The sequence below is a fragment of the Macaca mulatta genome, chromosome 4 (genome assembly GCF_049350105.2).
Source record: "Macaca mulatta isolate MMU2019108-1 chromosome 4, T2T-MMU8v2.0, whole genome shotgun sequence".
Lineage (NCBI taxonomy): Eukaryota > Metazoa > Chordata > Mammalia > Primates > Cercopithecidae > Macaca > Macaca mulatta.
Genome location: NC_133409.1, coordinates 37,314,503 through 37,458,681, shown reverse-complemented (window position 1 = coordinate 37,458,681; position 144,179 = coordinate 37,314,503). Strand labels below are relative to the sequence as shown.

Sequence of the window (144,179 nt, the reverse complement as noted above, 5' to 3'; positions counted from 1 at the left end):
TCGAAATAACCTCTTGTGCTTGTTAAAATGCAGGTTTCTGGCCAGGCGTGGTGGCTCAGGCCTGTAGTCCCAGCACTTTGGGAGGCCGAGGGGGGTGGATCATCTGAGGTCGGGAATTTAAGATCAGCCTGGGCTACATGGTGAAACCCTGTCTCTACTAAAAATACAAAAATTAGCTGGGCATGGTGATACACACCTGTAGTCCCAGCTACTACTCAGGAGACTGAGGTAGCAGAATCCTTTGAACCCGGGAGGTGGAGTTGCAGGGAGGCGGGGAGGGGGGGGAAAGCATGTTCCTGAGATTGTAGGAAACCCACAGCATCAGAAATCCCTGTTTTTATGGTCCAGGAATCTTATTTTGCTAACCTTCCCAGAAAATTTCACAGAACTATGATACCCTATCACACTGTCTCCTTGCCAGGCTTCACCCCCTCCCTTCCTCCTGCATTACTAGTGCTTCGGCTGGCTCTTGCCTCCCTGGCTCTGCATCCCTCCCTGGTTTTGCACCTCAGGTTTGTCATCTAAGGCCCATTATCATTAGGAACCTAGGATTTCTGAATTTTATACTTCTGCTTTTCCATGTGCTTTACAGCACTGCTTGACTTAAAAAAATACTATGAAGAAGCAGCTGTAGCTCTGCAGCTCCGCAGTTCAGCAACTAGACCCCATACCATATGTCTCTCAAGCATTCCCCACATTTGTCCTCTGCTCACTTACCTTTGGAAGAGGCATGAGAAATTGGGGAGGATCAATAATATTCACTAATGACTTCCCTGCCAAAATATCACCATTCTCTATGTCACAATCCTCTCATGACATATGGTTATAGTCTCTTCCTCTTGACCTGTATTTGTGGCACCCTGCCCCAATTCAATATAGAAAAACAAAAACAAGCAAATAAATTATATGTTAAAGTTCCTTTTTAATTTACCAAAATACTAAAAAGATTTGCATAACCTCCAGAAAACAGCATGTTTCCCATTTCTTGATTGAATCATTCATCCAACAATAGTATTTATTTGAAAGAGACTGTCAGTTATGTTTTACAAATTCCAAATTGGCCTGCTTCTTGAAGTCTCCCTATGAAAAATCATCATCAGTTAACTTTTTTATTAAAACAAACAAAAAATCAGAATAAAATTGGCACTGATTTTCTGCATGTATCTACCATGTTCTGGGAAGATAAAAATCAGCGTGAAGAATCAAGATCAACACCATATATCTGGGCATGGAAGTACATATTTATATAGTGGGGATGCTCTAATATACATCACTTTCAAATTCAAATGCAGACTGGTGCACAATATAGGCACAATTTGTTTGCACTTTTGCCAAAAGTTGGCCGAGAACTCCAGAAATTAAATGATTAGAGATTTGATTTTCTCATCTCCATGTATTAATACATTTAGAAAAGCACTTTACTTGACAACAGAAGATTAGATGAATTGTGATTTTTCCCCTCCTCCCAAAATATTTGTGGGCATACTAGTCTCTGTGACTGAGGTAAGCAGCTCCAATACTCCCCTGCCCCAGGGACGAAGGGGACTCACCTGGGTTCCATGACTTGTGCTCTCCCGTCTACACATCTTGTGAACATTCCAGGGTGAACATGTGCTCTCTTATGACATCCTCCTTATGTATTAGTGCTTGGTTGGTGTGTTGGTCTGTTCTCACACTGCTAATAAAGACATACCCGAGACTGGGTAATTTATAAAGAAAAAGAAGTTTAATGGACTCACAGTTCCACATGGCTGGGGAGGCCTCACAATTATGGTGGAAGGCAAAGGAGGAGCAAAGTCATGTCTTACATGGCGGCCGGCAAGAGAGAATGAGCCAAGTGAAAGGGGAAACCCCTTGTAAAACCATCAGATCTCATGAGACTCATTCACTACCATGAGAATAGTATGGGGGAAACTGCCACCATGATTCAATTACATCCCTTGGGTCCCTCCCACACACGTGGCAATTATGGGAGCTACAATTCAAGATGAGATTTGGGTGGGGACACAGCCAAACCATATCAATTGGCATTATGGGTTAAATGAGTTTATCATCTCTCAAATAATAATGGTAATAATAAGACAACAGCTTTAAAAAGTGAATCAAACACATTGACCTGAAAGTAGCCTTTGGCTCCCTTTACTTCAAAATGGAAATTTCTTCTGTGGTATATGCTATCCCACTTGAGAGAAGATTGCAGTGTGTTTAGCAGAGATAAAGATGCTTTCTCTTCTCAGCTTCAATAGGGAGTCTCCCAGGAATTTAACAGGTTATTGGTTCAATAGAAAGCTTCAATGAGTAAATTGATTCTTCAATCCAGACACCTGACTGGTGATGCAGTTCACCAGCCTTGTGTGTCAGGCAGGCCCACCTTTATATTAACCCCTTTGAGGAATGCTTTCTGGCTCCTGTGGAGGTACCTGACTGTGGGTATGTCTAGCCATGCTTATAGAAATTCATTTATAATCTTAGCATTGGTGTATCAGAAAACTTGTTTTAACTGGTTTATAATTTTGAGGGTATTTGTGGTATTATTTTTAAACATACTTATGTTCATATTTATGTTCAAAGAATCAGCCTCATGCAGGATGAATGGAGTAAACCAAACACACAATTAACACACATTTTAGTTTCAACTATAATGCCATGATTTTTCTCTAAAGCAGAACTTGAAACGTTGAATGGCATGCTTATTTGTTTATTCCTAAGCAAAATACTTAAATTAAATGTCTTAAAATTTTTTCTATCTCACTCACATTACTTGATATCTAATTTGATTCAATTGAATACAGGAAAAAAATGGATATATGTATTATATATATAATATATATATATAAATGATTTCACAGAAAAAACAATACAATCAACTAGTCCAGCAAATAACATATCTAAATATTGAAAAGCATATTTTAAACCAGTAAATGACAGAACTAAGAGACATTGAATATTTAGAATAAGGATCACAAAAAAGAAAATACTAGGAAACACCAAATTCGCTTTCTAAACCTCTTAACACTTAACTTTTAAAGAATAGAAATAAAGAGACATTTTCTGTTTGCAGCCTCAGATTTTGTTTAAAATTATATTGTACAATGGTGATGACTACACCATTTGGCTGCATTTGAAGAAAGAATATAAGCGAAAAGAGTGAGCGACTTTTGACATTTGAAAATCAACATTGTTTACAATTAAGAAAGTTCACTCTAGATTGTTTTTAATGAGTTTAAAGGGGTCTATAAAGACTTAAGTAAACTGTATTCTATGTTCATATTACTTCTCTTCAATTATATTTTTCCAAAAGTTCAATAACTATAAACATGCTAAATGAAGCCATATGTCCAAAGCAGACAACAGTCTTAACTCTCATTTGCATTACACTTAAGTTCAAAACATTTCCCCACTTAAAAATGATTTTAAAACAAAAAGATGAACACTTGATAGGTTCTTAATTGGGAAATAAGTTATGAATAGAGTAACAAATCATGAATTTATAACCAGAATACACAAAGAAAGGAAAAACATAAAAATATTTTACCCAGTTAATCTATTGAATTTCTTATGTAAAATAGGGTATTAAATCTTGTGTACAACAAGATACATTATGGATATAGATGTGTGACTTCAGAATTTTAAAAAATTCAAAACAAGCAAAGATATGGAATCAACCTAAATGCCCATCACCAAATGAATGGATAAAGAAAATGTGGTATATATACACAATGGAATATTATTCAGCCATAAAACAATGGAATCCTGTCATTTGTGACAACATGGATGAGCCTGGAGGAATTGTTAAGTGAAATAAGCCAGGCACAGATAGACAAATATTGTATGATCTCACTTGTATGTAGAACCTAAAAAAAACTTGATCTTGTAGAAGTTGAGTAGAATAGTGGTAAGCAGAGACTGGGAGGAGGGGGAGAGGGAAGATGAGGAGAGGTTGGTCAATGAGTGCAATGTTACAGTTAGATAGGAGGAATAAGTTCTGATACCCTATTGCACAGTAGGGGTACCATGGCTAACAGTAAAGTATTGTATATCTCAAATAGCTAGAAGAGAGGATTTTTTTAATGTTCTTGCAACAAAGAAGCAATAAATTGGTGATGGATATGCTAATTACCATGATCATTATACAATGCATGCATATATTGAAACTCATATTGTACCCCATAAATATGTGCAATTACTATATGTCAATAAAAATAAATTAAAAAAATTCATAGCAGAATGAGGTTGTTCAGTTAGGGACTGAGTTCCATGTTTATATTTTTACCCTTCACTCTTTACATTCAAAACATATTTATTGAGTGAGTAATATGTAGGCAGGCGATATGTGTTTATTTTTTCCATTTGAAGATGGCAGCAGAGTGTGTATGATGGATAAAGTGTCTCAGACACTCATATTCCAGAACCCACAGTTTAGGAAATACAGCTAGGAGTGAAAATATGTTGGATGCAATATGAGTAGGTATATGGAGTTACTATCCCTTGGAGTAGGAAATTAACTCTTTTATCCTACATTTAGAAAGATATCCTAAGAAATTAACATAATGAGCTTCTCTCAGGCTTAAGTGTGGAGGAAGTAGGGGCCCAGAGAGCTAAATAATCAGTTATTTGCATGTAAGGGCATGGGGTCTTGCTTGTCTCTGGTCTTGTCTTGTAGACTTTCCCTTTTCACTTGCAATACTCTATCCCTTCCACAATTTTGCTATCTCCAATGGTATATAAATAAAGAGAATCAGTCCAAATTCATGTTCCTCACTCAAGTTTAGGGATTCTCTAAAGGTTAGCATAGTCTTTTCCTCCTCATATTCCACTGAGACCTGAGTCTCTTTGTCTTCCCAGTGGCTGTTGTCCCTGTGACCTCAAAACAACCGCTTATTACTCTATTATCTGTATATACATTCTTGCATTAATTACTATTAAATTAATGTAGTTCAGATTTCCCAGAAGAAAATAGTCTGGAATTGAATACCTACTGGAATAGCATATGCAGGCACAGGTGTCCTGGGAAACATTTCTCCAGGAAAATTACATGTACTTAGGTTTTTACAAACTCAACAAAATGGGTTCCATGTGCTGAGAAGATACAAGCTTGCCAGCTCCACCTGAGGGCTGCAGGTTAGACGGATGGATGAAAGGCAGGCTCATCTGCGCTCCTTCCCTACCTCCAAGCAGGTTCACATACACGTTGCTCTTTGCCCCCGTACACACCCTGAAAAACGTTCTCCCTAGTGAATTGCAGACTCTAAACTCATTTCAGAGTTGGTCTCAATAAAACAAGATACGTCTATCTCAAAGAAAGGAGAATTTAGGATTTTCATATGTAATTGTGAATTGTAAAAACTATTAACTGTTCTATTTAACTTGAAAATAACAATAGTGGCCGCATCCTTAGAATACACTATAAAAATTGGTATGTGTTTTCTTCTTAAATTTTCTATATTATGAAAAACATCCTGGAAAACTACAAATGTATTCAATTTTGGTAGGTAGACCATGGATTTCAAGTGATTTTTGAATGTTTCATTGCTCTGCCACCCTGACAGCTGAATTCATTTCAAAGCACCAAGTATTCTCTGTGCAACTGGCAGAGTTCAGTTGCCGTGTGGAGATCTGACTTTAGTCAGCCAAATGATAGTCTCATGGCATATTTAAAACATCCATATGTTCTAGGAACCAGAAATAATTCCCCCCTCCATGCTCTGTCCAAGTAAACTTTCCTTACAGTATTTCTAAGGGCAATATTGTTTAAATTAACTATTCCTTTGTATTCCTTTAATACAATAAATGGCCATGCTTTGGTTGGTATTGTGTTGGCACAACAAAAATCTGTAAGAGAAGAGGAAGGAATAGTTCTAATAAGATCACATTATTGTTCTTTGGAAACTAGCATTCTTCTCCACTTTAATATTTATAATAACAAACACACCTTTCATTCTAGTGAAGAATAACCAATGAACATGAAAGCTTTGGGGGCATAGCAGAGTATAATAGGGGAAGGTTTTATCAGGATAATCTCACTGAAGCTCAGGCTAAAATTTCATCTACTCCTTTGCTAATTCCACAAATATTTATTGGACACTTAACTATTTGCCAGGTATTGTTCTTGTATCATGGGATGAGGCAATGAAGTAGTCAGACCAAAATCCTTGCCCTTATAGAGTATATGTTGCAGTTGGAATATAGACAATTAACATAAATGAAGTGATTATTATGTTCAAATAGTGATAAGTAGTAAAGCAGATAAAAAACAGAAGGGAAAGAGAATAGAAAGTATGAAAAAAAAAAAACTTGAAATTTTAGATAGGGTGGCCAAAGAATGTACTAACTAGTGAAAAAGAGAAGATACTAGCTAGTGAAAAAGCACATCAGGAGAATACCTGATGTGCTTATTTCTCCCTGCAGAAATTTCAGTAACTCTAACCAGGGGTTTACAGACAGAACTCTGATTTCCTCGGGAAAAAGCCCCTGGCAGGAGGAGAGGCTGTAGTCTCCACAGTTCAGGGGACATAGTCTTTTCTGCTTAGTGGCAGTACAGATGAGGGGCATTCTCCCTAGTACAGTGAACCTGCTCCACCAAGGGGCAGCCAGACTGCTTCATTAAGCAGGCCCCTGATCCCGTACTTCCCGACTGGATGACATCTCCCAACAGGGATCATCAGACACCTCATACAAGAGTGTTCCTGCCAGAATCGGCCAGGTGCCCCTCAAGGACAGAACACCCAGAGGAAGGAGCAGGCAGCCATCTTTGTTGTTCTGCAGCCTCCACTGGTGACACTTCCAAGTTCAGGAGCCACCCAGGCAAATAGGCTCTGGAGTGGACTCCCTGCAAACCACAGCAGCCCATCGGAAGAGGGCCCTGACTGTCAAAAGAAAAACAAACAAACAGAATGCAAAAACAACAACAAAAATACCCCATAAAAACGCTGTCCAAAGGTCAGCAGACTCAGAGAACCCACGATGATAAGAAAGAATCAATGCAAAAATGCTGGAAATTCAAAAAGTAGGAGTGCCTCCTCCAAATGATTGCAACACGTCCCCAGCAAGGGCACAGAATTGGGCTGAGGCTGAGATGGATGAACTGACTCAAGTAGGCTTTAGAAGGTGGGTAATAGTAATAACCAACTTTGCTGACTAAAGGAGTATGTTCTAACCCAAAGCAAAGAAGTTAAGAACCATGATAAAACATTACAGGAGTTGTTACCCAGAATAACAAGTTTAGAGAGGAACATAAATGACCTGATGGAGCTGAAAACACAACGCAAGAACTTCACAATGCAACCACAAGCATCAATAGCCAAGTAGACCAAGTGAAGGAGAGAATCTCAGAGCTTGAAGACTGTCTTGCTGAAATAAGACAAGCAGACAAGGTTAGAGAAAAAAGAATAAAAAGGAACAAACAAAACCTCCAAGAACTATGGGATTATGTAAAAAGACTGAACCTATGACTAACTGGGGTACCTGAAAGAGACAGGGAGAATAGAACCAAACTGGAAAATACACTTCAGGATACCATACAGCAGAACTTCCCCAACCTAGCAAGGCAGGCCAACATTCAAATTCAGGAAATCCAGAGAACCCCAATAAGATGCTCCACAAGAAGATCAACCACAAGATACATAATCATCACATTCTCCAATGTCAAAATAAAGAAAAAAAATATTAAAAGCAGCCAGAAAGAAAGGCCAGGTCACCTACAAAGAGAGGCCCATCAGACTAACAGCAGACCTTTCAGTAGAAACCCTACAAGCCAGAAGAGATTGGGGGCCAATATTCAACATTCTTAAAGAAAATAATTTCCTACCCAGAATTTCATATCCAGCCAAACTAAGCTTCATAAGCAAAGCAAAAATAGCATCCTATTCAGACAAGCCAATGCTGAAGGAATTTGTCACCACCAGGCCTGCCTTGCAAGTACTCCTGAAGGAAAAGCCATTACCAGCCACTACAAAAACACACTGAAGTACACAGACCAGTTGCTATAAAGCAATTACATTAAAACGTCTGCAAAATAACCAGCCAGCATCATGATGATGGGATCAAATTCACACATAACAATATTAACCTTAAATGTAAATGGGCTAAATGCCCCAATTAAAAGACACAAAATGGAAAGCCAGATCAAAAGTTAAGACTTATTGGTGTGCTGTAGTCCAAGAGACCCATCTCATCTGCAAAGACACACATAGGCTCAAAATAAAGGGATGAAGGAAAATTTACCAAGCAAATGGAAAGCAGAAAAACAGCAGAGATTGCAATCCTAGTTTCTGACAAAAATACTTTAAACCAACAAAGATCAAAAAAAGACAAAGTAGGGCATTACATAATGGTAAAGGTTTCCATTCAACAAGAAGAGCTAACTGTCTTAAATATACACACGCCCAATACAGGAGCACTCAGATTCATAAAACAAGTTCTTAGAGATCTACAAAGAAGTCTCGTAGATTCCCAAGGAAAAATAGTGGGAAATTTTAATACTCCACTGCCAATATTAGACAGACAATTGAGACAAAAAATTAACAAAGATATTCAGGACTTGAATTCAGCTCTGGATCAAGTGGACCTGATACACATCTATAGAACTTTCCACCCCAAAACAATAGAATATACAATCATCTCAGTGCCACATAGCCCTTACTCCAAAATTGATTACATAATTGGAAGTAAAACACTCCTTGGCAAACACAAAAGAAATGTAATCGTAACAGTCTCTCACATCACAGCTCAATCAAATTAGAACTCAAGATTAAGAAACTCACTCAAAACCACACAACTACATGAGCTGAAAAACAATGAAAATTGAACAACCTGATCCTGGGTAAATAATGAAATTAAGGCAGAAATTAGGACATTCTTTGAAATCAATGAGAACTAAGAGACAACATACCAGAATCTCAGGGATGCAGCTAAAACAGTGTTAAGAGGGAAATTTATAGCACTAAGTGCCCATATCAAAAAGCTTAAAAGATCTCAAGTCAACATCCTAACATCACAACTAAAAGAACTAGAAAACCAAGAGCAAACATATCCCAAAGGTAGCAGAAGACAAGAAATAAAACCAAAATCAGACTGGAACTGAAGGAGATAGAGACATGAAAAATCCTTCGAAAAATAAATGAATTCAGGAGCTGGTTTTTTGAAAAAAAATTAATAAAATAGATAGACTGCTAGATAGACTAATAAAGAAAAAAAGAGAGAAGAATGAAATAAACACAATAAAAAATGATAAAGGGGGTATCACCACTGATCCCACAGAAATACAAACAACCATCAGAGAATACTATAAAGACCTCTATGCAAATAAACTAGAAAACCTGGAAGAAACTGATAAATTCCTGGACACATACACCCTCCAAAGACTGAACCAGGAAGAAGTCAAATCCCTGAATAAACCAATATTGAGGCAGTAACAAATAGCCTACCAACCAAAAAAAAAAAAAAAAAGAGCCCAGGACCAGACAGATTTATACCTGAATTCTATCAGAGGCACAAAGAGGAGCTGATACTATTTCTTCCAAAACTATTCCAAACAATTGAAAAGAAAGTATTCCCGCCAACCCATTTTGTGATTCCAGCATTATCCTGATACCAAAACCTGGAGGAGGTATAACAAAAAAAGAAAACTTCAGGCCAACAGGCCCGACGAACATTGATGCAAAAATCCTCAATAAAATACTGGCAAACCGAATCCAGCAGCACATCAAAAAGCTTATCCACCACCATCAAGTTGGCTTCATCCCTGGGATGCAATGATGGTTCAACATATGCAAATCAATAAAAGTAATTCATCACATAAACAGAACTAAAGACAAAAACCACATGATTATCTCAATAGATGCAGAAAAGGCCTGTGATAAAATTTAATATTCCTTCATGTTAAAAACTCTCAATAAACTAGGTATTGAATGAACATACCTCAAAATAATAAGAGCATTATATGACAAACCCATAGCCAGTATCATACTGAATATTGAATGGGCAAAAGCTGGACGCATTTTTTTTTTTTTGAAAACCAGCACAAGACAAGGATGGTCTCATTTACCATTCCTATTTAACATAGTATCGGAAAGCCTGGCCAGGGCAATCAGGCAAGAGAAATAAATAAAGTGTATTCAAATAGGAAGAGAGGAAGTCAAATAGTCTTTGTTTGCGATGACATGATCCTATATCTAGAAAACTGCATCACCTAAGCCCAAAAGCCTCTTAAGCTGATAAGCAATTTCAGTAAAGTCTCAGGATACAAAATCAATGTGCAAAAATCACAAACATTCCTATACACCAATAACAGACAAGCAGAGAGCCAAATCATGAATGAACTCCCATTCACAATTGCTACAAAGAGAATAAAATACCTAAAAATACAGCTAACAAGGGAAGTGAAGGACCTCTTCAAGAAGAGCTACTGCTCAGGACATAAGAGAGGACACAAACAAATGTGAAAACATTCCATGCCCATGGATAGGAAGAATCAATATCATGAAAATGGCCGTACTGCCCAAAGCAATTTATATATTCAATGCTATCCCATGAAACTACCACTCACATTCTTCACAGAATTAGAAAAAACTATTTTAAAATTCATATGGAACCAAAAAAGAGCCCATATAGGCAAGACAATCCTTAAGCCCATATAGCTAAGACAGTTCTAAGCAAAAAGAACAAAGCTGGAGGAATCATGCTACCTGACTTCAAACTATACTATAGGGCTACAGTAACCAAAACAGCATGGTACTCGTACCAAAACAGATACATAGACCAACAGAAGAGAATAGATATCTCAGACATAAGACTGTGCATCTACAACCATTTGATTTTTGACAAACCTGACAAAAATAAGCAATGGGTAAATGATTCCCTATATAATAAATGGTGCCAGGAGAACTGGCTAGCCACATGCAGAAAACTGAAAATGGACCCCTTCCTTATACCTTCTACAAAAACTAATTCAAGATAGATAAAAGACTTAAATGCAAACTCCAAAACTATAAAAATGATGGAAGAATATCTAGGCAATACCATCCAGGACATAGACATGGGCAAAGATTTCATTGTGAAATCTCCAAAAGCAAATGCAACAAAAGCCAAAATTGACAAATGGGATCTAATTAAACTAAAGAGCTTCTGCACAGCAAAAGAAACTATCATCACAGCAAACAGACAACCTACAGAATGGGAGAAAATTTTTGCAATCTATCCATCTGACAAAGGTCTAATATCCAGAGTCTACAAGGAACTTAAACAAATTTACAAGAAAACAAAAACAAAAACCACCCAACCCCATTATAAAGTGGGTAAAGGACATGAATGGACACTTCTCAAAAGAAGACATTTATGCAGTCAACAAGCATATGAAAAAAAGCCCAACATCACAGATCATCAGAGAAATACAAAACAAAGCCACAATAAGATAGCATCCCATGTCAGTCAGAATGGTGATTATTAAAAACTCAAGAAATAAAAGATGCTGGTGAGGATGTGAAGCGATAGGAATGCTTTCATACAATGAGAATGTAAATTAGTTAAGCCATTGTGGAAGACAGTGTGGTGATTCCTCAAAGACCTAGAGTTAGAAATACCATTTGACTCAGCAATCTCATTGTTGGGTATATACCCAAAGGAATATAAATCATTCTATTATAAAGATACATTCACATATATGTTGATTGCAGCACTATTCACAATAGCAAAGACATGGAATCAACCCAAATGCCCATCAAAGATAGACTTGATAAAGAAAATGTAGTAGATATACACCATGGAATACTATGCACCTGTAGAAAGGAATTAGATCATGCCCTTTGCAGGGACGTGGATGGAGCTGGAAGCCATTATCCTCAAAAACGAATGCAGGAACAGAAAACAAAACACTGCATGTTCTCACTTGTAAGTGGGAGCTGAAAAATGAGAACACATGGACACCGGGAGGGGAAAAACACACACTGGGACTTATCAGAAGTGGGGCAGCGGGAGGGAAAGCATCAGGAAAACTAGCTAATGCATGATGGGCTTAATACTTAGGTGATGGGTTGATAGGTGCAGCAAACCACCATGGCACACGTTTACCTATGTAACAAACCTGCACATCCTGCACATGTAACCCAGAACTTAAAATAAAATAAAATAAAAAGGGAAAGAAGAGAAAACAATTCACAATAGCATTGAAACAATTAAATGCCTAGGAGCAAATTTAACAAAAAAAGTGAAAGACAGATACACTGAAAACTATAATATATAAACATTGCTGAGAGAATATATAGAAGATCTAAATATATGGAGGAATAATTCATGTTCATGGATTGGAAGACTCAATATCAAGATGACATATTCTCTTCAAATTCTCCCTAGCAGAAGAACTGCAATAATTACCAAACTCGTCTTAAAAAATATATATGGAAATGCAAAAAACCCAGAATATTAAAACAGTTTCAGAAAAAAAAAAAGAAAAACTTGCAGAACTTACAATTCCTGATTTCAAAAGATAGTACAAAACTACAATAAGCAAGATGATGTTGTATTGGCATAAGAATAGGCCTGTAGATCACTGAAATAGAATTTAAGTTCTAAAACAAACTCTTAAGTTTATGGTCAATTTATTTTCAACAAAGATGCCAAGGCAATTCCTTGGGAGAAAAGATAGTCCTTTCAAAAAATAATCTGGTACGAATGAATATTTACTTGCAAAAAGAGGAATTTAGACCCTTACCTCATACCATACACAAAAAACAATTAAAATAGATGATAGAGCTAAATGTAAGAGCTAAATGACTTATTTTTTGCCCTGTGTGTGTGTTGTTTGCTTAGTTTTCTTTGTATTTGCATTTATCTATCCTTAAATTCTCCCAGATGTATGAAATATCTCAAACACACTCTGTATTCCGTTAATTTCAGTGTTCTGAAAGTTCTCCTGGAGTTTTCGTGCTGTGCAAATGTGTATCAGTTTATTTCTACGACTAAGTCAACATATTTGAATCTCTCTTCATCAAACTTTTGGGAAGTTCTCTGTTTCTTTTGTGTCTGGGACTCTGATTCATGGCTCCATAATAATCCTCTTTCTTGCTCTGGCATACCAGAGAATGGATGCTTGGGGATAAGTTTTAAGATTTTGCAAATTCAAAAATTCTTTATTTTACTCTCATGCACAATAGGTAACTGATATGGTTTGGATGTGTTCTCACCCAAATCTCGTCTTGAACTGTAGCTCCCACAATTCCCATGTATTGTGGGTTGGACCCTGTGGGAGGTAATTGAATCATGTGGGCAAGTCTTTCCTGAGCGGTTCTCGTGATAGCAGATCAGTCTCACGAGAACTGATGGTTTTATAAGGGGGGGTTTCCCTGCACAAACTCTCTCTTTGCCTGCTGCCATTCATGTAAGATGTGACTTGCTCCTCTTTGCCTTCCACCATGATTGTGAGGCTTCCCCAGCCACGTGGAACTGAGTCCATTAAACCTTTTTCCTGTATAAATTACCCAGCCTTGGGTATGTTTTTATTAGTAGCGTGAAAATGGACTGATACAGTAACTGAGCTGGATGTTTATTTTTTGGTTGGAAATCACTTTCCTTAAGAATTGTGATGGCTTTATTCTAATGAATGCGGGCTTCCAATTAGCTTTTGAGAGGTTCCAGTCAATCTGATTCTTTGTTAATGAATTTTTCCTTCTCTGGAAATCATCCACGTGCAGTGATTTCATGATGATCTTCTATAATTTCATTTTCATTTTTGGCCCAGTGGACTCATTTCTTCACTTCCATGAGATTTTTGTAAATTATTTGATCTCTCTCTCCCTCTTCCCAAATCTTTTTGCTTTGTCTTCTGGAACTTCTGTTATTTGGATAGGAATTACTTGACTAATTTGATCAAGTAGTTAAAATCCTATTTTCTTATTTTTCCTTTACTTTCTTGAGCATTTCTTTTTTCAACATTATGTTCCTAATCTTCTTTTGAGTTTTTCATTGCTGATATTTTATTGTTAATTTCTCAGACTCCTTTTATTATAAAATTGTTCTTTCTTCTAGTATCCTGCTATTATTTAATTGATGCTATATTATTTCTTAGCTCTCTGAGTATATCAATGAACGGGTTTTGTTATGTTTTGTTTTCTCAGGATAGTATCTACTTTTTCAAGTTGAAATTTTTGTTTTTATTAAATTGATATATCATAGTTGTACATTTTTTGGGGCACATGTGATATTTTGATACATGTATATAGCATGTAACGATCAAGTCAGGATAACTGGGATATCCATCACCTCAAACATTTATCTTTTCTTAGTGTTGGGAACATTACAATTCTTCTCTTCTAGATATTTTGAAATATACAATAAATTGTTAATTATAATTTTCCTACTGCACTCCCAAATACCAGAATTTATTCCTTTCATCTAAATGTATATTTGTACCTATTAACAAACTTCTCTTCATTCCTCCCTCATACTTTCCTTCTCAGCTGGCTTTTTTTTTTTTTTTTTTTTTGGATGATCTACTTTCCTTTGTTAGTTTTTCATTGCTGTTTTGGTCTCTGACTTTCATTTTAAAACAGTAGAAGATTTCCTCAAATACCTAAAGATTCTTTGAAGTTCACTCGTACTGAAAGCTGTACAGCAAAATAGGAAATTCTAGGGCCTAGTGGGACTTGTACACTGTGGGCTTCATCCTGGGATCGGACTTGGCACTTTTATTGAGGAGTCTCCAACATTAATATCTTTAGGCTGAGTAGATCCTCCAGTGAGTAATCTATCTCCTGTCTGGAGGGTTTGAGTCAGCTCTTAGGGTTCTAGGAGCTAGTGGAGAAGAAGGGGCAGTCATTTGACATTCAGCACTTCATTTCTTCTCCCTCTTTCCTTTAAAGGACTTTGGTCTTCAGTGTTGCATGGTCCCTGTCTCTCCCAATTAAAATTTCTCTGTTATCTTTTCTGCAGAATAAACCTTCATTTTGGCCTGGAATAGAAGAGAATCATTAGAGCAGCTGAGTGGAATAGAGGTGTAACCACCCAGTGGTTCTTCTAGGCCACTGCCCAGATAGAGCCAGTTAATTAAGACAGGGGAATTGCAGTGGAGAAAGAATGGGAGACCAGAGTTTTATTATTACCTAAATCAGTCTCCGTGAAATTATTTTATTTTATTTTATTTTTTTAGATAGTTTGGTGGGGAAGGGGCTAAGGAATGGTGAATGCTGATTGGTTGGGTCGGGGAGGGAATCACAGGAAGTTGAAACCATCCTCATCCTCTTACGCTGAATCAGTTCCTGAGTGGGGACCGTAAGACTAGATGAGCCAGTTTACCTGTCTGGGTGGCACCAGCTGATCCATCAGAATGCAGGGTCTGAAAAATAACTCAAACACCCATCTTAGATTTTCCAATAGTAATATTATGTTTTGGAGCAGCTGGGGAAGTTAGGAATCCTGTGATCTCTGGCTGCATGACTCCTAAGCCATAAGTTCTAATCTTATGGCTAATTTGTTGGTTTTACAAAGGCGGTCTGGTCGCTAAGCAAGAAGGGGGTTTGTTTTGGAGAAGGCCTATTATCTTTGTTTCAAAGTTAAATTATAAACTAAATTCTTCCCAAAGGTAGCCTTGTCTATGCCCAGGAATAAACGAGGGCAGTTTGGAGGGTAAAGACAAGATGGAGTTGGTTAGGTCAGATTCCTTTTACTGTTATAATTTTCTCACTGTTATAATGTTTGAAAAGGCCATTTCAGAGGGGGGAGTTTGATTCCCTGACTTCTTCTAAAGTTTTCAGACACTCCCCCACTCCCTCACCTTCACTTGCAGGGCCCTCTTGAGTCCCCAGTGTTTCATCATCTGAAGATCTTATGACTTAAATCACCTTTCTCCTGAAACATTTCTACTACCAAGTTAATATTTAGTTTTCTCAACTTGCCAGGTAGGTTGCCATCGATCCATAGGCTTTATAGTTCCCCAAAAGTTTGCTGCTCTTTTCCTCCTTGTATTCTCTTTTTCTTTGTGGGTTTAGAGCCCCAAAAACTTATGTTGGTGGGTTTCAGGAAGGAGTCCATGCAAATCAGGTGTTCAGCTGAACACCTTTATTCAGAAGTAGGTTATAGTATTCCTTATATGTTTTTATGTGGCAGAAAGTTTTCATAATTTAAATTAATTACTTAGAAAATTTTATGCTAAATAATAGGGACAACCAGGGCAAGGCCAGTGGTTGGCTGTTGGTAAAGAGAATAACAACACTGCGTAGTTAGCATAGCCATATGGAACCACCTGTCTCCATCACACAGAGAAATCACGTTTGTCCTGAGCTCAAGCAAAATTACTATCCTTTCAAAATACAAATAGAAATAAAAATACTTCTTGGCCTTTTGCTACACATTTTTACATTTTACCACTCCTTTAATTTTATTCATTTGTTTGTTTTTTAAGGAGAGTAGATATTGAAAAGCAATTTAGTAAATGTAATTATAGAGCAATACAAAATAACAAGATGTATTCACATTTTAAATTCTCAGAATTAATAAGTAGTTCGAAACGATTTCCTAAGCCCACAGACTTGTGTTTGAACTTTCTTACAAATGAATAGCCATCTCAGAATTCTCTCAGGAACTAGGTCTTTCCATTTGGTCAGAGGTCAGCATGATGCAGCTGATAGGGGCGAGTGCTTTGGAAGTGATGTCAAAACCCTTAGGGGGAATCTGCAAGTCTGAGAGGGCCTTTATTCATCCAAGTCAAATTCAAGGATCCCAAGCAGTCAACACTCAAGAGACAGGGGAATAAAAAGTCTGTCTCTAATTTCAGTGGGCCCCTTGGTCCCGGGAGTAACCGCCTCTGACGCCACTTACAGACTCATCTGCCAGCGATGGTGAAAAATTCATATTTAAGGTCAACGCTGCTGGTTTGGTTAGTCTGCTGGAAAACTATGTTAAGCTAAGCTCATCCAGGGAGGTTGGGTGGGTCTCCTTCGCCCATCCCACTTTCCCGTTGCCTTTGATGTTATTTGCCCTGGACCACTTTACCTCTGTATTTATGGCTAACGACATGCTGGAGTAGACCATTTCTCTTGTAACCATGTTATTGGAGTCAGCCGAGGTTAACAGGACTCTGTGCATGCTTTTAATTACGGGGTTTTTAAATGTTTTCTTCTGCTTCTTGTATTTCACTTTTAGTCACTTCTGCTGCACTTTTCTCTCTTTCCAGTTGACTTCCCCACTGTGTAATTTCAGAGGGAATCCTGCCTTTCATTAATGACCCATGGCATAGAAATAATAGAAAACTTAGATGGACAAAAAGCAAGGCATTTCAACTTCTTGAAATAGAATGTGTTTGTTACACAACAACAGATGCAATGTGGGAGGTAAACAAAAATTAGGTGCTTAACTCACTTTCTATTGCTTGGTTCTGGAGAAATTATTTCTTGAAATGAAGAAGAGCTTTGTCTTTAGGCTGATTGATTTATTTTATTACTGCACACTCATACAGCACTTCTTTGTTCCAGGCTCTAAGGACTTTACCAATACGAGCTCCTTTAAGTCTGACAATCCTATGAGATAGTTACTAATTTATCCACATTTAATAAATGATGAAAATGAGGCACAGAAAAGTTAACTAACTTTCCTAAGATGGCATAGCTGGTAAGTGGCAGGGCCAAGATTCAATTGCAGGCAATCCCCTTTGCCAAAGTCCATGTTCTTTCTTTTCCCCCAAAATGACATGTTATTTATAGGTATGCTCTGCCTATAGAAATTACAAAGGGAAGAAAGAAAAGAAGGGAGAGGGAGATGGGGAAGGAGAAAAAGAAGGAAGGACACAGGGAGAGCAAGGGATGGAGGACGAGAAGGAGAGAGGAAAGAGAGAGAGAGGGAGGAGAAAAGAGATTCATAAATTTCAATGATCAGTCACTTTCACCACTATCATCACAAGCTGGGTTTATTTAATTCAAAATAAAGTATGTGCCAGTTGAAAAAAAATGCTTCCAATGTAATCTTATATATGCTGCAAAATAAAGTGTGCCTGCACTTGAAAACAGAGAAATGATTGATTAAAATCTGCATCTGCTTTAAATCAGACATTTTAATTTGCTTGGTGGACTAGGAGTGTGGGGGAATAAAGAAGTTGTTTCATCATATTTTTCAGGATATTCAAAAGCTTCTCAATATCTAAGGAAAAAATCTATATAGTAGAAGAAAGTTTCTACTATGTTCCTAAAAATTATATTCTGTTTCAATATGCTGACTCAGTAACTGAGTCTTAACTTTTGCAAAAAATGGGTTAAATAGATATTAGAGAGATGCTCTGTGAGAATGTATGTTTTCTAAGCAAATACAGCTTTTCCATAACATGTGATTATGAAATATACTACACAATTGGAGATGTATTTTAATTCTGTGCTTGTGTGTGTTGTGGAGCCTGGGTCCTGGACAGTGATGTCACGCTACAGAGGAAATAAAGCTGGGAAATGAAGCTGAAATAGTGAGACTCAAAGAATGATTGTGAATGTGTAGATTCCATTGAGTGAATGCAAGAAAGGAGGAGGCTGAGAATATTTATGCAAGAAAGCCAAAGATTCAAAATGTTCCATACTTGGATCCCACAGGGGAGCAAAAAACAAACAAACAAACAAAAACCAAAAAAAAAAAAAACCAAAAAAAACTTCCATACATACCCAAACATTGATTTTGTTGACTGAATTTTTTCCCAATAAATTAAGTTGATAGGTTTAAACATCTATGCTTTAGGTATTTGGGATATCACATAATGGAATGCACTGGCATTTCAGACCTTGGTGAACACCGTACTCAAGCTTTGCTCAGAATGACACATCTCTCTTCATTTCTTTAGTGTGTGGATGCATTATTTCTTTATGGTGGTTTAAATTTTGTGTCTTGGCTCCATAAGAGTATCTTGATACTGTTCTCTTTTATATAAATACTCTCCCCCCAAATTTTTGCTTTGTTTTAGTTACTTTGTTCCAATAATTCTTGCCACATGGAGAAAACACACCATACTTTATTTATTTAGGGGAATGGAGGCCCTTATTTTGTTCTTTCTTTTGAAGGGGCTCAAAATAACAAAGTGATAATATTTCAAAAATGGTTTTATATTAAAGAAAAATGTTTCATGTCCAATTCAAAAGGGGAAAAAATTTGTCAGGTTTGTGACTACCTCTATATTGATTCTACCTCTAATATTTCCTGAGTTACTTAAATTACTAGAATGCAAGCTCCACGAGGGGAACAAATGAGTATTGTTAGCACATCTCCAGTCCCTACAACCTATAGGTACACAACAGATTCTCAAATGCATTTGCAAATAAATGAATAAAGTAAAATCCTGCATTGCAATCACTAAGTGAACGTTTCACAAATTTCAAGCAAACAAAATACACAAACGGATGAATCCCAATGAATTAAGGAAGTGGATGGTTTCTTAGAAAGGTTTTGCTTCACAACACACTTGAAATTTTTAAATGTTTTCTTGCTTAGACATTCTCTAGTTACATGAAAATCAACTACTTTAATAATTTTAATCATTTATAAAAGTAGAGAGATTTGTAACTCATGGTAACTACGAAAGGCAGATTTTTTAGAAAACAACATTTTTCCATTATAGAATGAATCCTGTGAACATTTCCTTCTATTAAATATTTGAGTACTATTTCTTAAAGTGTTCTTTCCATAAAATCACAATATTCTTAGACTTTCTGGTTTTAAAGCTGTGGTGCTCCCTCAACTAAAATTTGTTCTATAGATGAATATTATTCTTCTAATCACAACCACATAGAAAACTGCTCACAAATCTGACATAGTATCTCATATATATTTAAACTGTTTTTTAATCTTTAACCTTCCTTTTCAGGCCGGAGTGTTAGATCAGCTGTACTGCTACTATCATCTCTTTGCACTAGCTTCTCTTCCCTCTCGTCCATGTCTATTTCAGTTGGGCAGAGCTTTCCTGGATAATCTATTTAGGTTAAATTCTGTTGTCTGTTGGAATGACCCGAGCCCTTGTTCTCCAGGTTTAGAAGCTCTCTTGTGAAATGCTACAAACTAGCCAAACTAATGCAGTGGCCGTAATTGATGGAAATTTACCTTGAAATGTGATATCTGAGGGAAGTAGGGATCACATGGGCTGAGGCCATGGGACTGATGTAGGTAGGACTCTGGTATCTCACTGTCACCCTCGTTCTGATTTTTACACATCTCCCACTCTTCTGACTCATTCAGAGGAATTCAATCTGCTGTTTTTTCCAGTTCTTTTTTCTCTTTTCAGCCAAAAGAAACATGCAGAATTGACATTACCTTAAATACACGCTTTTCAGGTAATTTCTTTATATTAAAGGAGTCATTTGCTCCATTAGGTAATGCAGATTGGACAATAAATGTGCTTTAAGAATGACTATCACATGATCAATCAGTTTGTCTAACTTTACCACTCTTATTAAATAACATGCAGTTTACCACATGGCATTTGCTCTTGTTCACTGTGAATTAAAGAATTAAGAATGAATGTGCTTTCCTCACTATTACTTATTATTCCCTAGGGAAACAGATCAATCCAGGAATTTCTGCAACACTGAAGTAAGAGATCACTTTTAAAGAGGAAGTTCTCAGAGCTGGACATGGTCTGTGTTGGCTGGTCATTTGGCTTCCTCTTTCTGAGAGGCAGATGAAAGTGATTCCTAGAGGTCAAGTCAAAGTTCCTTTCCTTGAATATTTAGGCCCCCTAAATATTCTTTACATAGATGAACCTACACAAGATAAATCACAAGATTAGATATTTTTGAAATATTTTCAAATCAAAACCTTGGTTCTACTAGTCAAAAGGGCTTTTTAACAATATATTAAATATACAAATAATACTGGATTTCTCCGGTTTAGATACCAAATCATGATATCTTTTGACTCTCTTAGGTTCGATTATTTTTCTGATTTAACAGTTCTACAGTGTAACTAGCAAAAATAAATATTATTTGTCAGTTTTTAAAAGGAAAACAAGTTTCCTTTCTGTTTTCCTTTTCTTTTCCTTCTTTTCTTTTTTGAGACATGGTCTTTTTCTGTCATCCAGGTTGGAATGCAGTGGGGTGATCATGATTCCCTGCAGCCTTGACTTCCCAGGCTCAATTGATCCTCCTATTTCAGCCTCCTGAGTAGCTGGGACCTCAAGCATGCACCACCACACATGGCTAATTAAAAAAAAAAAAAATCTGTGGAGATGGGAGTCTCACTATGTTGTCCAGACTGGTCTTGAACTCCTAGGCTTAAGTGATCCTTCTTCCTTGGCCTCTCAAAGTGTTGGGATTACACACATGAGCCACCAGGCCTGGAAAATTTTCTTTTTAAAATTAGATTTTCAAAATATTTTGTGCCCACTAATTGGTTAATGTTATGTTTGTAGTCATGATCTGAATTATCTAAGTGCCTGTACTCTCTAATAACACAAGGGGTCACAAGATAAACTCACAATTTAAAACAAATGTAATCATGGCAATTTTCTCCATAACTTTCTGTTGCTGTATATTCTAAGCACTGATGATATACTTGAAAAAGATAGCTAGCTCACTTTTTTCTAAGTTGCTCCTTAAAAAATATCCATTCTCATTTTATGTTACATAAAGTTTAAATTTTCTACATGATTAGTTCTCCTTTTCCTAACATTTGAAAAGAGGAGAAAAATAATTATTACCATTTCATCTAACAAGAATAATTGAACTTACTTTAATGTGTGTGTGTGTGTGTGTGTGTGTGTGTGTGTGTGTGTGTGTGTCTGTGTGTGTGTGTATGGAGAGTGACAGGATAAGAGGGAAAAAGAAAAAAGATGACTCTCTTCCTTTGATTTCACTCAAAATCATTTTCCCTCTCCACATCACATCCCCCACGATGCCCTTTTTAACACTAAATTTTTATATGTCCCATTGCTATATAACCAATTTCAGTATATAGCCACTCCTCTGGGAACTCAGTAAGCACATAAAATTTTAGAAACTTGTGTCAAAAAAAATTCTCCAAACATGTGTAGCAAATTGACTCACTGTGGTTTATTTGTGTCTAACAAAAATACTACCAATAGAATTGTTTAATAAGATATGGAATAACTTGTGAAACATTTAATTTGTTTTTTCCTTTTTAGGGAAGGGTCTCACCATGTTGAGACCCTGGCCTCAAGTGATCCCTGGTCTCAAACCCTGGCCTCAAGTGATCCTCCTGCCTCAACCTTCCAAAGTGCTGGGATTACAGGCATGAGCCACCATGTCCTGCAACATGTAATATTAAAAAAGAATTCCTTCACAATTGAGAAAATATCTTGTTGTCTTTGCTTTTATAATAACTGAAAAACAATTTTCTCCCTTAGTTTCCTCCAAATGGAGAGAACAACACTGACCTCATAAGGTTGTTGTAAAGATTAAATGAGACAATCTATGTAACACACCTGTACCTCTCATTAAGCATATTATAATTATGGTCATGGTTTTATTCCTAATGATAACAATGCCTGACTCCTTCCATATCCCCCTCTTAAAAGTTATTCTTTATTCTTTTGGTATCTCAGTTTCACTGTGGGGGATTGGTTTTGCCAAGTACTAGTTTCCATAAACATTTGAGAAGGAGAAAGAGTAGAGAGGAAGAGGGCATTGTAAATATGGTGATATTCTTCCAAGTCTGGACTCCTTCAAAATTATCATTCTGGTTATGTTCCTGTGTTATCATTATTAGTGACGGTTTAACTTCTAAGGTTAATTTTCTAATGGTCTGGGGTTTTGATAGACCCTGTCTGGTCAATACTATTTTAAGGGAAGTAACACAAGTTATCTGATCAATTATAGCAGTGACAGTCAACCTGATTATTTGGTTTAACATGTACAGTCTTTTATTTAAGTATTTAAGTAAGGGAAAAGATGCCTTTGAAGATCAAATAGTATTTCTGTAAAGCTGAGTTAATTATCTAATTTGGATCTTTAAATGTGGAAATTTTCAAATAATTGAGATGAGAGCTTAGATTTAGAAATAAAAGAAAATAAAATCTTGCAGCATGGAAAATAAACATACACATTTTCTTCTTTATTCATGTATTGATTAGAAGCTTCAAAGGCTTAACACCCATTCCCAGAATATGTCATATTTGCCAGTTTCCATATGAAAAATAATTGCTAATTATTTCAGCTTTTCAATTAAGGAAACCTCTAGTCATTGTTTGTTATTCTTAGTAATGGTTGTAATGACTTCAATTAGATTTTTGGAAAATTAAATTTTTATATTTATATATCTAGTCCTTATGTTTTCTTTGTCATAGTAGAAATTTCTTTAAAGCTCCCCAAAACCACATGTGGGATTTTGAAATCAAGTGACTGAATCCTCTTATTCTCAGTTTGGAGTTAAATTTGTTTTTAGTTTTGAATTGATGCTGGTTGGCCAATTTGACGAAGTCTAGACTTTTTGTCAAATTAATGGCCATAGAATTATAAGCATACAGAAGCACAGGTATTTAAGGGCCAAGTCTATGGAATAATCAAAAGGGTGGTTTCTAGGGAGTTCTACTCAGAGAGAATATCACTATTTTCACAATGCCCTCTTCCTTTCTACTTTTTCTCTCAACATGTATATAGAAGCTAAAGCTTGATAAAAGTAATTCCAGTGGTGACCTGAGACACCCAAAAGAACAGCTGTTAAGAAGGGGATGTGGGGGAGCCAGGCATTGTTGTTAATTATGTCAGGCCACCAACCTTCCTGCTTTTATCTATTAAAAATACTGTAGCCTTAAACAATTCACTCCTCTCTAGGACTCACTTTCTTTATTTGCAAGATGAGGGTATGGACTAGAGAGTCTCTAAGGATCTTTGCAAGACTGACATCCTTATAACTAATTCAGCACATTTTACTACTCCTAGTTTCTGTTACTATAATCACTGGCAGCTTCGGTTGGCTTGCCCTTTTATAAGTGAGATTTGCCCAGGTGTGAGGGCACTGATATTTGTTTTGTGCCACAGACCACTCTGATGAGTACAATTTCAGCATCCATTACTCTCATACATCCCCTAAACAACGTTTTAAACATGGCTTTACATTAATATAGACTGAGTATTTAGTAAATCTATTTCTTCCCTACCACATTTTTTATATACATTATGGTTCCCTATAAAGGGAAATTATAACAGATGATCACTAGTGATAAAAAAAAAGAACATTCCTTTTTTTCACAGACTATTTTTAGTTAAAGTTTTATTTGAAAGCATAGTTTATAGATAATACTAAAGTGTAGGATTTGTACAGAGAAAGTGGTTTGCTTGCTGTGATTTGCATAAGGAAGAACCTAAGAGCGATTTTCAGTGCCAACTGGCACTCAATTTCAAAGAAACCTCAAGAATTCAGTTAAGCAAGTCACAATTTCCTGATAATATGAGTAAATGCACTATATCCTCACCTTCTCCATCCACATGCCTATCATCAGTATCATCTGTTATTAAAATGAATATATAACATTGAGCTAATAGTAGATCATAGCATCTTGCTCATGTAAAAAATATCATCCCTGCTGAAAGAATGTTTCATGATGATTACCTAATAGCTTTAATTTTTTTTTTTTATTGGAGATGAGGTGAGAGCTGGAGAAAGTATGTAATTAAAAAAAACTCAAAACACCGTTGTTCTATTTTTGGCTTTTCTGCCACTGACTCACAGTATGAACTTGAACCAGTCACCTAGCCACACAAGTGACTTAGTTTATAGACTAATGTGAGAAAATGCTTCAGCTTCCCTATTTTGGAGAACTGCTGAGATCACTTACATAAATATTTTTCTCTGAGCTCCCTAGAAGACAGGAACTTTATAAATATTTAGTATTATTGTTGAACCTTAGGTACAAGTAGACAGGAAAATTATGATACTCTCAAGAAGAAACACTTATTTTAGACCATCCTAGCTCATATAGGGACACTGCATTGGCTTATAATTGTCCCTTGGGTTTTCTCTTTTTCCTCACTCCTTCCCCCAACCCCTTGCAGTTGACTAATGTAGAAACATAAATAAACCTTAGCAACAGAGGGTTTGGAGGTAAGGAAACTCAGCATGGGGGCAGTCACACTGGCAGATATTAAGCTAGGTATCAAAGTGAGGAGTTAAAATAAATATAACATTTCAAATCCTTGATTGAAAAGTGTGAGAAAATGATTCATTTTAGGAATGACTAATTTGGTTGAATGTTCTGAAGTTAAGTAAGACCTCACTGAATAGCTAGTTTTGTCTGTTTGATTTCTTTTGTCTATTCATGTATCCAAAGGATATATGTGGAGAGAAGAAGCCTAAAAAATGTGCTTGTAACTAATATGTTTAATGTCGCTCTGTTTATTTCAAGCAGAGTCTTACAAAACTAATTCACCTGTTTCTCTGCAAATGCTTGCCCAACAGACTGCTCCTCCAATCTTTTAACGGAACTGGGTTCTGGAATGATGTTCCTGGAATGCATACAAGGGTTATTTTTGGATGGTGGAATTTCAGGTGAATTTTTAAGTTTGTTATTCACACTTTTCGGCATTTCCTGGCTTTTTTCTTTAAATAACCAGCAAGTTTCAGTTTTCACAAAAACAATAGTTTTAAAAACTAATTTTGAAACCCTTACCATTAATTTCATTCTCCTCTTTGCCATATTCCCTAAGTTTTTAACAGACCTATGCTTTCTTCCTGCCTTCTTTACAAATTTAAGACAAGCAGCAATGCAGTAATTGATTTCCAGAGTCAGAAAACTGAGTCCTCTATGCAACTGAAGTGTAGAGTTGGTTTTAATCCAGAGAACTCAAGCAGTGTACAAAGCACACATAGATAAAATTTTCTATTCTGTCTCAAATTACTGGGGTGATTCAAGCCAAAGCAGAGTGGATGTTTTGAGTATGAATTATGCTAATGTTCTGTTTGTTGACTTCATCTCAAAATGGTTATATTAGTTTTAATGTTTCTTGAGTGCTCAGGGTGTTTCGGATGTAATGCCAGTTACAACAAAAGACAATAACTTCACACTCAATGAAAATAATAAATGAAAACAATTTAAAACTTTCTCTTTTGTATATTCATGTGTGGTCTTTTCTCTTTTTCCCTCAATACCAATGCAGAGCAGAACACTCAATTACATCTGGGGCCAAGCTTTCCCCCACAGAACAACTTTGTTACGAGGATGCTTACAGGAGGATCTGGGCATGAATCTGTTCACTCTTCCTACAAGTATTTATTAAGCACCTGTAGCATGATGTCCACATTCTAGGCAATGAGAAACCAGATGTGGTTCCTGACCTAAAGAGGCTACTGGAGGAAAACAAGTACATTGTTTTATAGACAAAAAGTACACTGAAGTGTCAGGGGTGCCATAAGAGGTCTGGCAGAACATTCCATAGGGACTACTGTGGATAGTATCCACAGATAGGATGCTATCTTACAGTGAAGTGTGAGAAGGAGGACAAGAACATACTTCAAAGGAAGGAGGGGAGAAGTGACAAACCCTGCAGAGCAAGCAATCCTAATAGGCACAGTGATGCAAAATGGCACGGCTGTCCATTGAGGATTCCAGAGGGAGTTTTCATGTGGTTTAGAGGCCAGTGGGTGAGTGAGATGGAAGTGATGGAAGGCAAAGCTAAAACAGTTCATGGGGGAAGAATTCTGGAAGGCATGACCTCTTTTTGTTTTAATAAGCAGACAAAATGTCCTAATAGATGTGATTTTGGGGTTTATATAATGAACCCTAGGAAGCAGATGTAGCAATGTGCTTGTTCCAGGTTCCTCTAAGCTAGGAATAAAAGTAGAGTCACAAAACAGAAAGTTTGCCTTTAATCACTCTGCAGTAATTTAACTTTCCCGAAATCCCTGCCCAGGATAGTGAGAGGATAGTGAGTGTGTCCCACTTGGTGCCATGAGCCACTCCTCTGGGACTGCGTTCCCCCTGTTTTGTTCCTCTTTCTCTCCATATCCTCCTTCCTTTCTTCATGGCTGAAGCCAAGTCCCTGGTGCGGTGCTTGTAGAAACCCAATTCTAAGGTTGCCACCCTTACATTGCTGTATGGCTGTTACTGCCCTTGACAGTTGCCCAGTGGGTCCTGGTGGAGGTGAGGCACCAGCTACTTATATTTCACAGTCTCCATGCCCAGTTCTTGTAAGGCTTTGCAGGCTCTTTTATTTCTCATTTTATTTTGAGGTTCCAACATCACTCTTCTCTGATGCTGGCCTATTGCCATTGGCCAGCCCTGCGGACCTTAATCCAATCACTCCTTGGGAAAAGTCCCTTCCCAGGCAAGTCCCTGAGCACTTTGGTAAGCAGATCCACCTACAGGTCACCTTCCAGACATGGTTAAATATTCCTGTATCTTTAGAAGAATATAGATTAGATGCAAGACGGTAACTTTGGAAAAGTTTTGGGAAAAGATAAGTAGGGGGAAAAATAGGCTGAAATACGAGGTGAGGAGAGTGAATGAGGAGTGAAGGTGGCTAGTGTGGCGCCTGCTCTTCTTACCCATATTTCTCATCTGATATTCTCTCTTATTTGTTTTTCTATTTTGCATTGTTTGTATTTTTATAGATACAAACTTTCGAACTTTTTTGGAAACTTGGCAGATTATAAATAAAGGAATAAATAAGCAAGGTAAAGTTTAGTGGCCATATTGTATTTAGCATTGACAGGAGTGGTCAAAGGTAGAGGCAAACCAAAACAAAACATATTTTGATAAACATGGTTATGGTCAGAACTTGGAATAGCAAGAAAAGAGAATGTTAAATTAAAATATAACTCTCAAATGACGATTCACCCCTTACCTTCTCTGCTGATGGCAAAGTAGTTTGGCTGACTTTGTCCCATCAACGCCAAACCAAACCAAACAAAATCTAGGTGAAGGCAAGCATCAGGGCTCCAACTCCTGCTGTGAGGAGCAAGCTCTGGGGCCCCGCAGGGTGGGAGGGTGAAAGAAATGCTGGAAGCGGGGTGGGGGAAGGTGAACTGTGTCCCTCCATGGAAGCAGGGACGTCACTGGGAACAAAGGCTCTGGAAAGTCGACAGCAACGGATACAGAAACGTGAAGGTTACCCTGGACGGGGCTTTGTGTCCATCGCACCCCAGACTACCCACTTTGCTCACTCCATTCCTCCCCTCCAGGCTAAACTTGCTCTCTGTCGTCAATGTCCATTCTTTCCCCGGGAACCTCTCGCCCACGTCCCGCAGAGCCCACGCTCTTCCCGCTCTAGGATTCTCTCGCCCTCCTCCTTTTCCTTCTGCCTCTGGCCCCCTTTTCTCCTCTGTCAGCGTCTGCCTCCTCCTCCCTTTCTTTCCAGTAAGCCCCTCGCTTTCCTTCCCACCGAACCCCGACTTCGGGGACCAAGTCAGGGGTTGGGGGAGGCAGGTGGATCCGCTGGAAGGGCCGGGCGGCCGGGCAGGGTGAGAGTTGGCAGGGCGGGGACCCGACGGGACGGGACGGGACCGGACCGGACGGGGCGCGCCCTGCAAGCCGCCCGGGGCGGGGAGAGCGGGTCCTGCCCCTCCCGGGCGGGCGCGCGGCCGGCCCGAGGGGCGGTCCCTGGGCTCCCGCTCGCCGCCGCCGCTCCTCGTTCTGCTCCTCACTCCCCAGCGGCTGGAGGCCGGTACCAGCGGGCAGGAGGCGCCCGAGGATGTGTTGCTGGCCGCTGCTCCTGCTGTGGGGGTTGCTCCCCCGGGTGGCGGCGGGGGTCTCGGGCCGGACCTACCCGCACCGGACCCTCCTGGACTCGGAGGGCAAGTACTGGCTGGACTGGAGCCAGAGGGGCAGCCAGATCGCCTTCCGCCTCCAGGTGCGCACTGCAGGCTACGTGGGCTTCGGTTTCTCGCCCACCGGGGCCATGGCGTCCGCCGACATCGTCGTGGGCGGGGTGGCCCACGGGCGGCCCTACCTCCAGGTAAGCGCGTCTCCTCCCGGAGCTCCCCCGGCCGAGCCCGGTCCCGTCCGGACCCCAGCGAGGGCGCAGGTGCGGGGCGTCCCCGGGACCGCAGCTCCCTCTCACCCGGCGCAGCCCCGCGCCCCTAGACACGCTCACTCTCACCTCCGCGGGCAGCGCCTGCGCTCCCGGACCCCAAAAGGCGCGCGGTAGGGAAGCCGAGCCCGGGTGACCCCAGGCAGGTTTCCTTCTTTGAACACTTTCCTGTCCCCAGCGCCCCACTTAATAGAGCCCCCCGCCCCCCAGCCTACACACCTGCAACACACCCCCCTTCATCCCTGATGGGAAGGGAGAAGGACCTAGGCTTTGGCTTTGGGAACCTAACGAGACAGCTCTCAGAGGAGGGAGGGGACAGAGCGCTTTAGCACTTCGCGGACTTGCTATCTAGGAGTAGAAATCTCAGAACTTTACAAATCGTGGCTATTTTGGAGCCCCCAGGCGCGGGGCTGATGTCAGCTATGTCAGCTACGCCATTCTCCAGAAGAATGAAGGGTCCCTAAGAATCGCTTAGGGACTTTGCTATTCCGAGAGCGTTCAGGAAGCCACATTTAGAGACCGAAATCGAAGGTCCCCAGGCAAAATATCCTATGAAGTGACAAAACTTTGGCTTACTTTAATAACCAACAAAGTCAATTTGACCGCTGCTGATTGCTTTGAAGGAGTCTAAGTAACCACCTTGCCTGTTCATGGGTGCCTTACTAAATAGGAAAAAAAAAAAAAAAAAAAAAAAAGGAAGAAGGAGATTGTGAGATGACCAGAATGATTAGGTGGTTAGGTTTCCTGGACATCCTTGTTTGATCGTGACCAATGTTTGGATGACGGTGAATGTACACGTTTTTCACTCGTAAGAATTCATGCGAACATATTGGCCTTTGCTAAAATCTCTTGATCCAGATGAAATCTCCGAATTGTTCTGGCATTGCATTAAGGCTTTGTGATAGTATTTAAATCAGTGCTCTCGGTGGATTTAGAGTGCACTTCTTAGTGATTTTATCCCCAAGTTCTCGGTTAGATTTCCACACCTTTTCGACTGAGATATGCCATCAAATTTGAACCCTGATTCTGGCACTGAGCTGTTAACTCTGGCAGGAAATAAAGTGACAAAAATAAAAAGTTCAAAACCACTCTATTGTCTATTTTTTCATAAATTTATCGTTTCTTCCCCCAAATAAGTAACTTTACAACTCCAATAAAATAAAGTTTTATGAGGATTGCATTCTGCTGAAGTCACTGATGTATAAATATTCTCCTCCTGCAGCATCTCAGACATTAACTTTATGAACCAAGTATTTGACCACAAACGCAGGCCTCACTAGGGGAATGACTTACTCTCCTGTGATATAAAGTAGACAATACCTTATACAAATACCTATTTAACGTTTTCTTAAAAAAATTTTTTTGACTGTTTGTTTAGGGTGAGGAGTATAGTATGCCCCTTAACTCTCCTTGCATATTCTACAAAAGGGAGCGTAACTCTTACTATACTAATATTATAAAATGGGACACACTTTGAATGTTAACTCCGTATTATTTTCCCCCAAAGAGTAGCATTTCTAGAAAGCCCACCCAACTGTATGTCAAATGAAAGGCCGCGAGTAGAATTCTGATTCTACGTGCCATAATAGGCCCACCACAAAGATAAACTTGGTTAAACTCAGTGTTTTCACCCTGTTGGTGGTTCTTCATAAAGATTGCATAGGACTTAGTTAAGTACTCTTTAGACTGATTTTCAAACATAGATATTTTCTTAAAGTAATTAGTGAATACACATCACTATGAGATAAATTATGACTGGCTGCATTCTCAATACATTTAATGAGCAATAAATAGGATTTCACCTCCATTTTTATTACTAAGGAAATAAAATTATTTTTACACGTAAAGGATGATCATTTTCTTATTTGGCTGACATATTTTACCATTCCATTTCCCTAAACATTCTACTCATTTTAGGACATATAAAATGCATTAAAATTATGCTATTCGATTGAATGGAAAGACAGTTTACTTAAAATCTGTTTAATAAGATGAAATACACCAAATACTATAAATGAAATAAATGTATCAATTTCAGTTTTATTATTCAGGCAGAATGATTCCATTCTCCAATGCTCGAAATTCAATCTCCTCTCTAGAAACTATTTAAGATTCTTCATACACTAGTGTGAGAAGGGTATTTTCAGCAACTATACCAAAAAGTGAATAGGATTCTCTTTTTTTTTTTTTTTTTTTTTTTGAGACGGAGTCTCGCTCTGTCGCACACCCGGTCTGGAGTGCAGTGGTGCGATCTCGGCTCACTGCAACCTCCACATCCCAGGTTCAAGCAATTCTTGTGCCTCAGCCACCCAAGTAGCTGGGATTACAGGCGCCCGCCACCACGCCAGGCTAATTTTTGTATTTTAGTAGAGACGGGGTTTCACCATGTTGGCCAGGCTGGTCTCAAGCTCTTGACCTCAGGTGATCCACCCGCCTCGGCCTCGCAAAGTGCTGGGATTACAGGCGTGAGCCACCGTGCCTGGCCATAAATAGGATTCTGAAATGTAGCATATTTGATTCTACTGTAGACTTTATGTTTTATGCAATTTTGCTCCTGGTGAGAACAACATTTATATAGAAAAATGACACAAAAAACACTGGCTTCTGGGGCATCAATATATGCACAACAGCCACTAAGAGTTGGACAATTACACCAGGGTGTATGATAATAACGTAAGTTGCTATCCTAGTCACCTCATCATGTGGCTTTTTTGCATATATTTTATTTTATCCTTTTAAATTTAATTTTAAACTAAAACTTTAGTTTTTAAAAATTATTCTGACTTTTATTTTCTAAGTATATTAAACTCTTCTTTTCAAAAGGGTGTTAACTCCTTGAGAACTATGTAAGTGTAAATTTTTATCGATCAGGTAGAGAATCATTGTCTTAATAGAGGTCACAAGCCCAAATGTCTATAGATGTAAGGAAATAAATCTAAGAATGACTGGGAGCCATTATCTTAAGTGAAACAAACTAGATGCATGTTCTTGCTTATAAGTGGGAGATAAATAATGTGTACACAAGGATGTGGAGTGTGGAATGATAGACAATACTCAAAAGCGTGAAGGAGTGGGAAGGTGTGGAGGAATAGAAATTACTATTTGGTACAATGTATGTTATTTGAGTTATGGATACACTAAAAGCCCTGACTTCACCACTATGCAATCTCCGTGTGTAAAGAATCTGTACTTGTAACCCATACATTGATACAAATTAAAAAATGTGAAAAAGAAAAGAGTGATGAGAGCTTGAATGGAACAGGCAGGATGTAATGCAACTGAGAGGAGATGGCACCGAGGGAACCGGGGGTTTTGTGAGCGAATTACTGTTAAAAGGGAATGTAAATCCAGTATTGCCAGATCTTCTGTTTGTTCTTTTTTTTGAGAGAAGACAAAAATTTAGATTCTCTCTACTCTTTCTCTCTCTCTCTCTCTCTCTCTCTCTCTCTCTCTCTCTCTCTCTCTGTGTGTGTGTGTGTGTGTGTGTGTTTATATAAAAATCTTCTAATTACTAAATACTGGCAGCAATTCAACCATCATATAGTGTGCGTGCACACACACGCACAATTTCAGCTGGGTTATATCTCATAGACAGCCTAATCTGGGACTCGGAGAGAAAGTCTAATGTTAATAAAGAATCAACCCAAGTAATGAAAATTCATGAAAGGCAGAGAGGCAAGTCCCATTTCTTTTTAGGCCAGTTCTATTCTGTGCCAGGAAATGGGTACAGTATTGGGGGCCTTGCGCATTGTTTTGGCTGTCTATTCTTGTGTAACAAACCATCTCCATACAGAGTAGCTTAACACAATGACAAATTTCTTTTGCTCACAAGTCCGAAATTTGGTGGGGACAACTCCAAGGTGGGTGGTTGGAAGAATATGAAGCCTTGTTTCCTTGAAGTTATGGCTGGCAGTTGATGTTGGCTCTGGGCAGGGACCTTGCCTGGTGCTGTGGTAGGATCATAGCCTCTCTGTGTGGCTGCTTGACTTCGTCACAGCATAGTGGCAGGTCCCAAGAGGGAACCAAGAGGCCAGGTGGAAACTGTATAGCCTTTTATGACTTAGTCTTTCGCTGTGGTCACAAGCCCACTAGATTCAAGAAGGAATGTAGACTCTTATCTGAACATCACGTTGGAAGACAGTTACATGGGAAATCAGCAGTGAAGCCCCAAGTCTTGTACTTTCTATGTTGGGAGAGACTTTTTATTACTGATTCAATCTCATTACTCATCATTGGTCTATTCAGGTTTTTTAGTTCTTCTTGATTCAGTCTTGGTAGGTTGTATGAGTCAAGGAATTTATCTGTTTCCTCTAGGTTTTCTAGTTTGTGAGTGTATAGTTGTTCATAATAGTCCCTGATAATCTGTTGCATTTCTTTGGTATCACTTATACCTGTCTATTTTTTCATTTTTGATTTTATTTGGGTATTCTTTCTTTTTTTCTTGGTTGTTCTAGCAAGTTATCAAGTTTGTTAATCTTTTCAAAAAACTAATTTTCATCATTTTATTGATCCTTTGTATTTTTTTGTCTCTGTTTTGTTTAGTTTTGCTCAGATCTTTATTATTTATTTTCTCCTACTAATTTTGGTTGTGGTTTTTCTTGTTATTCTAGTTTTTTTAGGTGAATTATTAGATTGTTTATTTGAAATCTGTCTACTTTTTGATGTGGGTGTTTGTTACTATAAACTTTCCTCTTAGCACTGCTTTTACTGCACCCTATAGGTTTTGATATATTATGTTTCCATTTTATTTGTTTTAAGAATTTTTTTGATTTCCTCTTTAATTTCTTTTTGACCCAATGGTCATTCAGTAGTATGTTGTTTAATTTTCATGTATTTGCACAGTTTCCAAAGTTCCTCTTGTTGTTGGTTTCCAGTTTTATTTCATTGTGGTCTGAGAAGATACTTGGTATGATTTTGATTTTTTAAAATTTATTGAGACTTGTTTTGTGTCCTAACATAGGGGCTGTCCTAAGGAATGTTGCATGTGCTGATGAGAGGAATGTATATTCTGTAGCTGTTGGATCAAATGTTCTGTAAATGTCTGTTAGGTCCATTTAGTCTAATGTGCAATGTAAATCCAATGTTTCTTTGTTAATTTTCTGTTTAGATGACCTGTCTAATGCTGAGAGTGGGCTGTTAAAGTTCCTAACTATTACTGTATTGGAGTCTATCACTCCCTTTAGATCTAGTAATAATTGCTTTATAGATCTGGATGTTTTGGTGTTGACTGCATATATATTTAGAATTGTTGTATTTCTAAATATACATGCAGCTCTTGCTGAGTTGATCCCTTTATCATTACATGATGACATTGTTTGTCACTTTTTAGTGTTTTTTACTCAAGGTATGTTTTACCTGATATGAGTGTAGCCACTCTTGCTCACTTTTGATTTTTGTTTGCATGGAAGTTCTTTTTCCATCCTTTAATTTCAGTTAGTATGTGACTTTACAGGTGAGATGAGTATGGAAAGCAGTGTATAGTCAGGTCATGTTTTTTAATGCATTCAGCCAGTCTGTATTTTTAAGTGAAAGTTTTAATTTGTTTACATTCTGGGTTATTATTGATATGTGAGCGCTTATTCCTCATATTTTATTAATTGATTTCTAGTTGTTTTGTGTATCTTCTGTTCCTTTCTTACTCTCTTATTTTTCATTATTGTGGTTTTGTGGCTTTTCTGTAGTGGTAACATTCTAGTCTTTTCCTTCTTTGTATGTTTGCTCTAGTAGTTTTTATATTTCATGTGTTTTAATGATATTAGATATTGTTCTTTCACTTTTGGGTGTAGGACTCCCTTGGCATTTCTTGTAGATCTGGTCTAGTGGTGATAAACTCCCTCAGCTTTTGCTTGTCTGGGAAAGACTTCATTTCTCTTTCATTTTATGAAGAATAACTTTTCTGGGTATGGTATACTTGGTTGGCAGTTTTTTTTTTTTCTTTTCAACATCTTGAATATATCGGCCCTTTCTTTCCTAGTCTATAAGGTTTCTGCTATTAGTCTAGTCTGATAGGGGTAGCTTTATAAGTGACTTGATGCTTTTCTCTTGCTTTTTTGAGTTTTCTCTGTGTTTTTGACTTCTGATATTTTGACTATAATGTGCTGAGAAGAAGAACTTTTTGAATTGTATGTATTTGGAGACCTTTGAGCCTCTTGTTTCTGGATGTCTAAAGTTTTTTGCAAGACTTGGAAAGTTTTTATCTATTGTTTTGTTAAATAGGTTTTCTAACTCCTTCATTTTCTCTTCACCTTCTCAGATCCTAAATTCAAATATTTGGTCACTTTATGATGTCATATAGGCTTTGCTCATTCTTTTTTTTTTTATCATTTTTATTTATTTTTGTCTGAGTTATTTCAAAATACCTGTCTTCAAGTTCTGAGATTCTTTCTTTTGCTTCATCTAATCTATTGTTGAAGCTTTAGAATGTATTTTGTATTTAATTCAATGAATTTTTCCATTGTAGAATTTGTTGGCTCTTTTTTTATGACATCTACCTCTTTGGTAAATTTCTCATTTATTTACTGAATTGTTTTTCTGGTTTCTTTGCATTATTTTTCAGTATTCTGTTGTATCTCACTGAGCTTCTTTAAAATCAATATTTTGAATTCTTTCTTGGGGGGTATTTCTTAAATTTCTTTTTGATGAGAATCTGTTGCTGGATAATTATAGTGTGCCTTTGGAGATATCATATTTCCTTATTTTTTTCATGTTTCTTGTGTCCTTACATTTATCATTTGTGCATCTGATGTAACGGTTGCTCCAATTTTTTGAATTTGCTTTCATAGGGGATGACATTTTTTGAAGATTTATCTGTGGCATTGGCTGGGTAGGGCACTTTGGCCTTGACTCTAGGTGTGGATGGTTGTATAGTCTCTGTGTAATTTTTCCAGCTGTAAACAGTGTCAGTGGTGTCTGTGATTTCCTCAGTGGTTTAGGGTGTGATTATTAGTGGAGGTTGTGGTGAAGTTTTGCTGGGAACTAGGACATTAGGTGGGCCAGTCTTTGGGCCTCAGTGGTGGCAGCAGTGGGTTGAGCATTAGCCTCTCTAGGTGTTGGGAATATCAGGGTGGGTCAGGAGGGTGGGCACGTTATCATACTCCTGGGTAGCAGGTATGCTGTGGCAATGGCAGTAGCTGTGGTGGGACAACTTTCTGGAACCCACGTGGTCAGTGCTGGTTTGGTGATGTCCATGATGAACTGGGCGAGCTGGTCCTCAGTCCTGCAGATGGCACATGAAAATGTACAGCTGCCTTTTTGTTGGGGTGGCAAGGTCACTTCCAGTGGTTCCTGCCTCAGCCCAACAGTGGTGTCTGTGAGTGATGAGTGTCAGTTGGGCACCAGGGATATGGAGGTGCAGGGTCTCTTGGGCCCCCAGGCAGGACACATTGTGTCTGGGGCAGGGCTTTCATAATGGCACTGTGCTGCAGCTGCTTAGGACTTGGGGGTTTATAGGACTCAGCATGAGCTCCCTCTCTAGAGCAATGCTGTCGTGTGATCTCCAGGCAGTTCTCTGTGAGTCTTAGGGCCCATGAGAGTCCAGGGGCTCTCCTATGGCTAGCATTGTAGAATTCTGTGGCAGGCATGTGGACCACTTGGTGTCTCTCACTTACCCTTTCCTCACATTAAGGAGCCTCTCCAGGTTCCCAGCTGATCCCAGCCAAGCTGGCTTCCTTGCTTCCTTTTTATTCCTTGCTTTCAGTGCTTCCCATCACTTCTCTGTTGAATTCCAGTATTCTGTCTCAGATGATCTATTTAAAATGTGATTCTCTAAGTGCTATTTTAGCTCATCTCCCTGGAAAAGGTGAGTACCAGATGCATTTAGTCAGCCATCTTGAAGCTTCCCTACTACCACTTTTGAGTACCTGTCTACAGGCATCCATTCTATCTTGGCACTACTGAAATTGGGAGCAATCTTTACTTATTCTCCTTTCCTTTCCCACCCCCTTCTCTCTCTGACACACACACACACACACACCAACACACACACACACACACACACACACAAACATACACTCTGCTCGCAAGGAGTTGGAAGCAGTTGGTAATTTTTCAACTGTCCTACTATTCCATACCCTCTCCATCCTAGAAGAAGACTTTCGAAATTCAGCAACCATATATTTTTCAGTAGTTGGCAATCACTAATTCGGGGTTAGATCCAATGAGACTACCTCCAGAGGGCAGTGTGACATTTACCTGCGGACTTGTGGAGTTAAGAAATCAGATTTTACTTAAGGCCACAGGCCCTTTAAAACTATATCCAGGGACCTGGCATATGGAAATCTGCACTGCCTATTTTAATCTTTCTGACTCCTTCTGGAGATATTTCTGCAAAGAGGATACTAACAGGTATGATCAAAATGGGAAAGAAAGAGAGAAGTGTGGTTGTAAAGTGAAGCCTATCTCAGCATAATCTATTGGATATGTTGTTCTGGAGCAGCTCATGCTTGTGGAAACATTTTCCTTGAATGCTGCCAAGGTCAGTTTCTACGCCGTCTTTCACAGAAGTGCCGGGGTGAGGTGGGAAGCCATCTCCTTTTGCACTGGCTTTTCAAAACCTCACTATTTTGTCTTAGTGAATCAGCTCAACTCTCATTGCCCTGAAGGATTCATGTCCTTTCCTTGTTGTTTGCCCCTTTTTGACACAGAGCAACTCTACCCCCACCCGAATCATTTAGCAACTGTGAGTGCCCATTTGAGGCAAGTAATGCAGCTGATGAATGCTGAGTTTGTGTGAATTAGAGAAGAGAGCTACGTTGTTGAATATGCCTGTTGAATTTGCACAAAAATTGATTCACCCTTCTTATGGGGGTATAAATTGCCGGTGAATGGAGACTGAAACATATGTTATTACTTCTTACAGCCTTGCTTGCTTGTCTCAAAAACTGAGGCCTTCTGTGATGCGAAGTGCCTTCAGCAGCAGGGTAATTGCTGCTGGGCCACTTGCTGAGGAAGTGCTTGGAACTGATTTGAAATCACAGAAAACAGCCAGCATTCTTTGTGGTTAACGATGTGCTTCTTTTAAGCACACCCCAGCCAACGGCAACAAAGAAATGTTTGGAAAGCAAATTGAAAGGCTGTAAGGGACAGATGAAGAGAGTGTGCAACCCTGACACAGCTCAGCTGGTGCTTTGTTAAGAGATATTTATAAGTCTTCGGATTATGCCCCCCGATTTCCAGACAACGAAGGGACCTCTCCAAGCATCATGCTTTGTGCATTAGTAATAAGGACACATGCTCCAGAGTAATGCTGGAACACAGGATGATGCTCTTCAGCTGTATGCTTCTCACTGGCAGAGCAGATGATTTCATAATTAGCCCGAGGAAACAGGCAGACCTAACCGCTAAGGAAACAATGCACCTGAATTGACAAACAAAGTTCAAGGCTTTAGGCAACCGATGGCATATTTCTGGAGTGTTGGAAGGAGAGGCAAGAGTCTACTTCAAAGAAACTGAATGGTGGTTTATTGATTTTTTCATTTGTAATAGAGCCCTGTTAAAATAAAGTTACTGGTGAAAGGGATGAATTTATTACACATTGTCATGTTTCTGTAAGTATTTGATCCATATGTAATTTAAAAAACTGCATATGGATGACTCACAATGCTTTTTATTGTAACTTAAAAAAATAACTGGTAAATAACTTTTAAACAGGAAAAACATTTCTCCAGGAAGCTTCTTTTAAATCTATTTCTTTTTAACTTGTTAAATTTCAGTAGGGAAAAAAGCTGTTCATAAGGACACCATATAGCATACACGCAAAAATGTCTGCAAAAATAATTTCAAATGGATAATTTTTATTAACTGTAAGCTAGGGATTATATATCTGAATATCATACGAGTAATGTATGGATCAGATTTAATTTATTATGAAGGTCTGTCTTATGTCTAATTTAGCCAAACATTGTGAGAAAATCTTGACACCATTCCTGCTTTTATGAGCTAAATATTGATGTTTTGTGTATTTACTTGCTGCCTCTTAAGAGCTCATACTTTGGTTGATTGCCCTCAAACCTCCTACTGTTGCTTGCCTCTCCCTTCAATGTTTCAGGTGAGAAAACCAAACCTTAGGTAACTGTTAAATGGCTTACTAGGGCCATACAGATCAGCAGCCTGGATTTATTCCTCTGAGGCCCAATTTGGTGGTCTTCTTCTCCTGAAAGCAAACTGTAACTTACATAAAAACGTATGTTAATTTTCCTCCTAAATAGTGAAAGAACATGTATAATCAGATACGTTTTAAACAAATTCATAAAATGAAATCATGGCATTTCTCTTACTGCTTTTATTCCACTATAAATGGCACACTTACACATTTCCATAACATGATGTTTATGATTTTTCATTCATCATATGCCATACCTTGTGATAAGTCCTTACAGTGTGTCCTCATGCAATTCTCATGATAGTCCTGTGAGGTCAATATCTTATTACTCTCATTTCTTAGGTGTATAAACCTGGGGTTCCATGTCACACAGCATAGAAATCATCTGTGGCTGTCATATGACTGTTTCAGGAAGATACTCAGAATGTTGGAATGTTCATTTACTGAATATTTACTGAATATTTATTGAACACTTCTAGATGCTGGGGACATGATATTGAATGAGATAAAACCATTGGTATTAAGGAGCCCGTATTGTGGTGGGGGGTGGGGTGGCAGCAGTCAACAAATAAATAAGCAAGAGAAACATCAGAAAGTGCTAAGTGCTGTGCAGATAATTAAAACGGAGTGACGTGATAAGCAGTGTGTCTGTGTGGCTATTTGAGATTAGGGTGCCGATACTCAAAACATGAAAGAAAACAAGTGTCCCAAGTTTTGAAGATTGTCTTTCGATGTTAACCATAGTGTGTACAATTCAAAGCATTATGTACTATGAAGAAGATTATCTGGCATGGGCATCAAAGAACTCAGTAGACCTTGAATACAGGAAACTACCTACCTGAGGAAAATATAATTAATGTTTTTTTCAAATGTGTCTGAACTGCATGAGCTCTCTTTTCTATTTCTGTGGGATTGTTACACAGATGTTTAGTAAGCTCAGCTAGAGTAAGCTCAAGCTTTGATCTAGAGACTTGGTGATTTTATAGAAGTTTCTTTCTTAGTACTAGGCATGGATGTATTTCTCTTATGTTCTGTATTCTTTCTCATCTTCAATAATATTAAAGAGCTAAAGGCCTTTGAGAAGATAGATCAATAAAAAATGTATATCTGGGGAAGATTTCCATCTTTCATACAATTTTTAAACTAAAACTTTGAAATCTCAAGTTTCTTAGGAAAAACTAAATTTCTGCCTTTTTTCCCCTATGAAGTTTATACATTGAAATCTCACTTATAAAAGGAAACTCATATAGATGTAACCAGGTAGACACTGGGCCTCCTGGTACTTGGGAGACCCAGATCCTTTTGGATAGGGCCAAGATGAGTTCATGCTATGGCAGACTGCAGTCCAGTCATGAGCAGTCAGAGTTAATAGAGAAGTGAGAACTGAGAAATATACTTTTTATTCCTATGTCAAAATTTCAAGCTCATCTGCACATTAGAATCACTTGGAGATGTTTTAATAATTCCAGTGCCCAGGCAACCCCGTCCCCCACCAGTCAAAGCACAATCCTTGGGAGGTGGACACTGGCATTAATATATTTTTCAAGTTTCTCCTTTGATTCTGATGTGGGGCAAGTACAGTAACTACTGACCTTATGTGGTTAGGTTCTTTGGTGGGAATCAGGCAACTCAACCTGCAGAAGCCTGGAAAATTCCAGGCATAGGACATGGGGATACAAAGCAAGATTCCCATACACAGCCATTCAGAGTGACCATCTGATGTTTTAAGCAAGGGCTAGCATGTGCTTGCACATTTAAGATTATTTTTTTAGATAGGAAAATAAGCTGGGTTTTCCTGACATGGAAACTCTTCTAGGATAAGCTTAATGGGTAAGTATTTTCACTAATTTATATAGTGAAGGCTGGGCACAGTGACTGACACTTACAATCCCAGCTACTCGGGAGGTTGAGGCAGGAGGATCACTTGAAGCCAGGAGTTTGAGGCTGTAGTGAGCTGTGATTGCACCACTGCACTCCAGCCTGGGCAACAGAGCAAGACTCTGTCCCCCAAATAATAATAATAATTTATGGACTGAGACAACAATTGTTGAACTGAGGGTAGAGGTGTGTTTAAAAATTTTCTGAACTAGGAGTCTTTCTTTCATCCTCATAACCCTCTCCCATTCCTACACACCTTTTGTCAACCGGTACCAGCTGCTCTATTTCTAAGCAACATGAATAACTGCACACACAGAGTTTAAAATTTAACAGTTGTGTGTGGTCACAGGGCGTCAAAGCAATGTTAGTTCATTTCATTAGTAAATGAAAGTCCTAGGTAATTCTAGGCTTGTATTTAAGCCAAGAGAAGTATTCTTCTCCAAAATCTTTTATTAGAATTCACAGTAACAAAATGGACCCCCTTTTTATTCTGAAAAATTCTCCAGCGTCTTTCCAGTTATGTAAATAGATACCCCTTCCCTTTTGTCTCCATTCTCCAAGGTTACTAATAAGCAGTGAAATGCCCTCAAGCTATAGTTGCAGAGGGAGGAGGAGGAAGAGTAACAGCAGTGGTGGATAATTAGTATCTTATTAGAGTATGAAGGAACATTTGCAAGTTGATGACTGTGTCAATGCTGCCAAATCTTCTAGAGGTACCAGGAATAATTCCATGTGGTTGGCAGGTATTCAAGAAATATCTGCTGAGAAGTGAAGAGCAGGAAATCTTCTAGACTGGGTATGAATCCCTGCACTGCTTGCTACTTATTCATTGTATGGCCCTTGGCAAACTCCTTAACCTAAGTGACAGTTTCTTTCTGTGAAGAAGGGAGATCATATTTAATGCATGGGCTTTCATGAGGATTAAATGAAATAGGCATGTAAAACTCTTAGTAGAGTGTGTGACACACTGAAAATATTTAATAAATACAAGATATTATAATGAATCAATTGCTTAGCGTAATGAGAGGATGGTCAGAAGACCAGATGAAGACAAATATTCCAGCTTTTGAACTTAGGGAAAAGGTCTGCACTAAATGTATAGGTAGGAGAGATTATAGTAATTTTTGAAAAAACTTCGAAGTGAAACTTGAAGTAATTGGTTTGTGAACACCTTGTAATCATTAATCACTAGAGACCGGCATGGTTTCAGTACACACAGATTATACAAGACTGCATTTTATTTTGCATTTGATTTGCTGGACCTGTAGATTAGGGTATTAAATATAGGTGCATCTGAGTGACAGTAAGGTATTTTGCAGGGTTTCTCACTATATCCTTATAGAGGATGCACTAATAAAGTTGAATTAGTTGTAATCATTAATATTTTAAACCCATACCCCAAACTCTTTTTTTTGTTTTTAGATGGAGTTTCACTTTTTTGCCAGGCTGGAGTGCAGTGGCACGATCTCAGGTCACTGCAACCTCCACTTCCCAGGTTAAAATGATTCTCCTGCTTCAGCCTCCAGAGTAGCTAGGATTACAGGCGTGCACCACCAAACCTGGCTAATTTTTGTATATTTAGTAGAGATGGAGTTTCACCATGTTGGCCAAGCTGGTCTCAAACTTCTGACCTCAAGTGATCCACCTGCCTCGGGTGGAATTACAGGCGTAAGCTACTGTGCCCCGCTCCAAACTCATTATTAATAGACTAGCTACATTAGATTACATAATGAGGACTTAAAAGATAGTGACATTCTAAAAGAATAAAAGGAAACTAAAAGTTAAAAATTCATTGGGAATACAAGTAAAGTTCAACAACTCTGTTAAAAAATGATCCATGCATGTACACAGTATAAAACTGTACTTAACTGGAATTCATATGAAAAAGCTCTAAGTATTAGCTCATATTGTATTAGCTCAATACAATGTGGCTGCCAAACTGATAAATGCAATATTAGCCTAAAATTCTACTGTTCATATCAAGGGAAGTAATATTGACATAGCACCCTATCTTAGGCTGACCACACCAGAGGACTCCTTCTGGAAACAGCTCTTAATGGACATGTGGATAAACTGGAGCATATCAAAGAATTACAAGGATGGTTGAAACCTTGGGAAATCTGAGTACCTGAGGAATGAAAAACAGCTGGCAATATTTTGCCTGGAGAAAGAACAACGAGAAAGACATGGTCATTGTCTTTGGAGTAGTAGTGGACAGTCTTGCTCAGGAAAGGTGGATTAGTTCCTACTTAGTAGGCCCCAGAAGAAAGAAGACCCAATAAATATAATTAAAGAGTAGAATAATTTAGCTTACTATAGGGAATACATTTCTGACAACCAGAGCTATTAAAATTGAGTGGGTTGCCTTGTAAGATTGTGAGATCATGAGCATTGTCACTGGAAGTATTGAATACTATGTGATCATTTCTTAAAACATTTTTGAGACAAATTCTCCTTTGGTGGGAGCTGGAATTAAGTTTCCTTCAGCCTATCTTCCAACTTATGTGTGATGCTGAAATTACTTTGCTTTTACACTTTCAGGTTATTCAAGAAATGAATGGAGGGGAAGCCATTAACAACTATAAAACTATCTATATTGTTTTTTCACCTGCCTCAAGAAGTTCGCCTGGTCTCTGGATAGACATACATTGAATCATTACAAAGGTTATGAGAGTATTTCATCTCTTTTCCTGTTTTTAATTTCAGTATATTGTTGGGTTCACTGGCTCATGCCTGTAATCCCAGCACTTTGGGAGGCCAAGGCAGGCAGATCACTTGAGGTCAGGAGTTCGAGAGTTTGAGACCAGCCTGGCCAACATGGTGAAACCCTGCCTCTACTAATAATACAAAAATTAGCCAGGCATAGTGGCGGGCACAGGTAATCCCAGTTACTTGGGAGACTGAGGTACGATAATTGCTTGAACCCAGGAGGCGGAGATTGCAGGGAGCCATGATCGTGCCACTGAACTTCAGCCTGTGCGATAGAGTGAAACTGTGTCTCAAATAATAACTAATAATAATAATAATAATAATAATAATTTCAGTATATTTTGAGTTCTCTATAGTTGTTATATATAAGTTTTGAAATCTGAAAAAATAATTAAAAGAGGGAAAAGAATGTTTTCTGACTGGTATATACTCAAAAGAAGGTGGAGGGCTTCAAAAGCAAAGCTGAATGTGAAGTTTCCGAGGTCCTGAGCCCCTCCCCAGTGATGCATTGCTTTGACCTAAGAACGGTCTACATGTTCTCTGCTTCCTGGCCTTCCCTCTAGGTAGGCATCTGAAACTTGACCTGACTTAACTCCAACCTGTTTCCTTCCCAGGCTTCCCCATCTCACAAATGGCACTTCTTGTTAGCTTTAGCTCCAGTCAAAAATTAGGAGCCATCCTTCTTTCTGCTCCTTCCTTCACCCAATATATAAAACCGATCTTCAAGTTCTATTGACTCTTCCTTGAAACTAAATCTAACACCTGCCTACCTCTCTCCAGTGATACTACCACTCAAGCTTGAACCTGCAGGACCACTGCCAGGCTCCTAAGTGTCTTCCAACCACCACTCCTATTCCTTCTTCTCCTCATTCTTCACATGGAAGCCACAGAAATATAGAGATACAGATATAGATATACATTATGCCACTTGCTGCTTTTAGTTCCCTACCATGGCATATAAGTTATCACAATGTCTGGGTCCTCATCTGATCTCTGCTAACCTCAGGGACCCCTTTGGGCACTGTAATTCAGTCCCACTAGCTTTTATTTGCTTCATCACACTGGATAACCCAACCTCCTGTCCAGGCCCTTTTCAATAGCTACTGTCTCTTCCTGGAAACTACTTTCTCCACACATTGCATGGACGGTTCCTAATTGTGGTCTCAGCCTAAGTATCATCGCCTCAGTGGTGACTTTTCTGATCACTCACCCTGAAATAGCCTTCTGATTCGCCTGTTATCTCTGTTTTATTTTTCTGTAAGTATTTCTCTAAACATTGTTGGATATTTTATTATTTAAATTTCTTCAGAAATTGTCTGCCCCCCCACCCACAACTAAACTATAAGTTCCATTGTCTACTGTCCTGTATAGTCATGTATCCTCAAGCCTACACAAGGTCTGAAGAATAGTCACTCAATAAAGTATATGCTGGGGAAAGAAAGGAGAGGGGAGAAGGAGGAAGAAAGGAAGAATGAAAGGGAGGGAGGGAGGGTTGAAGGAAGAAAGGACAGAGGAAAGGAAGGGAGGGAGGGAGGAAGGAAGGAAGGAGGAAGGAAGGAAGGGAGAGAAGAAAAGAACTAGTTTTAACTTAAAAATTTGTTCCTTGCAAAAAATAGACATAACCAGTTAAGATAATTCTTTTTTTTTTTTTTTTTGAAACAGAATCTCGCTCTGTCGCCTAGGTTGGACTGCAGTGGCATGATCTCAGCTTACTGCAACCTCCACCTCCTGGGTTCAAGTGATTCTCCTGCCTCACCCCACTGAGGAGCTGGGATTACAGGCGCACACCACCACGACCAGCTAATTTTTGTATTTTTAGTAGAGATGGGGTTTCACTATGTTGGCCAGGCTGGCCTCAAACTCCTGACCTCAGGTGATCCGCCCACCTTGGCCTCCCAAAGTGCTGGGATTACAAGTGTGAGCCACTGTGCCCAGCCATCATCCAAATGTTTTAAAAATTAAGGTGATAGGATGAAGGATAGGATGAAGGCAAAATAGCATCTTACTCGCATGGTGTAGTCTGAAATTGTTTTTTCCGCTGAAATATATTATTCCAAATGAAGAGTCAAAAATTTGATTTTATTCTGTATCTTTCATGATTCTATAATTATAGCAAGGTATTACATTATCCTACGTGACAACTGAAATGAGACAGTTGGCATGGGAGAAAATTCAGGATGTTTGTTGTTAGGTGAACAACAACTTAAAGAACAAACAGGTTGCTCAGGTGGGCCTCTTTCTCATTGGAACACTAGCTACAGCGCTCATATTTTGGCATTTTGGTAGGTATTTAACAGATCCCTTATTAGACACAGGCAGTTTCAGCTTTATCTGAAGTGGTTTCTAAAAGGTAAGCACCTTCTATTTTGACATTCCACTTAAATTTCTAAGATTAGTGAAGAAATAACTTATTAAGATCAGCTTATATTGAACTCTGAAGATTGTGTTTATATAATTTGTTTATACAGCTCGATGATATTTTAGGATCAAAGATTCCCTTTAATACAAAATATTTATTATTATACTATCAATATTACTAAACCACCATAATACTTATTATAGAAATTAATATTATAAACAAATGTTTGAAGTAACGAGGCTTTTGAGATTTAGAAAAAGAAAAACTACAAGCACCTGTTGAAGAAAATGATGATAGATGGTAACATTTTTCTCAAGAATCTCCCTGCAGCTGTGCTTACATTCAGTTTTCCAAGCTCAGCCAAGGTCTATTCATTTCTTTCATTACACCCGTAAGAGTTTTTACTTCCTCCTGTGTAACACAGCACCAGTCACAGATTTTATTTGAGAGAAAAATAGACTAACAATGAGTGAGAATCAATTTAACATCTGTGTCATCATACTTTTAAACAAGAGGTCATAGCAAGGTTTTTTGGTATATGTTATCTCAGTTTGAAAGTGACAGCAAGTACTCATGCTATCATGCTAAATAATAGATGTCAACTTACCACCAGCTTCTGATGGCAATTTATGTTACTGTTGCTACACAGCATTTCAAAACCTCAAGTATATATTTCATACGTTTTTCAAAGCACGAAGTGTTCAAAAGAAAAAATATCTTGTGACAACGTGTTTCAGGAGTAATAGTCTATGGAACAACTGAAAATTAGCTTTATTATTGGAATTTAATTATTGACTCATATTTTCAGGTGTAACAAGTAATTTTTATCTAAAAATGTATAAACAAGCTAAATACATAATCAACATAATCACAAAACCAAAAATCATACCTCAGTGATGATTCATATTGAAACTGATCTAAATCAAAGTATTTGAATTAGAATATGATTGAGAGCCACATAAAGCCATTTGTATAGAATAACATTACCTCAAGTATATTTCACTTTGCAGATAATTAATATTGTATAAATGTGAGAATGACTTGTGTGTATCAGCTTTTATATTTACATTTTTAAAAAATCTACATGTTTTTTTCTTAAATTCTTACAAAATTTATGCAGAATCATGATTCTCTGAATCCTCTCCATCCTTCTTACCCACATAAAGCCTAATTTTAATGATTCTTAATTGGAGTGACTTTTGTCAATATTGTATATTTATGATACATATATGATATGTTAAATAGATATATTATACAATTACATTTTTATAATGACTGTGATATCAGGCCACAATAATAAGAGTGCACAGTGATCAACATTTCTATTTTTATTTCTAAAATCCTGGAATATAAAGCACCGTAGGAAGATAGCTGAGGAATGGCCTTTACCATGAGTGCATAATAGGGCTGCATTTGATTCTATTCGCTAAATAAAATGAGGAGTGGGTGAGAATGTCATTTAGTTCTAATTCTAAAGGTGAAATCAGATGTAGTGAAAATGATCTAGGAAGTTTTCTTAAATATCTCCTAAGTACTATCCAGTATGGTTTTGTGAATATCAACTTTTAAGTGACTTTACCCGTGTTCGAACTCTTAATTGGTCAGTGTTTTACTGTATCTGTTTCATCCTCTAGTATTTTTCCTAGAGGATGATAGTAACACAATAACATATCCATTGATTATCCACTTGAATAACATTTATCCTTTTGTCAGACTGTCAGGAAACTTAAACTCATTTAACACTTGTTGTCAGCTTTAACCAATCTAAATCTGGTTCAAGACTGATGGTTTTATTGCTGACTATTCTTTCAGTGGCTTGCTTTCTTTTTCTCCTTCTATTTCCCTCTTTTCTTTTCTGCTTTTCATCCTCCGGGCAAGAATAGTTGAATGCTATGAAGTTTAGGATTCCAGTTTTGTTTTTTTTGTTGTTGTTTTTTGGTGGTTTTTTTTTTTTTTTTTTTTTTTTGCCTTTTTCTCTTCTTTTACTTCATTTAATTGTGCTTTTAAGTTTGGCCAATATACCACTTCTTTTGTATAATATTGACAGCATTAAAGCTGTGTTTGATTACAGTCCATGTATTTTCTTAATACGGACAGAAGAAATAAGGTACTACTGGGGAATACTTTGGTCCCATTAAGTTAAACTATTTCTGTACCACAAAGCCGTGAATATCAGATGATAGATTCTTGTGTTTTATCTTTTACTTTCGAAATTATCTCCTTATTTAGATTTAACAGAAAGAAAAGCAGGACGCTCCTTTTCAAAGTATGTGCATGTATTTCTTGAGCATCTTCAACATGCCAGTCACTGCGTTGGGTATTGAGGATGTAAATTAACATCAGAATTCCTTCTGAAACATGACTTCTCCCTCTTAGATCTATTCTTTTTTCTTATTTACTTAAAATAGGTAGGGTATTATCTCCTTGTGTAAAAGGATTTAAAATAGTTGTTGCATGTATAAACTCTTTTTTCTGAATACTAATGTCAGCCTCCTAAGATTCATGTGCATGTAGCAGCTAAAAGGTCACAATAACATTCCCAGATTTCAGTGCCAGATGTGTCTGTATGGCAGATCATACAGACCTAAACTCATTCTAGCATCTGGTTAAACACATTCCATATCCGGTCTTAACCATGTGTAAATATAATTAAGAGCAAATGGGAAAATAATTTTCTTTCCCCGCTTTTTTTTGTTCCATTGACAGTGTAAATAAGTATTCTAAAGGCACAACTTTATAACTGAAATACTCAGATTAACTTTTTAATTCTAGGCAATTATCACATGGTTGAGAAGATAAGGCAATGCCTAGAATAGATTGCATGCTACATGGGAATGTAAATAGAGGAATAGGGATTCAGAGAGGGAATCATCACTTCTGGTTGGAATGATCAAGGAAAACTTCATAGGGGAAATAGAAGCATGAGCCTTAGCAGAAAAAAGAGATTCAGTAGGTGGAGTTAGTGAAGAGTATATCTTAGTTGAAGGAAGACAGTGGGGTGGGGGGGGATAGGGAAGAAGAATGTGAACAAAAGCAAAGAGCTGGGAAAAGGCAGAGTGATTGAAGGGAGCAATTAGTACAGGTGCTGTGGTGAGATTGATAATAGGTAACCTGGAAAGCCAGGTTAGGCTCAATGTGAGGAAACCTGGACTCTAAATTACAGACTTTGTACTATATACAGTTGAATACAATGCAGTGACATGCTGAGAGTGATTTTTCAAGGAAGACTATGACAGAGTATGTAAATGTAGACTGTGGGAGATAGGAGAAGTCAAAATGAAATAGAAATAAAAGGTAGGTTCATTTTCAAAGGAAGACTTGATAGAAGCAGGGGCTACGTGCGGAGATGTGAGTCACAGGAAAGAAGTGATAGAAAACTACAGGTTGGGCATGGTGGCTTACACCTGTGATCCCAGAATTTTGGGAAACTGAGGCAGGCAGATCACTTGAGCTCAAGAGTTTGAGACCAGCCTCGGCAACATGGTGAAAACTGGTCTCTACAAGAAATAAAATTGAAACCAGGAGGATGAGGCTGCAGTGAGCTGTGTTTCCACCACTGTACTCCAGCCTGGATGACAGAGTGAGACCCTGTCTCAAAAAAGAAAAAAAAAAAAATAAAGACTACAGTTTTGAATTTAGATAGCTAGGAGAATGGCAGTATAATTAAAGAAATTTAGGAACACAAGTAAAATATGAATACAATTTTGGATCTATTGCATTTGAAATGACAATAAGACTTCCAAGTGAAAAAGACTTTTGAATATGTGATACTGAATAAAGGTAATGATTTGTAACTGTTGGAGCAGATGAGATTCCCAAATGGTGAAATATGAAGACAGAAATATAATTTTAAGGACAGAACTTTGAGGTCCTTAGTTAGGGGATGGGAGGTGAAAATAGAGCCAGGGAATAACAGAAATAAACTGTTCAAGGTGGACAATCACTGTAGGGCTTTCCATGTGGAGAATGTGCCTTGCTTTGTTTCTCGGACTTGTTCCTAAACTTAAGGGGAAGAATTCAGTCTTTTATCATCAAGTATGTTAGCTGTAGGTTTTTTATAGGTGCCCTTTAAAAGGCTGAAGAAGTGCCCTTCTATTGCTAGTTTACTGAGACATTCTGCAGTGAATGAATGTTATCAACTGGTTTTTTTCTGCATTTATTGGGTTCATCATATGGTTTTTCTTTTTTAGACTTTTGATGTGCTAAGTCGTATTGATTGATTTTCTAATGTTAAGACAATTCTGCACAATCGTGCTGTATTATTCTTTTTTTATGTTGCTGGCTTCTATTTGCTAAGAAGTATTTTTATTTCTATATTTAAGGAAATACACATCTAGGTCCATGAGTAATATGGTGTGTAATTTTTTTGGTAGTGTCTTTAATTTTGGTGACAAAATAATGCTGGTATAAAAAAAAGAATTAGGAACCCGGCAGGTGGAGGTTGCGGTAAACTGAGATCGTGCCAAGCTGAGATCATGTCATTGCACTCCAGCACTCCGGACTGGGCAACAAGAATGAAACTCTGTCTCAAAAAAAAAAAAAAAAAAAAAAAGAAAGAAAGAAAGTTAGGAAGTGTTCTGTCCTCTTTCATTTTCTAGAAGAATTTGTGAACAGTTGGTATTACCTCTTCCTTAAATATTTGGTAAAATTCCCAGTGAAAGCATCTTGGCCTAGAATTTTCTTAGGAAGGTCTTTACCCATGAGTAGATTATAGGGCTATTCAGAGTACCTCTGTTATTCTGAATGACTTTGGCTGGTTTTTGTCTTGTCAGGACTTTGTTTCTCATCTAAAGTATCCAATTATTTGGCTTCAAGATAAGCATAATATTATTAACCTTTTAGTGTCTGTAGAATCTATTGTGATGTTTCATTGACATCTATTTTCTATTTATTCCATCGTCTCTTTATTTTTTTTCTCTTTTTCTGCTTTCTTTTAAAATCATTATTGTTATTTTTATTCCATGAAGTAGATATTTTTTAGGATAAAAAGCATGAAAATGGGAGCTCTCATATCTCATAACTGAAATTCTCTCAATAAACTGAGATGTGTAATCACAAGCTGAGGGTGGGGACATGTCAGAATCTTGCATAGAGAAGGTTTAGAATATTTGTTTTGGGAAGTGTCTTCAGAAAATAGCAAGAGATTAACATGGATTGCCAGCCATTAGAAGGGCCCAGCTGAAGTAAACATGTTAAATAATAATATTATTTGGATAACTAAGGTGTATTGTAATCAGATCTGAAGATCTGCCTCCAAAATAGGACCTCAAAGTTAGAAAATGTGAAATTTTTTTTTTTTTTTTTTTTTTTTTTTGAGATGAAATTTTGCTTTTGTCACCCAGGCTGGAGTGCAATGACGCAGACTTGGCTCACTGCAACCTCTGCCTCCCACGTTCAAGCAATTCTCCTGCCTCAGCTCAGTCTCCTGTGTAGTTGTGATTACAGGCACCTGCCACCACGTCCAGCTAGTTTTTGTATTTTTAGCAAAGACAGGGTTTCACCATGTTGGCCTGGCTGGTCTCAAACTCCTAACCTCAGGTGATCCAACCCCCTCGGCCTCCCAAATTGCTGGGATTACAGACATGAGCCACTGCGTCCAGCCTGTGAGAAAAATTATAGTGGAATTACCATAGTGGTTAGGTTAGTTCATATTTAAATTTTATTTAAAATAAGATCCAACCATATTTTCCTTCAGGAATGTTGAAGATATGAGCTTCTTTCAGACAACTGCATTTTTCCAGGAGTTCAGAACTTTGAAATAATTGACAGCTGTCTTTTCTAAATATTAAGCACTCACTTGATTACACAGGGCAGATGGCGCAAGGGGTCATCAATATAAGTTGAGCAAAGTTTCTCTCATTTTCTAATAACTGAGTTATCTGAAAAGCCAGAAAAAGGTGGAATAGCTGGAAGGAGTTGCTATTGTTGAGTGGAAATAGAATGAGTGGAAAATTGGCAAACCAACTGGATATTTTGTGGAAATAATGGTTTTGGAAACATATTTGCAAGAGTCGGATAATTATTCTACTCTTTGAACTGATTACAGTTTGTATTGTATTGCAAAAACTGATTGCTTGGATCATGTAATGAAGTATGAGTTCAGTGAAAAGGCACAGTTAACTAATCGAAATTTCTCGTTGTCTACAGACATTGTTATTTCATTTACATATTGAAAATCTATGTGATGAAAAATGGGAAAATCACAGATTCACAGGAGTATTTCATTTAAATTGCTTTCACAATTGCAACCCAGTTCTCAAAATAAGAATTTTGACAAACCTCAACTTTGGCAGAAGAAAAGTAACATTTTATGTGAAAAACTGACATAGCTAATTTCTGGAGACAGAAAAAATAAACAAAAATAAATGTACCCATCCTATGCCAGCACTGTAGATGAGTGAAAAAGGATCCAGACTCTGGGGCCAGAGTGCCAGGGTTTGAATCCTGCCTTTCCATTTATCAGCTGTAAATCCTGGGCAAGTCACTTAGCCTCTTTGTTCTTTGATATCTTCATCTGTAAAATAGAAAAATAGTTTTATCTAATAGATTTGATTTGAAGATTAGTTTAGTTAATACATGTAACAGGTGTAAACAGGGCCTGGTGCATATAAGAAGCTGTAGTTATTGTTAACATTGTGAAGAAAGGTGAGTTAGACTCTGCATTGCCAATAATTTGGGATTTTAAGATACTAAAGAAAATCTAGATGTGGTACCCTGGATGGGAAATACATGCACACTTGATAATTACCATACAAAGGTGCTAGGAATAAAAATGCCAAATGCCATCTATTTGACTATGACTTTTATATACAATGTGAGGTTTTGTCTTGTATATTGCATTTTCTCAGTCAAACATAGCAATCAGTTCTTCAAATACAATTTTACTGTTAGTAAAAGTAATTATAATTATGTTTCAGCATGTATATTCTAAATCAACTGTACAACTTCTCAAAAATAAAATATCATTAGGTACTGAAAAACAGAAAGGCTGTCATTAAGGCAAATTTTGTGTCTTTTATAAGTGACAAAAATTAATACTGTGATTTTGATGACTCAACAGAGTAGGCGAATGGTAAAAGGCATAAGAAGATATTTTGGGGATAAAACCAAACTATGGTGCAAAGGAGAAAATATGTATCGAATGGGCGCTAACCATGTAGGCAGTTATGCCCCTGCCCATGCTATCTCATTTGTTTATTTTTCAAAATCTATAAAATAGGTATATATTATCCCCATTTTAGTAATGTTAAAACTAAAGCTTTCAGAGTTTTACTTCAACAATTCTTCAAGGCTGTTTAAGAGTACAGCTGGGAGTCACATCCTAGTCATTTTCTTCCAAATCTCATGTTCTCTCCGCTGCACTGGTCTGCCTCCCAGAAGTGATAGGTACACTGGCCGGGCGCGGTGGCTCACACCGGTAATTCCAGCACTTTGGGAGGCTGAGATGGGCGGATCACGAGGTCAGGAGATTGAGACCATTCTGGCTAACACGGTGAAACCCTGTCTCTATTAAAAATATTTAAAAATTAGCCAGGCGTGGTGGCGGGCACCTGTGGCCCCAGCTACTCGGGAGAATGACGTGAACCCGGGAGGTGGAGGTTGTAGTGAGCACAGGTCGCGCCACTGCACTCCAGCCTGGGTGACAGAGCCAGACTCCGTCTCAAAAAGAAGTGATAGGTACACCGTTGAAGAAGTTTAGTACGCAAATTATGGCTACTCCCCCAAAACAAAGCTTCCCTAGTTTTTCGATATCGTGTAATTCAACTAGTTTTGTTTCTTTGCATATTTCCCATTGCATTTTATTAAGAATATGCCATTAACAGTCATATTGAAACAACCTATAATCCGCACTTGCCCACATCTCTTTGCTCTTGTGAACGGTGAAGTGGGGCTCCACCAGGAGTTGTAATGGAAAGAGTGATGACCTTAGGGCCGATTCTGGCTTTGCTGCTAACTAGCTGTTAAACTTTTTTTGTATACATGCTAACTTTGTGGTAAGACATTTCATAGTGCTATAGTCCCTCTTTTAATTTTTACAAGGAAGGAAAGGCACACGATAGTATCAAATGTTCATTCATTCCATCTCTTGATGCTCTATGATACTATCAATCTACACTATGCTTTCCTGAAAGGTCAGAAGTTCAAAGATGGACTAGTTTCCCAAGGACCTGATTCCCCAATTGGAGTACTCCAGCCCCTTGGAAATTCCCGGGATTTATAAAATAACTCTAGATAACAAGACTTTGTTTATAAAGGTCCTATAAATTCTTTTCTGTCTGTATTTAGGTATCCTGATTTTTCTTTTCCATATTTTCCACAGGATTATTTTACAAATGCAAATAGAGAGTTGAAAAAAGATACTCAGCAAGATTACCGTCTAGAATATGCCATGGAAAATAGCACACACACAATAATTGAATTTACCAGAGAGCTGCATACATGTGACATAAATGACAAGAGTATAACGGTAAGGCATCTATGAGTGAATGCATGCATGAAAAAATTGTATATTTACACTTGTGAAGCACTTTAAAGAATAAGAGAAATAAGTCATATAGTCTTTTTTGTAATATTTTTGAAATCTTTTTTGTTTTTTTTTTTTTAGTTTTTTTCTTTTTTACTTTTTTTTAGAAGCCAAAAATGTATGACTATAAATTTCAATAAAATCCATTTTTTTGTGTGAGTTTAACATTCTGAAGATCCCTTTAAAATTTGTATGATTTATCCATAAATACATTTTGGTTTCTTCTCCATAAAGTTTGAAAATACACAACAGATAAATGTTTGAAGAAATGCATTACACAAGAAAGAATTATGAATCTGAATATTAGGATATAATTCATCTGATTTGTAATGGACTCATCTTTGTAAATTTCTAAAATCAAGATGAATAGGTGGCTGATTATAATTGCCCACTGGCACATTAAATGAGATTTCTTATTTTCAGACTTCATGCAAAAATTAATATCTTTATGTGCATTCAAATTAAATATTTAGAAGATATGTAATACTTCAGAAATGTCCATGAATTGCTTGGATTAATTTTATTTTGTATAGACCAATACAATTACCTTTTTTTTGTAGATTAAAGATTCAAAAATGGGAATGTAAAAAGTATGAAGCAGTTCTGATTAACATTCAGCGTAAAGAGTAAACGAGGCAGAAAAAATGCATGCAAAGAGAGGGATTACTTTTTATGCAATATACAGTGCAATTATACTTTAATTGGAATAATAATTATAGTCATTTGACTTATTAAGAAAGAATATAGCAAAGAGAACGTTTAAAATAAATAGCTTTTGCTTTATTATTTATTTTCAAAGTTCTTATTACAAAGATCTGGCAAAAACACCTTTATCTGTGGGAAGATTGAACAATTTCTTTACACCCCTCAAACCCTCCCCACCCCATAGCCCTTTGGGCAGTCTCTCTTGGTTGCTTAATGGAAACCAATTTCATCTGACAGTACTTTCCTTAGTTGTGGTAAACCAGTCCCTAGGAAATTCCCCGGATTCATAAAATGACTATAGATTAACGGTAGTGTAATTAAAAAATCCAGAATTAGAAATCCTTCTATATTTATACTTTCTGTAAATTTATATGTATGACTAGGCTAGTGCTTAGGAAAACATCTACTGTAAAAGGAAAAGTCTAAGGTAATTTTAATTTTTGTTGTATTAATTTATCTTTCCCTAAAATATTCCATGGCATTTAATTTTCCAAAGTCTCTGCTGCTGAACAAGAATATTTGTTTAGAAGCTACCAGTTGCAAGTTTAAAGTTTTGGCATGACAATGATTTATTGTTGTCATATACTTAAAAGTGTAATTACTGAGTCAATTGTCCTTCAGTATGTTTTGGAACACATAATCTTGCATGCTGAGAGATGATTCCTTCCAAAAAGTGACTCATATATTTGGATCCTTAATGAATTAATCAAATTTGTGCAATTAATATTAGAGACCATGTTGAGAACTCCAAATGTCATTGTTGTCTTTTCTTCGCTTCTATATCTTGTTTACAATAGAGTTCTTTAAACTCAACTCAGTGGTAAAGAAAGTGCTCTCATGAGACCTAACCATGCCCATGTCTGATCCCCAGGATAGCACTGTGAGAGTGATCTGGGCCTACCACCATGAAGATGCAGGAGAAGCTGGTCCCAAGTACCATGACTCCAATAGGGGCACCAAGAGTTTGCGGTTATTGAATCCTGAGAAAACCAGTGTGCTGTCTGCAGCCTTACAGTACTTTGATCTGGTAAATCAGGACGTAAGTGTTTTCAGGTTTTATGATTATAGGGATGGGCTTATTCAAAGTGTATATGAACATTTTTGCTTACATTATTGTATTCAGGCGCATGTTAAGAGAAGGTGACTTTGTGTCTTCCTCCCCTTTTTATTAAGACAGGTCCCCATCCCAAACAAAGATACAACATATTGGTGCCAAATGTTTAAGATTCCTGTGTTCCAAGAAAAGCATCATGTAATAAAGGTATGTGACTCATTCATAGGCTAAAACTAATTTGCATGAATGGAAGAAGAAACTGATGTTGTTAATATAATGAAAACAGTACAAATTATAGAAACGTTTTTCAATTATTTGAAAGTTTTTTAGAGAAAAAAGAGCTGGCTTGGCTCACCTGCATACTGTTTCAAGAGTCTGAAAGCTTGGATTATAGCTAATATTTTGGTTATTTCCTAATTTTACATGTCAAAGGTACCAGTTTTGGTATGCACGTGAACACTGCTAATTATTATTTTAGGCAACATTTTTACAATTGGAATTACTGGAATTGCATTTAAAGTAGCATGTTTACATATTGATAAATTATACCCATAAAGCTTACGTTCCTCACCAATAATGTTTGAGAACATCTGCTTCATTGAAAACACTGGATACTGTCATCAAAGAACAGTTATAATATTTTTTTGAAAATAGAAGAAAGAAAATTAGTGAATTTCTACAGAAATAAAAAAATACAGAATTGGGTAGTAGATAAACCCAATTTGCCTGTGCCATACAATTATTTTCCACCCTTCTGGAACAGGCCTTCCAGAACTTTTGCATCTACTTAGTGAATGAACAAATATTTTTTAAAAGTTACAAGTCCTTGGCTTTGTGCTAGTAATTGTTGACAGTTCCACAGAGGCCAAAGGTATGACGCATGCTCTCAAAGAACTTACAGTGAATGGGGAGACATGGCCAAGACACAAGAAAGAATAAGATAGAATTAAATAGTGCATACGGAACACTGTAAACATTCAGAAGGCCAGACATTGCTCCCTTTCTGTCAGTCCCCAGACTATGTAATGAAGCGGTGTGGATAAGGAATGAATTGCCAGACTCTGGAATCTAGAGGGAAATACATGGGTTTGAAAATCGTAAGTCCACCCTTTAATTAAACTATGTGCTCTCAGGTAAGTCACTCTGGGGTAATGCTGTAGCCTTAGGTTTTCTCATCTGTAAAAGGTGGACAGTCATAACACTTTTCCTATCAACTTCAAGACATTTTAGCAGAGATAGAAACACTGAGCACATTTGATAAGTTTATTTGTGGCTTAAATTTGTTAATTTCTAATATATTTCCCTAGTTTCCTTTTGTTTACAAATATTTTTGTTTACAGTTCTGCCTTTAGTTTACAAAATGATTCATAACTACATACAGAGGCAAAGGGGCTGGCTTTAGGGAATGTTATTGAGTTAATAGGTAGTCCTAAATATTTATAGGATATTTTTGCAAACAGGAGACTTACCAACAGTGTGACTGCAGGTGAATCATTTACCTCTGTGCAGTAAGTTATTTTCTACCTTGTGTATGGAAAAGGGGAATGCAAATTCTAATTTTGTGTAATTAATACCATGCCTAAGTCCTTCCCTTGTACCAATGAGAAGTCTTTCTCAGGAAAGAGAATATTTCATTTGTATATACTGTATGTCATTTGCGGTAAATTTAATTGGAACCTGGCTTAAGAGACAAATGTAAAACTGTAGATTCAGAAATAAAAACAAGTATTTCAAACAATCGGTCCTTTATCCACTTTTTGGCAAACATTAATTGTAAATTTCTTAACCACTTACTGTTAATGCATTTTTATTCTTGACATTGTTAATGCTAATAATTGAGTTGAATGATATAAATTAATTATGTATGTTTCAGAGGTCAGTGTATGTTTCAACCCTCTATGTAGGATATTTGCTTGGTACCTCATCTTTCTTCACTAACTTTCCTGTATGAAGCATATCAAATAATACTGAGATAAACTTTCCTATAAGAAGCGTATCAAGTAATTCTCAGGTACACGAACTTATAATTAAGTACTTTTGGGAACACATAGCTGTCTTTAGTAGACATTTGTATCAACATGAAAGGCATTGGAGCATTTTTTGCAATGTTTGGAGGTCTTCTAGACAACAAAAATTCTTTACCTTGAACAAGAGGGGATTTGAGCGAAGGACAGTAGGTCACAAGGGAGTGCCCATACAAACTTTTGTTGTTACAGGGGACAGAGGTTTGGTGGCTAGAATTTAAAATCCTATTATTATGTGAGAATACTACTTATGGTATAGATTCCTTATCTTGCTAAACCTTAAAATATTTTAAAGTTTATTAAGTATTATGAAACATTTTCCTTGAAAATGAACTCAAATAGGATATTATTCAAAAAACAGAGCTCTACCGAAAAAATAAATTCAAAATATTTAGTAATATGTAAGTGGTTTTAAGGCAGCCTTTCAAAACCAGTTTTCATTTGCAACTTATTCAAGGTTTCAACAAAATTCTAATGATGTAGAACTCATAAATCTAGGAATTGCCTTAAGTTGTCTGATTTCCATGCTCTTTTTTCTAGTAGAGATAATTTCTAATAATTTAAGAAAAGTATATATTGTTTTCATAAAATTAAAGACTCCTATGTTTTGAAAAGCCATCAGTTAAGGGCTTCTCCTTATTCTTTATTTTAAGTTCCATAAATCACTGTATCAAAAAGCCTCAGTCCTTTTCTGCTGCAAACAAAAGGTACTTTCACAGAAATGAGAAGATTGATTTTATATCGTATTGTGTGGTGTGTCATTTGCAGTGAGTTGTAAGAATATCGATTACAGTTGAATTGTGAGAAATCAGTTTCATTTTCTTGTGTCTAATTCGCACAAAGAATTCGTTTGTATTTGCAGTTTAAATGTTGATAGTGCCTAGACCAACTTATCTGCGCTTCCAGGGGTTAAGTTGCCCATGATCAACTGTGATCTGAAAATATTAAATAGAAGATTCCAGAAATAAACAATTCATAAATTTTAAGTTGCATGCCATTTTGAGTAGCTTGATGAAATCTTGCACTGTCCTGCTTCATTCCAGCTGGGACGTGAAACATTCCTTTGTCCAGTATGTTCACACTGGAAACGCTGCCCATCCTTTAGTCACTTAGTAGCCATCTCAGTTATTAGACTTACTGTTGCAGTTATCAGATTGTCATGGTATCGGAGTTCTTGTGTTGAAGTCACCCTGATTTTCCTTAACAATGGACCCCAAAGCACAAGAGTAGTGATGCTAGCTAGCAATTCAGATATGCCCAAGAGAAGCCATCAAGTGCTTCTTTAAGTGAAAAGGAGAAAGCTCTCAACTTAATAAAGAAAAAAAATGATAAGGTTACTAAGACCTATGCTAAGAATGAATCGTCTCTCTGTGAAATTGTGAAGAAGGAAAAAGAGACTCATGCCAGTTTTGCTGTCTCACTTCAGACTGCAAAAGCTATGGCTACAGTGCATGATAAGTGTTTGTTGAAATGGAAAAGGCATTAAATTTATGGGTAGAAGACATGAACAGAAACGTGTTCCGATTGACGACAGCGTGCTGCGCTAGAAAGCATTGAGCCTATACAAAGACTTCAACAAGGGATCGCCTGAAATGAGTGACACCAAGTCATTTACTGCAAGTGAGGAATAGTTGCAGAGATTCAGGAATATAAATTCTGGTCAGTAGTAGCCTAATACTGTGTCACAATGCCTATGTTATTCCTCACACTTCATCTTATTATGTAGGTATTGTATCATCTCGCATCACAGAGAAGGTGTACTCACCTTCCGGGTGAGTACAGTATGAGAAGATATTTTGAGAGAGACACCACATTCACATAACTTTAATTACATCATATTGTTATAATTGTTCTGCTTTATTATTAGTTATTGTTGTCAAGCTCTTACAATAAAGTATTAGAAATCTCCTAATTTATACATTAAGCTTTAATGCAGGTATAGGAAGAAGCATAGTATGTATAGAGTTTGTAGTTTCTGCCATCCACTGGGGGTTCTGCAATGTTTTCCCCTCAGATGAAGGAAGACTACTGCATACATTTTATACTTATGGTAACTATAAGACTAAGCAAAGAAAATATATCAGTAGTTTGATAAGAATCACTAAATTTAAAAATATTTGTTACATTTAAAATTTAAATTTTAACCACGTAAAAATCATTTGCTTCTAAAATTATAAAATAAGGTAAATAATCTCTAAAAATACTAAAATATAAAAGAAACATAAATGATTTTATCTCTAGAAAAGATAGGATTATAATAAAATTATTGGCTGTTGCAACTCATTTGTGATCTCAATTTATTGATTTGTATTTTGAGTCTTGAAAAAAATGCTTAAAATTGTGGCTTGACAGTGCGGGTATTATCAGATGACAGCATATCACATTGCAGGTGAATATGGAAATTGTAGAAAAGAATATTCTTGGTAATTTATATTTAAACTGTACTTCTCATGTGAGATCATCTCTGTGTCAGGAACATGAGACCACTCCGCAGCCCACCTCTCCATATTGCAGCATGACTCTTTTTAAGCTTTATTTTAGATGTGACTTTACCGTAAATTTAAAATTTTTTAAAGAAGGTTGACTCTACCACTCTCTTTAGTCAACAGTAATGGCATTGTCATGGCTGTTAGTCATGGTCGGATATAGTTTGCTAGAGATGGGGGTTATTGAACTGGTTTAACACACTGTTTTTTTTGAGGGGCTTTTATTGTCAGGGAATTCTCATAGATGAACTACACTCCTAATCTATCTGTTTAAATGTGATGTGGCTCATTCCATTTAATAGAAAACTTGCTGATGGCCTATTATGGCAAAGAGGAGAAAAAAGAACAACAGTCAGCCAAAATCATTATCCCTTAGTCCTCTCTCCTTAAACGACTAGCTCCTTAATAGGGAGGCAGTACACCTCATGCTACAGTAGATGGGTTCCATGACTGGATGGATAATTCAGGTTTGAATTCCTGTTTTCCATTTATTAGCCATGTAATTTACAGAAAAGTTCTTAGCCACCCACAGCTCAGTATTTTCACTTAAATGCAAGTGGTACCTCCTAATAGAATTGCTTACATTAAGGATCAAACAGGAGTTGTTGTTTTTTAAGCACTTAGCACAGTATCTGACACTTAGTAAACTATTAATAAACTCAACTATTATGATCAGGCAACTATTCATTTTCAATGTGGCTCCCTGAATGACTTTTCATTGAAAACTACCATTTAGTGAGAAGGCCCAGAAAAGGATGCAGCATCAAGCTAAAAGGTTGACCACTGCTGAGTTTTAAGAGAGGATTATACTTACTAGTTATGTGACCTCAGGCAAATTAATTTACCTCTGTCTGCCTCAGCTTCCTCCTCTGGAAATTGGCGATAATAATAGTTCTTACCTAACAAGATTGCTATGAGTATTAAGTGAATCAAATGAGTTTAATATTTGTAAAGTATTTATAACAGTGCTGGGAACATAGTTTCTATTAAACAAAGTAAGTAAATTCAGTAAAATTTTGTAGATCACTAGCAACACACAATTGCTAATCTGTTGATCATCTTGTTAGGTTTCTGAATCACAGAGGAATCCCAAACAAGTCAATCCTTTCTAGGCAGTCAGAGTTCCAAAGAAAACCTAGCTTGTCCATCACTTCATTTAGGGAGGTCATCTAGAAAATCTTCAGCTTTGGAGAAATGTGAAGTTGAGGTAAAACGCTGTCATCATCCTCTTCATCATCAATTGCTACAGGAAGAGAAATGCTATGCTTTATTACTTGATACTGATCAGAACATCTCTTTTTCTCCATGAAACATCCATGCTTCTGTTCTCTTCGATTGGTAGCATTCATAAATCTCAATGATTTCATTTGAGGAGTGTTTCCTAGAACATGAAAATTTAAGAATAATTGACATTGAACAGCCATGTAATGTCCTTGAAGCCAGATTACTGTAGAGCCATGAAATAGCCCCTCGAAAATTGATTTTCCTATAGTAGGCACATAACATGAACATTAGGCTTAATACAACATGTCAAATGGACGTTGCTGCCCGTTTTTCTACTGAGTTCACTTAAAAAGACACAGTCAAATGGAAAACCTTATCATTAACACATTTCTGAAATGTTAAATGTGATAGAGGGTTTCTATTTTCTGAGAATGTGTACGTCTTTGGAGTTAAATTTAGTAAACTGTGGGAATTTGAGCATTCTCAATGTCAAACTACATGCTTTTATGGCTGTCAGAATTAGCTCTTCTCTGACAGTATATCTCTTTCCTTCTTTCCTGAAATAATGTTTCAAGACATATTTTAATTGATGCAGTTTATCCCGCTGATGGAAGCAGCATTTTGGTTTGTTATCAGCCTGCATTTGCACAGACTGCCCCGTCTAGTTCTCACTGTTTTTTCATGTGTTCACCTTCTGTTTCACTTTTTCATATGGAAGACTAGGTGTTTGCTGTTGACTACTGACTTAATGGTTATTTGTGTTTTTAACCCATATCCATTTCATCTCTAGAATTTTTTCTTTTTACTTAGTGATGTTTCCTTTTTGTCCTTTCTTATTTAACTCTATTTATTTTCTACAGGCAAATTTTTGGATTTTTAGCTAGATTCATGTTGAAAGAAATTAACTTTCATAATCTATCTTACATGAAAATACTTTCCATTTCTTTTAAATGTTTTGCAACACTTTATTTGGTTATGAAATTATTAACACCAATGGATTACCCCTACATCTCTGGGTTTTGTCATCAATTGACAAAATAGATAATTCTTGATCATCTAGAGAAAAAGTTATGCCATAAAATCAAAAGAATATTTTCCTTTAAGAATTTGTGGTACAGTGTTTATAGATGCCAAAAATTGTTCCTCATTTCTAAATGTATCTTAAGTTTTACTATTTTTTATCTACTAGACAAGAGACGAAAATACTGGAGCATTTACTGTGGCTGAAACTGTAACTTTGTACAGAAAACAAGATGGTAGGAACACTTCCCCTAAAAGTAATGATTTGACTCAAATTAGTGCATTTGAAAGACTGCTGACTCAATGTTGTAGAAAGTTCATTCAAGATCCTCTTGAGTTACATCTACTTCATGGAAACACTGGAGATCGTCTAGCTACATGGGTGTTCTTATTAGTCACTTGAGAGTACAAGGTAATTAAATTTGCTTTGAAAGCATGTCTTTTCATGGAAGTGATTTATTGCTAACTCTGTCACTAATTAGCTTTCTGACCCTAGAGAAAGTACTTAACCTTGCCTGGTCCTCAAATTCCTTGTCTGTAAGATAAAGGGATTGGACCAGATGACCTCAATAGGCTCTTTCTACTTCTAAATATCTGTGATTTGATGAAAACAAAAAGAGAAGTCTGCGCTGGGGTTTGGCTGCTGCCCTGTGGTCTGAGTTCCTGACGTGCATGCTTTTCAGTCACGGGGCACGCTGAGGTGAAAATACTGAGTACGCCACTGCCTCCCTTGAAGTTAAAAAGGCCCCTTTCTTTAGCACCTCGAGCATGGACTTGGAGCATAAGTTTTGAGGCATCTTAGTCCTTTCTAGAGCATGCCAAAGTGCCCCAGAATCCCCAGGAGAATCCAGAATGTCTAGAGACATGTGTGGCTGCTTGGTCTGTTGACAGAAATACTTGATGTTTTGAAAAGAGGCTCATAGACTTTATTATTTCTGGGCTATACAACACTCACTTTTTGATCTCTAAATTCCCACGCACTTAACTAAACTTGTTACTGATATTATTTAATGGCTATTAAGTTTTGGTAACAGCTGGTTCTAAACACAGAAAGGCTGCAAATGTAAGGTATTCACAACAAATCAAATTCTGAAACCACAAATCTTTATAATATCCATATTATCTAGTGGTTGTACCATGGCCTACTGGGTCAGACCAACTGGTTTGAATCTTGGCTCCTCAGCCTACTAGTGTGGAATCCATGGCAATCAATTTAACTTCCTTGAGCCTTAGGTTCCATCTGTACATAGGGCTAATAACAGTATTTGCCTCGTATGTTAGCTGTCATCAAATGAAGGCAGTATCTGTAGAGTGCTTATATGTTTGGCAATGTATTAGATAGCTCAATAAGTACTGGCTGTATTCCCAATTTGCTTCAGTTTTCAGATACCTCTTAAGTCACAGAGATAATGTCATTTTAAAATAAAGATAAAAATTAGGAGTGCCAGGGTGAGCAAGACTTTACTGAGATAAGTTGGTGCAATGTACAAGAATTGGTTCTGGAGGTAGGTAGCAGTTGTGTTCAAACTCTCTTTCTCATTCACTCAATAACCTTGGGAAGACTAAATGCTCATAGCTTGCAAAGTAAGGAAAATAATTTTCAGCAAAAATGAAATGAAAACAAGTGAAAACACCTGTTGCATAATAGGCTCGTTATTGCTTGTTTTCTTCCCTTGCAGGGGATTATAGAGATGAACGACAAAAACTTCATCTAGTGTTTTCTCATTCTTGGAGTCAGGGCTGCACTGAAACAATGGTAGGCAGTAAGTCTCTATTTTATTTTGAAGAAAAGATTCCCTGGGAATTAGATTTCATAGCTTGCTTCCATTACTCTAACCCAAATGAAATTTAAGCTAATTTCCTCCTGTTCTTGTCTAAGTAAGGATAAAAACCAACTGGTGACTATCCTCTGGGAAATAATCTTTCACATTCTTAAGTCACCCATTAGTCTTCCATTCCATGGCCTTAAAATAATGCCATTTCAACCTACATGAAACCATTTTTTTTTTTTATTTTTTAGTTTTTCTTCTACCACCCAAGTCTACTCCAACCTTGTATATCTTTTTCAGGTAGTACAAAAGTTTAGATGACAAAATTGAAAAGCACTAGCATATTTCTTGGTAGTCATTCTTTATAAAAATTAGTAAATAATTTAACAGCACTTTATTGAAACAATACTAAGATATTTATGTTGAATTCTAGATGTCAATAACACAATGGGATTAAGAGGTGTGGTAACATTAAATTATGAATGACTTTTACTTACATACAAGGAACTATGTAGGTAAAATACTTTCTTGGTTTTTTTGATATTTTAAATACATTATCTCACTAGGTTTTCACAGCCTCCCACAAAGTACGTTGAATAACCACCACTTGCCATATGAACACACTGAGACATAGCAAGCTTATGTAGCTTGCTCAACATTACACAAATTAGGTGAAGTACAGCCAAGATTTGAACGCAGATCTTCTGAGCAATACTAATGGGGCTTTCTCCATACAATTTTGCTAGCCTTCTACTTCTAAATATCTATTCAGGCCTTAGATTTTTTTCAAGATCCATACGTTACAATGAAAAATAATTTGTGTAGAAGATGTCTGATAGCTTATATCCAGCCATGAGTTCTTTAAGTGCACTTGTCAGAACCTGAGCTACTTTTTATTTTTTGATAGCTCTATTGAGGTATAACAGATATACAAAGAGCTGCACAGTTTTAGTTTGTACAATTTGATGAGCTTGGACATATGCAAACACTTATAGTGACATCACCACCCAACGTAATAGATGTATTCATCACCTCCCTTGTTTCCTTGTCTCTCTCTCTCTTTTTTTTTTTTTTTTTTGTGGTAAGAACATTTGACATGAGATGAGATTTACGCTCAACAAATTTGGAAGTGCACAATACTATATTGTGCTGGACTACTTTTGAGTCCTACAGAATTAATGCATAGACACAGGACTGTGTGAGCAGACCCCACCAGAATCTTCCAGAGACATCAGTCCAGAGATCCTGGAAACTGACTTAGATCTAGTCACCTATGAGTACACAGAGGCTGGGTGATTTCACCCTTGGGGGTTACAAATGCTCATTAAGAATGGATGACACATACGAAGTTTCATTTGTGATTTAGGAAGTTGTTTAAGTAAGATTAGAGTTAAGATGATTAGGCTAAAGATTATGCATATGGCTGCAAAAAGGCTTCATGTTAAATCTTGGAGATGATATTAGGGAGAAAGGAATTGGAAATAATTTCAGTGGAAAGAAGTTAATGAGCCTGCTAATCTTATTGGACACGTCTTGTAGCATAAAGATTGCTGGAAGTAAGCCAGAAGCTTTCTGTTTAAGCCAAGCTAAGATGTTTTTGGAGTTAAGTGAAAATAATGGTAATGGACTGTTTGATTCCCCTTTGCTATAACGATCTGTAAAAAGCTACTCGTGAGAAGAAATACTAACATTTTTCACTTGGCAGTTAAATTTATGACAAAATGCCTAAAGTGCTCTAAAACACGAAGAGATATATGTTGTTGGGGAGAAAACTAGAAGTGTTGTCATCTCAGAAAAGACCTAAGAACCAGGCTGACAGTCTGGGTTCTAATCTTACCTTAACCTTTGGTCAGCTGAAAATTAATGTGACTGCACCACAGTGCCTCTCAAGAGACCAAATTCATGTTAATAACACAACTCAAAGACTATAAATCTGTATAACTGAGAAGTTGTTCTAAGTGATCTTTAACCCTTAAAATTCTATGACTTCTTTCATTGTATTATTGGAATTGACAAAGTTGGAAATTTATAGAATAAATGTATAAATATATATGAATAAAATTATAATAAAAGATTTTCTTAAAATGGTGAAAGGAATTCAGATCATTTTTGTGTGTTGCCATAGGATATAACAGGTCAATTTTATTTTTATGTTTTCTATTTTCAATGTAAACAATTGTATACTTATCAAAACAGGAAGATGTCTATTGCCCTATGATACAACAATGAAATTTTTAATAGTTTTTATAAATGGAGCTTTTAGTGATTAGCACGAAAAATTATATGTAGAAACTCACTTTTGATAAGTGAGATATTTTGTATTCAAGTTTATAAAACTCATAAATCAGAGGATACTTTTTCACACCTTTACTGAGGTATCAATACCTTCTTTAAGGTATCAAGACTGTCTTTGGGTCATTTAACATGAATGTGTTTGTGCATCAAAAATTCAGATTATATATCAGCTTAATAGTGTATCTATTTTATGAAGAAAAATACTACACTAACATATCAAAGATGTTATGGTTGAGGTTTGCTTCATTGAGCCATTATTGTATTTTTCTTGATTCACAACCTAGGCTGCATGTTAGAATCAGAATCTTTAGGGATGGAGTCCAGGCTTTTGTGATATAGTGGTTGTTGCTGTTTTTTGGGAAAAGTTCCCCAAGTGACTCTGATATAAACCCTTTGTTTGAAAATAACTGTTTAATGTATATTAAAATTTCCCAGGAGATTGCATTTGTCAAGTTACATTTTATAGCACCTAGTAAAATGCCCTTCATATTAAGTAGCACGAATACATCTTATTATAGTAATAAACTATTTTATTAGACAAATATGGTAAAAAGTGAACACACATTCAATGTCTACCAAAATATACTACGTTAGTTGCAGGCACATGAAAAAGAGTTAAGCAGTTTATGGTTTTGCGATAGTGTATTCCTTGATGCATTGCTTGCTATTTTTTGGTGAAAATGGAGAGGCAAAAACCCCAGCTGTTTCCTGGAACCACAGCTGAGTTTTATGATAAAATTTGAACTAATTCAGATAGAAGGGATAATTTCTTCTGTGAAAGAAAAAAGATTTATGTTCTAGTGAAATATATACGTGGAAGTTAATGCTATACATTCATGTTTATAATGTAATTGGTCCATTTTAGGAACCATACACTGAAAACCACCTCACTGACTTTAAAATGTATCCTATTACCAATAAAGAGAGATCTTTGCACCACTGAAATCTCAATGAGTTGCTCTGTGTGGAATTTTAAAAATTAAGTGAAGGCAAGACCATGTAAATAACTGTTAATAATGCTCCCATAGCCTCTCGGTCTTTAGCTTGTCCTGAGGAAATGTTGAACATATAGGAGAGACACTTTGGTTTATGGTATGTTTCAGAACTCAGATGTGTACTCGATATGCCCACCATATATCTTAATCAGCTGGAAACATCCCTTCACACTACATCTGCAAATCATGAAGAAGAATCAAAGAGTATCTAGTGAGTGTCTGCTTTGGACAGCGTTCAGTGCTATGTCTTGTATATAGAGCAATATAACACGTAGTTTTTCACCCCAAAGACCTCACAGTCTGGATGGCAGGAAGAGATGTACACATAAATAATAGAGAGCCCCCAAGGCTGCCGAATGAACGTTCGTGTCAAGCTGTGTGATAGTGGCAGTAAAGGGCAAGAAGAAAGGAGAAAGCCATGATTGTCTGAGCAGAGTCCCATGCCATATGGAAAGAATAATTTGGGGAAAGCACAGAGGAGATAAATTTTAGGTAGGGGGAAGTAGTGATGTGGTGAGGATGAGTGCAGAGGCATAAACAGAGGCAACCTCTGTTTTATGTGCTTAAGCATCAAAATAAAATTGGATATTAAGAACCAACATTTATTGAGAGCACTGTACATTTTGTGGATTGTCAGTCCTCACAAACAACCTATGATGTAGGCAGTGTTACTATTCTCATTTTACAGATGAGGAAATTGAAGCCCAGAGAGGTTAAGTAATTTGCCCATTGCAAATGTTCTCCTTTAGGATTCTTTTCCCTGGGGAATATGATCTAGCTAAAAAGAAAAGAGATATAAACACTTTGGCTGGTTTAGCCTCCAACATGACTGCTAGGTCTACAGAAAACAGCATTCGTTGACTAAAAAAAAAGGACCCTGACTTCAACATTAACATTCTGAAGTATTACACATTGGTCTCTGAGGAAGTTCCACTTGGTCCCACATGTGGCAAAGAATACTTGATACGACCAACATCTGCCCATACTAAAACCAGCTAACAGCTGCTGGCTAAATTTTAAACCCATAGTCTAATACATCAAATTAGAATGCAGAATCCCTGCAGTTACTTGTTGTCAGGATAAATGGATTTTTTGATCAGAGAATGCCTTAACCATACCAAAGTCTCCAGTGTGTAATACTGATGGGGGAACTGAAGTCCGAGGCCTTTAATACCTAAATAGGGTCACTGATTTTATCTTGAATGTTACTCTTGTGTGGCTTTAAAAAATTTATTTATTGTTAAAACTCTGGCAATTTGTATCATATTCTCTAAAATAGAAATAAAGCCAACCTCTTAATTCCACACATATGCAAGTAACCATTTAGTTCTTTAAAGTGAAGCTAGGCGGGTGCAGTGGCTCTCACCTGTCATCCCAGCATCTTGGGAGGGGAATTCGAGACCACCCTGGGCAATAGAGGGAGTTCTTGTCTCTACAGAAAAATTTAAAACATTTAGTTGGTACCAGCTAGTTGGGAGGCCGAAGTGAGAGGATCACTTGAGCCCAGGAGTTTGGGGCTACAGTGAGCCATTTTCTCACCACTGCACTCCAGTCTGGGAGACAGAGCAAGATCCTGTCTCAGAAAAACAAACAAACAAACAACAACAACAACAAAACAAAAGGAAAGCTGCAGGCAGTTCCTAAGAGGATGATGACCTTTCAGTTCTTGTGGAAATGACAAGGGCTTCCCTAGAGCTAGTGACTTGACAGTGGAGTTTGTTAGAGCCATGTCCCTTTCCATTGCTAACGTCAGCTGTGTTTTCTTAATAATTTAAAGGTATGTGATATATGTGGGTTTCTTTATAGAAAAGGCTTGTCTCATTTTGTTTTCTATTTTATTAAAACATGGGCCTAATAAAAGGTCTCGAGGAATTATTTATTTATTGCCCAAGCTTTGAAAAAATACTGCTTTAAATTCATCCTCCAAAGATGTATGTTTGTTTCTCTTAGTTATCAAAATCTTCCATAATCTTTATAAAATTACCTTTATTAATAAAATTGGGTATTTTCTCCATAATAGCTGGTTTTAGCCTCATACCTTCAAGGTAAAATTGGTCCTTTTGGATGGAAACTAAACACAGGGTTTTTATCATAATAATCAATATCATGCCCTGGTTTTGAATATGTCCCTTTACTTTTCCCTTAACTTTTGTGATTTTGGTGTTAGTATATACCCATATATAACATAAAAATAACAATTTCTAACTTCTCAAGATTACTTTGAAAATGCTTTTAAAATACTGAATTTTAGAAAACAAGTATTTATGAATTGCTCATCATGTACCAAACACTGTGCTTTACTTACTATGCCATTTTCTAGATGAGAAAACAGGCTCAGAAAAATGTAATGTCATCTCTAATGTCATGGGGCCAGATGTGGTAAACATGGGGTGGGAAGCTAGCCTTGTTTAATTCTAATGCCCGAGATCTGAATTACTGTGTTGAACTCTTTTCAGTGCAAATGTGCTACACACATAGGTGTTATTAGTACGTGTATTATGAACACCATTTATTTAGTGTAGTAGGGGGAGCTTTAACACTTTATTTTACCAATATGAACCTAAGTTTGAAGGGCCCTTTCTGTCTTTCTGGTCACATAGACCTGATTTCAAATCCGGGCTCTACCATTTACCACTTATATGACCTTGAGTAACTTACGGAACTTTTCTGAATCTGTTTTCCCATTGGTAAAATGGAGATATGACCTATGCATACAACTACTGTAAAATTATTTGAAAAATGTTTATAGAACACTTGAGGTACAATAGATGTGAAATATTGTCATTTTATGGTAACCCTTCTTTCCTCTAACAGTCTAAACCTTCTGTTTGCTTTTGTCAACATTTTATTTCATGGTTGCAGAAAATAAAGTCCAGAGGAAAAAACTGCCTTTCTCATCCAGTTAATTAATTGAAATTGAGATTGAAATTTAGGTCATAAATTTTTGTTATTTATCTCTATCTCTCCTTCAAAATATGAAATATAAAACAATTTCAAAGTAAAAAATACACCTAAGATTTAGATCTTTATTTTATCATCTCTTAACAATCTATAATTAAATCAGTTTTAAGCTTTTCAAAAAGCTCTAAATTACTTGGATATTGTTATCCAGTAATTTAGAACAGCTGGACACTCACTTTGATTTCATTGACTTTTCCGAGACATTTAAAAGAGGGAAAAATTGAAATATTTATATTTAACTAGATTTAATATGGTATATTAGTTCCTTTATAACTTGGAATTCATTACTTTTACTATCTTTCCTTCTTATTTCTATACTTACTTTTAAGATAAAGTTTAGTTCCTTTAAGAACTAGACCGCCAAATGCACCTTATTTGTTTAGTAAGGCGAACTCTTATTGCAAGCGTTTGTAAGATTCACAGTTGAATTACATTTACAAGGTTAGACAACTAAGTTCTTTTTTCAATGATAAACAGGAAATGTCAGTACTCTGAGTAATATTTTCCACTCATATAGCAAATAGAATTTTCCAACAGATTGTTGGTTCAGTCACATTTTTTTCAAACTGTATTTACTCCAAGTGCTAAGAGATATTTTATGGGGTAATTTATTTCTTCTTCAGCTTGAATTAATAATCAGATAAAATTCATATGTGATATGATGTGCTTCTGGACTGACTTTTAACAATCTTGCAAAGAGATCACAACTGTTGAGTTTTTATCTCTCCTCATTTGAAAGATTAAGGAGTTCGTTTCTCTAGAGAACACTTTATTTTGTAATATGAGAATATTTTCTAACGTGTATTTGTTTCATTTCCAATGTAACATATACTTGTTATAACAAGTAAAAAAGTAAAAAATATATAAAATAAAAATTAGTAGTGTCCTCTTTCTCCAAATTCCACTTTCTTGAGGTGACTAATGCTAACAGATTTATTTGTGTTTTCCTAAAGTTTTATGCTGAAGAAAACATTTACAACATTTACATAGGATTTTTTTGGGTTAATCACTTTTATTTTTAAACAAATTAGAATCACTCTATATCTATTACTTTGAATTTTGCTTTTCAAATTAATGCCCTTATCATTACTGGACAAAATAGTGTAACACTTTATTTTTAATGTTTACATAGTTTAATCTCCTATCATGTATAAACCACAATTTTTGCAGCCATCTACTTTTGATGCACACTCAAGATGTTAAGCTTTTTGCTACCATAAACATTGCTTCAGTAAATGTTCTTGTAAGTATATCCTTATATATTGGTGGTTTCATTTCTATAGGCTAGATTGATAAATGGATTGAATCAAGATTACATGTTTTTCAAACTTTAATATATTTGTAAGATTACTTTATAAAATTCACATGCTAGCCATATGTGAATATTTTCTCATCCCCTCTCGAGCACTGGATATTTTAGTCTTTTAAATTTATTGCCTATTAATGGGTGAAAACTAATATTTCTGATTGCTTTGACTTGCTTTCCTTAGACTACTAGTGAGGGTGATGCTCTTTTTATGCTCTCTTCTGTCAATTTGCTGTTCAACCATTTACCTATTTCTTTTTAAAACATTCTTTTATTGAATTGCCTACATAAAAGTGCAAAAACAGTATACAACTCATTGAATTTTCATAAGGTGAACTGACTCATGAAACCAGGATCAAGATCAAGAATAGAGTATCAACTAAGAAGTGTCCTTTCAATCCCCTCCCAGGTACTGTCTGTCCCCAGAGGTCACCAGTTTGCTGATTAAATCAGTCTTTACTAATTTTGCCTGTTGTGAACTTTTTGTAGATAGAAACACTAGTGTTCTTCTGCGTCTGGCTTTTTTTGCTTAACAGGATGTGCAAGTTGGCCATGTTGTTTGTAGAAAATAATGTGTTCATTTTCATCTTTGAATTTCATTTTCTGAACATATCAGAATTTTTTATTCATTTGTATTGGTTAGCTATTTCTATGAACCAAATCAACCCAAACTTCAACAGCTTTAAATAAGCTTTAAATGAAGAAGCCCATGTTATAGTTTACAAGTCAGCTGGTGGTTCTTGTGTTTGTAACTGGGCTACAAACAGGTATGCAACCAGCTTGGGTTGGGTATGCAACTCTCTAATGGTGCCTGGGCTCTCTCATCTGGTTGGGAGTCAGCTCTTTGTAAGCAGGTCTAGGAGGCCTCAGCTGAACAAGTGGGCTCTCCTTTATAGTATCTTGTTCTCTAGAAGTCTAGACTGGGCTTATTCAAATGGTGATGGCAAAGTTCCAAAAGAGACAGTAGAAACTATAAGGCCACTTGAGGCTTAGTTTGGGATTAGCACGCCATTACTCCTGCCATAAGAAGCAGGCCCAGCCTACACACCAGAGAATGGTGATAGTCTCCAACCCCTGAAGTTCTAGTTTGTGGGAGAAGTTTCCAACCTTACCTGGAGTTGAGTCAATTTAGAGAGCCGAGCAAAATCCAGGGGTAGAGGAAGCAGCGGGAAAGGACCTGGGAGCTCCCTGGGTCCCTAAGCGTGCCATCCCTGCTTGATACCACAGGGATCCTTTGGGAGGGTGACCAGAGGCACAGGGTAAAATGCCACAGGGAGAAGGAAGGCCCCAGCTGAACTTTATAACAGTTTGAACCCAGTGAGAAGCCTCCTGGCCAGAACCCGGGGAAGGACACGAATCTGGTGCTCAGACTCCACAGGTGGGGGAAGAACCAAATCCCTTTTCGTTTGCACCTGGGAAGTGGCTAGTCTAGGGCAAATTCTCAAGCCCTGCTCACCTACTGCCTGGAAACAGGATGTTGGGGGAGGGGCATGGCGGGAGGGAGACTGGCCCTTCGGATTGTGTGGGAGATGAGTGAGGCCTGTGACTGCTTCCCCCACTTCCCTGGCAACCTTCATGACTCAGCAGAGGGAGCCATGATCCTCCTAGGTACCTGACTCCATTGCCCTGGGAACCTCACCCCTATTCCCCACAGCAGCTGCAGCAAGATCCTTCCAAGGAGAGTCTGAGCTGAGACACACCTAGCCCTGCCCCCACCTCATGGACCTTCCCTATCCACCCTGGTAACTAAAGACAAAGGCTATATTCTCTTGGGAGTTCTAGGGCCCCACCCACCACCGGTTCCTCTTCATACTACCACAGCTGATGCTGTCTGGGAAGTGCCACCTCCTGGCAGGAGGCCAACCAGCACAAAAATAGAACATTAAATCGCCAATGGTAAGAACCCTCACAGAGCCCATTTCACCCCCCTGCCACCCCCACTGGAACAGGTGCTGGTATCAATGGCTGAGAGACCCACAGACAGTTCACATCACAGGACTCTGTGCAGACAAACTCCACCCAGTACCAGCCTGGAGCCTGGTAGACTTGCTGGGTGGCTACACCCAGGAGAGAGATAACAATCACTGCAGCTTATCTCACAGGAAGCCACATCCATAGAAAAAAGGGGAGAGTATTATATTAAGGGAACATCCCCTGGGACAAAATAATCTGAACAATAGGCTTCACCCCTAGACTTTTCCTCTGCCAGAGCCCACCCAAATGAGAAGGAACCAGAAAACCAACTCTGGTAATATGACAAAACAAGGCTCTTTAACACCCCCTAGAAATCACACTAGCTCACCAGCAATCGATCCAAACCAAGAAGAAATCCCTGGTTAACCTGAAGAAGAATTCAGGAGGTTACTTATTAAGCTAATCAGGGAGGCACCAGAGCAAGGCAAGGAAATCCAAAAAACAATACAAGAAGTGAAGGGAGAAATATTTAAGAAAATAGATTGCTTAAAGAAAAAGCAATAAAAGCTTCAGGAAACCTTGGACACTCTTATAGAAATGCAAAATGCTCTGGAAAGTCTCAGCTATAGAATTGAACAAGTAGAAGAAAGAAATTTAGAGCTCGAAGACAAGGTCTTCAAATTAACCCAATCCAACAAAGACAAAGAGAAAAGAATATGAAAATATGAACAAGACCTCCAAGAAGTCTGGAATTATGGTAAATGAGCAAATCTAATAATAAGGAAGAGGTGTTCCTGAGGAAGAAAAGGAATCTAAAAGTTTGGAAACATATTTGGGGAGATAATCAAGGAAAACTTCCTTGACCTAGCTAGGGACATCGACATCCAAATACAAGAAGCACAAAGATTATCTTTCATCATAGAAAGATAATCACCTAGGCACATCATCATCAGGTTATCTAAAGTTAAGATGAAGAAAAGAAGCTTCAGACCTGTGAGACAAAAGCACCAGTTAACTTATAAAGGAAAACCTATGAGATTAACAGCAGATTTCTCAGCAGAAACCCTACAAGCTAGACGGTATTGGGGCCTTATCTTCAGAATCCTCAAACAAAACAATTATCAGCCAAGAATTTTATATCCAGCAAAACTAAGCATCATACATGAAGGAAAGATATAGTCTTTTTTAGACAAACAAATGCTGAGAGAATTTACCACTATCAAGGAAGCACCACAAGAGCTGCTAAAAGGAACTCTAAATCTTGAAACAAATCCAGAAACACATCAAAACAGAACCTCTTTAAAGCATAAATCACATAGGACCTGTAAAACAAAAATACAATTTAAAAAGCAAAAACAAAAACCAGAAAATCCAAGGTACATAGGCAAAAATAGCACAATGAATGCAATGATACCTTACATCTCAATACTACATTGAATGTAAATTGCCTAAGTGCTCCACTTAAAAGATGTAGAACTGCAGAACGGATAAGAACTTACCAATCAACTATCTGCTGCCTTCAGGAGACTCACCTAACACATAAGAACTCACATAAAGTTAAAGTAAAGGGGTGGAAAAAGGCATTTCATGCAAATGGACATCAAAACCAAGCAGGGGTAGCTATTCTTACATCAGACAAAACAGACTTTAAAGCAACAGCAGTTAAAAGAGAAAAAGAGGGATATTAAATAATGGTAAAAGGCCTTGTCCAAAAGGAAAATATCACAATCCTAAACATATATGCACCTAACATTGGAGCTCTCAAAATTATAAAACAATTACTAATAGAACTAAGAAATGAGATAGACAACAACACAATAATAATGAGGGACTTCAGTACTCCACTGACAGCACTAGACAGGCCATCAAGACAGATAGTCAACAAAGAAACAATGGATTAAAACTATACCATGGAACAAATGGACTTAACAAATATATACACAACATTTCATCCAACAACTGCAGAACACACATTCTTTTCAACAGTGCATGGAACCTTCTCCAAGATAGGGCATGTGATAGGCCATAAAACAGGTCTCAATAAATTTAAGAAAATTGAATTTATATCAAGCACTTTCTCGGACCACGGTGGAATAAAACTAGAAATCAACTCTCAGCGGAACCTTCCAAACTATGCAAATACATGGAAATTAAATAACCTGCTCCTGAATGAGCATTGGGTCAAAAATGAAATCAAAATAGAAATTAAAAAATTCTTTGAACTGAGTGACAATAATGGCACAGCCTATCAAAATCTATGGGATACAGCAAAGGTGCTGTTAAGAGGAAAGTTCATAGCCCTAAATACCTACATCAAAAGGACTGAAAGAGCATAAACTGACATTCTAGGGTCACACTTCAAGGAACTAGAGAAATAAGAACAAACCAAACCCAAACCTAGCAGAAGAAAGGAAATAACCTGGATCAGAGCTGAGCTAAAAGAAATTGAAACAAACAAACAAACAAAATACAAAAGATAAATGAAACAAAAAGCTGATTCTTTGAAAAGATAAATTAAGTTGATAGACCATTATCAAGATTAACCTAGAAAAGAAGAGAGAAAATCCAAATAACCTCATTAAGAAACAAAGTGGGAGATATTACAACTGATAACTGAAACACAAAAGATCATTTGGGGCTACTATGAACACCTTTATACACATAAACTAGAAAACCTAGAAGAGATGGATAAATTTCTGGAAAAATACAACCCTCCTAGCTTAAATCAGGAAAAATTAGTTACCTTGAACAGACCAATTGCAAGCAGCGAGATTGAAATGGTAATTTAAAAATTACCAACAATAAAAAAGTCTGAGGCCAGATGGATTCACAGCAGAAATCTACCAAACGTTCAAAGAAGAATTGGTACCAATCTTTTTGACACTATTCCACAAGATAGAGAAAGAGGGAACCCTCCCTAATTCATTCTATGAAACCAGCATCACCCTAATACCGAAACCAGCGTCACCCTAATACCAAAATCAGGAAAGGGCATAACCAAAAGAGAAAACTACTGACTGATGTCCCTGATGAACTTAGATGCTAAAGTCCCTAACAAAATGCTAGCTAACCAAATCCAACAACATACCAAAAAGATAATCCACCATGATCAAGTGGGTTTCATACCAGGGATGCAAGAATGGTTAAACATAGGCAAGTCAATAAATGTGATAGAGCAAATAAACAGAATTAAAAACAAAAATTACCTGATCATCTCAATAGATGCAGAAAAGGCATCTGACAAAATCTGGCATATTTTTATGATTAAAACTCTTAGCAAAATTGACATGCAAGGAGCATACCTCAATATAATAAAAGCCATCTATGACAAACCCACAACTAGCGTAACAGTGAATGGGGAAAAGTTGCAAGTATTCCCTCTGAGAACTGGAACAAGACAAGGATGCCCAATCTCACCACTCCTCTTCAACATAGTACTGGAAGTACGAGCCAGAACAATCAGACAAGAGAAAGAAATAAAGGGCATCCAAACCAGTTAAGAGAAAGTCAAACTGTCACTGTTTGCTGATGATATCATTTACCTTGAAAACCCCAAAGACTCCTCCAGAAAGCTCCTAGAACTGATGAAAGAATTCAACAATGTTTCTGGATACAAGATTAATGTACACAAATCAGTAGCTCTTCTATACATCAACAGTGAGCAAGCAGAGAATGAAATCAAGAATTCAACCCCTTTTACGATAACTGCAAAACAAACAAACAAACAAACAAAAACTTAGAAATATACCAACCAAAGAGGCCAAAGACCTCTACAAGGAAAACAACAAAACACTGCTGAAAGAAGTCATAGATGACACAAACAAATGGAAACACATCCCATGCTCGTGGATGGGTAGAATCAATATTGTGAAAATGACTGTACTGTCAAAAGCCATCTACAAATTCAATTCAGTCCCCATCAAAATACCACCATCATTCATTCCTCACAGAATTAGAAAAAACAATTCTAAAATTCATATGGAGCCAAAAAAGAGCCTGCATAGCCAAAACAAGACTAAGCAAAAAGAACAAATCTGGAGGCATCACACTACTTGATTTCAAACTACAAGGCCATAGTCACCAAAACACCGTGGTACTGGAATAAAAATAGGCACATAGACCAATGGAACAGAATAGAGAACCCGGAAATAAACCTAAATACTTACAGCCAACTGATCTTCGACAAAGCAAACAAAAACATAAAGTGGGGAAAGGACACCCTTTTCAACAAATGGTGCTGAGATAATAGGCTAGCCACTTGTAGGAGAATGAAACTGGATCCTCATCTCTCACCTTATACAAAAATTAATTCAAGATGGATTAAGTACTTAAATCTAAGACCTGAAACTATAAAAATTCTAAAAGATAACATTGGAAAAACTTTTCTAGACATTGGCTTAGGCAAGGATTTCATGACCAAGAACCCAAAAGCAAATGCAATAAAAATAAAGATAAATAGTTGGGACCTAATTAAACTAAAGAGCTTTTGCACCTCAAAAGGAACAGTCAGCAGAGTAAACAGACAACCCACAGAGTGGAGGAAAATTTTCACAATCTGTATGTCTGACAAAGGACTAATATCCAGAATCTACAACAAACTGAAACAAATCAGTAAGAAAACAAACAAACAATCCCATCAAAAAGTGGGCTAAGGACGTGAATAGACAATTCTCAAAAGAAGATATACAAATAGCCAACAAGCATTTGAAAAAAAAATGCTCAGCATCACTAATGATCAGGGAAATACAAATCAAAACCACAATGTGATACTGCCTTACTCCTGCAAGAATGGCCATAATCAAAAAATAAAAAAAAACAGGAGGTTTTGGTGATCAGGGAACACTTCTACACTGCTGGTGGGAATGTAAACTAGTAAAGCCACTATGGAAAACAGTGTGGAGATTCCTTAAAGAACTAAAAGTAGACTACCATTTGATCTGGCAATTTCACTACTGGGTATCTACCCAGAGGAAAGTAAGTCATTATACGAAAAAGATACTTGCCCACGCATGTTTATAGCAGCACATTTCACCATTGCAAAATCATGGATCCAACACAAGTGCCCATCAATCAAGAAGTAGATAAAGAAACTGTGGTGTGTGTATGTGTGTGTGCGTGTGGGGGTGTGTGTGTATATGATGGAATATATATATATGATGGAATGTATATATGATGGAATATATATATGATGGAATATACCTATATATATGATGTTATACTACTAAGCCATAAACAGGAATGAATTATCAGTATTTGTAGCGACCTGAAAGAGACTGGAGACTATTATTCTAAGTGAAGTAACTCAGGAATGGAAGACCAAATATCGTATGTTCTCACTGATAAGTGGGAGCTAAGTTATGAGGACGCAAAGGCATGAGAATGATACAATAGACTTTGGGGACTTGGGGGAAAGGGTGGGAGGTGGGCAAGGGATAAAAGACTACAAATAGGTTGCAGCATATACTGCTCAGGTGATGGGTGCACCAAAATCTCACTAGTCACCACTAAAGAACTTACTCATGTAACCAAATGCTACCTGCGCCCCTGTAAGCCTTGGAAAAATAAAAAATAAAATAAAAATAAATAAGGAGAGAATACACACAAGGGTTACTGTGGAGGTAGAAGATGAAAGACTTGGCAGCTTCTTTGATGTTAGGGGTTAGGACTTTAGTAAAAATCCAAAAAGAAATGCTGGTTTAGCGGGGAGTGAAGACGATGCAGTCTTTTTTGGAACCATTATCATAACTTGATTTTTATGATCTTTTGTTAGATTTCTTGCTTTGTTTGCCAAGAAAAGAGATTGGCCACATTCCTGAAACTGTAAATTTTTCTTTGAAAACTTACGCAGGTTGTGAATTTTGACATTTAGATTAAGTGTGGTTTTAATCCAATATGGAATAAATCACCCATGTTTTTTATGTTTTCTTCATACATACATCCATTTTAATGTAGTTTTTATGGCTGCATACTGACAATATTTAAACTCTGATAAAAAGTATTAATTGCAAAAGTTATTTTAGGCTTAACTTAAAAGAGATGTTGACAAGTTTAGGGAAAAAACACATCAGACTTGTTAAGACTAACGACCCCTGAGTTTGTCCTTGGGACCTACCTTGATCTGTGAGTTTGGCAGGTCACTACAACATTTGCGTACCCAGTGGGAACAGTGAAATGTACTGGATTCAGTAGGGGGGAAGATAAACAGCAAAGTAAAAATGACAGAATCCCGGGTGGTTGTTATATGAATGGTGTTACACTATTTTTTTCTATTATCTTTGCAAATTAAACAAAATGCAAACAATCAAATAAACCCAAAGATTAATAAGACAGTTGCCTTCCTCTCAAGAAACCTACATTTATAAGAGAAGACTTTTTTATACAGTATCTGGAAAGCAACAGGAGATTTAGGAGCTTTGAAAAAGTAAGTTCAGTGTGAACCTCTTTACTAAGATAAACAGACTTCCTGAAGTCAGGGAGTCTACCTAGGATGGAGATTCACCTACAGACATGAAGGCCAGTGTTCACTTAACACAGCCATAGCCTTAGTTTAGTTTGTTTTCTGTTTTACATGGAACTGTTCTATAAATGAGAACTTTTTAAATGGGGGCCTCATGTTCAAACAACTGGAGAATAAGAGAAAAAAAGAGAGAGAAGAGTGAGAACTAAAAAAGTTGTCCACTCCTATTCATTTATTTGTTTAACTTTCATGACTAATAAAAGACTATTTCTTCATTGTAGCAATGGTTCACCACAAATTCTGCGAGAAGTTAAGCATAGTCTTTTAAATTTTTTTGTTGTCCCTTTTCCAACTAGAGGGCAACACTCCATAAAATAAATCAATTTTTTTTTGTTTTGTTTTTTGAGACAGGGTTGTGCTCTGTCGCATAGGCTGGAGCGCAGTGGTATGATCCTGGCTGACTACAACCTCCACCTTCCGAGTTCAAGCGATTCTCCTGCCTCAGCCTCTCAGGTAGCTGGGATTACAGGCACCTGCCAACACACCTGGCTAATTTTTGTATTTTTAGTAGAGACAGGGTTTCACTATGTTGGCCAGGCTGGTCTCTAACTCCTGACCTCAGGTGATCGGCCTGCCTTGGCCTCCCAAAGTGCTGGGATTACAGGTGTGAGCCACTACACCCAGCCCAAATGACATTTTAAAACAGTCCTACAAAATTAAAGTACAAAATTATTTTGAACCTTATTTTAATTCCTTTTCTGACCATAGCTCCTTCTCTTGTATCTCCACTGTATCCTGTACAGATAATAAAGGTAGACAATCAGTCACCTGGAGAATGAGACTTAAACCAGTTGGACCAGGGTACAAATCCAAGCCTGCCACTAAGAATATGTGTTAATGTCTTCCATTTACCTAATTGTGCCTCAATTTTCTTGGTTGCAAAATGAAGACAGTAATACCAGTCTCAGTGTTGTATAAAGACTAAATGTGATAACTTGTGTAATGTCCTTGGTACATGTAAATACTCACAAATGATTGCTATTATTGATATATTAGCACCTTTTTGAGTGGAATTTATCTTTTACCTGACCATGAAACTTTAGCTCCTTGACAACTGATTCAATTGTGCCTTAGATCTGCAGCCTTGGGTACAGTTTATTATAGTGTTTAGTAAATGCTTGTTGGATGAGTGACTCAAATCTAGACACAAGCTAATAATGGGGAGTTGTAAATGATGTTCAAAAAATTTATTTTGTTCCTGGGACAAATGCATTTTGAATGAGTGGCACTGTGGATTATGCATCTGGTTAATCGAAAAACAGCTCTGCTGTGCTACTTGTAGATAGTTCATGGAAAGGGCAAAAAAATATGATTTAAAGACCTGGACTTATTATCAGTTCTAAAGCAAATTTATTTTGTATCTTAGAGACCACTTATCATCAATTTCTCCTACTTTCATTACCAGATAGAACAGAACTTACTTTGCAGACATTTAAAAGACCAGTGAATTCTAGACCTTTGGATAAAAAGCAACATAGAATTCTGCATGAAGCAATATTATTAATTTGTATTGCCCACAATTAGATTTAGCCTTTAGACTATGCTCAGAGAAATAAAAAAATGTCATTGATGTTATTTCCCTACTCCAGGAAAAAAAAGATGGGCAATTTATTACATTTCTTCATTAAATAAAATCCTTAAATTATGATGAATAAGTGCTAAAATAATATACTTTATTTAAAATTGCCAAAATTATGACAAATTACATATTAGCACAGGTACTAGAAGTTTCAGGATACGAAATTTTTTTTTTAAAGGAATTTAAGGACATGCATATTTAAATTGATTATTTTTATATGTAAGTTATATTTGACTAAGTAAAAAACTAAGTTTTTTTCTTTCTTCTAATTTGGGCTCTGGCATTTTATCATGAGAATCATGTGTTAGTAATTAAGTTCTGCCCTTTCTTGGATAGAATTATTAGGCCTTGAAATCATTAAAAAAAATCCCCCCCCAACAACAACACAACAACAAAAAAATAGACCCACAGCTATAACTTCAAAGGAGACCAAAAAAGTAAAATATAATCCAGAGAAACAGTTTGATATAGAACCAAGGAAGGGTCTTGGTATCTTTGCTGGGATCCCCCCATCAGGAGATGTGACTGGTCAGAGGTAAAGCCACGTGTACTGACATCTGTTATTTGGTCTGTCAATCTTGACAGCAGATTTAGATTTTAAAAAAAGAGACTCTTTTAGTTATTTTAAAGGCCTAAAAACTCAGAGGATATAATTGGGTTTACAGAAGAAATATCTGTTGTTCTAGAAACCCAGCTTGAAATCCTTCCTAGTCAATTATTACTCTTAATAGAAATTTTACATTAAAAAAGAGGAGATAAATTATGTTGCATTGACTCAGTAATAGGGAAGTAAATATTTTCAAAGGTCTTTGGAGACTATTATCTAATTAAGTATGATAGCTTACCACGAATACAATATGAGTGTAATTTTCTTTTTTTTTTTTTTTTTTTTTGAGACGGAGTCTCGCTCTGTCACCCAGGCTGGAGTGCAGTGGCCGGATCTCAGCTCACTGCAAGCTCCGCCTCCCGGGTTCGGGCCATTCTCCTGTCTCAGCCTCCTGAGTAGCTGGGACTACAGGCGCCCGCCACCTCGCCCGGCTAGTTTTTTGTATTTTTTTAGTAGAGACGGGGTTTCACCGTGTTAGCCAGGATGGTCTCGATCTCCTGACCTAGTGATCCGCCCGTCTCGGCCTCCCAAAGTTTAATTTTCAAGGAAATATTATAGACAGATAAGGGATGGGGATTATGAGAACTAACATTTTGAGAATTAATAGGATAAATGCTTTATATGTACCCTGCACTGTATTGAATTCTTTTCTTTTCTATTCTTTTTTTTTAGAAGAGGAAGAAAAACTTACCAATTTATTTTATGAGGCCAGCATTAAGCAGATAATATAGCCAGACAAAAACATCACAAAAAATAACTCTACAGACCATTATTCCTCATAAATGTAGACACAGAAATTCTCCAAAACACTATAACATTGAATCCAACAACATGATAGTATTTTTCTATGTCATCTACTACAAATATTATTTTAGGCTTTTACATTTAAATCTAACATTTACCTGCAATTGATATTTTATAGTTTATAGTGTGGGGTAGGAAATGACACAAGATGTTTTTCGATGCCACTTCGCAAGCGAGAAAATTCTGTGGCTGGTGGGACCTCTGATCATTTGTTACCATTGCCCCACTCTGGACCATGGCCCCTGGGCTGGCCTGACCCTGCTGCTGCTTCCTGTCACATGGGGCAGCTGTGTTACAGCTCCTTTTGCACCTGCCATTTGGCAGGTCCCAGGTTCTTGTCCCGTGTCCAAGAAGAATGAGATTACTTGGACAACTGAAGAGTCAACAGGGTGGAGAGTTTTACTGAGTGATGAGACAGCTTTCGGCAGAGAGGAAGATACGAGTTGGGCAGCCCACTTACCCAAAGTTGGGTAGTGCTCATGACTCAAAGGTGGACAGTCCCCCAATGTGGCTGAGTCTGGGACTTTAATGGGTTCAGAATAAGACAATGTGTGCAGATTGGTTTGTGAGTATGCAAAAAAGGCTAAAATAAAGACACCACTCAAAGGTGGTACAACAGTGTAAAACACCAATTAGGGAACGGTAGATATGTGTAAAATAGGTGATGGGTGGGGATCAATCAGAGGAAAGTGCATCAAATGGGAACAGAGGTTCCCAATCCAGTCCGTGGATTTATCCAAGACTTGTGGCTTGGTCTTCCAGCTTTAAATTGTCTTTAGTTTGAAGGTCAGGTGTCATCAGGGACCTGCCCCTATCTGCCTAGGAATTTGTCTGCCTCCTGCTGCTATCAGAGTCAAGACTGATTTTTTCCACCATATGAATAACCAACTGACCTCAGGTCATTTACTAAGAAGACTTTCTTGTCCTGTATGGAATTTTCTATCTCATGCAATCCTCATGATCACCTTGTGTGGTAGGAAACAGAGACTCATACAGTTAATTAAGTTGTCATGTTGTTATGGACCATTCAGTTAGTAAGTGATGAAACCAGAATTTTTAGAAATACACTATAAAAGTAATATTTGTCCACTGTAAAAATTCAAATATAGAAGATTGTAAAGTGAAAAGTAAAATTCCCTAACTTCTATTAATACAGCTCAAGTGTCACTGCTTATAAAGCCATCATTAATATTTTCTTGTATTTTTTCTGAAATTATCTATACTTATGAAATCACTACCTTTATGTCTATTTCTGTTTATATTTTCATTCCTTTCTCTTTATAGATATAGAAAAAACTTCATATATCTTGTATGTATGTATAACTTTCTTGTTTTAACTTTTAGATCCTGATAGGATTAAGCTATGTATTTTGACACTTGCTTTTAACATTTGACAGTACCTTTTGGAAAATGTTCCTCTTCAGTATGTATAGATCCATTTTATTCTTGTATGAATATCTGAATTTAATATAATTTAATTAGCAATATTAAATTTTTTCCTGTTCTATGCTATTATATTCTTTCTATTCAAATTGCCTATTAACAGACTTCTTAAATGTTGCCAATCTGATGGAAGAATATTGCCAAACTGATAGGTATGTCATTGTTGTTTCATTTCAGTATATTTAATTCAATATATTTATTTAACACCTTTTTCTCTGTAACCATGTAGATCTCTTTTCCATGAACTTTTGTTTTTGTTTTTCTTTTTCTTTTTCTTTTTCTTTTAATACAGAGTCTCACTCTGTTGACCAGGCTGGAGTGCAGTGGTGTGATCTCGGCTCACTGCAACTTCCGCCTCCTGGGTTCAAGTGATTCTCCTGCCTCAGCCTCTTGAGTAGCTGGCATTACAGGTGTGCACCACCATGCCCAGCTAATTCTTGTATTTTTAGTAGAAATGGGGTTTTACCATGTTAGCCAGGCTGGTCTTGAACTCCCGACCTCAGGTGATCCGCCCGCCTAAGCCTCCCAAAGTGCTGGGATTACAGGCATGAGCCGCCACCGTGCCCAGCCTTCCATGAACTTTTGATTCATGTACTTTGCCCATTTTCACAATTTTGTTTTTTGACTTGTTTTATCAGAATTTTTTTATATGAAGGGAATTAAACCTTTTGTTTGATGTAAGTGTTGCAAATAATTTCTCCATTGTTTTCGTACTTTAGTGTTTACTTATCTTTCCTTAGTTTAATGTTGCTTTCAGTTTCTTCTCTTAATCTTTACTTCCCCAGGATAGGAGGATGGGTCACATAAAATAAAGTTGTAGTATTCATGCATTTGTTTACTGCATAGTTCTGTCTCCCTTGTCGTTCTGTGATGTGGAGTTATGTTCCTGTATATTGCCCATTTCTGCAGTTTTTCCTCCTCCATTAAAACATGTTGGTCCATGTGCATCTATCTATCCTGCATAGGTCTGGAAGAAATTCAGATATACTCACCCCTTTGATGTATTGCTGAGTTGAAGCACATGCATTGACCAAAGCAAACAAACCAAACCCCCAAAACACTATTGGAAAAGTTTGCTGAATCATTTTTTCTGCAGCATGAAAAAGCAAAATCATATATATCTACTCTATATGAACTGCATGTGCATTTGACTCTATGAAATGCTAGAATTTGAAATACGGGTTAAACTAAAAATCAATTCGTGTATCATTTAAAAACAGCTCATAGTTATAGAGATGTAAGCAATAGCATGTCAAAGAATGGCAAGATCTAATGTTCATGTTATGTTTTCTTAATTACACACACACAGACACTCATACACAAATAACAAAGGCTTTGAAAAAGTCAGCCCCATGTAATGAATTGGCAGCAAGTAGTAAAACAATGAGTTGTTACTCCAGCTAAGGAGAAAAATATTCGCATATGAAATAATTGCATTCAGTAAAAAAGTTATGTATGTGATAAATTGTACAGAACTTAGTATAGTTTTAAACTAATGTTTACAATAAATTATGTGCTAGACACATTTCTGCTTTCATTTTTATAATAGATTAAAAGTTGATTTGGGCCAGGCATGGTGGCTCACGCCTGTAATCCTGACACTTTGGGAGGATGAGGCAGATCACAAGGTCAGGAGTTTGAGACCAGCCTGGTCAACATGGTGAAACTCCGTCTCTACTAAAAATACAAAATTAGCTTGGTGTTGTGGCACATGCCTGTAATCCCAGCTACTTGAGAGGTTGAGGCAGGAGAATCGCTTGAATCTTGGAGGCAGAGGTTGCAGTGAGCCGAGATCACACCACTGCACTCCAGCTTGGGCAACAGAGCGAGACGCCATCTCAAAGAAAAAAAAAGTTGATTTGTATTTCTATATTATAACTAAAGAAACTGAGTTTCAGTAAGGTTAAGTAATTTGCCTCAGGTCACACAGCTAGTAAGGGGCAGACCTTGGATTCCAAACCAAGTCTTTGACTTTAAGCTACCACATTAGTACTGCCTCCTGAAAGAAGTTCAGAGAGACAGGACAAATGTGAGTCAAAATAATCAAATAAGCATCCAGGGAAAACAAAACTTGAGCTTTCAAAAATGAATAGAATTTAAATAAGCAAAGTTGCATAAGGGGGACTTATTGGATAAGGAGAACAGCATGAATGAAATCATGAGTGTAAGAATGAACATAGTACATAAAAGGAAGGGATTTCTATGACTGGAATTCATGCATATGGGACCATGAGGTAACATGCAGCTAATGACAGTGGGCCCTGAATGTCAGAAAAAGAAGTGTTGCCTTTATCAGCTATAGGATGGGCAATGTGGAGCCATTGAATATGATTGGTCAGATTAACAAGGTGAAAAGTGCTGATTTGGGAAGATCATCTGCTTGGGATATAGAGTGTTCTCCAAAAGGCAAGTTACTAAATGTCTATCTTAGTCTGTGTTGTTATAACAAAATACTTTACACTGGGTAATGTATAAAGAACAGAAATGTATTTCTTACAGTTCTGGAGGCTGGGAAGTTCAAAGTCAAGGCACTGTCATTGGTGTCTGCTGTCTGGTGAAGGCTATTGTCTGATTCCAAGATGGCACCTTGTTGCTGTGTCCTCACATGGTAGAAAGTAGACGGGCACGAGAATGAACTCAGTCTCTCAAACCCTTTCATAACAGCCCTAATCCCATCCATGTAATCACCTCTTAAAGACCCTATCACATTGATGATTAAATTTCAACATAAGAATTTTTGGGGGACACATACCAATAGCAACATCCAAGAAGATAAGTAGATGACTACTGATATAATTCCTATAGGATTAATGAGAGATGTGGATTAGGATAATAGCTGTGACTATAAAGCAACTTAAAGGACATTTTGAAGATGAGAAATGGGAAACAAGATGAGTCTGGTTGTTTTAGTATGTTCTAAATACTCATTGTTCTCTTAAAAACATTGTTTTTCAAGCACATTATAGAACCAGGCTTAGCTATTAGCTATTTTGGGAATGCTTTGTTTTATATGTATATTTTTCCAGATAGCTGAATTAACAAAATTTCTACCTTAACCCATTTCTTGTTTAGAAAAAAAAAAAAAAAATGTAGCTTGCTGCCAGTACTCGTTCCTCAGGGCAAACAAGAAATGGGTTAATCCAGATTTGAGTAGTCACCTCAGCCTTCATTGCTTGTCTGAAAAGGGGAAGAAACAAATAAAGGGTGATTGAAGAAAATAATTGTCATTGACAGTTATTAACATCATCAAACCCATTTTTATTTCAACTGAGTGTTGCTTGGATTTATTTGAAGCAAATCCCTTAGCCTAGAGGTTCATGATATTTCAAGAGCTGTAGCTTTGGCCAGGTGCAGTGGCTCACACCTGTAATCCCAGCACTTTGAGAAGCTGAGGCGGGCAGATCACAAGGTCAGGAGTTCGAGACCAGCCAGTTTGAGACCAGCCTGGTGAATACAAAAATTAGCTAGGTGTGGTGGTGCGTGCCTGTAATCCCAGCTACTCGGCAGGCTGAGCCAGGAGAATTACTTGAACCTGGGAGGCGGAGGTTGCAGTGAGCCGAGATCATGCCACTGCACTGTAGCCTGGGCGACAGAGTAAGACTCCATCACAGGAAAAAAAATAAAAAAGAGCTGTAACTTCATTTTGAGCTTGCCCTCAATATTGTATTATTGTATTGTCTTCATCCTTAGGCTATTTTGCCTCATGGTAGAGAAATGGCAGCACAGACTTCTGATATAGCACAGTTTCTCTTTCACATCCAGGGGAAAGGAGAGGATAGTTTTTAGCTACCGTGTAGAAGTCTACAGATTCCTTGTGATTGGATCAATTTCAGCTCATATCAAGGATGGGATTACATAAGTGGGTTTAGGCCACCCAAGGAAGTTGGTGATCATTCTTAGCCAAAAGCTGTAGCTCGGAAGTTCAGGATTCCTGATAGGAAAATATTGAGGAACTAACGCTGAAAGGCAACAGAAAATGATTATTCTCTAGCTTTAGCTTCTCTACTGTTCTAGAATTTGACCCGTAAGACTGTCAGATTCATGTGTGATGCATCATTATTTCCTCCCTCAGCACCTAACAAAAAGCACATAGTATGTAGATATAGGTGGGGCTTTTGTTGGCAGGTGGGGAGTTGTCAGTTGAGTCCATGAATGAATATTCATTCATTCATAGAAAGATCTCTTGAAAGAGAACACTTTTAAATCAAAGTGATAAGGAAAATTTATACTTAAAACTATAAACATACATGAGCGAACGTAGATAAGTTTCCTTTGAGAAAAGAGGGATGCCGTATTTCAGAAAAAGATCTCTGTAGAGAAAATATAGCTAAGTTTTATGCATAAAAATTAGAAAATCAAATCCTTAATATATTGAGATAGCACACACCAATATATATTTCGTGATTACACAGTTTGCAATAACATTAATATTTATGGAAATATTTTTGCCTGAATATTTGTGACATACAAGCCTTAAAATTAGATTTTGAAATATTGGAACTTGAGAATGGATTACTCGTATAGATTTACTTGTTGTCTGTGAGGGTAAAATGTTAAAATTGCATTTAAAAACTCAGGATCCAACTTAAGATAGTAATACTAGTACCATTGTTTGAGAACCTACAAGGTATCTGTTGCTTCACATGGACCAGCCATTGAATGCTTAAATAGTCTTATAAGTAAGCCTCGTTATCACTAATTTACTCCTAAAGGAACTGAGAAGTTAAACAACAAAGGAATGGAGACAGAAAATAATAAATCATGAATCAAACCCAATAAAATGTGTTCCGGAAAAATATTCCACCATTATGCTGCTTGTCTTATTTGAAATGTAGCCCCTTGAGACATGGATTTGTGTATAATTGATTTACTAAGGAAGTGCCAGGAGAAAACACTGGGTCGGGGGTTGGCTGGTAGGGAGAGTAAGGCTAGGGAAGAAGAAGCTGAGCAAGAGTGTGATTCTATTGCAGTTCCAGCCTCAACCCAAACCCATGGAGAACATGTCCCATATGGGCAAGGTTGCGGGACATCCCCATCCCCATACCTTTCACCTACCCCAGTGGAATGTATATTTTGTGGCACTAGCTCTCTGCAAGATAGTCCTCCGAGGAAAGTTGCAGATGCAAGTGATTAGAAATGAGAAACTTAGAACAGAACCTGGGTAGTGGGTTCACGGAAAAGGCTCCAGGGGTCTGAAGTGTTCTTAGTAGATCACTGATGCTGTCCCATGTGTGATCCTGGTAATAAAGATGCGAGTATATCATGTGGTGGTTAGGAGCACATTCTCGATCCAGACCGCTGAAATCAAATCTGGGCTGTGACACTTGGGCAAGGTTCTTAACTTATATGTGCTTTATTTTCTGGATCTGTGAAATGTGGAGTAATTCTTTTACCTAAACACGTAAGGTTGTTTTGACGATTACATGAATGTATATATTCATCTAGTCCGTACGTAGACTGGAGCTGGATGGGAAGCAGGGCTATTATCACATGACTTACTTATGGCATGTCCCACAGCTGATTAGTTGCACAGCCAAGACGGGACCTCCAGGACACTACTACTTCTTACTGGCCATGTATGTATTAATTTAAAATTGACTACTTCTTGCTGGCCATAGATATGTTAATTTCAAAATTTCATAAAGTTCTAGGTGATCTCTGATGTATTGAATATCTCAAGTAATTGAAAATTAATATATATGCTAACATAGGGTCAGAAGGTACCTTAGAGTTCATGAGTAATCTATTAAAAATTCAAACAACAATATATACACTAAGCGTGCTGTGTTATAAACTGTCTTAAAAGTAATGTTCTGTTTTGTTTGTTTTTATATTATTGAAGTGTTTGGCCAGAGGACCTAATTCGCTCATATTTAAAAATAATGGCTGTAAATCATAACATGTTACCTCTTTCCAAGGGTGCTTGCATATTCATCAAGTCAAACAGCTTTAATCCTAAGTGTCTAGGTGGAAATTCAGAAATCAGTAAGCAAGGGAGAAAGACATCAGTATGTAGGGTAGAGGAAGTGATTCTCTCCCAACATATCACTCTTCAAGGGCATTTACTGAAGTAACTTTATTTTTAACTTACACCAGTCCAATTAAGAAGAGCAAATAAACTGGAAGAGTAAAACAAAAGCAAAGTATTTTATGTGGCAATGTTCCAATGTGAAGAAACATATGTCAGGTAGCCATGCATGATCGCACATACATATTGATGAACTGATGATTTATACTTATTTGTGTTAGATTGTTAATCAGGACTTTTATTTGCAAGTAATAGAAACCCAAGCTGAACTAGTTTCAGAAAAAGAAAGGAACGTATCGACTCATTTATCAAGAGGAAAACTTGAGTGAATAAACCACAGTTGGCAGAGATGCAACTGGTTTCAGGAACGGCTTCAGTGAAGTGTTCGAACTCTGCCAAACCTGTCTTATCTTGTCTCTGGTACCTCTCTGTGTGCTTGCTTGATGGTATCTCACTGAATGCTGGCTTCTTTCATGTGCTCAGAAACATCATCCCTGGAGGTTGCTGAGCCTCACAACACATATTCAGTTTTTGGAGGGGGTTGAATTCTTTTTCATTGTTAGAAAAGTTCCAAGATAGGCTGGGCACCCTTCCCTGAACTGATCAATTGTGGCTGGTAGGGCAAGGTTGTGTTTGAAGATGGTAGACACGTGAGAATTCGGGATTGAAGTAAGGGGTGAGTTATTTCCCAGAAGCCTCCTCGCCCTCATTTCTTCTCTTTTTCCTTCTTTTTCTTCATCTCTTTCCCACTTCATCTCTTCTTGCCATCACCTCGTGTGCTTTAGCTAACAGGTCCATTCATGCTGTGGCCCTTTGACTGTGGCCCCCTGACACCACATCAGCAAGTCAGGATTTGCGTTGCACACTTACCTTCTTCAGAGTGGAGTGTCTGTGGTGCAAAGATGCCATTCCCTTGTTAATTTTGGTTGCCTCTCATACCTCGGATATATTGTCATGCTAAAAGAGCCCTTCCTGTTAGGGATGAGGATATGGCAGGAGACACGGAGAGAGAGGGGCAGATACCTCTGTGCTCCCATTGTCACATGAGCATGTCGGCATGATCATATGCTCACCCATCTACACAGTTAGTTCTGGCTGAAATGTTCCCATAGGCAGCATCAATTTAGGAGCTAGCTGACCTTTGGATAACTTTTTTCAGAGATGGATTACGGGCTTTTATGTGGGCAGCAACTTGTGCCTCAGGTGGGTATATAAAGCTGGGTGCCAAGAACAAGAACAGGCAGGAAGAAAAGTGATGGGAATTTACAAAATTTCCAGCTCATTACAGATTACACCCATCACCTCTCTCCTTTTGTTTTAGTTTTAAATTTATTGAGTTGCAAGTTGTTTTTGAAGAGCTATGTTCCACTTGTCCAGTCATGTTTTAACAGGCAAGGAGCCACAGGTTAAATGGGTAGAGTTGGAAGAATGAGTACAGGAAAATTGTTCAAAGGGGCGCTAGTAACCTCTGTGTTTCTCACATTTTGCTGAGTATAATCAGACAAGACAAGAAAGATTCTTTCTCCAGCTTTACCCCCAAAATTAATAACTAAAGCATGACACACATATATTGAGCTATAAATTAAAAAAAACCTATTTAACTTCAGTCATGTATGAGAAATGTGTATTTGTGATGAGTTCATGTCACAAACAATGACAGGGACAACCATGACCTAGGTATAAATGTACAAATCTCCAAATTGTTAGTTTGTGGTAGAAAATTGAGAATGTATGAATTTCCTAGGGCTGCTATAATAAATGACTGCAAGCTGGGTAGCTTGAAACAGCAGAAATTTATTCTCTCACAGCTCTGGAGATCAGGAGTCTGAAATCAAGATATAGGCAGGGCCAACTTCCTTCCAAAAGCTCCCCTTCCTTGCCTCTTCCAGCTTCTGGTAGCTTCTGGCATTCCTTGGCTTATGGCAGCAACACTCCAACCTCCGCCTCCATCTTCATGCCTCCATCCTGTCTCTGTGCGTATCTGTGTTTGAATCTCTCTCTCCATTCTCTCATAAAGACACAAGTCATTGGATTTAGATCCCACCCTAATCCAGTATGATCTCCTCTCAACCAATTACATCTGCAAAAACCCTATTCTTGAATAAGGTCCCCTTCTGAGGTTCAAGGTAAACATGAATTTTCAGGAGACACTGTTCGACCCAGCACAGGGGAATCAAGCAAAAAAAAAAAAAAAAAGTTTCTTTCAGCCAGAGTTATTGTTTAGGTAATTGGCTATTTGAAGCCTCCAAAACCATACGGATTTTTGTTTGCCAATACTCGGTGTCTTTCACAAAAAGCCCTTTCTGAACTGAATCTGTTTTCAGGGTAGGTGCTGGTGAAGAGAGATCAGCATGTAGGCACAGTTTTGTCAAAGATCTCATTCTTTCAGTCACTGAAGGGAAATACACATTTCCCCTAAGATTTTCTTGCCTCAAATTCTGAAACATTTTCTTTGTTCTAAGTTCTAGGGAATTCTTTTGGTCTTATCACTATACTCAGTCACTTGGTCTTAGGTTCTCTATGTCTCATCCCACCCTGTATAGCTCAAGTTAAGTAGAATAAGATGTCACCAAGTGTAGATTCTTTGAATCATCTCATTACTTTCTACATTGTAAAAAATGAATATATAGAATGAGTTGCTGACATTTAAGATTTTTTCAATCATATTGTGTCCTTTGCATCAAATTCCATCCCCCCAGCTCTGCCCTCAGGCAACTACAGAGTGGATAGAAATGCTTTCCTCTCCCACCAAAATAATGAAGACATTTGCTGAGAACTGATTAGGAGGTGTGCATAGATTGGGAAAGGTTTTAGGATAGCCACTTCAGAGAGATGAACAGAATGCAGAGCAAAACCAAAGAAAGATTGATGTTCTGAGGCAAAAGTGTGAGTTATGATCTTTGAAGTCTTATGCGAATGATTGTGTAAAGTATATCTCCAGTGTCCTAAGTGGAGGGTGAGAAGTAGCAGATTACAGGAGTGATTCACCATTTGAGCTTTGGGTCAGTTGTGAGTGCTGATGAGTGATAAGTTCAAGTGACCTCCCAGGAGAAAATGGCAGGCTGAGCAACTGGACAGGTGTGAAAGAGCTAACAGGGAAGGAAAGAGGCACAGAAAGAGAATTTCAGAGGTAGTGTACTCATGGACAATTACAAGGACAGGGTGTGACAATGGGATTCTGTAGCTGAAGTGGGATGCAGTAGAGTGGAGATAACCAAGAAACTAAGAGGCAAATGAATTTAGTGATTCAGCCTCATTGATGTTGGCTTCATGGAAAGGGTTGTATTCATTTTATTTCAATTCAATAAATAGTTATTAAGCACTCTTTGTGCTGCAGGGGCTATGTTAGGCATACTTGACGTGGATAAAGTGCGTAAGAAGAGATGATGAGGTTAGGAAAAACGGTCATTGCCAAGGTCAACTTTATGGTCAATGTTAATTTCCACCTTGGTTTTGGCTACTCTTGAGCAACTGTTTATTGTTGTTCTCTTCTTTTCTTGCTAAGATACCTCAAGTGTATCTGAAAGCTCCAGTTACTTGATCTAACGGAGGAGACTGTTTTCCTCTTTAAAAGATTCTTTCAGGTTGAAATCTTTCCCTTTCTATCTGTGTTCTGGTTTCTGGGCTGTTCCTTTAATACGTACAGCAGTTACAGATTGTAACAGCTGCCAGACCCTCCTTGCTTGGTCTGTTTTGCCATAGGAAGGTCAGCTCACAGGCCTGTCACCGTTCTGGGTCTGTACACCCCACCTTTGTAGAAGAATGTGGGATCAATAACACAATTTGATGTCATCAGGGGAATTTCCACGTTTGTGTCTTGCCTCCACTTCCGTAGGTACTGCTTTATATTTCTTTTTATTTATTTCTTCTGTCATCCTATAGCCAGGCTACATGCAAGATTAAATTAAATGTTCATTCCAGTGTCAGGAATACCAATATATCTATATTTGTATACTTTCTATGGCCATGACTTTCTTTAATAATTCCTACAATTTTAATATTTTTGAATAGAGGCAACTCTTGGCATTCCCCCTGTGATTGTGATAATAATGTGAATGTGTGAAGTAACCAGAATAAGGAACACTTTTTAAGTGCTACTCTTTAATATACTGATACTTTACAGTCTTAGTATTTTTAATTTAAAAATGTATAACTCTATCGTCATTACAAATAATGTAGTAATACAAAAGCAAAAGTCTTGTCTTTTCTGTGGACGGTTGCCCAGCACATCAGAAAGTCGGGTTAATGCCGCATTCAGCCAACAAGCACAAGGGGGCATGGAGCTCTGTGTGTGCCTCACTCTGCTTCCTCAGACGGTGCTTTGGCTAAAGAAGAAGATCATAACAGAGTTTAAAACACAAGTTTGTTGACTGCTTAAAATGTTTGTAGAACTTGTTGTGGGAGTGAAAAATAATGAGCAGCCTCCATTAGGGAATTGGTAGCAGTGCCCTGGCTTCATCAGGCTCTCTAAGCATGGCGTGAAGGGTTGTGGGAAATCCTATCCTGTGCTAAATATTTGAGCCAATGGCCCTGTCCTGCACTGATCAAAAGTACTCCCATTTCCTCGAGTTGTACCCTCCACTAAACAGGTTATGTCCATCCTTAAGAAACATTCTTGGTGTCTCACTTAATATCCCCATGGTGGTCTGAACATTTCCTCTCTAGAAATTATTCTTCTATTTTTCAGGAGTTTGATAATCAGGTAATTTTTTCTCCCATATTATCAGCCTCATAATTTATATTTATCCTTACATATCATTTCCAAGCACTTCTTTTTCTTTCTTTTTTTTCCCTCTCTTTGCTCACATCGTTTCTATTTTGCCAAGGGCTTGCTTCTTCTAAGCCTTTTTATCTTCTCCTCCCGTGATCAGTACCCAAGTTTGCAGCAAGTTTCCTTGTTGTTTTATGGGTTGATGTTTTTGCTTAGGAAATCCTCATGTTTTAGACTGCTCCCTCAATCTGTAATCGGAAAGTCAGATTACAGTTTAATTCTTCTTGAAGCCCTCATCAGGTTTCAGAGAGAAGCCTTGATATTTGTCCTTTTTAGGAAGGAACACCTTGAAAGGCCGTGGGTCTGTCTTCTCATCCTAGAGGCCCGGGGGCACTGGGACCAGAGTGGCAGGGAGGCCAGGAGCCCCTTCCCCCAGGTGTAAGACACTCAGTCTGGCACTGCACCTCTGAGGGCATCAGCATGTGGTGGTCCCTGTTAATGACTTCTAGAAGCACCTTCTGGCATTGGCTCCTGAGGTCATCACCCTTGTTGATGACAGCTATCAGCTGTCAGCAACTTGCCTTACTGAAGCCTTTCATCCTCCCTCCCACTGGCAGTAACTTCCAGGGTCCTTGATGCATCTCCAACATGCTTCCTGCAATAATGTGTATCCAGTAGAAAAGTACAGATTTTGGGGTCAGACCAGCCTGGTTTAAAATCCCATCTACCATTTCCCAGCTGTGGTACTTTGAGCTGGTTGTCTAATCTCTGAGTTTCAGTAAATCTGTAAGATGAGTTTATAACATCTTTCTTATAAATTTGTTGTAAATATTAAATGAAATACATAGAAAGATTCATATGTGGCTAGTAGATAGTAGGTCTAAATAAAAGATAGATGTTATTATTATTCCAGGGATAAATTGGTAGCTTTGCAGTTTGGTGTTAGTTTTAGCACTTCCTATGAAGACAAAAAAAAAAAAAAAAAAAGAACACTTGCTCTTAAAAGTTTTTTTCAAACTGTTTATTTGAAGCTCTCCAAAGTCAAGCACCACCCAGCATCACACACCCTTAACTCCCTCTTCCTACTCTTCAGTGAAAGCCACTAGTTTCTGAAACTGTCGTGACAGTAACCAACTCTCCTTTGCCCTAACGGCTTATTTCCAAGACCTACCTTGTAGAGCTCAGTACAACCTTAAGGTTCTGCCTGAACTTATGAGGTACTTAGCAAAGCAAAAATCTCACATGAGCCTGAATATTTTACTGTTGACATCTTAGCAGTGCCCTGTCCCCCTTGGAGGACTGAGGAACCCAAAAATGTCAAGTCTCAGACAGAAGCTCAAACTAGACATAGAAATGAAATTCTTATAGAAATGCTGGGTTATACTTCTGTGCAATCATTGTTATTATGCAATCATGCTTGAACAATAACTACCCTCTTCAAGCAAAACAGAAAAGTTTCTGCCTTCAGGGCTCACGACCTTTTAGAGACAAAACAAGTGCAAACAAAACCGTGTGCAATGTCTTTTCCATGAATGTGATGTTGAAAATGTACCTGAGGCTTAGGTGTGCCATGACTCACTATGTAACACAAAAGAAAACTGGATTTAAAAACTTGAAGTCCTTGGCTGCCCATTCAGACTCGACCCACTACATACCGTTTCCCCACTTGCTTATATTTTCCTACAAAAAAGAGAAAAACTATGGAGAAAATGGAAAACAAAGCCATAGGAGAAAACAGCTGAAAACGCTTCATGTAAATGTGCATGCTGAAAGTAGAGAGCAAGCAAAGATTTCAAAATGCAGTGCCTGAATTTGAGTAGTTAGGACTAAACACAGAAGTGTTGATGAACTCTAAGGCTAAACTCTTGGATATTTAGGAGCACACCAGAGCTTCTTTACCAGCTGAACAAAGATTCAAAGAACTCCGAGGGGGGGAGAAAAAGGAACCCTGGAACTCAGCGGTCCCCAGCCTTTTTGGCAACAGGGAACTGGTTTCATGGAAGACAGTTTTTCCATGGACTGGAGGATGGGGGAGGTGGTTTTGAGATGAAACTATTCCACCTCAGATCGTCAGACATTAGTTAGAATTTAGTAAAGAGCACGCCACCTAGATCCCTCACATGCACAGTTAGTTCACAATAAGATATGCACTCCTATGAGAATCTAATGCCACTGCTGATCTGACAGGAGGTGGAGCTCAGGCGGTAATGTGAGTGTTGGGGAGCAGCCATAAATACAGATGAAGCTTTGCTCACTTGCCCACTGCTCACCTCCCGCTGTGCAGCCTAGTTCCTAACAGGCCACGGACCAGTACTGGATTGGGGACCGCTGCTCTAACTGATGCCAACACCCACAGCCCACCTACACCAAGTACAAGGCTCCATTTGGTCTGCATATAGAATCTCTGGGATGCTAGGGTGTGCTTTGCTCATTCTGAGTTGATTCCTAGGTTCTTAGACTAAAGCGGGTAGCGTCATGAAGGGAACTAACAGAGCAAACAGTGGAAGGAGCATGTTCGTGTAGATCACGCTTTTCACATTAGGACCAATTTCACTGCCCATTCTCCTTGTTTCTAGTTTTCCTCTTTTAACTTGAGCAGTGTCACAAGAGCACATAGCTAACAATGTTTTATTTTTTCTCTTCCAAATTCTAATAACAAAATTGTTATTGGCTTTTGATCTTAATCATTCAAATAAAAATAAAATGTGCAAGGAAACTTGCAGCAAGTTTCCTTGTTGTTTCATGGGTGGATTCATTTTCTTCGGAAATCCTTGTGTTTTAGGCTATACCCTCAATTTGTAATCTGGAGGTCAGTTTACAATTTAATTCTTCTTGAATTTTATTGATGATAAAATCATCAGTAAAAATGATTAAGCCCTAGCCTTCTTCTCAGCACCAGGCATTTATAGAGATGAATGAGATCTCACCTCTTACCTCTGGTAGGGATGGGTAAAGATAACATTTTGAGGTGGAAGAGAGGGAGACTAAGAGCGTTTGTGCCCACAGCCTTGACTTCTTTTTTGTGTGTGTGTGGAAAAAAATGCTATAAGGACACATGCACACGTATGTTTATTGCAGCACTATTCACAATAGCGAAGACTTGTAATCAACCCAAATGCCCATCAATGATAGACTAGATTAAGAAAATGTGGCACATATACACCATGGAATACTATCCTGCCATAAAAAAGGATGAGTTCATGTGCTTTGTAGGGACATGGATGAAGCTGGAAACCGTCATTCTCAGCAAACTATCTCAAGGACAGAAAACCAAACACCACATGTTCTCACTCATAGGTGGGAATTGAACAATGAGATCACTTTGACACAGGAAGGGGAACATCACACACTGGGGCCTGTCATGGGGTGGGGGGAGGGGAGAGGGGAGAGGAATAGCATTAGGAGATACACCTAATGTAAATGATGAGTTAATGGGTGCAGCAAACCAACATGGCACATGTATACATATGTAACAAACCTGCACGTTGTGCACATGTACCCTAGAACTTAAAGTATAATTTTTTAAACAAAAAAGCAAGAAGGAGGAAGAGGAAGAGCAAGTCTGGGGGAAAGCAAACAAGTTTCAAAACAATTGCTCCGCAGAATGGGCAAGGGACACCATCAGTGAATTAACAACCAAAAAAGCCGATTAGTAGAGTCCTGTTTCTTGGAGTAAATGGTTATCTCATCTTTGTTGTTGCCATTGTCATCATCATTATCTTTACCATTGTCACTATCTCCAGAACAAATTAGACTTGAACTACACAACCTTGACATAATTGAGAAGAATGTCCCTTTGAGAAACTGATAATAATTTATGCTAGTTTCATGTTTGTTGTGGGGTGTTGTAGGATGGTTTTATTTATTGTGTCCTCCCTCTCATTTATGTTCGCGTAGGTTGAGCCAGTGATACAGAGAGGCCACGAGAGTCTGGTGCACCACATCCTGCTCTATCAGTGCAGCAGCAACTTTAACGACAGTGTTCTGGAGTCCGGCCACGAGTGCTATCACCCCAACATGCCCGATGCATTCCTCACCTGTGAAACCGTGATTTTTGCCTGGGCTATTGGTGGAGAGGTGGGGCTAATGATTAATAATTATTACTTAGAAGTAAATACTTGGAAGTAAATTAGTACTTAGGAGTAAAGCTCTAATGCTACTTTTGATATGAAGGTGGCTTAACTCCATTTTCATAGGAAGGGATCCTTTCTTTAAGTTATTTTTATTTTATTTCATCAGTTGTAGATGAATGCGGTTCCAGAGGGTTGAAATATCCTTGAAGATGGTGGGTTTTTGAGTGGAATAGAGCTCTCAGGGACTTTCACAGGACACTGTCTCATGGCATTTTCCATATTTAGGGTTTTTCTTATCCACCTCATGTTGGATTATCCCTCGGCACTCCATTAGATCCGCATTATGTGCTCCTAGAAGTCCATTATGACAATCCGACTTATGAGGAAGGTGAGTTTATTGTTCACATATTTTACTTACGGTTTTTATAAAAAGTTTTGTACCTTGTAAGTCGTGTCTTTAACAGAGTTGAAACAAAATGGAAGCCAATGCTAGAAAGAATTAACCTATACATTTGTCATTCAAATTAGGAGACTTTTAGAAGTGAAAATGGGTACTGTTTATAATTATACTGTAACAGCAGGCATTAACCAGCACCAAACTAGGTAAATGAGCACATGCAGTCACTAATCTTAACAAAAACACTTGCATACTACCTACCAGAAAGTAGAGTAATAGACTTTTCCTTTGTGATGTAGATTAGTCCCAGTACATGGTGTTTATGGAACATTTTCTTTCTAACTGCACATAAGAAAAAGATACCATTTATTATACTAAAAAGTGTAAGCATTTTGTTGTGTGGTAAGCAAATCATAGATATACTCATAAAGTACTTATGCAGTGACACCGTGTAATATGATATTGGAGTGAAGAAATGTAAGGATGTGCATTTGATTTCTGAAATCATTTGTATGATATTCCAAATCCCAACATTGGTAGATTTAACATGAAATTATCAACAGGAGTAATTCCAAGTTGTTATTTTGTATTGACTCATGCAATCTTTTAGCAAATACTGAGCTCCACCTATGTGCCAGATCTGTGCTTGAGGATATAATGTGTGTGAAAAACAGATGCTGCTCCCACCCTCATGGAAATTATAGCCCAGTGGGAAAGAGAAACAATCAAATGATCACAGCAATCATATGAAATTATATATGTGCCAATTGATCCAAAGGAGATACCTGACACTATGAGAGTATTTAATTAGTGACCTCATCCAGCCAGGGGTGTGTGGTGGTGAGGATGGGCTAGAAAGTCTTTGTTAAAGAATCAAACTGTTCATCTGGGTGACTGGAGATGCTGAAGGGTTAGGGTGCAGTGAAGAAAGATGCTGATGAACCTGCAGAGGAAGGCTGAAGCAGACCATCTAAGATCTTGTAGGGCCTGTTAAGGATTTTTACCCTGAAGACAATGAGAAGCAATTGAAGAGTTTGATACAGTGGAATCAAATATTGAGATCTGTATTTTGGAAAGAACACTCTGGCTGCTGCAGCATGAATAATAGATTTTGAAGAGAGCACACGTGGTATGATATTTGAAGAGTGATGTTTCTATAAAAGTAGGTGTTAAGCTATTCTATTTGTGAGCAAGCCAATGAAGTATCTTTTTCATACCCTAAAGTAATTAATAGGAAATAGTTTCTCTCTGAATTCACTTTAATTTCTACCCACCAATTATATCCCATACTCTGAACCATGAATCTATGATAAAGTTTAAAACTTTCATAAACCAAGCAAAATAACCTGTTAATAAATTCTAAAAGTTAGATTTTCCATGAAATTATATGTGACTATAAAACATAAAAATTGTCATCACAATAACAGTGGGATTAATTATTGAATATGTCTTACATTGCAACTTTTCTTTTAAAAATTTTTTACATTTTTGATTTTAAATTATTAATAGAATAAATATGTTATATAATGTATGATACTTCTCCAATTGGAAATTCCATGTGAACTACTTCTTCCTTTTAGTGTTTATTACAAAAGTAGAAGGTTTAATTTATTTGCCTTCTCTGTTGTCAATTAAGTTGACTTTATCATAGTTTCAATGTAAAAATGAAACATAAGCTTATTTTCCTAACAGGTTAATAGAGAACTCAGGATTTTTAGTACTTTCTATTTTTATTCATATACATAATTAGACCAAATTTTAGATTATAATAATTTTATTTTTATAAATATAGCATAATATAAATTTATGTTTCCAGAAAAGTTTTTTAATAATCATTTTATATTTGCTTAAGAAATTATTACTTTATTTACTAGATTATCTATTAATGGTCCAAACAGCTAATGCAACTAATGAACCTAACTATACTAAATGCAACTGAAATTTCTACTCATATTTTTTCCCTGTCAAGCTATTATAAGGAGGTAGGTCCCAAAAATATAAAACACAAAACAAAATTTTGCAAGATATGTCCAGAGAAAATTCTAAGGTCACTATAGATGTTCTACGTTATCATGCTCATTTGTATCTGCACTGATAATAGCACAAAAGGAGAATTGATTTTTATGATTTATTTGTTTAACAATTGATTGAAACCCTGGTAGATGTGTGACCACTATATGTGTGACTAGCTGCCATTTATTGAGCACCTCATTTGTGCCAAACACTGTTCTTAGAACTTCGTGTTCAAGCCACACATCACCGTTATGAGGTAGTAGTGCTATTATTATGGCCATTTTCCATACTGGAAAACTGAAGCACAAACAGTTTAGATAACTTCCTGTCTTCATCTGTTCTGTACTGCTGTAACAGAATAACACAGATTAGGTGGTTTATAATGAAGAGAAACTTATTCGTCACAGTTTTGGAAGCTGAGAAGTACAAGTACAAGGTACTGGCATCTGATGAGGGCTGTGTCATAACATGGCAGTAGGCTTCACATGGTGGAAGGGTAAAGAGAGCAAGATAGTACAAAGCCACTTCTGAAATAATGGCATTCATCGAATCGCAGGGGCAGAGCCCTCATGGCCTAGACACCTCTCAAAGGTCTCACCATTCGATACCATCACAATGGCCATTAAATTTTGACAGCATTCAAACGTACTTTTTGGAGGGGATAAACATTTAACCATAGCACTTGCCCAAGGTCACATAACTCATAGGCAGCAGAGCTGGGATTTGCATCCAGGTTGGTCAGCTCCAGAGTCAGTGTCCTTAATTGTCACATCACAGTGCTTCCTTGTGATGACCCTGAATATCTGAACAAGCTGGAGTCAACAAACACATAGTAAATTATTTTATGTTCACAATAACACACTCACGAAGCAGGAAAGGAAGCTTGGATTTTTTCCAAGGCTGTTAGGGAGGTTAAGAGGTAAGAATTTCCTGGGATAATTGTTGGAATACTTAATTTTAACAACTTATTATATCCTAAAACATTCAAAGTAATGGATATCTTCTAAATGTGTGTGTGTGTGTGTGTGTGTGTGTGTGTGTGTGTTCGTGACTGAGGGGTGTATAACATACAATGAGGAATATTTGATATAAAGACTTTGTGTTTAAAAATGATCGACTAGAAATAGATTAAGCTGATTGATTTAAATGAGACAAAAAAGGAACTGAGGGGAAGGAATCAATCTATTAGTTACTGCAGCAGGAAGTCAATTAATTTCCAAGTTAGTGAAATGAATTTATGAAATGTTTAGGGCTTATACTCTCCCTCCCTGTAATGAATATGTCATAACAACAAGTATGTCTTCTTCATCTCTCATCCCCACAGTGCCTAATGCAGTGCCATTTACATAATGGATTCTTAATGACTGTGTGTTGATTGAATGGCTGTTGAATGAAGAAGAAAATGGTGACAAACTTTAAAGAAATAAAGTGAATCTTTAGCAGTTTTCTTAATCAGCAGATGGTTTCTAAACTAAGGAGTTTTTACCTCAAAGTAAATGTTATCGAACTTCATCTTGAAACAATGTAAAACTTTTATTGAGTTATTTATTCTATATTCTAATGAATGACTTTAGAATCTTCATTCTGTCTTCATATTAGATAATTGGTGGAATATAACAGCCAGATAACTGAAACATTTCTCTTGTGGTATGCTGTGTGAGTCCACAAAGGTTGCAGGCAATATGGCTACTCATCTTTTAATTCTTGTTTATGCAACTGAATGTTGTCTGCCACTAATCTCTGCTTGTATCTCTTTCCCTCATGACAATTTATGGAAAATAAATAAACCTATTTCAACAGAATATGAAAACTTTAAAAAATTCAAACCAAGAATTTTCTTGGGAATGAAAACATTTTAAGAACTGAAACTCACTTTAATTATGTGCTTTTGTTCTAGGCTTAATAGATAATTCTGGACTGAGGTTATTTTATACCATGGATATAAGGAAATATGATGCTGGGGTAATTGAGGCTGGCCTCTGGGTGAGCCTCTTCCATACCATCCCTCCAGGGATGCCTGAGTTCCAGTCTGAGGGTCACTGTACTCTGGAGTGCCTAGAAGAGGTATGCAGCATCTGAGTCTGAGCTGCTCTCTGCAGATTCATCAATGCTCTTACAAACTATTGTGTGAAACATTCTGTGCATGTTTATTATTGATTCCTTTTTTGTTGACACACTGTGAAACCATTAATGCAATTTTAGTAGGACTTTTGACTGCTTTTTTAAGTCTTGAAGCTACAGGAGTAGAACTCTAAAGATAGAAATAGTTGGCAGGGTGTTTTCCTTCTTACTCCTACCTTTTTTGTTTGTTGCATGTTGCATGCTTTATATCATCTTTTACAATTTCGACTTTTGTGTAGTCTCTTTTTCCTTTCTCTAGTTTATCTTTTATCCATATTGATTTTTTCCATCATTTATTTTCATTTTTCTCTGCCTTATAGTTTCCTTCCCTTCCTTCACCAGAGAGCAAAAATAACTAATATAAAAAAAGACATTGAATAGGAGAAAAGTATAAGTATTTAGTAATGACAGTTTTCACTTAAAGTTTTTTAATGAAAATATTTCAGCATGGATCAGACTGTTTATGAATTATATGATATTGTGGTTCAGGACAGTATGGCAGACTGGCGAAGTGGAAAGATTATGCTCTTCCGAGTTATTTAGGCCACAGTTCATAATTCAAATTGCCATGACCTCTTTTACAAGCTGTAGGACCATGAGTGATTCACTTAATTCCATTGACCCACTTTCACTTTCTTATCTGCAAAAGTGGGAATAATATTCCTTTTAAGAATTTGGGTTTTCAGGTTACTAACATACTGGAATCTTTTTGCTAAGAGTGTTTACTGCCTCTTATCCTCCTAAAAGAAGGAAAAAGGAGGATAACATGTATAGATTGTCTGGGAGGCCCCTCATAGGCATCAGCTCCCCTCCTTTTCTCCCGGCATATGTTGCTTCACAAGGAGAACACTGAACAATCCGAGTTCAAAATGTTTGGCAGCTCAAGCATTCATTTAAATTGCTTTAGCTTTTCATCTCAGTTGTCCCTCCAAGTGTGTTTGAATGTGAACTGTCTGAACATGCATTTCTTTGGGCTAATCGGGTCTTCCTCGGTGTCCCCTGCAGGCTCTGGAAGCCGAAAAGCCAAGTGGAATTCATGTGTTTGCTGTTCTTCTCCATGCTCACCTGGCTGGCAGAGGCATCAGGCTGCGTCATTTTCGAAAAGGGAAGGAAATGAAATTACTTGCCTATGATGATGATTTTGACTTCAATTTCCAGGAGTTTCAGTATCTAAAGGAAGAGCAAACAATCTTACCAGTATGCTTGTTTTTGTTCTTTTTCATTGACTGTTATAAAAGTCATGAGACGTATTTGCTGAGATGTGCAAGGTTTCTACTAGTGAAATGAATTTTTCTTTGTATCTGTATTCTTAACACCACCCACTGTGGGTGTTGTACAACCCAGATAGAATGTGTTTGATCTGTTTTCCAAAATTGAAACTCATTTTTCTTATGATTCACAGGAGTAATTCAAGTTGCTGACTGAAAAACAACCCCAAACAAAAATCTCAGGTTCTGAGGACTAAACATTACTCTTTTTTTTATATTTGACATTCCAGTTAGTGATTCTTTGGGTTGCGATTCCTGCATCGGTAAAATCAGAGGTGTATTTATGCTACATTGACAAGATAGGATATTTTTAGAAGTTTCATTTCAGGAAGAAGGAATGTAAGGATAATTCTTTTATCTGATAAAGCTATTTGGATGTAGCTAATTAAACTTTGCTGTGTGATCAAGCTTGACACATATTTGAGGTTATGGTGAAGGAGAGAAGAGAATGAAGACTTTAAAAATGTTATAATACTTTGTTTTCTCAAATTTTTATTCCATGACCATCAAGTTTAATTGTAGTTTAATTTTCTCCCCTTATTTTACTTTTAAAAGTTAGATCCCTATACCATTTATTAAATGAGAGTAATGGCAATATCTTTTCTATGTGATGCTGGAGATAGGGTTTTTAGATGGGATGAACTGTCAAGGAGAAGACATGGCACAATAGGATATAAAAGGAAAGTTGGAAAAAAACGTAAGAAAGTGATAAAGAGGAAAGGGATCTTCTTTTTACAAATCCATAGCTTTGGATCTTAGAAATTCTTTGATACATCCTGAGAGTAGAAAGAAGAAGTTTAAGAAACAGTGATCTTGTCAAGGTTCTTAAGGACTGCACTCTATTTTATTATGATGTCTCCGGGGCTTTCCAAACAGTGTTATCTCAGAGCTTCCTAACTGCTGTACCATGATTATGGCTTAAGTGCGATGAGATACTAATCTCTGGGCCCTCTGAGTGGTGTTGCGGGCCCTCTGAGTGGTGTTGCAGGGAGGTCAAATTTAAGGGGGAAAGCCCAAAGATGGCAGTCTCAGGTCCATGAATAGCTTCATCTGCTTACCTTAAATGGGAGACATAAAAATGTTATCATTTTCCATGTGTATTGTTATGTACAAAAGGGTAGAAAACACTAGATCAATAAATTTCTATTAATTTTCCTCACAATTCAATTGTAAGGAAATAAAAGCTTGATTAGAGAGCTTTAAAGAAAATAATGTAAATGAAGAGGTGATCACAATATCTACTATCTATATCTAAGGTTTATTAAGTGTTCATTTGCTGCTAATGACTATGTGTTATGTCATTTAATCTCCTTGTAACAGCTGTGAAAAAAATAAGTACTTTTTTTTTTGTTTGTTTTTGAGATGGAGTCTCGCTCTATCACCCAGGCTGGAGTGCAGTGGTGCGATCTTGGCTCACTGCAACCTCCACCTCCAGGGTTCAAGCAATTCTCTGCCTCAGCCTCCTGAGGAGCTGGGATTATAGGTGCCCACCACCATGCCTGGCTAATTTTTGCATTTTTAGTAGAGATGGGGTTTCACCATCTTGGCCAGGCTGGTCTTGAACTCCTGACCTCATGATCCACCTGCCTTGGCCTCCCAAAGTGCTGGGATTACAGGCATGAGCCTCATCGCTGGGACCAAAAATAAGAACAATTTTTATCTTTAGGTTTTAGATGAACAAATTATGCCTGGGTTATACGTAGGTCATCCAGCTAGAATGTTGTGGAGTCTGGCTGAAACACCGAGAGTATTATTTGTTTGCTTGCTTGTTATATTAACAAACCTAGAATTAAACAGATCAGAGGTCTTCTGCTGAATCAAATTACTTGGTGCATCCATTCATACAGCAAATATTAACTGTTGAAGTACAAATATATTTGATAAATAAGCCAGCATAAAACTTCAATCTGAAAGCTTTTACTTTTATGTTTCAGGGAGATAACCTAATTACTGAATGTCGCTACAACACGAAAGATAGAGCTGAGATGACTTGGGTAAGAAAACTTTTATTATTAATAAAGTTCATTTATGGAGAAAAAGAAATAAACGATTTTAGAAGAAACAAGTAAAAACCATTTCCATTTGGAAAGAAAAGTTCTAAAAATCTTGAGCATCAAGTATCATAAAAGTGACATCAGAGATGTTTTAGCATTTTCTAAGACTTCAAATTAACTAATGATATTATAGTATTAAATAATATTTGGAGTATAATTTATTGATTCTTTCATTAAAAGCTATCCTTAGTCTTTTAATTTTTCTCATCTAATAGTTTTAAAAGAACTGTGGTCATTAATTGACTGTATGCTTGTGTCTGGCTTAGATAAATCCAGACCTCCAAAGGAAGAATGAATTTCATGACCTCTTGGCCTCTGACTCAAAGAGAAATCTGGTCCCAACAGATTTATTGGGGGAATTCCACCAAGCGTTCAAGAAATAGATAATTCATGTCTTACTCAATCTCTTTCAGGAACACAAAAAGAGGGAACACCTCCCACCAAGTCATAAAATGTAGTTAACATAACCTTTAAACTAAAACTTCACAAGGATAGTATAGAAGGGGCCAGTAGTATGCACCGTTGGAAATAACTTGGACAAGAGCTTGAAAAACCAAATCCTTTTTTATATACAAATCTAATGATAAGACCAACTTGAGTTTAGCTAAGGAATATAAAATGGATTTAAATTAGAAAATATATTAAAGCCTTCTACATGAAGATATGGAAGGAAAAAGACATATAATCACCTCAACAGAGGTAGAGAAAGCAGTCATAAAATTCAAGTTTATTGTTGACAGGGGAGACATTTAGCAAGCCTGAAATAGAAAGGAATTATCTTAACTAGGTAGAAGTTAGCTATGAAAAAGCTATAGCAAATATTAAATTAAATGAAATACCATAAGTGTTTTTGTCAAGTTAGGAAGAATATAAGAGTATTTGTTATCACTACTTGTATTCAACATTGTACTGGAAAAGAAACGAAAATGAGATATAAGGTTCAGAAAGGAAGAAGTGAACAAGCAAAACACGTTATTCACAGATATTGTAGTTTTCTGCATCAAACCCTCCTCCAAACTGATACTATCTAAAATTAATTGCATTTCAGTGTATAAGAAATTATCTCAAGAAAATACAATTTAAAATAAAAATTAAACAGAAATAAAATCTAACACTAGATGTGTTTGATCTCTGTAAAAAAAAAAGTATAAATCTTTATTGGGAAACATTAAAGAATTCCTAAAGACAGTAAGACATACTGTGTTCATGGATAGAAAGGCTCAGTAAAATAAAGAAAATACTTCTATTCAAATTGGCCCATAAATTTGATATTTTCTAGTAAAAACAAATCAGAGAAATTTTACAATTTGAGATTTTGGTATCCTAGCTAAGAAATCTTTACTGGACCAAGGCTGCAAATATTTTCATCTATTTTTATTTAGGTAAATATTTTGCTGTTTTAGCTTTTATGTGGAGCAAGTTGATTCTAAAATTTACACAGAAGAGCAAAATGTTAAAAATCGGCAAGACAAAACTAAAAAGAACAAAATAGAAAACAATCTACTAGATAAGAAGGCTTATTTTAAAGCTGGTGATTATTACAGTATGCTTTGAGTCCCAAGTTAGAAGACTTGGAACAGAAGAGGCATCTCAGAAACAGACCTACAAATTCTGCAGATGGAAACTTAGTTTATGACAGACATAGCACTTAGATAAATGGAAAAGGATAAACTTTTTATTAAAGGATGATGCTGGCACTATTGGATATCCCTGACATAAATAAAACTGAGTCTTAATTTTACAAAATGCATAACAATCAATGCCAGATGTATTAAATATTTAAATGTGAACAGTGAAAATTTAAAACCACTGGAAGAAAAAGTACTTGAACATGTCTTCATGACTTTGGAGTACTTAAGAATTTTTTAAGCAAAACATAAAAAGCACAAACTATGAATAAAAGATTAATGAATTTGACTACATCAAAGCTTTTGCTTACTAAAATAAAACACTATTAAGAAATTAAAAAGAGTTTTAAGCTGGGAAAAAATATTTGCAATACATAGATTAACAGGCCATTAGTATCCAGCTTATAAAACAAAGTCCACAAATCAGTAACAGAAGAGAAGTATACAATAAAATAGGATAAGACAAAAGCATTTCAAAGAAATAACAACCCATATAGGTAATATAAATATATGAAAAGATGCTCAATTTTGTTTAAAACCAAAATCATGCAAATGTAAACCAGAGTAAGATATTTTGAACTCACCGGTTTGGCAAAATTTAAAATAGCATTTCCATTGTGCTGAAACTGGAACACTTATATGTTGCTAGTAGTGATTTGAATTTGTAAAACCATCTTGGGTAAAAACATGGCATTATCTAGTAAAATTAGAGATTCATATATACTCTACTCAATTCCATTCCTATGTAGATTTAACCTTGGAATTACTTTTGCAGAATGCGTTTCAGGAGAGAAATATATAAGCTATTCATAGTTACATGTAATAATATAGGAATGAAAAAATTCTGGAAATATCTCAAATACCCATCAAAAGGAGAACAAATAAATATGGCATTATATAATGAAACAGTGTAAAGTCATGAAAACTAATGAATGAAAGCTGCCTATATTAACATGAATGTATCTGAAGAAGAAATAATGTTGATTGAAAAGAGTGAGCTTGTAGCAGAATATATATAGTGTGATATTATGTATGTAAAGTTCAAGAAAATTAAGCAGTATATTATTTGGGGATACAAACTTCAATATACTGAATGTAAAGTGTACTGAAAAGCAACAGAAAGAAAAAATATTAACATAGTAATCACCTTTGGTTGAAATGGGAAGAAGAGGGTTAGAAGCTGGACACACACGGAGTAGTCAAGATACTGGTGTTGGTTTTATTTTTTTCCCATGCCTTATTTATAATTTTTGTTGTTGAAATATTTTACTAAATATATAATAAATAAGTTATTATTGTAGTGAGTATTTTGGTGCACTGTCTTGATACCCTCTTCAGGGCCAACACAACCAAACCTCAGCCACTGGGAATATCAGATGACAATATGATAGTTAACAGGAGTGTACCTCAATGAAAATTCCCCTTGGTATTAGAGAATAACTCCTTAAAATTATACTTCTTACAGTAGGAGAGCCAGCAGTCAATGACTAGTTGATAAGAGGCTGCAAAGGCCCAGCTTTCTTTCTACAATTTGCTACAACTCTGAACAGCCATCCTAACTTAAGGATATATTAAATACAGCATTTACTGAGGCATCAGATGCAACTTCATTTGCAGATCAGCATCTCCCTTTGCCTAATCCTACCTTGCTCATCAAGTGCAAAATGTCATGTTTTTGCAATTAGTAAAATCATTGTATATTAGCCCCTACATTAATTTAGAATATAAACAGTATTAAATTTTTCACCTTTGTTTTTGAAAGTTGGATTTTGTTGGATACAGAATTCTTGGTTGGCAGTTGCTTTTTCCTTTGCAACACTTGTGAATATATAATTATAATATCTGTTACTTCCATCATTTATGATGAAATATCAGCTGTCAGCTGTATTCTTGTTCACCTATATGTGATGTGTCATTTTTCTCTTGCTGCTTTCAAGATTTTCTCTTATCTTTGGTTTTCAGCAGTATGACTGTGATGTGTCTAGGTATGGCTCTTTTTGTATTTACCTTTGGCTTTCGTTGAGCGTCTTGGGTCTGTAAGTTAATGTTTTTCATTAAATTGGAGATTATTTCAGGCATTATTCCTTTGAATATTTTTTCTACCTTTATGTCTTCTTCCTCTCATTCTAGAAGTCCAATTACATGTATTTAACATAAATGAAAACATATGTATATGTTAGACATAAATGCTAGAACATTTAATATTGTCCCATAGATCTCTGAAGTATTTTCACTTTTCTTTAGTCTTTTATCTCTCTATTATTTGAATAGGACAATTTTTATTGATTAATCTTCAAGTTCAGTGATATTTTCCTTGCTCATCTGAAACCTGCTGTTGAGCTCATCCTGTGAAGTTTTTATTTCGTTTTGGTACCTCTCAGCTATAGAATTTCTATTTTTAAAAATGTTTTTCTTTCCTGATTTCATTCCTTCTCTGTTCACTCATTTTTTTTTTTTTTTTTTTTTTTTTTTTTTTTTTTTGTTTGAGACGGAGTCTCACGCTGTTACCCAGGCTGGAGTGCAGTGGCGCGATCTCGGCTCACTGCAAGCTCCGCCTCCTGGGTTCACGCCATTCTCCTGCCTCAGCCTCCTGAGTAGCTGGGACTACAGGCGCCCGCCACCGCGCCCGGCTAATTTTTTGTATTTTTTTTAGTAGAGACGGGGTTTCACTGTGGTCTCGATCTCCTGACCTTGTGATCCGCCCGCCTCGGCCTCCCAAAGTGCTGGGATTACAGGCTTGAGCCACCGCGCCCGGCCCTGTTCACTCATTTTTAAGATATTTGCCTTTAATTACTTGAGCATGTTTTTCTTTAACTCTTTGAACACTTTTTAAAACAGCTTTATTGAACATATTTTTTTATCTGTTTTCAAGTCATCGTGTGATAAATCCAGCATCTCAATCTTACAATCCATTTCTACTGACTTTTCTCCATTGAATATAGACAATAATTTCCTGTTTCTTTTCCCACTTAATAATTTTTGGTTGAAATTAGACATATTAGATAATATGTTGTAGTAACTCTGGATTCTGTTCTTTTGAGGGTCTTTAATCTTTTTCCAAATTTTAATAGATAATCAACTACCTGGATTCAAAACATGAAATCTTTCTCCCCTGTGGTATGCAGCTGCTAATGTTTATACACATGAAGACAAGATTCTAGAAAATTCAATTAAATCAGAAAAATGTCCTGAAAAAATTCCTGATTGATTGGTATTATGCTAACTAAACATCCTTATGATTCTCTGAAATGTTCACTGTGTTGAAAAGTTTACATCCCATCAGCAGAATTTATTAGGTTATTTAAGAAAGGCAAATTTTAAAAGTGGAAATAATTCTATTAATTTTTAATTGTATCACTACCTTTTTAAAAAGCCAGTTTTTTTACTTTTCAGCTTTAAGGTTTATTAAATTTTAATACTGGAAGGAACTGTATGACATTGATGACTTGTGTACTTTAAATGTCAAAGTTGGTAGACCACATACTTTGCTAAATAAACTCTCTGTTTTTAGGGAGGACTAAGCACCAGGAGTGAAATGTGTCTCTCATACCTTCTTTATTACCCAAGAATCAATCTTACTCGATGTGCAAGTATTCCAGACATTATGGAACAACTTCAGTTCATTGGTGTTAAGGAGATCTACAGACCAGTCACGTAAGTAGTAAATGTATTTCATGACGGGGTAATGTATTTCAGAGGAAGATGGGCTTTATTGTCATACTGTATCCATTACCACATTATAGAAATTCTTATGCACTCTGTTCTATTTGATTACTTTTAACTGGGGAGACCAAATAATCTTTTTGATTACTATGTCCAGAGTCCCCAAGACCACCCTCAGGTTCTGTGATTTGCTAGGAGTACCTACAGGACTCAGCAAATAGTTGTATTCATGGAAAACATTTATTATGGTGAAAGCATACAAAACAGAAAGAACAAAAGGAAAAGCTACATGAAGCAAAGTCCAGAGGAAAGCAGGCGCAAGCTTCCAAGAGCCCTCTTCCAGTGGAGTCACACAGAATGCACCAAATTCCACCATCATCAAATTTGACAACATGTATGGAACGTTGTCTATCGGGGAAGCTCATCACAGATTCAGTGCCCAAAGATTTTGGGGGGAACTAGTCACACAGGTGCGCTCTGCCTACCACTTACCAAAATTCCATACTTCCAGATGGAAAGCAGGTGTTCAGCATAAACTGCATTGTTGCACAGTCTAGGCACAATGAGTCACTCTTATCATTAAAGAAAGTTTATGCCCATATAGGAAATCGTCTACTATTTAAGTTTCCAGGCACCTGCCAAGGATTATCCTTGCAAGCAGGCCTTTCTGAGGTGGGCCTATTATGTTAACTCTTTAGGTACAATTGTACTCTTTAGGTACAATTATAGGAGCTATTTAAGATATAATAAACAAGATTCATATTATCCCTGCCCTCTTGAGATTATATTCTGGAGTGAGGGAGAGGTAATAAACAAAAAAATAAATATGATATTTTAAATAGTAATAGATGTTATGAAGACAAAACAGTGAAGGAAGTATGTAGCTGTTGTCAATAGGATAAAGAAAGCCTCTCTGGGTTGATGATATCTGAGCAGTGACCTCCATGATAAGGAGCCAGCTATAGAGATATGCAAATACTGCAAAGGAAAGAGCCAGTGTAATGACCCATGACCCTGTGGTTAGTCTGAAACTACCATGTTTGTGGAGCAGCAAGAGGGTGCATTTGTCTGGAGAAGGGTGAAGTATGGTAAAGAATAAGTGAGGACACATGAGAACAGGTGGGACCAGATTATTTAGGACTTTATGGGCAACATAAGGCCTTGGGGCTTTAAGTGCAAAGGGAAGCAATTAAAGGATATAAATAAAGTCAATTTGGCTACTATGTTGAGAAAGGACTCTAAGAGGGCTAGACTGGAAGGAATATCAATCAGGAAACTATTGTGATTGTCTAATTGAGGGATGAAGGTCACTTGTGCCAAGGTGGTGACACTGAGCTGATTAGACACGTTCCATTCTGGTTACCTTTTCAAAGGAGCACCCACAGGCTTGCTGATCAATGGCATCTCAGGGAGGCATTGAAGGACAGAGTAGAGTGTGAATGGCGTTAGGGGAACAAGCCTGAGGATGATATTGAGAATTCTGTTTCGGATATATTAAGGTTGATGTATCTATTCTTACTGATGTCAGTGAGAAGAATTAGAATGACTGGTGGAAATTTGGAGATGGCTGAATTTGTTTTAATATAAAGAAGAATTTTCTAATGATCATTACTTTTCAAAATGAAAGGTACTGATGTAATTACGTAATTAGAGAAAATATACACATAGAGGTTTTTTTGGTTTTGTTTTTGTTTTTATTGAGACAGAGTTTCACTCTTGTCGCCCAGGCTGGAGTGCAGTGATGTGATCTCAGCTCACTGCAACCTCCACCTCCTGGGTTCAAGTGATTCTCCTGCCTCAGCCTTCTGAGTAGCTGGGATTACAGGTGCTTGTCACCATGCCCAGCTAATATTTTGTAGTTTTAGTAGAGACAGGGTTTTGCCATTTTGGGCAGGCTGGTCTCGAACTCCTGACCTCAGGTGATCCGCCCGCTTCAGCCTCCCAGAGTGCTGGGATTACAGGCCTGAGCCACCGTGCCTGGCCATACATAGAGTTTTGAGACATGTATTTAAGGAGAGAGTGAAAAAACATTCAGTGAGGATATGGTAAAATGCAGATGATGAAGGAGAATAGAAATATGATCAAGTTTTTGTGCCTACATATTACAGGATTATAAATTATGAACTGAGACTCACCTCTCTTTTTGAATTAAATTTATCATTCATAGATAGGTTTTACTGGATTTTTATGCAAACAACAAAATAACCACTGGAAGAAATGCCTATTAGATATACAAATAACAAAATGCTTATATAAATTGGTTTATAGTTTACTAAAGTATTTTCGTATGCATGATTTTATTTAATTCATTTTTACGCAATTCCAACAGGTAGAGCAAGACATGTAATCCCAGCTTTATAGGGGAGGAAATAGAAACCAAGAGATTAAGAAATTATTCAACACTATATAGTACATAATAAAAGGGAGAGTGGGGTTTGTATGTAGTCTCTGATCTCTTTCTCTCCATACAATATGAACATATAGGTCAATGTATAAATATACATAAATATATAACAAATAAATAATTACGTATTGAAACAAATTAAAACAACAAAAATCCAAGCATCACATAAAATATCATTTTAAAAACACTAGGATATAATCTTGGTTCTCAAATATTGATGTTATATTGTTCCTTACTTAGCTTTGAGTGGTCTTTTTCTCATTTAGAATATGTTTTACATATTGAATGGAAATTTTCTAATCGATGGTTAATTTGAGAGAATGTTAAAAACAAAAGGATATTAAAAGCTGTGTGTTTGCAAGATGATTGAAATGCATTCTATGGCCTATTTTATTTTTTTTTTAAGTTTAAATGGTATGAAGCCTCTAAAAATGCTCAGCTCCTGTTTCCCAATGGGCTCTGCCAGTGTCCGTAACTTTGGTCTCCCTCAGGAAATACTCAAGTTGGGTTTTCATCATTTGGAAAGACAGGAAGAATTGCTTTACAGAATAAGGCTAGTTTTGAGATGTCATTCTCCAGTGCCAAAAAAGAAAAAAAAAAAAAAAGGACAAAACCCATTTAACTTCATGGTTAAATTTATTCCTCAAATTTATGAGCAAAAAAGAGCCTCTATTTAAAAATACGTTTCGACTTTAGATTAGACACTCAAATCTAGTTCATCACCGCAGTGACATAAATGATAGTGAAGGCCAAACTAACAAGGTGCTGGCTCAAAAATCAGAATGAAAAATGGCTTAGGTGCTTTCTTTTCTGTTTTGCTTAAAAGAATATCACCAATTCAGCATACAGTACTAAAAAGGAATATCATATAACATGAACAAAAATCTTCTATTCTGTGCTTTTCATATAATGATTAATCAGGTTCTATAATTTATTTTAAACATTCTATAGCAATCCTAGGAAGGATTGATAGAAAACATGAGACAACTACGTCTTGTCTCAATTTTATTGTCTGTTCTCGGGGGTGCTATTTCTGTCTGCCTCCTACAGATCTGGCAAGTCTTAGGGAAAAACAAAAAACTCACAAAGATCAAATAACAAAATAGATAATGAGTTTAGATAAATTGTGTATTCCCTGTCGTACCATAAATCAAGACTGAATATGCAGGTCTGGTGAGATATAAGTAATGGAAATTTCCTGTGTTATTGGTTCTGTTCCTAAAAAAGCATCCATAGCTGTTTCTCTTCCTCTGTGCAGGAAAAATCACTTTGTGTTTTTACTATTTAAAACTCACACATGCTTATTACAAAGAGTTCAGGTAATGCAGAACAAGTTGTTACAAAGAAGGCAAAAGCAACCACCTCAAATTCTACTCAAAATGAACATTGCTAACGTGTTGATTGAATGTTATGCTAGACATCTTAATATGTGTATATTTATATAAAATGAATTGATTAAATACTGTTACAAGATTATAATTTGTGCAGTAATTTTTAAAAACCATTGAATTTTAATTTTGTTTTAACTTATCAGAAAGAAACTAAAGTAAAACTGAACATTTGCTGAAGTTCAAATAAATGTTGGTGGTGGTGTTTTAACCACAAGAAATAATATTTTATAAAGAGGATTGCAAATGTAGACAAAATAGATTTTGTCAAGTTGTTAGATTCACTCTATGTTTCAATTTTAGGTCATGAAAGATGAAGATGTTTATACTTTCACATTTTTCCCACTTCTGCTTTCTATACCACCAAATATTTATTATTTATATTATAATTACTATATTGTCAAGATTTTTAATGTTTACACTTAATTATGAAACTGTAATTCCCAGAATATTTAACATGACTTGTATGTATAAATCGATTCAATGATAACCCTAATTTTTATGATTTCTACATTAACGAGTTTTTAAATTTGAGTCATTAGAATTTTATCTTCAAGTTGTTTAATCAGTAAGCGCTTCTGAGTGCCTTATGCCTCAAGTTCTTTCACATGTGGGAATGTCTACGCTTTTATTTGGACAGCAGTTTGGCTGGATATAATATTTTGGGGTCATATTTCTTTCCCTTGGGAGATCTCTCTGGACCAATGGAATAATTTTTCCTTTACCTGTAGGATTCATAAGTCAAACTGAATACACTTTAGTGTTGAGCATCTGAATTAAGTTTTCCTGGAACACAAAGTGTTCTTATTTATCTATTTATTCTAAAAACAGACAAACAAAAAACGGGATACATGTGCAGAATGTGCAGTTTTGTTACATAGGAATATGAGTGCCATGGTGGTTTGCTGCACCTATTGACCCATCCTCTAAATTCCCTCCCCTCACTCCCCATCCCCCAACAGGCCCCAGTGTATGTTGTTCCTCTCTCTGTGTCCATGTGTTCTCATTGTTCAACTCCCACTTAAGAGTGAGAGTATGTGGTGTTTGGTTTTCTGTTCCTGTGTCAGTTTGCTGAGGACATTGGCTTCCATCTTCACCCATGTCCCTTCAAAGGACATGATCTCACTCCTTTTTGTGGCAGCATAGTATTCCATAGTGTATATGTACCACATTGTCTGTGTCCAGTCTATTATTGATGGGCATTTGAGTTGGTTCCATGGCTTTGCTATTGTAAATAGTGTTGCAATAAACATACAAGTGCATGTGTCTTTATAGTAGAATGGTTTATATTCTTTTGGGTATATACCAAGAATGGGATATTGCTGGGTCAAATGGTATTTCTGGTTCTAGATCCTTGAAGAATTGTCATACTGTCTTCCACAGTGGTGGAAATAATTTACATTCCCACCAACAGTGTAAAAGTTTTCCTATTTCTCCACAGATTCACCAGCATCTGTTGTTTCCTGACTTTTTAATAAGTGCCATTCTGACTGGAATGAGATGGTATCTCATTGTGGTTTTGATTTGCATTTCTCTGATGATTAGTGATGTTGAGTTTTTTTCATGTTTTTTGGCCACATAAATGTCTTCTTTTGAGAAGTGTCTGTTCATATCCTTTGCTGACTTCTCGATGGGATTTTTTTTCTTGTAAATTTGTTTAAGTTTCCTGTAAGTTCTGGATATTAGACCTTTGTTGGATGGGTAGATTGCAAAAATTTTCTCCTATTCTGTGGGTTGTCTCTTTGCTCTGATGATAGTTTCTTTTGCTGTGCAGAAGCTCTTTAGTTGAATTAGATCCCATTTGTCAATTTTGGCTTTTGTTGCAATTGCTTTTGGCATTTTTGTCATGAAGTCTTTGCCCATGTCTGTGTCCTGAATGGTATTGCCTAGGTTTTCTTGTAGGGTTTCTATGGTTTGCAGTTTTACACTTAAGTCTTTAAACCATCTTGAGTTAATTTTTGTATAAGATGTAAGGAAGGAGTTCAGTTTCAGTTTTCAGCATATGGCTAAGCAGCTTTCCCAGCACCATTTAGTGAATAGGAGATCCTTTCCCCATTGCTTGTTTTTGTCAAGTTTGTTAATGGTTATAGATGTTTGGTGTTATTTCTGAGGTCTCTGTTCTGCTCCATTGGTCTGTATATCTGTTTTTGCACCAGTACCATGCTGTTTTGGTTACTGTAGCCTTGTAGTATAGTTTGAAGTCAGGTAGTGTGATGCCTCCAGCTTTGTTCTTTTTGCTTAGGATTGTCTTAGCTATACAGGGTCCTCTTTGATTACATAGATATTTAAAATAGTTGCTGCTAATTCTGTGAAGAATGTCAGTGGTAGTTTGATGGGAATAGCATTGAATCTATAAATTATGTTGGGCAGTATGACCATTTTCATGATATTGATTCTTCCTATCCATGAAAATGGAGTGATTTTCCATTTATTTTTGTCCTCTTTTATTTCCTTGAGCAGTGGTTTGTAGTTCTCCTTAAAGAGGTCCTTCACATCCCTTGTTAGCTGTATTCCTAGGTATTTTATTCTGTTTGTAGCGATTGTGAATGGAAGTTAATTCATGATTTGGCTCTCTGCTTGTCTATTGTTGCTGTAAAGGAATACTTGTGATTTTTGCACATTGATTTTGTATCCTGAGACTTTGCTGAAGTTGCTTATCAGTTTAAGAAGTCTTGGGGCTGAGATGATGGGGTTTTCTAAATATGAAATTATGTCATCTGCAAACAGAGATAATTTGACTTCTTCCCTTCCTATTCAAATATCCTTTGTTTCTTTCTATTGCCTGATTGCCCTGGCCAAAATATCGAATACTCTGTTGAATAGGAGTGGTGAGAGAGGGCATGCTTGTCTTGTACCAGTTTTCAAAGGGAGTACTTCCGGCTTTTGCCCATTCAATATGGTATTGGCTGTGGCATTGACATAAATAGCTCTTATTATTTTGAGATATTTCCATCAATATCTCGTTTACTGAGAGTTTTCAACATGAAGGGATGTTGAATTTTATCAAAGGCCTTTTGTACATCTATTGAGATGTGGTATTTGACTTTGATTCTGTTTATGTGATGGATTATGTTTATTGATTTGCATGGGTTTAACCTGCCTTGTATCCCAGGGATGAAGCTGACTTGACTGTAGTGGATAAGTTTTTTGATGTGCTGCTGGATTTGGTTTGCCAGTATTTTATTGAGGATTTTCACATTGATATTCGTAAGGAATATTGTCCTGAAGTTTTCTTTTTTTGTTGCATCTCTTCCCAGTTTTGGTATCAAGAAGATGCTGGCTTCATAAAATGAGTTAGGGAGGAGTCCCTCTTTTTCAATTGTTTGGAATAGTTTCAGAAGGAATGGTAACAGTTCCTCTCTGTATTTCTGGTAGAATTCAGCTGTGGATCCATCTGGTCATGGGATTTTTTTGGTTAGTAGACTATTAATTACTGCCTCAATTTCAGAACTTGTTATTGGTCTATTCAGGGATTTGACTTCTTCCTGGTTTAGTCTTGGGAAGGTGTATGTGTCCAGGAACTTACCCATTTATTCTAGATGTTCTAGTTTTTTTGCATAGAGGTGTTTATATTCTCTGATGGTAGTTTGTATTTCTGTGGGGTCAGTGGTGACATCCTCTTCATCATTTTTTATTGTGTCTATTTGATTCTTCTCTCTTTTCTTCTTTATTATCTAGCTAGTGGTCTATCTATTTTGTTATTTTTTTTTTTCCAAAAAACCACTTCCCGGATTCATTGATTTTTTTGGAGAATTTTTCTTGTCTCTATCTCCACCAGTTCTTTTCTGATTTTAGTTACTTCTTGTCTTCTGCTAGCTTTTGGATTAATTTTCTCTTGCCTCTCTATCTCTTTTAACTGTGATGTTAAGGTGTTGATTTGAGATCTTTCTAGCTTTCTGATGTGGGCATTTAGTGCTATAAATTTCCCTCTTAACACTGCTTTAGCTGGGTCCCAGAAATTCTGGTATGTTGTCTCTTGGTTCTCATTGGTTTCAAAGAACTTTTTGATTTCTGTCTTAATTTCATTATTTACCCAGGAGTCATTCAGGACCGGGTTGTTTGATTTCCATTAATTGTACGGTTTTGAATGAGTTTCTTAATCCTGAGTTCTAATTTGATTGCACTATGATCTGAGAGACTGTTTGTTTAATGATTTCAGTTCTTTTGCATTTGCTGAAAAGTGTTTTACATCCAATTATGTGGTCGATTTTAGAATAAGTGCCATGTGGCACTGAGAAGGATGTATAGTCTGTTGATTTCAGGTAGACAGTTCAGTAGATGTCTACTAGATCCACTTGATCCAGTGCTGATTTCAAGTCCTGAATATCCTTGTTAATTTTCTGTCTTGTTGTTCTGTCTAATACTGACAGTGGGATGTTAAAGTCTGCCATTATTGTTGTGTGGGAGTCTAAGTCTCTTCGTAGGGCTCTAAGAACTTGTTTTATGAATCTGTGTGCTCCTGTATTGAGTGCATATGTATTTAGAATAGTTAACTCTTCTTGTTGAATTGTTCCCCTTACCATTATGTAATGCCCTTCTTTGTCTTTTTTTATCTTTGTTGGTCTAAAGTCTATTTTGTCAGAGACTAGGATTGCAACCCCTGGTTTTTTTTTTTCTTTCAATTTGCTTGGTAAATTTTCTTCCATCGCTTTATTTTGAGCCTATGTGTGTCTTTGCATGTGAGATGCATCTCCTGAATACAGCACGCTAATAAAGGGTCTTGACTCTATCCAATTTGCCAATCAGTGTCTTTTAATTGGGGCCTTTAGCCCATTTACATTTAAGGTTAGTGTTGTTATGTGTGAATTTGATCCTATCATCATGCTGTCATTTGGTGATTCCACACACTAGTTGATGCAATTTCTTCATAGTGTCATTGGTCTTTACAATTTGGTATGTTTTCGCTGTAGCTGGTACCAGTTTTTCCTTTCCATATTTAGTGCTTCTTTCAGGAGCTTTCCAGGGCAGGCCTGGTGGTGTCAAAATCCCTCAGCATTTGCTTATCTAAAAAAGATTTTATTTCTCCTTCACTTATGAAGCTTAGTTTGGCTGGATATGAAATTCTTGGTTGAAAATTCTTTTCTTTAAGAATATTGAATATTGGCCCCCAATCTCTTCTGGCTTTAGAGTTTCTGCTGAGAGGTCCACTGTTAGTCGGATGGGCTTCCCTTTGTAGGTGACCTGGCCTTTCTCTCTGGCTGCCCTTAACAGTTTGTCCTCCATTTTGACCTTGGAGGATCTGATGATTATGTGTCTTGGGGTTGATCTTCTCGTGGAGTATCTTAATGGTGTTCTCTGTATTTCCTGATTTGCATGTTGACCTGTCTTTTAGGTTGGGGAAGTTCTCCTGGATAATATCCCGAAGTATGTTTTCCAGCTTGTTTCCATTTTCCCCATCTCCTTCTGGAACTCCAATGAGTCATAGGTTAGGTCTTTTTATGAAGTCTTATATTTCTTGGATGCTTTGTTCATTCCTTTTCATTCTTTTTTCTCTAGTCTTCTCTGCATGCCTTATTTCAGCAAGGTGGTCTTCAAATTCTGATATCTTTTCTTCTGCTTGGTTGATTTGACTGTTGATACTTGTGTATGCTTCACGAAATTCTCGTGCTGTGTTTTTCAGCTTCATCAGGTCATTTATGTTCCTCTCTAAACTGATTATTCTTGTTAGCAGCTCCTCAGCCTTTTACTAAGGTTCTTAGCTTCTTTGCATTGGGTTAGAACATACTCCTTTAGTTCAGCATAGTTTGTATTACCCATCTTCTGAAGCCTACTTCTGTCAATTCATCCATCTGATCCTCCATCCATTTCTGCGCCCTTGATGGAGAGATGTTGCAATCATTTAGAGGAGAAGAGGCACTCTGGCCTTTTGGATTTTCAGCATTTTTTCATTGACTCTTTCTCATCTTCAAGAGTTTGTCTAGTTCTGGTCTTCGAGGTTGCAGACCCTTGGATGGGATTTTTGTGGGTGCTTTTTTTGTTGTCGTTGATGCTGCTGTTGTTGTTTCCTGCTTGTTTTTCTTTCAACAGTCAGGTCCCTCTTCTATAGGGCTGCTGCAGTTTGCTGGGGGTTCACTTCAGGCCCTATTCATCTGATTTACTCCCACACCTGGAGATGTCATTCAAGGAGGCTAGAGAACAGCAAAGATGAGTGCCTGCTCCTTTTTCTGGGACCTCTGACCTTAAGGAGCACCAACCTGATGCCAGTAGGATTACGCCTGTACAGGGTGTCTGACAACCCCTGTTGGAGGTTCTCACCCATTTGGGTGGCACAGGGAACAGGACTCATTTAACAAAGCACTTTGTCCCTGGGTGGAGGGGGTGTGCCTTGCTGGGAGAAAACCCACTCATCTGGGCTGCCTGGATTCCTCAGAGCTACCAGGAGGAAAGGCTAAGTCTGCTGGTCCACAGGGACTGCGGCCACCCCTCCTGCTAGGGGCTCAGGGCTAGGGAGATCCAGCTTCTGTCCCTGAGCCTCCAGTTGGAGTCATTGGAGTTCCTCCAGGGAAGCCCCACCCAGTGAGGAAGGACGGGTCAGGGTCAAGTCTGAAGAGGCATTCTGGCGGAAGACTGCCACAGAGTGTGTGGGGCTGTGGGTGACGAATCTTGTGACCAAGCCATCCAGCCTCTCTGGCTCCAGCAGGGGAAAAGTACAGCCTGGAGCTATAGAGATGGATGTCGCCCTTCCCCCACCCAGAGAGCTTAGTATGTTAGGCAGTTGCAAGTCCCAGCGCTGGCTGCTGCTCCTCTCCCAAGGAGCTCAAACAGCTTAGACAGCAGGCAGCTGTGGTGCTGGTCGACCCTGCCCTCGGGAGTTCGGTAGGCTTAAGCAGATTCCAGTTGAGAGACTGTTGGCTAAGTTTATGTTTACTCTATAGACTCTCAAAATGTTCTTAAAATGATTTATTTTTCGTTCTTACCAGTAAAGTGTAAGAACTCCTGTTACTCAATATTCTTGGCAGCATTTTGTATTTTCAGTATTTTGCATTTTATCCATTTTAATGTGTATTGGTGGTATTTTCTTACGGCTTTATTTTCCATTTTCCTTGTGACTAATGATATTGAGCCTCTTTCACATGTTTATTGGTTATTGTAAAGCAGGTTCACTGTGCAGGTTGTCTGAGTCCAGTAAGAAAGATTGTACTTATACACAACAAGTTACATTAAATGGGTTTATTGCTTACACATAGGCCGCAAAAACAACAGAATCCTAGAATTTATTGTAAGCCAGTTCTCCAAAGCTCAGGTAATCTGCCTGGAATAGATGGAACCTCTACTGTACATGTCCCAGTTGCATTGCAGCTTGAAAAGCAGCCCATTCTTGGTTTTATATCCCGGGGCAATGTGAGATTCAAGGCTAAAGCATTGAAGTAATTCAATTAACAATTGAAACACTCTGTTTCCAGGGGAGTCTCTTAGTCACCTCGGGGTGTGATAACAAAATAGCTTAGACTGGGTAATTTATAAATTGACTGGGTAATTTATAAACTGGGTAATTTATAAACTACAGAAATTCTTGCTTATTGTTGTGGAGATGGGGAAGTCCAAAATCAAGGCACCAGCAGTTTCAGTGTCTTCTGAGGGCTTGCTCTCCACTCCAAGATGGCATCTTCTTGCTGTGTTCTCACAGGTAGAAGGTACAGTTGGAAGGTTCCCTCAAGCCTCTTTTGTAAGGGTACTAATTCCATTCATGAGCATGGAACCCTCTTGACCTGATCACCTCCTCAAGGCCCCACCTCTTAATACACTGCAGTGGAGATGAGATTTCAACATGAGTTTTGGAGGGACATGAACATTCAAACCCTATTGGGGGTACTGGAACAGAACCTGGGCTATTCCAGTCAGTCCCTTACTATTTCAAGATTTTTGCATGTCTAGCACATCCTATAGTTATTCTTGAAAACTACAGGCAAAAATGAGAATGGATCGGATTGGTCCAGGGCCACTCAGAGAATTGTCCTAAAGTTTTTTATATATATATACACCCACATATATATGTGTATATATGTGTATATATATGTGTGTGTGTATAAATAAATATGTGTGTGTGTGTGTGTGTATACAGTCAGCCCTCTGCTTTCTCAGATGCAGAACATGGATTCTGCATCCATGGATTCAACCAACTTCAGATAAAACAAAGTTTGAAAAAATTCCATCTATATTGAACATGTACAGAATATTTTTATTGTCATCATTCCTTAACAATACAGCATAATAACCACCTACATAGCATTTACATTGTGTTAGGTATTATAAGTAACCCGGAGATAATTTAAAGTAGATGGGAGCATGTGCATAGGTTATATGTAACTACTACACCATTTTATATAATGTCTTGAACATCACAGATTTTGCAATCCTCAGTCCCCCATGGATACCAAGGGACAACTTTGTATTTCTTCTTAATTGTTTATTAGAATTTTTGTTCATTGTTAATTTAATTACTTGCTTTATTATTGAGTTGTAAGAGTTCTTTATACTTTGGATGTAAGTTCTCTGTTGGATGCATGTTTACAGACCATTTCTCCCAGTCTGTGGTTTGACTTTCATTTTATAGCTGTATTTATTGCAGTTTGTTTCATCATTTTTTGGTTTGTTTTGTGCTTTTCATATCCTGCTTAAAAAATCTTTGCCTACCCAAGGGAAGACTTTCTCTTGTTTTTCCCCCTGAAAAGTTCACAGTTTTAGCTTTTACATTTAGGTGGATCCATTTTGAACACATTTTTGTGTGTAGTGTGAGGTAAATCCAACGTTCATTGTTTTTCATATAGATATCAAGTTGTGCAAGAACCATTTGATGAAAGAAAACTACCTTTTTACTATTCAATTACTTTGGAATATTAGCTGGAAAATCATTTGTCCATAAATTGGTTCTTTCTGGATTTTCTATTCTGTTTCATTGCTGTATATGTTCAGTCTTACTCTAAAACCAAATTTAATTATTATAGTTTTATAGGAAGTCTTAAATGTAAGCCTCCAAAACTTTGTCATTTTTTCCCAAAATTATTTTGATAGCATAGGTTTATTCTATTTTCATACATATATTTAAATCAACTTGTCAATTTCATTTTTAAAAAAGGACCTGCTGGTATTTGATTGGGATTATACTGAATTTCTAGACAATTTGAGAGAATCAATATCTTAACAATATTGAGTCTTCTAATCTATGAACATGGTATGCCTCTTCACTTATTTACTGTTCTTTCATTTCTGTAAGCACTTTTTTGTGGTTTTTAATATAGAAGTTTTGCACGTTTTGTTAATTTTTTTTTTTTAAGTTTTAGTTATCCTTGTCTGCTAATTCTTTAATCTCTGTCATTTCAAGATCTTGGAGTATTGACTGATTTTTTCTTCTGGTTTAGATTCACATTTACATACTTGTTGATGTGTTTAATAATTTTTGACTAGGCATAGACAACAGGGCAGTATGCATGTTGTGTTAATTAGTACTAGGTTGTTTTTATTTCTTTAAAGAGCCTTGTTAGTGTGAGTCTAGAACAGATGTTTACTCCGTGTAGTCAACAGAGACATTCCACTCTGGCTAGTTTGAGCTCAAATGTCTGTTAACTCTATACAGGCTCTGGGAATTGTTTAGGTTACAATCTTCTAGTTGTTCATTGCCCAGTCTTGTGCATTTTACCCTAAATATAGTTGACTTATTGCTTAGTTACTGATTCAGAGGATCCTTATACAGATTTTTCCTCTGCAATAGTCTACCTTGAATACATAAGCTTCTTCAGACTCCCTTAACTCTGGTTTTCATCTCCTTAACTTATTGAGATTGTCATTTTCTGTTTCAAAATCGCCTTTCCTGCATTCTGGTCCAGAGAATGCTTCTAGGCAGAAAGCTGGGATGAACATAATATTCAAACACCTTATTTCTTTCCTTCCTTTGGGGGATCATAGTTCTATGCCATTTTCCAATGTCCAAACCAGCTGTTTCATATGGTTTGTTGAATTTTGAGTTTTTTACAGGAAGTTAGTGTCAGTTACTTCAACATGGCCAAAAGTGGAAGTCTGTTACGGAATTTTTGTTCCTTTTGCTAGTTTTTGATCACATGTTTACTTGCTTGATGGATGGAGAGTCTGATATAGTTCATTTAGCTATAAGTATATGGACACTGTTTCTTGGTTAGATCTTCCATCTCTCTTCCTTCCTCCTCCTTCACTACCCTAAGAAAGACACTAGCAATAAAACTTTTAAAACAAGATTCCAGAGAGGCTCAGATAAGAAATGTAACCACAGATTATCTTTCTCCATCTGCTTTTCAGTTTATGTAGAACAGGGGGACCAAGTATAAAAATCATTAAACTTTTAAAATTTCCGTTGATCAGTTTGAATTTATAAGAATAAATAGCTTTATGTTTCACTTAAAAATTAAAAAAATTACTCTACCATGGTGTATTGCAGTGAACTTTGTTATCTTCTTAGAAAAACATGTCTCAGAGTTTAGATGGAATTTACAAAGGAAAATTACCCATCAATATTAAAGCATAATAGTAACACTGTTTTTTATCAACTACAGTAATATATATATAATACCATTCATTTACATGTATGTATGGATAGACATTTACACACTGACAAGATATGAAGAAATGTAACTGTTTTTATTTCTGTAACATTCCTAATTATTTCTAACTAATCCCCAAACCCAGTAAAAGCAGAAATACTTGCTACTTTAAGGTTACCTGTTTCTGGTTTAAAGCTTAGTCTTTTTGAAAAAAAAAGTATTCAGGATAAATATTCACTTTTTCTGTCTGCTCTTTTCTCTAGAAGATAATTTGGAAGTGTGTAGGATAGGCTAAGAAGATTAGAGATGACAAGTAGGATGTTTATTAGTATAAAGTTATTATAGAACACGGACCTAAACCAAGTTAGTAGGAGTGGAAAGGAGATGATAAATATGAGACAAAGATGCCATCTCAGAAAGGTTGATGACCACATCCCCAGGTCACCCAGCCTCTGTCATTGTGTCTCCAACATACGAGCCATTTGGGCTTGGCCCTTCTACGTATCTGTTCTAAAAACCGGCAAATAGGGTTACACCTCTTGTGTCACTTTATGTTGGGCAATCTCAGTAATAGGCAATTTGCTAAATTATTACAGCAACAAAGCTTTTTAAGATTTCATCTGTGTATAATGGTCACACTATTCACTCTAACCAGCCAGGCGCCAGAGGCTTTAGGCCGCCTAAGCACCATAGTATAGACTGTAGTGCCACCTTGTGGTGTTGGTGTTTCAGATGGTTACAGACTGATGATTTTCCCCTAGCATTTCTCTGATTATAAAATTGATTTTCTCTTTTTCAAATTAGGCATTTTATCTTTTTGAAAAGTAAATTTCATTTTTAATAATTGACTTAAAATCATCAATAGCTGTAGCTTTTAGAGCGTTTAAAAGGACATTGTATGTGAATATAAAAACTTCTTTCAAGTCAAGTTTTTGCTTTATACTAATTCTGGATTGTATCTCTATAAAATTGTCACAATATGTTTAATTTTCAAATGCTGTAGATTTCAGGTTGTTGCTAGGTATGTTTATGTAATGTGATGCTGATTGTTCTTACTTTATGGGGCTTCGCTTTAAGGTCTTTGTATAAAATTATGCATTTAAAAACTCAACAAAGATATATATTCATTCTAATTAAAGGAAGTTACCAAAAATGTAAAGATCTGCATATATTACCGATTTTCCTCATTGTCTCACTGATTAGATATGGAAGAAACATTTCAAATTTAGACTTAAAATTTATCTTTGTAACTCCAAAAAATTAATAAAGAATGTTTAATTTACTTAAGAAGATGATATTCAATGTGCCTGAGTGGGTTATGTATGTCAGAGAGAGATAAAGAGAGAGAGAAATGGCGTAAATAAACTTAAAAATTGTGAAGATTAATGTATGTTTTTCAGCTGAGATTATTTGGTAATTATAGAAATTACTGGAACATCTTGGGATGTTATGGGTGCCAAATACTTCCTAGGCACCATGATAATTTCCTGCAAGGTCCATGGATTAATGTAAAATTTTGTGATATGCCAACACTTACATTTTTCTGTTTTTCAGGAATCAATAATATTATATTTAATGAAAGACAACACCTGAAAACTATCTTTTCAAGCAAGTCACGTCTTTCACTTTTTCACTTCACTTTTTCTGTCACTTTTTCTGTCTGCTCATATCATTGTTGTGATTTCTTTCTCCTTTCTTGGATATTGAGCATGTGATTTTTTGAGTGGCAGGTGAAGGCTGAGTGTAATTCTATATACAGTATTTTTTTTTTCTCAGTACTTTTAAAAATTTCAACTTTTATTTTAGGTTCAAGGGATGCATGTTCAGGTTTGTTACAGTGGTATACTGTGTGAAACTGAGGTTTGGGGTATGAATGATTTCATCACCCAGGTAGTGAGCCTAGCACCCAACAGGTAGTTTTTTAATTCTTGTCTCCCTCTCTCTCTCTCTCTCTAGTAGCTCCCAATGTGTGTTTTTCCCATCTTTATGTCTATGTGTACTCAATGATTAGATCCCACTTCTATGTGAGAACAAGTGGTTTTTGGTTTTCTGTTCCTGTGTAATTCACTTAGGATGGTGGCCTCCAGATGCATCCATGCTGCCGCAAAGGACATGATTTCTCTCTTTTTTTGTGGCTACATAGTATTCCATGGTGTATATATACCACATTTTCTTTATCCAGTCCACCTTTGATGGACACCTTGGTTGATTCCATGTCTTTGCTATTCTGAATAGTGCTATGATGAACATATGAATGAATGCATGTGGTCAATTAAAACTACTTATTTTCCTTTGGATATATAGCTAGTAATAGGATTGTTGGGTTGAATGGTAGTTCTGTTCTAAGTTCTTTGAGAAATCTACAAACTACTTCCACAGTTGACTGAACTAATTTATATCCTCACCAACAATGTATAGGCATTGTCTTTTCTCTGCAACCTTGCCACTATCAATTTTTTTTTTTTTTTTTTTTTTTTTTTTGCGTTTTAATAATAGCCCTTCTGACTGGTGAGATGGTATCTCACTCTGGCTTTTATTTGCATTTTTCTGATGATTATTAGTGATGTGGAGCATTTTTTCATGTTTTTGGCCTTATGTATGTCTTCTTTTGAGAAATGAGTACAATTTTCAAAACATTGATTGCATCACGTTTTTTGTTGTATTTATCTTCTCACTTATCGAAACCAAAACAGAGCAACCAGCAGGGGTCAGGCTTTTATAGTGTATGGATTTGAACTTTCCATCTCTCACAGTGTCTTTTAGGAACGTGCAGGTTTCTTGATTACACCACTAGCATTGTACTCTTTAGAAATGAATACTTACCAGTTAATTTGTTAACTAGAACCAAACCAAATTAGTGTAGAATTGTGAGGCTCCGTAGAAGCTTTCTGAGACAAAATTATTTGTTTAAACTTTGACCGGGCATGGTGGCTCACACCTATAATCCCAGCACTTTGAGTGATGGAGGTGGCAGGGTTGTTTGCTCCCAGGAGTTCCAGACCAACCTGGGCAACATAGCGAGACCCCATCTGTATTTAAAAATATAAAATTAAAAATAAAATTATTGCCAATCTGCTACTAAAAAAAAATCATTCTTTAGAAAGATTTTATTTGGTACATTTCTTCTAGTAATCGCTGATGAGCTCATTAACGTTTTGCATTAGGTTATCTATGTGCATGAAAATGAGTAAGTGTGAGATCTATTTTAGGATGCTGAAAAGTAAAGGAAACATGTAATGCATTTGTTCTGAATATGACTAATTGTATCTTTTAAATTCAGGACCTGGCCTTTCATTATCAAAAGCCCCAAGCAATATAAAAACCTTTCTTTCATGGATGCTATGAATAAGTTTAAATGGACTAAAAAGGAAGGTCTCTCCTTCAACAAGCTGGTCCTCAGCCTGCCAGTGAATGTGAGATGTTCCAAGACAGACAATGCCGAGTGGTCGGTAAGCTCTTTTTAACCTCTGACAACCCAGATGACATATTTTACCTGAATCTATTACAGGAAAACCTAAGGAGAAGACAAATATCCATAAATGCAGGGGTCCAGTTGCCTTTTAATGTCTGATAATTTTTGTTCAGTGATTACTTGGGTTGACTGAAAACTCCTCATTCTACCCCCTTTCAAGAGATACATTAGTTCTAAAACTAAGGCTGGGATAGAGCAGGAACAGGCTGGAATGAGTGCTGCAAAAAGCAATAGAGCCTGCTTTGTATTCTTTTCCAAAGGCATGCCTGGTCCTCTTTTCCGTTGCCTCCTAAATCCTAGGTTTCTGACTCCCCCAGTGTGTGACTCCTTTGGTAACCACTCGTGCCTCCTTTATCCCCTGCAGAAGTGTGGGCAGCTGAGCGTGCTTGGTCACTGCCCTGCTTTAAATCAGATGTTCATTTGCATTCTTTGTGCTTCCGTTTTCAGATTCAAGGAATGACAGCATTACCTCCAGATATAGAAAGACCCTATAAAGCAGAGCCTTTGGTGTGTGGCACGTCTTCTTCCTCTTCCCTGCACAGAGATTTCTCCATCAACTTGCTTGTGTGCCTTCTGCTACTCAGCTGCACGCTGAGCACCAAGCGCTTGTGATCAAAATTCTGCTGAACTTGACAATATTTTCTATGATCTGAACCTGTCATTTGAAGTACAGGTTAAAGACTGTGCCCACTTTGGGCATGAAGAGTGTGGAGACTTTTCTTCCCCCTTTTCCCTCCTTCCTTTTTCCTTTCCATGTTACACGAGAGGCATCAATCAGGTTCTCTTATCTTTCATAGAAATATCTGATGTTACATATGCATGGTCAATAAAATAAAACTGGCCTGACTTAAGATAACCATTTTTAAAAATTGGGCCATCATGTGGGAATGTTCTTTATTTCCTACTACATTCTGTTTTATTTAAATACTTATTGTTGCTATTTCACTTTTTGACTTGACTTTTGTATTTCTTTAAAAATTTCCTTCCTTTTAAAAAATATAAAAGGGACTACTGTTCATTCCAGTTTTCTTCTTCTTTCTTGTTGTTCTAGTATGACTTTTCAAGTGTAACACCGTTCTTCCTGTCTTTAACATTGTCCAGTTCTGGTCTTTTCTGTGAACTACCACTGGGCCCCTTACCTCAATGCTTTTTGTTGATGCCCACTCTGGTTCCCTTGTTTATCTGAGTCTGTTGGTACCCCAAATGACCCCACACCCATCTTAAAGTACTTTTTTTCACCTTCCCTGTTTAGTACTGGCCAGATGAGTTTTTCCTAGCACTCTGTCACTATCTGAAAAGAAAGAGGCTGTGGGAAACACAGAAATGGTATGCATTAATAACTGATTATAGGCTGAAGAGAAAAAAATGTAGCTGACTGCAAACCCAGTGCTGTGAGGGGACTTGTATGAGGTTCCAGGTCAAAGACAAACCGTGTGAGCCAGTCCAGAAGGGTGTAAGTTCTCTGAATATTCCTTGCTGATTGTTGGGTGACACATGTACCACATACTGTCTCCATTTAAGTCATGGTTCTACTGTAGATTTATTTTTATATTAGTTAATAAATGACTTAAAATCGTCAGCAGTTGAAAATCTTGTCACTCTTTCGCTTTTCTTTATATAACTCAGTCAAATCTTTTTTTATGTCCTCTCCTCATCTCTTAAGCTAAATCTGTTTGGATCATGTTAATAAACTAAATGAAATGATATTTTTGTGTGGTATTTTATACACTCCTTAAGAAAAATAAGTGATTCAGTCCTAGCATTGACAGTAAAAGTCAATTAAGAATGTTGCATTTTCCATTCCATTTTGAAGCCCTTTTTGCCCCACAATGTCTTCAACACAAACCATATTGCCTTTTAAATAAATATGTTTCAGAGTATTTCCTTCTTGATTCTTAGAACTTGTACATTTGATGAAATGTTTTTAATATTTATGAGGTATATTTTTGAATTTACTTTATTTCTTTTTGTTTTATTTTATAAGTGCTATTTCACATTCTATGATTTTCCATTCAAATATTTATATGAGAAATATAATTCCAAATACTCCCTATTTGAAATTTTATGTTGATTTTTACTTCAGAATTTCTGAATTTGATGTATCAACGTCAAATGATTTCCTCTTGAGATTCTGTAATATTATATTTGTTATTACCAAGAACAAATATTCTGTAATATTATATTTGTTCTTGGTAAGCAAGGTGAACATACCAGCTAGAAGAAGGTAAATAGCTTTGGAATCTTACATTTATGGAGCCAGGCCAGGGAATCTGTTCCACTGATGTTACTAAGAAGAAAGTTGACATTATTCTTCTGGAAATTCTCATGAATACATGTGATTTCAAGGACTAGACTCTGTTTCAAATTAGGATAGGTTATCTGTTGTAAGTTCTATAGAATCCTGATTATATTCTAAGTTGTTTGATCTTATGTTGAGCACACCTTCCTGAATAGCCAGGTTTTTTATTACACTTTTTTCAGAGAGGCTTTTAATTGCTTTCCTGGATTAAATAGCATCTCCTGACGCCTAGGCTGTCAGGCACAAGTCCCCGAGACTTCGGGGAGTATGGGGTCTCCATGTACGATGGTCCCTGGTTGGATCCTTAGGTTCAGGGAGTGTGGAGAAGACATATCTGGTGAAACCAATATTCATCAGTGCCATGTGAAATTGAAGGTATACTAGGTGATATTTTTTTTTTTTTTTTTTTTTTCTGAAGGGGGCTCAGGCAGAATCAAAGGAGTCCTAGCAGTGATAAGAGTATGTAGTCAATAAAGGTAAACATATTAATAGTTTTGGACTTTGTCCTAATGGCTCCAGAGGCCAATGATGGTTGGCAAACAAAAGGACATTTGGAAGCAGTATGTAATGGCTATGTATAATTCGCTCAGCTAAACTCACTATTGGGTATCAAAGTCATTTCAATTTCTAATATAAGTATTGCTGATTTAACAGCTTTGAAATTAAAACTTTTTTATATCGCTAAGTATTTTCTTATATTTAGGTCATAATAAGTGGAATGACAGAAATAATCATTGCATATTTCAAGAATTTTGAAGAAATATTGCCAGATTAACTTATTCTCAAATGGTTTGGAAAAATATCTATCTATCTATCTATCTATCTATCTATCTATCTATCTATCTATCATCTATCTATCTATCTGTCTATCTATCTATCTATCTATCTATCTATCTATCTATCTATCTATCTTCTATCTATCTGGCATTTGTCTATTTATCTACAGAGAGAGACATGTGAAATGATAATAATGGGTGAGTCTAGTTGGAGAACATAAGATTTCTTTGTACTATTGTCACAGTTTTTTAAGTTTGAAATTATTTCAGAATAAAAACTTAGAAACACAAAACACATCATGAAGGATCCAGCTACAGCACAGTGATCCAGGTAGGTTTTCTTCCCTATGCAGTATTGCTCCATTTTGAGGTGGTAAAGAGAGAAACTGGATGGTGCTTACTCCTCAGATGCCCCTGAGAGAGGGCAGAGATGATTGCAAGTTTGTCAGTTCAGACTAAAGATAGGATGTGCTTCCAGTTTGGAGAAAGAAAGAAGGGAAGGAAGGAAGGAAGGAAGGAAGGAAGGAAGGAAGGAAGGGAGGGAGGGAGGGAGGGAGGGAGGGAGGGAGGGGGGGAGGGAGGGAGGGAGGGAAGGAAGGAAGGAAGGAAGGGAGGAAAGGAAGGAAGGAAGGAAGGAAGGAAGGAAGGAGAGAAAAGGAAGGAAGGAAAGAAAGAAAGAAAGAAAGAAAGAAAGAAAGAAAGAAAGAAAGAAAGAAAGAAAGAAAGAAACCAACCAACCAACCAAAAAACAGAGGGCTTGAGGGACCCAGGGAATGAGGAAAAATCCCAAAAACTAAGAAAAGAAAAAAAGAAAAGGACGAGGTGTTGCAGGCTGGAAATCTGCTCTCCCCCTGATTATAAACCTAATGTGTAATAATGCCCATTTGCTAAAGAAAATTTAGACAAGTATGATAATTTTTTAAATAATGAAATCTGTTAATCCTATTGCCCAGAGAATAAATAAAACCTGTTAATAAATACAAATAAATAAAATATGTTAATTCTATTCCCCACTTCTAACTTTTATGTGCATATGCTTCTAGTATATGTCCGTGAAGGTGTGTATCTGTGTGTATTCATATATAGATGGAGATATAGATGTTAGGTAACACTAGTTTCTGAAACAAATTCCAAACTATCAATGCTTTAACACAATGAAGTTTATTCTGTATTCAATTAATTGCTCAATGTGTGTGATTCATTTAGTCACTGGCTTTCCTTCTTGTGGTGGTTCTGGGACCCAGGATCCTGTGGCCTTATCATTCCTAGGGCCTCAGGGTCATCTGCATTCAGCCTGCTAATAGAGAAGGACCTGATCTGGAAAGGGCAAAAATCAATTCCACTTTCACCATGTTGGTTAAAATAAATCACATGATCTCATTGAAATGCAAGAGGGGCTAAGAATGTCATCTCTCTCTGGGTACCTGTAGAATGACAACACTACAGAAAGGAAGCCATCTCTGCTGCAATATGTATTTTCAGTAAAATTGACTTTCATCTACTCACATGATTCCAAGGTTTTTGAGTTTTAAAAACAATGATCAAACCAACATAGGGTTGTCAACTATATGTTTGGCAAAATAGGATACTAAACAGAATAGTTATTATTTATTTAATAAATCAACAAATTGTATCGAGTTTATGTTGAACCATGCTCTGTACTACAGTGTTGGGCTTACAATTGTGATGAAGCCCCATAGCTGAGTACACTAAACCTCCTATCACCAACATTTCATTTTACAAATTGGAAAGATTCAAAATAAATATCAGTTATTCAAACTGAATAAATTTAGCTTTACGGAAAGCTTACATCATCATCATGGACCATCCTTTCTCCGTAGATTATTTGGACTATGAACTTAGTTTATATCATTTTGATCATCTTAGCCCTACAAGACTTTAACTGACAGTTGTATCTAAATCCAACATAGTCAAACCGGTATTTCATGAGTAGAAAATGGTCAATTGAACAGGCTCATGGCAGCATCCATTACTCCCCAGGCCGGAGCTGTGATCCATGGAAAATATGAAGAGTCATGGAACACTGTTACAAACTTAAACAGGCTTACTGCATGACTTAAATATAATGATGTGCATTTGAAAGTCCAAGAAGAGTTATATAGTATGGAACATTTCTCAAACTCATTTCACCAAACCCCTGTTGTGGGTGAGCAATGTTCCCAAAGGAACACACTCTGGGGCACACAACTTTCTGAGCAGAGCATGTCCAGGTTTCTTTAACAAGTTCTTGGAAACTTCCAAACTGTTCATGGGCAACTATAAAACATAGCCCAACAGACATAAGCCTGACACTTAGGTTCATGGTCTATTCCTTATTTGCTGTGCTATTTTGCCAATAAACAAACACATCCTCTATTATTATTATTATTATTATTATTATTATTATTATTACTAAGAGAGAGGACTCAAGCAATCCTCCCCCCACAGCCACCTGAGTAGCTGGGACCACAGGTGTGCACCACCATGTCTGGCTTTTTTTTTTTTCTGTTTTTGGTAAAGACAGGGTCTCCCCATGTTGCCCAGGCTCATCTCAAACTCCTGAGCTCAAGCAATCTATCCTCCTCGGCCTCCCAAAGTGCTGGGATTATAGACTTGAGCCATTGTGCCTGGCCCTCTGCTTTTTATTAATCTAGAGTGGTACAACTTACAGAAAAAAATGAAAAAACAATTTACCATTTTCTAAAGGAAAATGCTAAAATGAATTATTTGACATCAATAAGGTATTTAAGAAATGTTGACAAAGCTGCATGTCTTTGGAACATTTCAGACCTATAGATACAGACTACCTTTATTTCACAAGTAATTTTATTCTTTAAGAGAATCCTAAATTTCAAAATCCTGCCTTACTTCCCAACAACGAAAGCAGATGAATTAAAAAACAAAATTCATCAGATGAGTTCTAAGTGACTCTCTCACAGGTCACAGCTTTTTCACTTTCTAAAGGTCGTCCATCACAAAGAACAAAATATTTGCAGTGACTTGTTTGGTCATCATAAGTTGCTAAATTGCTTTACCATAAGGAAGACCTTATGTTAAAAAGGCAACATTTTTTTTTTTTTTTTTTTTTTGAGACAGAGTATTGCTCAGTCGCCCAGGCTGGGGTGCCCTGGCTCCATCTCAGCTCACTGCAAGCTCCGCCTCTTGGGTTCACTCCATTCTCCTGCCTCAGCCTCCGGAGAAGCTGGGACTACAGGCGCCCGCCACCAGGCCTGGCTAATTTTTTTGCATTTTTTTAGTAGAGACGGGGTTTCACTGTGTTAGACAGGATGGTCTCGATCTCCTGACCTCATGATCCACCCACCTCAGTCTCCCAAAGTGCTGGGATTACAGGCGTGAGCCACCGCGCCCAGCAAAAAAGCAACTTTTAATGAAAGCTGTTTTGTAGGGTTCCCTTCATTGTCCTTTGATTAACAATAACATGAGGACTCTATGGCCCCAATCTAAGGTTTATTTAATAATGCCATTTCTTTTCCAGTTTCTTTAATATTTGTTGCGGAATTGATATAATGTGACAAAAAGGTATTTGGGGGGAATAATATACAAATGTAAAATGAAAGCATGAATTACACATTTCCCTCTTATTTTTTAATAATCCATTAAATATTGCTAATCAAAATAATGCCATCACAAAGAACATATGGGAAATAAAGAGGAGAGGGGGACTTTGTGTATTCAACAAGGGATGTGTTTCTCCCTTACAGCCATTAGACGGCTTACTGCATATCTGGTATCAATCCTGCCAGCGCTGGCTTGGAGGTGTTACACTTCTCAAAGAACCCGCCCCGGCCCTTCCCAGCCTACCTACTTCTTTGCCTATTGCCTTTATTTTTTTGCTAATTCTAAATTCATATTACCTTAAGCTTCTTAAAGATTTTTAAATCTCCCATTTTTATGGTTAGCAGAGATTTCCTACAGTCTGTTCTTTGCTTAAGTGACATGTGGTTGTACAGATGGGTCCTGCAGGAAATCCGTATGCAGCCTTTAAATAATTTTAAAATAATTTTTCTTGAGGGTTGAGCTCTAAGATCAACCTTAAGTCTCCTAACCTTTTACTGTAATGATTCTAAGCCTCTTTTGAAATTTTCCAAATTGTTAGTTTGTTGTAGCTTGCATTTTATACTTCACCTTCTATTTTGAGATTACTGTGCTTAGATTTTTAACTTCTTGTTTTTTTATCTTCAATTTTTTGTTTTTAAATTTAATTTCCAGTATTAATTCTAATCTAATCATTTTAAGCAGGTTTTTTTTTTTTTTGCTAATCTTTTAATTATGTAGCCCATTAGTTATTTTAAGAAGACATACTTCTTTATTTTAATAACAGCTTGAGGAAGTGCCTATTGTGAGCAGTGGTGAGAATGCACTTTATAGACAGAAATAGTGAAGGAATTTTTTTCCCTTAGTACTCCCTGCATTTCCTGCATTTACATCGCTGGCTCCCTGTAATGAATTTCCCAGGCCAAATGAGGATTCTGCAATAAACTTGCCTAGTCATTTGCTAATCTTGCTAGAGTAAGAAGCACCATGGGATACCACTCAGATGGGATACTGGAATTGCAAGAATGGAATTGCTTCCCATAGACCATTTAGTCCTCATATGAAGAACTGTGTTCTTTAATACTCCATTGTCTCCAAATGACAAAATCATAGGGTTTGGAGTAGACTATGACAATTTCCTTTTCCCAGTCAGGAGCTGTCTATGTGCAGTGCACTTGGAGAAATGAGCAATGCATTTCTCGAAAGCCCTCTCTGGAAGTTGCCAGCTTTCTCCTCTTATTTGGTGATTTCTAATTAGACAGAGAACTTTTCCCTTTCCTTCTTTTAAAATCTTCCATTTTTTTTATCGTTAACAGAGATTTCCTACAGTCTGTTCTTTGCTTAATTGACATGTGGTTGTACATATGGGTTCTGCAGGAAATCCGTATGCAGCATTTAAATAATTTTAACTTTTCATCAATCATTCACCCTTGAACCAGTCTGCTACATACTTGAAATACATGAGTGAACAAGAAAGCTAATGGTAAAATCTAGTGAAGAAAACACAGACTATAGTTATACATTTTTTTTAAGTCTCATTTATGAGTCCTCTTTACTTAGCTGATACAGCATCAGTTCTGGTGGCCATGGGGCATAATTTCTTTTCACATATAGTGTACATATTTACTTGTCATAATCTTTGACATATATATTGTGTTCAATTAAGTATTGTATTTGTTCTCAATGTTAGTGGTATTTTTAGAACTATCATATTTTCTATATAATAGAAAATATAGAAAAGATATGAATTCTTCTGTATTAGAAATATTAGTTATTTTAAGAAGATATACTCTTTAATAACAACTTGAGAAGTGCTTAAGCTGATTGTGAGCAGTGGTGAGAATGCACTTTGTAGAAAAAAAAAGGGAGGAATTAAAAAAATTGTTTAAGTGGAAGAATTCTTCTAAACATAGAAGAATTTGTTTACATCCAATAATTTAAAAGATCTTTCTTTAAGTAAGATATGTTTGCACCTCCAATAAGAATATTATTTTATATTATTTGGATTGATTCGACTCTACCTAATTTATAAATTATTATTCTGAGCACTCTACCTGCAGGAGTGAAAGGGAAATGTGGGATTAGTGAGTATAGGGTCTGTGAAAAAGGAGAATCTTGATTCTGTACCGTAGCTAATTTTGCATATCTACAGAAAAACACTTGGAATTGTTATACAATGCTTAGTCTCCAGCTAATAGTACCTTTAGTACTTACTCTCATGTGAAGAACTGACGTTAAATCTTTGTCTTACTTCATTACCATGAACAAAGGATTGATTTAAAGTTGAGCTGAGTACAATGAAGAAGCTAGAATAAAATATTAATTAAAAAAATCATTTAAAATAGTTATTTAAAAATGTATGCATATTAGACTATCTAATGTGATTTAACCAAAAAGCTTTCACGTTTCTCTTTGCAACCCCTGTAATGTTTTTAGCACAGTCAATTGCATAGAGTGATTTTATTATAAATATTAGTTGAATCGCTATGAAATTGTGTAGTTTTGGATAATCTCCAAGAATGTTTTTAAAATTTCTTTTAAACAGTACATTGCCAAAAGCCCAATAGGCTAAGTGGGGCTTAGCATAAATATGCTTTTTATAGCTCTTAAAAATATGAATTTAGAGTGTTTTGTATCAATGTGATATAGAGCATGTAATGTCAGATTAAATAAATCAAGCTTTCCCATATAAACCCCTTTCATGGGCCATCTTATTGCTGGTAGAAAAACACAGTAAACAGAACTATAAGACTAGCTCGAGGCTATGTCTTACAGGCAGGGTTCACTTTGTTAAAATCGATAACCATTCATGTGATTTAGCTTCATGAACTGAGAAGCCTACAGGATAGATGATAAACTCGTGCTCATTTCAGGCTGCTACTTGAAATTCCAAAAGTAGATCATCATTATTTGGTAATGGGAAAGATAACACATTACATCTTAGTGTTATTTCTTCCTGAGAGAGAAGAAGTACAATGGGAATGTGGTGAAGATAGGAAGGCTGGAGGCAATGAACTGGTTGGCATACTCCGGGGGAAAAATGAACAAGACTGCCTGCAAAGGCAATGGGTGCTGAAAAGGAGTTTAAGACAATTTCCTCTCCCTTTTGTTATGCTAGGACTATATTCGTGCATAAGCTGCACATCCAAGATTTTCAAGATGATTTGCATTCAATGATTCTCTCTTGGTATCCATAAAAGCAGCAAAATATTTATTCCAGTGTAAAATGAGAGTCCATGAATTAACAAGAGGGTAAACAGAATTCAGATTTTAAAATGCCCTTCTCCCCTACCCCCATACACAAGAGAAACATTTTCTTTCAGTCTTCTGCAACTAGAGATGGACTTGATTAAGCAGCAAGATTATGGGATAAGACATAAGAGATGCTCCTTCTCCCTTTTGGTGGTAGGTGTGACTTTACCAAAGAACAGAAGAGGTGACATATCATTGAGATCCTTATTTGGTTTTAAAGAATATAAGTCCCCATTGTGTGGGCAGATGCCAGGCAGCTACAGAAACACATCATTCCTGTAGGGCCCAGCAGTCTGGTCTCACAGACAGAGCAGCAGCCTAGAATGTGAGCAAACACTGGCCCCACACCCACAGATTCCTCACCAGTCTTTCCTTCTTCCTTGTTTCCTCCCCACCCTTCCTTTCTACTGCTCCATTTCTCCATTCATTTCCCTGTCTTTTATTTGCACTCCCTCAGCTAGACAGTACATATTTATTGAATGTCAGTGTTTGCCAGGCCATAAATAATACACATTTTCTGACCTTCTAGACCTGACAGCATCATTGGAGAGAAAAATAATGAACAATAATCACACAACTACTACTATTCATATACCAGAATGACTAAAAGAAACAAACAAAATACTGGAAAATGCTGATGAGGACATGAAGTAGTAATCTGTAGATTTCTCACACATTGCAGGTGGGAATATAAAATAGTACAGCCACTTTGAAATAAGGTTTACAGTACCTTATAAAATTAAGCATATACTTACTGTACAACACAACCATCATACCCCTGAGTATTTACACTAGAGAAGTGAAACCTTATGTTCATATATAAACCTTTATGAATCCTCATAGCAGCTTTAAAAATAATAGCTGAAAGCTGGTAACCAACCAGATGTTCTTCAATGGATGAATGGATAAACAAACTGGAGTACATGCAACCAATGAAATATTACTCAGCAATAAAAAATGAATGAACCATTGACACACAAAACAACTTGGATAGTTCTCAATGGCATTACACTAAATGAAAAAGACAATCTCAATAGGTTACATAAGGTATGATTCCATTTGTATAATATTATCACAGTGACAAAATATAGCCATGGAGAACATACGAGTAGTTGCCAGGGACTAGGTTGGGCTAGGGTTTGATTATAAAGAAATAAAATGAGGTAGTCTCTTTGTGGTAGTGTCTTGCCCTGTTGAACCCACAGCTGGCATCTTCCCAGAAGCAGTGCTGGGGAGTTCCCACAAGGGAGAGCGCCAAACTGTCCAGAGAAGGGGCTGGTTGGGGTTCCAAAGAGAGAAGCACTTGTAATCCCAGCACTTTGGGAGACCGAGATGGGCGGATCACGAGGTCAGGAGATCGAGACCATCCTGGCTAACACGGTGAAACCCCGTCTCTACTAAAAAAATACAAAAAACTAGCCGGGCGAGGTGGCGAGCGCCTGTAGTCCCAGCTACTCGGGAGGCTGAGACAGGAGAATGGCGTAAACCCGGGAGGCGGAGCTTGCAGTGAGCAGAGATCCGGCCACCGCACTCCAGCCTGGGTGACAGAGCGAGACTCCGTCTCAAAAAAAAAAAAAAAAAAAAAAGAGAGAGAGAAGCACTAAACGCTCAGTGATCAGTGCAAAGCATTTATTAAGGGAACCTGCTTACATACGGTGAGAAAAAGGGAGTGTTCTGCCTGGGTATGTCTGTAGCAAGGGGGTCAGGGTAGGGAGCTTATATGAGCATTAAAGGAAGTTGGCTCAGAGCCAGTACCAGTTTCTTTGAGCAACAGCCTAGATACCTTTCAGTGTCTGAAGTCAGTACCTGAAAATGTTCAAGGCTCTGATTCAGGTTCAAACCTGCTGGGAAAAACCTGCAACTGTCTGTGCCACAGAGAGGTCAAGGCACTCTGTGTTTTTTTTTTATTGTTTTAAATAGAGACAGGGTCTCGCTCTATCACCAAGGCTGGAGTGAAGTGGCACAATCATAGCTCGCTGCAGCCTTGACTCAACCTCCTGGATTCATGTGATCCTCCTACCTCAGCCTCCTGAGTAGCTGGGACTACAGGTGAATGTCACCATGCCCATCAACTAAAAAAAAAAAAAAAAAAAAAAAAAATTTTTAGAGATGGGGTCTTACTATGCTGTTCAGGTTGGTCTAGAACTCCCGACCTCAAGTAATCCTCCTGCCTCGTCCTCCCAAAGTGCTGGGATTACCAACATGAGCCACAGTGCCTGACTCATTCTGTGATTTTTGATCAGGACACAGAAAGAAATCAGGGGAACTGGAGGACCCTACATAGTGGAAGAGTTCTATATCTTGACTGTAGTGCTAGTTACATGACTGTGTTTTAGGTGATAACATTTCATAGAATTATGTAACCTACACTGCCCCCTGCCCCCACCACAATAGTACATGCAAATACTAATGAAATCAAAATATGGTCTGTAGTTTAATTTTATTGTACCAATGTCATTTTAATTGCTTTTAATATGTTATCATGAGGGGAAGCTAGAGAAGGATACTCAAGAGTTATCTGTATTAATTTTTCAACTTCTTGTGAGAAACTATTCCAAAATAAAAAGTACACATGCATATTTTTTAAATAATGAAAGTAAAAATAATTCACTATGTATATGTTGGAAAAAAATCACACAAATAATTTATTAGAATTATGATCTGTTCTCAGTGGAAAAGCACAAGGTGTTAGGAGGGTGTTTCATTTCAGGGTGAGAGTTAGGAAACATAATCTAGAACGTTAGTTAGCTCGGCTCCAGCTCAGGGTCAACTGCACTCACACTGAGGACAGAAGCTGCTGGTGTCTTTTTATCAGTGGAGCCCTTTGAGCTGCCTTTCCTGCCTTTGACCCCCTTGGCTGGAACTTCGAGGGTCACTCCGGATTCCCTAAGGCTGCTCCTGCATCCCAGTGTCACTGCTAGGGTTGATGGAACTTCTAAAGAACAGTTTTCCAAAGAAAGACCAGATCTTCTCAGTTTCTATAGAAATTGTCTTTCTTACCAACTTAAGCATCATTTGAAGAATTCTATCAGTATATTTTGGGACAAAGGAGTAACAGTGTTTTCTCTTGGTGACTGGAATCAACAATGTAAACTGCTGCTCTCCAATTTAGGAGCTTCATTTCTTTTAGTAGATGCTATAAAATGTGATTATATGCTAACAAAATAAAGTTTTCTTTTCATCCGTCTTACAGTTATGAACAGGCTGCCACCTGTTCATAACAAAATAACTTTCATGTAGTAAGTTGATATTGAATAGTGCTATATATTTTTCAATCCTTTTAACTGATTTCTATCTTCGTATTTAAAGTGAATTTCTTTGGGGCAGTACATAGTTGGGTCTTGATTTTCTTAAAAAGATAAT

General features: G+C 37.1%; 1 protein-coding gene across 1 annotated transcript; it reads left to right on the top strand.

Moving 5' to 3' along the window:
• The first annotated feature begins 28,553 nt into the window (after positions 1-28,553).
• Positions 28,554-131,899, top strand: MOXD1 (monooxygenase DBH like 1). The gene is given in 12 exon segments (NM_001265792.1): positions 28,554-28,856; positions 54,297-54,443; positions 56,077-56,244; positions 56,383-56,466; positions 99,840-100,019; positions 100,301-100,403; positions 104,323-104,489; positions 105,552-105,743; positions 107,749-107,808; positions 113,008-113,150; positions 130,743-130,911; positions 131,382-131,899. Coding segments are annotated over 12 exon segments (1,842 nt in total). The 5' UTR covers positions 28,554-28,592; the 3' UTR covers positions 131,547-131,899.
• Positions 131,900-144,179: the final 12,280 nt, after the last annotated feature.